The sequence below is a fragment of the Prionailurus bengalensis genome, chromosome A2 (genome assembly GCF_016509475.1).
Source record: "Prionailurus bengalensis isolate Pbe53 chromosome A2, Fcat_Pben_1.1_paternal_pri, whole genome shotgun sequence".
Lineage (NCBI taxonomy): Eukaryota > Metazoa > Chordata > Mammalia > Carnivora > Felidae > Prionailurus > Prionailurus bengalensis.
In genome coordinates this window covers 47,953,889-48,098,067 of record NC_057348.1, presented here as the reverse complement: position 1 = coordinate 48,098,067, position 144,179 = coordinate 47,953,889, and positions in this window count along the sequence as shown.

Genomic DNA, 144,179 nt, shown 5'->3' with positions numbered 1-144,179 from the left:
CTGCTCTTCCCCCTGAGAGAGAGGGAGAGAGAGAGAGAGAGAGAGAGAGAGAGAGAGAGAGAGAGAGAGAAAGGGAGAGAGAAAAGGACGAGAAGAAACAAAGAAAGAGAAAGAAAGAAAGAAAGAAAGAAAGAAAGAAAGAAAGAAAGAAAGAAAGAAAGAAAGAAAAAGAAAGAAGAAAAAGGAGGAGGGAAGGGGAGGAGGGGAAGAACGAGGAGGAGTAGGGGAAATAATTTCTCATTTCTTTCTTCTTGGGTCACCAACTTTCATGTCAAAACTATGTCTGTGACCTAGCTACAAGGCAGGCTGAAAAAGGAGGTAAGAAGCATTCCTATTGTCTTACTGAACTTTTCTTCCCACCAAACTTCAAAAATTATAGAATTTCTCATACATAGAAAAGGATTCAAATTCTAGGAGTTCAAAAGGGACACTACCTGCACCCTACAGCTCTGTACTATTATTTCATAAACCATGGTATGTTATTACCTGAGTTTATAACAACATAATAATATAATGAAATAAATAGAAACAAACACATAAACAGAATAGGTAGGGAACTGCTACACATTATATTCCACCTTAAAGGTTCATAATGCACATGAGCATAAAATAACATAAAATTTTCACAATGAAGAAAATTTGAAATAAAATTAAACTCAGAATTTTCTCAACTTACTTGACTTTGGCATGAGGATTTTCTATGGTATTCACTGTTAGGTGTATATCTAACATATATTTCCACTCTCATTAACCCTCTTCCTAACCATACTTTTGTCCAGGTATCCACAATCTTCCTCATGACTTTGTTCAGGTGAGGCCAACTTCATTCCAGGCCTAGGCATATGTCTTGCTTCACAGATAATCATGAACATGCAATACATTTCCATCCAATGAGATGTGAGTGGAAGTTGGCTAGGGTTTCTGGGAATTTTCTTCTATATTACAAATAATTACAAATAAAATTGGACTCTTTATTCTCTTGGACTATGTCACATTTAGATGCAATGCATTTAATTGTTATAGCCATCTTAAAACCAGTAAGGGGTCCAGCCTGAAGACAAAATTTATACAAAAGGAAGGCATACATAAGATCAGCAAAGTAGTGCCAATATCTGTACCATATTGTTATTTCTCACTCTGTGAAATTATAAATTTTATTTTTTCCTAAGCATTTGAAAAACATCTCAAATGAAATATGTCCATCTTGAATATACTTCTTTGGGATATTCATTGGAAACTATTAATATATGAACTTTTGAATTCTAATACTTGTTCAGGACACTGTCTTCCTGGTATTTTTTCCCCTATTATTACTGAACAAAATATTCTCCTTCCTGCCTCATACTTGACAGCCTCCTTCTTATTTGAATGTATAATTATAGCTGATTAATCAGGCAAATAAAAACATTCTCGAAATTTACCATGTTTAAGTTCCTTGCACAAACGGATAAAACGCCATTCCTTCACCCAAGAAACATAGAGCCCTTGCATTAAACTTAGCATTGGAGAGGTAATATTGTTGAAATCATAAAGCAATGTCAGATTATCCTATCTGAACATTCTTTGGAGACTGAACTTACAAGCTCAAGTAAAAATGCATATTATTGAGCAGTTTACTTTCATGTTGTAGATGCTATCTCAGAATGTGCTACCTTTCCTTAATTCTAATGTTATAGAGTCAACCCTTACACCAGCCAAATAATGGTTTGAGAACTAATTGTAATTTACAAAAAGAAAAAGAAAAAAAAAGAAAAGAAAAGAAACATTGATGTATTTGTAAAAACAAAGACATATTTAAAGGATTAAGAATCAAAAGTATTAGTTGTTTGCCACAACATAGTAATTGACAGATATGGTGTGTATTGTAAGATGAGAGCATCAGTCTGGCTCCCCATTCCTATACACAGCCTGCCAGAAAAATGTCCTTGCCTCTGCCAGCAACTTCTCCTGTGGATGCCATAGCCTGCAGCTTAGTATGAGTGAGGGAGCTCTGCATAGCTTGAAATCCAACACAGTACTTAGGGTTATGTGGGTGGAGAAATGAGCCAAGAAGGAGAGTGTGGGGGTGGGTGGGGGTAGAACAAGCAGGCAGCAGGGACTCCTCCCATCTCCAACAAATCATCTGCAACACAAACTTTCTTCTAACATTCATGAAAATATATGAAGGGAAGGAAGGAGAGGAGAGAGGGAGGGAGGGAGGAGGAGAAAGAGAGAGAACTCTATAGGTTTCTGTTGTATTGACTGTGCTTAAAATTCTGGATTTCTCTTTTTTCCTTTTCTCAAGAGGTTCTAATTTCTGGATGTGAATAATTCAATCATATATCCATTCAGTGTTATTTTTAAAGAGAGTCTATGAATCTGTCTGTACATTCCTTCAGCCTCCTTACTTGAGGTGGGGGTCAATTGTGTTCCGAATGGAACTTCTACTAATTCATACTTCCTAATTGATCCCCAAAGTTTCACCACAGAACTTAATCCTAGTTCAGTCATCACTGTAGAGACATAAAATATTATATAAGCATACATATTTTTTTTCCTTTTTTTTTTTTTTTGAGAGAAAGGGAGACAGAGAGCATGACCGGGGGAGGGCTAGAGAGAGAGGGACAGAGGGAGAATTCCAAGCAGGCTCCATGCTCAGAGCAGAGCCTGAGACAAGGGTCAATCCCATGATCCTAGGATCATGACCTGAGCTGAAATCAAGAGTCAGACACAACCAAGCGAGCCATCCAGGTACCTGGAGCATACATAGGTATTACTCATGACTTGTCATTCAACCAATTTATATTGAGATTTTAATCTGAGATATTGAAGCTTGAGTGACATTTTCCATATGTCGTTCTTTGTCATTTCATTCTTTCATTCCTTCACCCATCCACCCCTTCATTGAAGGAATATTTATTTAAAGAGAATTAAGAATGCTTTCTTCTTTTTCAAGTTTAGAAGTTTCTATGGGAAACTCGAGTGAATATATTTAATGACATAGTACAGATCTGCTTATGCTAAGCTAATGTTCAGAACCCCTGTCACGTCCCTCAGAATTCCAGATACTATGCATACGAGTCATTTGAGAAGTTAATGGGCTGGGATGCTGCCAACCTGAACAGGCACTCAGGATTTAATTTATCTTGGGGATAGATCCTTTATTGAATCCTTACAAGGTGCACTAGGCTGAGAGGGGTGCCAGCAGTGCTCAGCATTCACCTCCTGTGAAGCTCTCTCCCAAGTCCAACAAATGATGAGAGACTCTGACATGAGCTGCTTTCCAAGATGGTCCCTAGTGATCCCCAACTCCAGGTATTAATGCCTTCGCTTGGGTATGAGCTGGACCTAGTGATGATGCACTGTTGAAGAGAATACAGCAAAAGTGACAAGATGGTTATCATCACTGTACTGCATACAAGAGCTCCATGATTTATTTACTTACTAAATATATTGCAATATAAGTGTATCAAATGAATATGTTGTACCCTTAAACTTACACAATGTTCAACTATATCTCAATTTATAAAAAAGGGGATACAATGTTAGTTCTTAGACTGTGACTTCTGATTTGCTTATCCATTGGCTCATTTAATGGAACCCAGCTTCCGTGCTGTGAGCTGCCCCATGGAGAGGCCCATGTGGTAAGGAACTTAGAGCCATGAACATGCTAGGAACTGAATCTGCCAACAACCATGCAAGGAAACCTAGAAATGGAGTCACCTCAGCTGAGCTTCAAAAGCACTGTACCCCCACTTGACATCTTGATTGCAGACTTGTGAGAGACCTTGAGCAGTTAAACTGACCCAGTTAAGATTTACCTGGATTCCTGACCCATAGAGATTGTGAAATATTAAGTGTGTCTTGTTCTATGCCACCAAATTTGGGGATAATTGCTATGCAAAGACATATAACTGATGCATATAAACTAACAACTAAAACTCATTCTCAAAACAGAATATATAGTATATATTACATATAGTATATATTAATGGCATAATTATATATAAATATATAATATAAATGTGTGTAAGTACACTTAGCTGACCTCTTTCTTTCCTTCTTTTTTCTTTCTTTTTCTCTTTCTTCCATCCTTCCTTCTTCCTTTCCTTTCCTTTCCTTTCCTTTCCCTTTTTCCTTCCTTCCTCTCTCCCTTCCACTCTCTCTCTTTCCCTTTTTTTCTTTGTTGTTGGTGTATTTTTCCTATTTAGACTGAGGGAATGAGGGATCTTTGGAGCCATGATACAGAGTGCCTGACACAGAACAGGTACTTAAAATATTTAGAAAGATAGGTTCTCTTTTCTTTTGAATCTTGGAACCTCATTAATTATATAAGATATATCTTGAAAGATATGACTGTATTTACAACTAACTTGTCTGGCATGCTGTCAGCTTTGAGAGTGTTGGAGGAGGTAATTGAGAGGATGTGATGCATGGTTGACCCACAAGCCGGACCTGGACAGTCAGAGGCGCTGCATCCCCTCCTCTGTCCTTGGGATATATGCTCTGTCTACTGTCCCTACAGTGGGAGCTGTTCCAAGGACATAGCTCTGAGAGAGTAAGGCCCTTGTTGAGGCCACTTGTCTAATGTGCTTATTTGAGTAACTGCACACTGCACATTGAAGACAAAGAAAGGAAACTAAATGGCATTTTGGTCACTGAAGCCCAATATGAGGCTGGAGCTCTAGTTAGAAAGTTGGAAGAAGGGAAGAGGTTAGAGAAGGATGTGCAGGTTTCCGCTACTCTGCTGGCTTCAGGATGGTACATAAGGTGGAAGAGAGGAATGGTAAACTGGAAACTTCAGCATGCCATTTTGCAAAGCTAGGAGGACCCAAGCTATAGTGAATTAAAGCCACAGCACTGTGACAAAGCCTGGTTCGGACATTAAAATGTGGAATCCCTGGGACAGTGAGGAGAATGAAGGGGAGGATGTTGTGGTGATTGACAGTGAAATGGACAAAAGGTTCCCCATGCAGTGCCATATGACCCCTAACACAAAGAAAAGAGAAACCACAACAACAACAACCTTAGCTGGCAGGGAAGCCCCCATGATCAAAGCATCATGATGAGAGAATATACTCTGAGTTTATTGATATAACTGCCAATTCCAGCAAAAGTCCAGGGAAAGGATCCAGGCATGGTTAGTGCAGCTATGAGATACCAGGGTGATGGCATTTCTCTGACCTGGCATGAGGCAGAGAAAATGAGCAACATCCACACACCCTGCCCCTCTGGCAGCACCTGTATGGTGCTCAGGGGATTCAAGGTGCTCGTTCTCTTATGGATTGGATTATTCCATCCTGCAGGAAGGCTTGGCTCAATAAGGAGGACCTCCCTGGGCAGTGGGGTCCTGGAAATCAAGAGAGGAGTTTCAACAAATTCTTAGAGATTTGAGAATGATACAGGCAATCTACGCCCCTGTCATGCAAGGCCCTGATTGGGCCTCATTCATTGCAGGAATTCCCCAGGCAGTCCCAGCACCTGATATAGGATGATGATATCCTTGCTGAGTCTAGCTGTGGAACGAGATTTTTGTGATACTGGACAATGTAATGCTGATTTGTAGGAAACTGAAAACTCCTGGGGATGGGGATGGGCCATGGGAAAGACCTAAGGTAGAGAGGGAAATTGGAAAATTAAAAGGCTACCCCAATCACCTATAAAAGGCCCAGCAAAAATAACATGAAAGCAAATGTGGTTTGACATCATTGCTGTAGGAACTCCATGTGAACAGATACACAGACAACCCAATACTGTCTTGGTGGGCCTATGGAAAGCCTTAAAACCTGAACAACAGTTCAGAACAATCCCCTCTGCCCCTACCATCCTTAATGCCCCACCTGTTCCAGCAGAGGCCTCAGAGATACAGCTTTTTTGGGGTGGGTGGCTCCTGTGCCTTAGTTCTAGTATTTAGGCCAACATTGCCTCCAGGTGAGAGTTTTCGGATGCAATCACAGGCCTTATGTTGAGCTCACTATTCACTGGTTCTCTAGAAATAAAAAGTGACAGTTCCAGTGGTTACAGAAGTCAAATGGACTGTAATAGATGGGAAACCTCAGAAGTTTTCTGGCCTTCTCAGCACTGTCAATGGTTACAGAAGTCAAATGGTTGTGTTTAGAAAGTCCTTCTGACACTGCAAATTGGGCATTTGCCCCTCCAAAAAATGGCTTTTTTTTTAAGAGAGAGAGAGAGAGAGAGAGAGAGCAAGCAGGGAAGGGGGGCAGAGTGGGAGAGAGAGGTGATCTTAAGCAGGCTCCATGCTCAGTGCAGAGCCCAACTCAGGGGCTTGATTCTGTAACCTTGGGATCATAACCTGAGCTGAAATCAGGAGTTGGATGCTCACCTACTGAGACACCCAGGCACTCCCCAAAATGAGTTTATTTTTTAAACTGAAGTATAGTTGACAAACAATCTTGTATCAGTTTCAGGTGTATAACACAGTAAGGATTTTATTTCTCCAATACCAGAAAATGTATTGGGCACTGATACCCGACAGGGTCAAACTCTGCAAACTGCTATTGGGAAATTCTGCCTTCAGATTTGACTAATCAAACCAGTGCTGAGGGGAAATGCTAACTGGGAACTGGTAAGACTGTTGTGAAGAGTGATAACTGTCAATAAAATCGCAAGGGGGCATAAAGATATAGGAGAAACTAAGAACTGTGCCAAGTGGGTATTTTACACATTGCCTATAGTGTTTTCACCAGCTTGGTATGGCCTGTAATAAAGTCAGATGGCTCATGGTGGATGACTGTGGACTACTAAGAATTGAACAAGGTAGTGCCCCCATCCATGTGGCTCTGCCCAACACTGCCACCATCTTAGATATTTTGTTTGTGTTCCTACAAATATACCATACTGTGGCTGGACTTTGCAAATGTCTTTTTTGGTATACCCTTTACCACTGAGTCACAGGATATATTTGCCTTCATGTGGGAGGGATAATAATGGACTTTTCAAATGCTTCCGCAAAGTTACCAGCACAGCTCCACCATACATCATTGGATAGTAGCCCAGGACCTATTCCTGTTCTCCTTCTCCACATCAGTAAAATGGGCCTATTACATAATGTTAACATGTGAAGATCTGCCTCTGCTGGAGGGCACTCTGAGGCTTTGCTAGAGCATCTGTGAGAGAGAGGATGGACAGTGAACTCACAGAAAATTCCAGGTCCAGGCACTGCTATACAATTTTTGTGAGTCATTTGGTTGGGCAAGAGGTGCAGTATCCCGGAATCTGTGATTGATAAGGGGCAAGCCTATACAACTCCTAAGAACATAAAAGAAGTGCAAAGTATATTAAATTACCAACAAGTAAAACCACCTTGGTTGGGTGGACTAAGGTACTGTCCCAGGGTTTAATACATTTGAATGATTAAGCCAGTTGCCCCGGGGTGGGGGTGGGGGAGCCTGGGTGGCTTAGTCAGTTAAGTGTCTGACTTTGATTTGCATCATGATCTCACAGTTTGTGAGTTCGAGCCCCACACGGGGCTGTCTGCTGTCAGCATAGAGCCTGCTTCGGATCCTCTGTCTGCCTGTCTCTCTGCCCCTCCCCTGCTCATGCTCTCTGTCTCTCTCTATTTTTTTCTCAAAAATAAATAAACATTTTTTAAAAAGCCAGTTGCTCCATATGTCGACCCCTGCCAAGACCCTCAATACTGTAAAGTAATGGGAGTTGCAGAAACAGCTGTTGCCCCGACTCTCACCATGGATAAACACTATACTGCTGAGAACACCAAGACCCTAGAAAGGAGTTATCTACTGGAATTTGCAATGAGATGTTTTACCGGGATGGGTGAGTTACTTCACACCCCTGGGTTGTGGGGGGGACTACTCAGTCACCACTGGGATCCTATTGTCTTGCTATAAGCTAAACCTGATGAAATGTACTATACCTGGAATGGAACACTCACTATTGAAAGAGGGGAGAAAATGGGGGTCCTGGTCTGGTATATCCCATACCCAGCCCAACTCCTCACACCTGACAGTGCTGCCTCCCTGGTCATCGTGTATGGAATCCACAACCTAGTCAAATTTCTAATGCTGCAGCCACATTAACATCTAAGGTCAGGCCACAAGTGCAATTCTTGCAGAAGAGGAAGACCTCCCTATATAATTTCTACTACATGTCTGTCTTTTCCACATTTGACTTCTGTTCCTCCTATGGTGGTTGGTCATGGGATGGGCACTTGATGGATATACCTTTATACAGTGCACCCATTACTGTCCCTGGCAAAGAAATCAATCCATCAGCTGAATATTGGACAGATGCCCCTCTCTAATTTGTCAGAATTGCCACGGTGGGTATCACCACACCAGGGAGGGGATTGGAAGGCCCAAATGCAGTACATAAAGAAAGAAAAAGCTAGGACAGGTACTCTTAATTCATGTGCCTTTACCAATATTGAGCCAGAAAATTGGCCTATAGCACACACTATCAAAAACACTGGGCCTGGGTATTCTTTTTTTTCTGTAAATCAAACTACACAGGCAGCTAACTTAACTACTGACCAGAAAAGTCCTAAAAATACCACCATCAGAGCCATGGGTGATTATGTTCACATTTGGGATGGGTTTATGTGGCTTACTCTAGGTTATGCACATTTGCAAGCCTGAGAATCCCTATGTTGGGAACTGAAAAATGACTCTAATCAACTAACTCATTTGTATCATGAGTATGGGATGGATACCACTGGAAATGTGTAGCTACTCTGTCACTAAAGGACAGTGATTGGTTTGGCTCTGACTAGTCTTGCCATCCAGGTATTTATTGGTGGTCCCAAATAGGACTCAATGGTTATGTTGCCCAAATCTTTAGCCATGGCTTCCACCTGGTGCTTGGGTCACTGCATGTGGGATTTCCCTGGACACAGGGAAGAATCCACCTCATGGTTACAACAACTTCAAGATTCCTTCTCCTCAAGACCAGGTGGGCACATTCTGTTTTACACTATCTGATTATTTGGCTGCCATATTTGTTCTTTCCATTGACCTGAAGGATGTTACAGCACACAGTGAAGCTTTTACAAAATTCACCCAACAAACCTTAAATGATAACCAGAAAGGCCTGCTCTTATTGAACACTGAAATGTCTTTAATGGAAAAACCTGTTCTCCAAAATACGATAGCCTTGGACATTATCAGCCTTGCAAGGGGGCCCTTGTGCAATTATCCAAATGGAACATTGTGTGTTCATACCTGAGGAGTCTGCCATATTCTTGGCTTTAGTCATCTTGCCCAGGGGACAATGTTAGAGTCAAACTGCTTCAGTTAAAAGAGATAATGAATAAATAGGGCTCTCCTGGTCCCTGTTGTGTATTCATTTAATTTTAGCTGGTATTATTGGGGTGTTAAGACAAAAACCTGGACTTGACTCTCAGTTTAGTGGCCTTTCCACAACATAAGGCCCACTTCCATTAATTCCCTGTTTGTTTTCATTTTTCCAGCTGTCAACCCTACCAATGGCAGTAACCAAACTAAAACATGGAAATAAGATCAAGGACAGCTGAAGCACTGAAGAGCTTCTTCTTTTTCTAGATGTCTCTGCCAATATTCTTCATTAAAATATGGTTCTGATAACATGCAATCCTTCAATTCTTTATTAGATCAGAAGTATATATATTAGTCATATTTGACATTCTTATCATTTAATTATACACATTTGCATTACCATAAAAAATGTTGTATTTCTTATAGATAAATAAGATTTGGGAGATTACAAAGGAAGATAACTCACTAAATAAAAAGATTTGAATCAAAGAAAAATATAGAGTCTATTTACTACATTCACTGGTGGATATATTATACTCACAGTTATTGAGAAGAATATAATAATTTTTAAACCCTATATTTAAAATTATAAAAATAAAAAATGGGGACGTTACCCATGTATGGAAACAATGGTTTACTTTAGCCCATCGTAAAACCTTTCTGCATGAAAATACAAATCAATTCATAAAATTAATACTGGTCATGCATCAAATATTATTTTCAAGTAATTGTGGTAAAAATTCCATTGGAATACTACTCACATTTAAAACTTATTACATCATTTGCTTACTTAAAATATCCAATTCCTCTACTCCATCCTCTCTTTGCTACCCAAGAGAAAAACTGCCTACATCCTGTATCAAAGACGGGATATGTCATCATTAGGATTAAAGGTAGGATTGGGATTCAGTTATGAACACCAAAGTAACTTTTTATTATGTGTGTAATTTTCTGCATAAGTTTTATTTGATATCAATATAAAGGAAAATACCTGACAATTATTGCTAAAGACTAAAGACTATGTCAATCATGATTGTAAACTCTCTAGAGGTATTATCTAATTTATTTCTTATGGAAATTTTGTGTGGCAGATGTTTTATTTCCCATTTTGCAGATGAAAACACTGATGCACACAGAGGTTAGGTCATTTGCTCAGGGGCACATGACTATTGCATGGTGGAGTCAGGATTTGAACCCAGGGTATCTGAACCCCAGAGCCCACGTTCTTTACCTGTCACATTCTACTACATGTGATTCTAATTATTTTCAAAACCATGAAATCTTTAGTCCAAACCATACAGGCAAGAATTGAAGAAGGCAGTGTGGTGAAAGTCTTGGCAGATTTGTTCAGTGGGTGGAAAATTCCTCTATTATCCACAACCCACAGATATGGACATGGCCATACAACACTGCTCCTTCCTAACTCCAAGCCTCCCAGAGCTAGAAAGTGTAGAATCAGGTCCTGGATGTCCTAGTCTTCAATATCTTAAGGCATGAATGTGGCAGAAAAAGGTTATCAACAAAATACAAATCCATGGGTATAAAGTCATATACTATAACAAATGAGCAGCTACTTCTATTATAAGATTTTCCCCCCTCCAGGTTTTAAAAAATATGGATGTCAAAGAAATTGAGTTTTGTTGACAGAATGATAGAAGACATTGTCTAAGATGTCGTCGCAAGACTAACAAAGTGACACTATCTTGGCCATGGAGAGCCAGCACTCACAAGCAGTGGTAGAGGATGTGTGCAAAGGAGACAACTGGGGTTGACAGCACAGTTTTCCAAGTTATCAAAGTCCTCCAGCGGCATGCTTCTGTTCTCAGCCCCCACGAAGCTTTGGCAAAGCACAGAATAAAAATAATTTCTTAAAAGAATATAATGAATTATATCAGCTTTTGTGAATTAAAGTACTCTGTAGTGAAGTCAAAGTCTGTGCTGCATAGGCTTTGGTTAAGACTAGGAAAGAATAAAGACTTGATTATGGTTTCTGTTTTCTTTCAACTACCACTCACACATTTCTTAATGTGAATTTGCCTCTCATATTATTCCTGGTAGTTGATTTGAATTTAGCATTAATAAACCTGACAGCCAGATATAATAGCTTATTGCTTCAACATGTTCTTTATAATCAGACATTTCTTTCTTTTCTTTGGGAGGGGGTGAGTATAAATCTGAGAAAGACCCTTATAGACACCACCCCTTATATCCTAGGAAAGATGAGAGATATTTTTGCAGTTGTTAGAATAAACAATTCCAATGTCTATTATTCTCAAGTATATTAAACGCATGGAGAACAATCTCCATTTTTAAGAAAGTTTACTAATTTAGTATTTTTTTATTCACCAAATACCTATTGGGTACTTACTGTGTCCTATGTCCACTTTTTTGGTTATAAGGGCAGTTAGAAATAATCTAGATGCTCCTTAAGCTTACACTGTAATGAGTAGGAATAGATGATAAAATGAGTATAACTAATCAATGTTAATGTAAACTTATCAATTATAATGCAGTTTCAGATAGTGAGGGTGCTATTAAAAATCATACCAACAAAACAAATCATCCCAACTTGACTTTTCATTTTTTCCCAAGGAACATGCCTTCTTAAATGTAAATTGCAAGTTTTAAAAGGCCATTTAATTTCCATATTGTGTCTAAATAAATGGTGATATATTTCCACTAGGATATTTTAAACGGGGCAACTTGGGATAATTAACCATTGGCTAGTAGGTATCTGACGGTAGTTTCCTTACTCTTGGTGTCATGGTCTGAAACGTTCTGGAATGACTTCGTTGGCAAAGAGCATGCAACAGAGATCATTAAATTCCCAGACTGGCAAATGTTAAATGTTTGGCATTGGAGAATATGAACTATAGCTGACACAGGCAAGGAGGTCTAAATGTAGAAATTAGCCCATTGCATGTTTTAAAAACAATAATACCAGATAAACTACATCCTCAATGAAACTTTCCCTGATGACATTAACCCATTTTAATATGGCTAATTTCTGATTTTTTGAGTGCCTTTACTATCTCAATAACAAAATGAAGAAAAAGTTAAAGTGTATTGGCATTGCACATGTAGTACTTTATTATTTTTGTTTCCACTGTATGTGTTCCCCACAAGCATATGGGGGAAGTTCCTCACAGCATATATGGCTTTCCATAATATGTATGAGGTTATTAGCAGCTGCTACATTTAATATGGTTGATGGATACATGCAATATCAAGGTACATGATTAAGCGAAAAGGTTCAGAGAAAAGAGTTTTAACCATTTATATACTGTTGTATAAAATGAAACTTGGTCAGTTTGATGTTGATTGGTGGGGAAAAGACTGTAGCTCTCTAACCCAAGTCATACATACATGGGGGAGAGATGTGTGAGATCATAAGTGACCAGAGCAAACACAAACAAACAAACAAACAAAACAAAGCATATATGAAGTCAGGTAGGAAATGGGAAAAGCACCAGAATAGAGGGCACAAGGAAGCAGAACAGGCATGCAGTGGGTCCTGATGACCGAGAACTAGCTGCTACTGGGGGGTCATCTCCATCACAGACACTACAGGAAGTTTCAGCAGCATCCCCTGTGGCCAAATGAGTGAGGCAGTATAGTGGCTGGAGATTCTGCCCTATGAAACTAGATTGTGTAGACTAGAGCACTGGCTTGCCACTTAACAGCATTGCAAGCTAAGTTGCTTGAGGAAGTCACTGAACTTCTGCGTGCCTCAATACCTCCCGTTAAAAATTAAGAAAGCGACGTTGATTGTGATAGTATATAGTTCATTGGGCTATTGTATGGATTAAGCAATACAGTTTGTGCCAAGTTCTTAGAAGTGTACCTGGCACATAGGATATAATACTATATCTAGGGAGACTGGGTAAGGTCTAAGAAGCCTTCAAATTTGTGTTAATAATTAGATGGGGTTAGATCTAATAAAGTTAGATTTAATCTTGAGGTTAAATCTGAAGTCCTACATTTCAGGGTCAGGATGGAGCTTGAATCTTCTTGGAATGGACATCATTTCTAGTCCAAGGAAACAAAGGAAAAATCCCATACTGTAACGATAATATTACAATATTCTAGATGACAAAGATTTTTTGAAAGTCCAGTTATTAAAATATAGGTTCAAGGATGAGGAAGTCTTGGGAAAGGAGTAATTAGGTGGACATGACTTTACTCTAAGCCATAAAGGTAATGGTAGAGACTTTGTAGAGACCCAGGTGGGCCTGGATGCAGAGTTTAAGTGGCTTCATTTGTGGAAATTTGCAAGGGGAAGAATCCAGAAACTGTACAAGAGTGCTGTGATTTCCAGAGGGAGACAGCTGTTTCTATATGACTATCAGCTACATGTAGAATCATGACATATTTGCAGAGAAGACTCCTTCAGATACTTTATAAACAATAAAGCCAGTGGGTGGGTCTCATCTTGACCTTGGTGGTAATCACCTACTCATTACTCTTTGTGCCAACTCAGTTACTCTACAAAACCTTCATATGAGCTCTCTCACAAAGCAAATGACCACTTAGATCTTGTAGCAAACATTTGGCAGTTTCATTTTTTTTGTAAAGCATCTTATTAATAAATTTTTTAGGTAAATTTTAGAATTTGACCATTCATTTACACACGTGTAAAACACTTTTTCCCCAAATTTATTCAGATATAATTAACATATAACATTGTATAAGTTTAAGGTGTACAGTATGATTTGATTCATGCATATATTATAAAATGATTACTGCAATAAGGTTAGTTAACACATCTTTGACCTCACATAATAATCGCCATTTTGTTGTTGTTACAGTAAGAACATTAAAGATCTAGTGTCATAGCAACTTTCAAGTATGTAATACAGTATTGTTAACTATAATCATCTGGCTCTACCTTAGATTCACAGAACATATTCATTTTATAACTGAAAGTTTGTACCTTTTAATGAACATCCATCCCTCATTCTTCCACCCCTGGAAACCAATATTCTGTTTCTTTGAGTTTGTTGTTTTTGGATTCCACATGGAAGTGATAGCATGGAGTATGTATCTTCCTCTGTCTGACTTATCTCACTTAGCACAATGCCCTCAAGTTCCAACCACGTTGTTGCAAATAGCAGGATTTCCTTCTTTCTTGTGGCTGAATGATGTTTCATTGTAAATATATGAAATTTTAGGTTATTTACATATCTTGGCTATTGTGAATAATGCTAGATCATGATTTCATTTCCTTTGGATTCCCAGAAGTGGGATTGCTGGGTAGTTCTATTTTTAATTTTTGGAGGAATTTCCATTCTGTTTTCCATGGTGGCTTTACCAATTTATCTTCCCTCCAATGGTGCTTGAGGGGTTCCTTTATCTCCACATCCTCACCAACACTTGTCACCTCTTGTCTTCTTTTTTTTTTTTATATTTATTTATTTTTTTTTTCTGAAATTTATTGACAAATTGGTTTCCATACAACACCCAGTGCTCATCCCAAAAGGTGCCCTCCTCAATACCCATCACCCACCCTCTCCTCCCTCCCACCCCCCATCAACCCTCAGTTTCTTCTCAGTTTTTAACAGTCTCTTATGCTTTGGCTCTCTCCCATTCTAACCTCTTTTTTTTTTTTTCCTTCCCCTCCCCCATGGGTTCCTGTTAAGTTTCTCAGGATCCACATAAGAGTGAGACCATATGGTATCTGTCTTTCTCTGTATGGCTTATTTCACTTAGCATCACACTCTCCAGTTCCATCCACGTTGCTACAAAAGGCCATATTTCATTTTTTCTCATTGCCATGTAATATTCCATTGTGTATATAAACCACAATTTCTTTATCCATTCATCAGTTGATGGACATTTAGGCTCTTTCCATAATTTGGCTATTGTTGAGAGTGCTGCTATGAACATTGGGGTACAAGTGGCCCTATGCATCAGTGCTCCTGTATCCCTTGGATAAATTCCTAGCAGTGCTATTGCTGGGTCATAGGGTAGGTCTATTTTTAATTTTCTGAGGAACCTCCACACTGCTTTCCAGAGCGGCTGCACCAATTTGCATTCCCACCAACAGTGCAAGAGGGTTCCCGTTTCTCCACATCCTCTCCAGCATCTATAGTCTCCTGATTTGTTCATTTTGGCCACTCTGACTGGCGTGAGGTGATACCTGAGTGTGGTTTTGATTTGTATTTCCCTGATAAGGAGCGACGCTGAACATCTTTTCATGTGCCTGTTGGCCATCCGGATGTCTTCTTTAGAGAAGTGTCTATTCATGTTTTCTGCCCATTTCTTCACTGGGTTATTTGTTTTTCGGGTGTGGAGTTTGGTGAGCTCTTTATAGATTTTGGATACTAGCCCTTTGTCCGATATGTCATTTGCGAATATCTTTTCCCATTCCGTTGGTTGCCTTTTAGTTTTGTTGGTTGTTTCCTTTGCTGTGCAGAAGCTTTTTATCTTCATAAGGTCCCAGTAATTCACTTTTGCTTTTAATTCCCTTGCCTTTGGGGATGTGTCGAGTAAGAGATTGCTACGGCTGAGGTCAGAGAGGTCTTTTCCTGCTTTCTCCTCTAAGGTTTTGATGGTTTCCTGTCTCACATTTAGGTCCTTTATCCATTTTGAGTTTATTTTTGTGAATGGTGTGAGAAAGTGGTCTAGTTTCAACCTTCTGCATGTTGCTGTCCAGTTCTCCCAGCACCATTTGTTAAAGAGGCTGTCTTTTTTCCATTGGATGTTCTTTCCTGCTTTGTCAAAGATGAGTTGGCCATACGTTTGTGGGTCTAGTTCTGGGGTTTCTATTCTATTCCATTGGTCTATGTGTCTGTTTTGGTGCCAATACCATGCTGTCTTGATGATGACAGCTTTGTAGTAGAGGCTAAAGTCTGGGATTGTGATGCCTCCTGCTTTGGTCTTCTTCTTCAAAATTCCTTTGGCTATTCGGGGCCTTTTGTGGTTCCATATGAATTTTAGGATTGCTTGTTCTAGTTTCGAGAAGAATGCTGGTGCAATTTTGATTGGGATTGCATTGAATGTGTAGATAGCTTTGGGTAGTATTGACATTTTGACAATATTTATTTTTCCAATCCATGAGCAGGGAATGTCTTTCCATTTCTTTAAATCTTCTTCAATTTCCTTCAGAAGCTTTCTATAGTTTTCAGCATACAGATCCTTTACATCTTTGGTTAGATTTATTCCTAGGTATTTTATGCTTCTTGGTGCAATTGTGAATGGGATCAGTTTCTTTATTTGTCTTTCTGTTGCTTCATTGTTAGTGTATAAGAATGCAACTGATTTCTGTACATTGATTTTGTATCCTGCAACTTTGCTGAATTCCTGTATCAGTTCTAGCAGACTTTTGGTGGAGTCTATCGGATTTTCCATGTATAATATCATGTCATCTGCAAAAAGCGAAAGCTTGACTTCATCTTTGCCAATTTTGATGCCTTTGATTTCCTTTTGTTGTCTGATTGCTGATGCTAGAACTTCCAGCACTATGTTAAACAGCAGCGGTGAGAGTGGGCATCCTTGTCGTGTTCCTGATCTCAGGGAAAAAGCTTTCAGTTTTTCCCCGTTGAGGATGATGTTAGCTGTGGGCTTTTCATAAATGGCTTTTATGATCTTTAAGTATGTTCCTTCTATCCCGACTTTCTCAAGGGTTTTTATTAAGAAAGGGTGCTGGATTTTGTCGAAGGCCTTTTCTGCATCGATTGACAGGATCATATGGTTCTTCTCTCTTTTTTTGTTAATGTGATGTATCACGTTGATTGATTTGCGAATGTTGAACCAGCCCTGCATCCCAGGAATGAATCCCACTTGATCATGGTGAATAATTCTTTTTATATGCCGTTGAATTCGATTTGCTAGTATCTTATTGAGAATTTTTGCATCCATATTCATCAGGGATATTGGCCTGTAGTTCTCTTTTTTTACTGGGTCTCTGTCTGGTTTAGGAATCAAAGTAATACTGGCTTCATAGAATGAGTCTGGAAGTTTTCCTTCCCTTTCTATTTCTTGGAATAGCTTGAGAAGGATAGGTATTATCTCTGCTTTAAACGTCTGGTAGAACTCCCCTGGGAAGCCATCTGGTCCTGGACTCTTATTTGTTGGGAGATTTTTGATAACCGATTCAATTTCTTCGCTGGTTATGGGTCTGTTCAAGCTTTCTATTTCCTCCTGATTGAGTTTTGGAAGCGTGTGGGTGTTCAGGAATTCGTCCATTTCTTCCAGGTTGTCCAATTTGTTGGCATATAAGTTTTCATAGTATTCCCTGATAATTGTTTGTATCTCTGAGGGATTGGTTGTAATAATTCCATTTTCATTCATGATTTTATCTATTTGGGTCATCTCCCTTTTCTTTTTGAGAAGCCTGGCTAGAGGTTTGTCAATTTTGTTTATTTTTTCAAAAAACCAACTCTTGGTTTCGTTGATCTGCTCTACAGTTTTTTTAGTTTCTATATTGTTTATTTCTGCTCTGATCTTTATTATTTCTCTTCTTCTGCTGGGCTTAGGCTGCCTTTGCTGTTCTGCTTCTAGTTCCTTTAGGTGTGCTGTTAGATTTTGTATTTGGGATTTTTCTTGTTTCTTGAGATAGGCCTGGATTGCAATGTATTTTCCTCTCAGGACTGCCTTTGCTGCGTCCCAAAGCGTTTGGATTGTTGTATTTTCATTTTCGTTTGTTTCCATATATTTTTTAATTTCTTCTCTAATTGCCTGGTTGACCCACTCATTCGTTAGTAGGGTGTTCTTTAACCTCCATGCTTTTGGAGGTTTTCCAGACTTTTTCCTGTGGTTGATTTCAAGCTTCATGGCATTGTGGTCTGAAAGTAAGCATGGTATAATTTCAATTCTTGTAAACTTATGAAGGGCTGTTTTGTGACCCAGTATATGATCTATCTTGGAGAATGTTCCATGTGCACTCGAGAAGAAAGTATATTCTGTTGCTTTGGGATGCAGAGTTCTAAATATATCTGTCAAGTCCATCTGATCCAATGTCTCATTCAGGGCCCTTGTTTCTTTATTGACCGTGTGTCTAGATGATCTATCCATTTCTGTAAGTGGTGTATTAAAGTCCCCTGCAATTACCACATTCTTATCAATAAGGTTGCTTATGTTTATGAGTAATTGTTTTATATATTTGGGGGCTCCGGTATTCGGTGCATAGACATTGATAATTGTTAGCTCTTCCTGATGGATAGACCCTGTAACTATTATATAATGTCCTTCTTCATCTCTTGTTACAGCCTTTAATTTAAAGTCTAGTTTGTCTGATATAAGTATGGCTACTCCAGCTTTCTTTTGGCTTCCAGTCGCATGATAAATAGTTCTCCATCCCCTCACTCTCAATCTAAAGGTGTCCTCAGGTCTAAAATGAGTCTCTTGTAGACAGCAAATAGATGGGTCTTGTTTTTTTATCCATTCTGATACCCTATGTCTTTTGGTTGGCGCATTTAATCCATTTACATTCAGTGTTATTATAGAAAGATACGGGTTTAGAGTCATTGTGATGTCTGTATGTTTTATGCTTATAGTGATGTCTCTGGGACTTTGTCTCACAGGGTCCCCCTTAGGATCTCTTGTAGGGCTGGTTTAGTGGTGACAAATTCCTTCAGTTTTTGTTTGTTTGGGAAGACCTTTATCTCTCCTTCTATTCTAAATGACAGACTTGCTGGATAAAGGATTCTTGGCTGCATATTTTTTCTGTCTAGCACCCTGAAAATCTCTTGCCAATTCTTTCTGGCCTGCCAAGTTTCAAAAGAGAGATCAGTCACGAGTCTTATAGGTCTCCCTTTATATGTGAGGGCACGTTTACCCCTTGCTGCTTTCAGAATTTTCTCTTTATCCTTGTATTTTGCCAGTTTCACTATGATATGTCGTGCAGAAGATCGATTCAAGTTACGTCTGAAGGGAGTTCTCTGTGCCTCTTGGATTTCAATGCCTTTTTCCTTCCCCAGTTCAGGGAAGTTCTCAGCTATGATTTCTTCAAGTACCCCTTCAGCACCTTTCCCTCTCTCTTCCTCCTCTGGGATACCAATTATGCGTATATTATTTCTTTTTAGTGTATCACTTAGTTCTCTAATTTTCCCCTCATACTCCTGGATTTTTTTCTCTCTCTTTTTCTCAGCTTCCTCTTTTTCCATAACTTTATCTTCTAGTTCACCTATTCTCTCCTCTGCCTCTTCAAGCCGAGCTGTGGTGGTTTCCATTTTGTTATGCATTTCGTTTAAAGCGTTTTTCAGCTCCTCGTGACTGTTCCTTAGTCCCTTGATCTCTGTAGCAAGAGATTCTCTGCTGTCCTGTATACTGTTTTCAAGCCCAGCGATTAATTTTATGACTATTATTCTAAATTCACTTTCTGTTATATTATTTAAATCCTTTTTGATCAGCTCATTAGCTGTTGTTATTTCCTGGAGATTCTTCTGAGGGGAGTTCTTCCGCTTGGTCATTTTGGATAGTCCCTGGCGTGGTGAGGACCTGCAGGGCACTTCCCCTGTGCTGTGGTGTATACCTGGAGTTGGTGGGCGGGGCCGCAGTCAGACCTGATGTCTGCCCCCAGCCCACCGCTGGGGCCACAGTCAGACTGGTGTGTGCCTTCTCTTCCCCTCTCCTAGGGGCGGGATTCACTGTGGGGTGGTGTGGCTCGTCTGGGCTACTTGCACCCTGCCAGGCTTGTGATGCTGGGGATCTGGCGTATTAGCTGGGGTGGGTAGGCAAGGTGCTCGGGGGCAGGAGGGGCAGGCTTAGATCGCTTCTCCTTAGGTGATCCACTTCAGGAGGGGCCCTGTGGCAGCGGGAGGGAGTCAGATCCGCTGCCGGAGGTTTGGCTCCGCAGAAGCGCAGAGTTGGGTGTTTGCGTGGAGCGAGCAAGTTCCCTGGCAGGAACCGGTTCCCTTTGGGATTTCGGCTGGGGGATGGGCGGGGGAAATGGCTCTGGCCAGCGCCTTTGTTCCCCACCAAACTGAGCTCTGTTGTCAGGGGGCTCAGCAGCTCTCCCTCCCTTTGTCCTCCAGCCTTCCCACTTTCCGAGCAGAGCTGTTAATTTCTGACCTCCCAGACGCTAAGTCGCGCTTGCTGTCGGAACACAGTCCGCCCGGCCCCTCCGCTTTTGCAAGCCCGACTCGGGGGCTCTGCTTGGCCAGCGAGCCGCCCCTCCGCCCCGGCTCCCTCCCGCCAGTCCGTGGAGCGCGCACCGCCTCGCCGCCCTTCCTACCCTCTTCCGTGGGCCTCTCGTCTGCGTTTGGCTCCGGCGACTTTGTTCTGCTAATCCTCTGGCGGTTTTCTGGGTTATTTAGGCAGGTGTAGATGGAATCTAAGTGATCAGCAGGACGTGCGGTGAGCCCAGCGTCCTCCTAAACCGCCATCTTGCCGCAACCTATTTCATTTCTCACCTCTTGTCTTCTTGATAATACCCTTTCCAACAGGTGTGAGGTGGTATCTCACTGGGATTTTTGTTTTTATTCTGATGATTAGTGATATTGAGCATCTTTTCATGTACCTGTTGGCCATTTGAATTCCTTTTTTAAAAAAATGTCTCTTTTCAATATTGGAATGCTTATTTTTTGCTATTGAGTTGTATGAAGTCTTTATATATTTTGCATATTAACCCTTATCAGTATATGTCTTAGAAATACTTTCTCCTCCTTTGCAGGTTGCCTTTTTCTTTTATTATTTCTTTTGCCATATAGAAGCTTTTTAGTTTGATGTAGTCTCACATGCTTTTTTCTTTTGTTGCTGTACTTTTGAATTCATATCTAAAAAATCATTGCCAAGACTAGTATCATGGGGGAATTTCCTGTATGTTACCTTCTAGGAATTTTACAGTAAATCTTACATTAAAATCTGTAACCTGGGTTGTCTGGGTGGCATAGTCAGGTAAGCGTCCAACTCTTGATCTTGGCTCAGGTCATGACTTCACAATTTATGAGTTCGAGCCTCATTTTGGGCTCTGCACTGAGGGTGAGGAGCATGCTTGGGATTCTGTCTCTCCTTCTCTCTGCCCTTCCCTAGCTCTCTCTCTCCCTCAAAATAAATTAATAAGCTTAAATTTAAAAAAATTAAAAAAATCTTTAATCTCTTTTGAATTAATTTTTGTGAGTGGTGTATTATAGATGTCCAATTTCATTCTTCTGCATATCATTACCCAGATTTTCCAACACCATTTGTTGGAGAGACTAAACTTTCACCCATTGAGTGTTCTTGGCTCCCTTTTCAAATATTAGCTGACTGTGTATGTGAGGGTTTCTCCTGGGTTCTTCATTCTTCCATTGGTCTATGTGTCTATTTTTATGCCAGTACTGTACTGTTTTAATTACTCTAGCTTTGTAATATACTTTGAAATCAGGAAGAATGATAATTCCAGCTTTGTTAACTTCTCAGGATTGTTCTGGTTATTTGGGGTATTTTATGGTTTCATATGAATTTTAGAATTTTTTTCCTACTTCTGTGAAAAATGCCATTGGAATTATGAAAGGGATTACACTGACTGTATAGATGTCTTTGGGTAGTATGGACATTTTAACAATATTAACTTCCAACCCTTGAACATGAGATATCTTTCCATTTACGTGTGTCTTCTTCAATTTATTTCATCAATGCCTTATAGTTTTCAGTGCATGTATTTTTCACCCACCTGATTAAATTTATTATTTTTTTTGTTTTTAATGCTATTATAAATGGGAATGTTTTATTTCTTTTTCATACAGTTAGTTGTTGGTTTATAGAAGTGCAACTGATATGTGGACGTTAATTTTGTATCCTACAACTTTACTGAATTTATTGATTAGTACCAACAGGTCTTTTTGTTGTAGAGGAGACTTTAGGATTTTCCATGTACAAGATCAGGTTATCAACAAACAGATAGTTTTACATCTTCCTTTCTGATATGGATGTCTTTAATTCTTTTTCTTACTTAATGATCTAAGTAGGATTTCCAGTCCTGTGTTGACTAGTAATGTTGAGAGAAGGCACCATGAAAAACTTTCAGCTTTCACCATTCATTATGACATTAGCTTTCAATATGACATATTGTTAAATGGCCTTTATTATATTGAGATATGTTCCTTCTATACTCAATTTGTTGAGAGTTTTTATGAGGAAAAGATGCTATATTTTGTCAAATGTTTTTTTTTCTGCATCTATTGAGATGATCTCATGATTTTTGTCTTTCATTCTATTGATGTGGTGCATCATATTTATTGATATGCATATGTTCGACCATCTCTGCATCCCAGGGATGAATCCCACTTGATCATGGTATATGATCCTTTTGATGTGCTTTTGATTTTGGCTGCTAGTATTTTGTTGAGAATTTTTGTATCTACATTCATCAGGGATATTGGCCTGCAGTTTTCTTTTCTTGTGGTATTCTTATCTGGCTTTGGTATCAAGCTAATTCTGGCTTGGGAGTGTCCTCTCCTTTTCATCTTTTAAAATAGTTGGAGAAGGCTTGGGGTCACTCATCATGAAACCATATGGTCCTGAATTTTTCTTTGTTGGGAGGTTTTTGACTACTGATTCAATCCCTGTTATGTATCTGCTCATATTTTGTACTTCTTCCAATTCAGAGTTGGCAGGTTGTATGTTTCTAGAAATGTTTCAATTTCTTCTAGATTTTTCAATTTGTTGGCATATAACTGTTCATAGTATATTCTTACAACTCATTGTATTTCTGTGGTAGGTTTTATAAAGTCTTTTCTTTCATTTCTTGTATTTATTTGAGTACTTTCTCTTTTTTTCTTGGTAAGTATAGGTAAAGGTTAATTTTGTTTATATTTTCGAAAAATGAATTCTTAGTTTTGTTGACCTTTTTTATTGTTTTTCTATTATCTATTTAAATTATTTCTGCCCTAATCTTTATGCCTCCCACCTGCTAAATTTCGGCTTAGTTTGTTCTTTTAATGTTCCTTGAGGTATAAAGTTACATTGTTTACCTGAGATCTTTTTATTTACATGTATGCACTTATCACTATAAACTTCCCTCAGCACTACTTCTGCTCCATCTCATGTTCTGGTATGTTCAGTTTCTATTTTCATTTGTTTCAAGATATTTTTTTAATTTCCACTTTGATTTAATATCTGCATATCAGCTTCTAGGAGTGTGTTGTTTCATTTCCACATATTTGTGAACTTTCTAGTTTTCCTCCTGTTGTTGATACCTAGTTTCATTCCATTATGGCTGGAAAAGACACTTGGTATGATTTCATTGTTTTTAAAAATTTGCTGAAACTTGTTTTGTGGCCCAACATAGTTCTATCCTGAAGAAAGTTCCATGTGTGCTTGAGAACAATGTGTATTCTGCTGCTGTTGGATAAAATGTTCTGTAACTATCTGTTAAATCCATGTGATGTAAATAGTACTTTAAGTCCCATGTTCCTTTACTAGTTTTCTGTCTGGGTGATCTAACCATTGATAAAAGTAAGGTTTTAAAGTCCCCCACTACTATTGTATTGTTGTCTCTTAACTCCTTTCACTATTTGCTTTATTTATTTAGGTATTGTGATATTGGGTGCATATATATTTATATTGTCATGTAATCTTAATGAATTGACTATGATATTATATTCTTTGTCTTTTGATATAGTTTTTGACTTAAAGTTTATTGTGTCTGATACAATTATATCTACCCCTATGCTTTCCTAGTTTCCATTTGCATGGGATACCTTCTTTCACCCCTTCACTTATGTGTGCCTATGTGTGTCCTCAAAGTTGAAGTGAATCTCTTGTAGGCAACATATAGCTGTTTGTTTTTTTTTTTCTTTTTGTCCATTCAACCACTTTTATTTTTTGACTTGAGGATTTAATTCACTGACATTCAAAGTAATTATTGCTGGGTAAGGACTTACTATTGCCATCTTTTTAATTGTTTCTGGCTATTTTGTATTTCCTTTGATGCTTTCCTCTTCTCTTGCTGTATTTCTCTGTGAATTGATGATTTTTTCCCAGTAGTATATTTGTATTCTTTTATCTTGTGTGTATCTACTATAGGTTTTTGTTTCATGGTTATCCTGAGGTCTACTCTAAAGAGCTTATTGATATAAGTCTATTTTAAGATGGTAACAACTTACTTCGACTGCATACAAAACTGTACTCTTTTACTACCACCCACCATTTTATGTTTTTGATGCCATAATTTTATCTTTTTATATTTTATATCCATTAACAAATCATTTTAGCTATAGCTATTGCTAACAATTTTGTCCTTCAACATTTACACTACAGGTAAGTGGTTAACACACCACCATATTATAGTATTAGGGAATTCTAAATCTGACTATATACCTACCTTTACCAGTGTGTTATGTATTTTCATATATTTTCACGTTTCTTGTTTTTTAAGTTTATTTATTTATTTTGAGAGAGAGAGGGAGAGAGGCAGAAAGAGAAGGAGAGAAATAATCTCAAGTAAGCTTCAACTGTCAATGCAGAGCCCGACATGGGTCTTGAACTCACAAACTGTGAGATTGTGACCTGAGCTGAAATCAAGATTTGGATGCTTAACCAACTGAGCCACCCAGGTGCCCCATCATATATTTTCATGTTTCTAATTAGTGCCCTTTTGCTTTAGCTCGAAGAACTCCTTTCAGCATGTACTTCCTCAGCTTTTGTTTACTTGGGAAAGTATCTCATCTTCATTTCTGAAGACCAACTTTGCTGAGTGAAGTATGTTTGCTTGGTAATTTTCTTTCTTTCAGCACTTTGAATATATCATCCCATTTTCTCCTGGGACTTGCAAGGTTTCTGTTTAGAAGCCTGCCAATTAGCTTTATATTCATTCCCTTGTATGAGATTTTTTTTCTCTTGCTGCTTTTAAAATTCTTTGTTTTGATTTTAGACAGTTTTACTATAACGTATGTTGGAGATCACTTTGGGTTGACATTATGACATGACCTATTGCTTCATAAACCTGGATGTTCAAATCTCTGAACATGTTTGGGAAGTTCTCAGTCATCATTTCTTTAAATAAGCTTTCTTCCCCTTCTTCCATTATTCTCCTTCTGGGACTCAAATGATGCATAGCTCATTTCTTTTCATGATTTTCCATAAGTCACACTGGCTTTCTTCTTTCTTTTTCATTCACTTTCCTTTTTGTTCCTCTGATTAGATAATTTCAAATGATCTGTCTTTAAGGTAATTGATTCTTTCTTCTGCGTGGTAGAGACTGCTGTTGTAACTCATTTTTTATTTCTTCAGTTCAATAATTGTATTCTTCAACTCCAAAATTTCTTCTTGGTTCTTTTTAGGTCTTCTATCTCTTTTCCTAACTGCTTATTTTCTTCTTATATGGTTTTCTTGATTTCATTATGTTGCTTATCTGAGTTTTTGTTTTGTTTTGTTTTGTTTTTAGCTCTCTGAGCATCTTTAGCATTATTTTGTTTTTTTTGTTGGGCAATTCATGTATCTTTGTTTCTTCAGGATTAGACACTGGGGGGTTACTGTGTTCCTCTTGTGATTTCATGTTTTCTTGTCTTTATGACCCCAATAGCCTTGTCTGTGGTATCTGCACATATTAAGAAACATTTAGCTCTTGCAGACTTTGTATAGGCTGACTTCAGTAAGGAAAGACCTTTACCTGTGGGTAAAAACATGCTGGATCATCTTAGGACTCTGGTTCTAGTGATGCAGGGTGCCATGTGCAGGGATGTGTGGTGGCTCTGGGTCTGGGGTCTATAATGTCTCATTGACTCAGACTGTTGGCTTCCACAGCACCAACAATTGTGTAGTCCCTGGAAAGCTCTACAGGAGCTCCACAGTAGCTTCAAAGGCTGTTGCAGTTCTCAGTGTCACCTCTAGGACCAGTGGCTAGGGACCAGAGTAGGCAGCATGTTGGCCAGAGCTGATGGTGTGCACACAATCAGCTGTGGAGAAGTTCCTGTGTAGTGGACAGGGGCCAGTCTTAGATATGGTAGGTACCAGGACTGATAGCAAGGACCTGGACCAACTGTGGGTACCAGATGTCAGCTTCAGAGATTCTGGTTGTCAGCATGTACTACTATGCCTGCAGGGTGCCTCCATGGATGCATGACAGTAGATGCTGGTAATAGCGGTCAGTATGGGGGGTATTCTGGATCATGGCTGGAGAGGGTATCAGCAGATAAACTCTGTGGTGCAGATCAATGTCAGGAGATCGGTTCAGATCAGTTGCAATCCTATTTGCAACTGTTGGGGCCCTGGCTATTGGTGTGCACTCCTGTGGCTGTAGGATGACCCCAGCAGGGTATGCAAAGCACTGGAGGCTGATGATGGATTTGGCCTAAGAGTGTGCAAATGCACAGATAGGAAGATCTAGCTGAAAGTGAGCCTAGTGGTGAAGGTCAGTGAATGCAGATAAGGCTGGATCTGGGCCCACAGCAGGTATGGGGTTCTTAGTTGTCTGCATGCATTTCTGTGGTTGCAAGATCTTGCAACAGTATGCACAGGACAGTGGAGGATGGTGATGAGAGTCAGGCCAGTAGTGTGCAAGTGTGTAGCTGGAAGAGCTAGGCCCAACACTAGACACAGCAATGGGGGGCAGCTGGGAGAGTCTAGGCTGATGTCTTGCACTTGCTTAGCTACATAAGACTGGGCTGGCTGCCTGTGCAGATTCTAGGTTCTGATGGGTACAAGGGTGGGGAGGGTACAAGGAAAGACTCAGATTATCTGGCATCTTCAAAGGTAAATAACTGTGAAGTGAAAACTCTGGTAAAATCCATAGAAGGTCCATGGTGGGTGTGCTGGCCATTGGTTTCTTCAGTGATAAAAATGCTGGTCACTAGGAAACATAGTTGCTCCTAATTCATAGCTGATACTGGTAACCCCTGCTCTTCATCTTGCTCCTAGCTATCTCTATACACCTCAGCTTTGCCAGTCTCTGGATGGCATGGAATGAAGCAGGCCCATCAGTTTCCTTTTAGCTGAAGTTTAGAACTGCACTCTACATTTTAAGCACCAGTGAAGCTAACTATTTAACTATGGTCATGTCCTCTCTCAGATGTGGGTTATGTGTCTCTGTATGTGTCCATTTGGGCACTACCCCTGACCACCACAGGATCTAGCAGGGGCCAAGGACAGACAAGTCCCAACTAATGACTACTAAATAAATGCATGAATTTATAGAGAAGATCCAGGGATGATTTTTTTTCTGTTGCTTGTTCTGTGACTCATGGACTAGTGGGATTTGCTAGACAGAGTGGGATTTTCTGGTGACAATTTCTAATCTCTGATTCCCCGCCCCCCCCCCCCCACAATCTAGCACCTCTATTTTAAGTCTTTGTGCTGTTTTGAAGCTTTTGAATGAATTATTAATATGAAACTTGAATGTCATATTAGAGAAAAAGAAATCCAAAAGGGCTCTTTTGGTTTTCATTTTTAAAATTCTGTGCCTTATTTGAAGGTCTAGGAAATGACCCATAGGTGCTAGCCCAGGCCTTATCAACTGATCCAGAAGCTTCAGTCTCTCTGTTTTACTGGCCTACAACTCTTTCAGTCCCATGAAAGCAGCATATCCATCCCTTTCTAATTTTACATGTCATTATACAGCAGACTTCAGAGAATCACCAGGTATTCAGGACATCAGGAGATCGACATATCACCTATTCCTGATGGAAGATCGTTAGTCTCCTGTGAACTGACATTCTACAGCCACAATAAAGTAAAGGGCTAAACACAACATATCTGACTATCTCAGTCCACTACTTGGTTTTTATTAGCTGGATATTTTATTGAAGTCTATAGTTTGGGATTGTTTAGTGTTTATGTACAGCTATTCTTTATTTATGTTTATTTATTTATTTTGAGAGAGAGAGAGAGAAAGAGAGTGCAAAAGGTAGAAGAACAGAAAGAGAGGGAGACAGAGGATCCAAAGCAGGCTCTGAGCTGACAGCAGACAGCCTGAAGTGGAGCTTGAACCCACAAACCATGAGATCATGACCTGAGCCAAAGTCAGATGCTTAAGCAACCGAGCCACCAATGTGCCCCTATGTAAAGTATTCTTTAACACTGTAAGTGAAAATGTGATAACTACCCAGGCTTTAACTTTATTCCAGGCAGTTCAATTCTAAAACCATTTCTTAAATAGCTACTTAGTGCCTGGAACTTTTTTTTTACTCTTTTTATCTTGAGGTTAAAACTCAATAAATGTTAATTCTACAACATGACATGCAGGTAATGAATGAAATACAGGTCCCTGAGGTATGATCAACACAAAAGCCTAGGAAACTGTGGATGAAGACATTGTGATTTTTAAAGTAAAACATGCAATTCTTCCTTTGTTAGGAAAAAACGCAAGACAAAAAGATGGGGTTTAAGTAAGTTTAAGAAAGATGGATGATTTTATCTAAACAAAGCAGCGCTTTCAGCATCAACACTACTGGCCTGTTATTATCTGTCATGAGGCCTTGAAAGATGGAATTGTGCTGGAGATCTCATGAAACAACCTCAATTCTAATCCCTTGCCACTGAGCCTGGTGGAAAGGTGACCACAAGGGTTTGGAAGAATACAGGAGTAGAACCCAGGTTCTCCATTATTCAGCGTGTGATTGTGGGAAAATTATTTAGACCTCAGCTTTGGTTTCTCATCTGTAAACAAGTATCTGTATTTCTCTTTTGGGGTTCCTGAGATATTTAGCAATGACATTTGCAAGGACTTAGCATGTCATCTAATACTTGGTTGTTCTTAAATAATGTTACTTATTTAAAATATGTATTAATACATGTTATTTTTTAATGAGAATGTTAAACATTCCTGACCATTTATAAACCTGTGTTTCCTCATCTTTCCTGTGTATTCTCATCTTTTTACATTTTTTTCTTGATATCATTTATTTTCTGTCAAAGTACAAGAGATGTCACACATTCTGGAGAGACACAATTCACTTTAAAATTCCTAGCACGTGTCTACATTATTGTTGCCTTGAATGTATGATTTGCGATGACATGAGAAGATAAAGGGACTATGGTGCAATTGTAAGGCATACTTGTCTTAGGAATCAGACAGATTGGGTTAAAAAAATTTTTTTTAATGTTTATTTTTGAGAGAGAGAGACAGAGACAGAGTGTGAGCAGGGGAGGGGCACAGAAAGAGAGGGAGACACAGAATCTAAAGCAGGCTCCAGGCTCTGAGCTGTCAGCACAGAGCCCAAGGCAGGGCTCAAATCCATGAACCATGAGATCACAACCTGAGCTGAAGTTGGATGCTTAACCATGCAGTGCACCAAGAAAAATTGTATTTACATACTACCTTCACTTTTAGCTAGCTGATTAGTCTCGAATAAACCACCTTACAGGGCCTTAGCTCCTTAACTACAAAATAGGAATAAATGAAGGAACTTGACTATCCATGAAAAGAGGAATGGAATAGTAAATTTATAAATTAAATTAATTTATAAAAAGGAATATTATGCATCAGTTAAAAGGAACTAACTCACTGAATGACTGAACATATATACATACATACAAATGTATATATACATACACATTCTTATATATTTATTTATAATATGGAGTATGTAGCATATATATATATATATATATGTACATTATATACACATCTCATTATGACTATATCTCAAAACAATATTGAATGAAATATTTAGGATACAAACTAGTGCATATGGTTTGATGTGATTTGTATAAAACATCCATGAAAAGCAACACAATTTATGGTGGAAAAAAACTACTATATAAATGTTTTACAATTATTACAAAGTGGATGTTTTTAAAGTATCAGAGCATATTTTAATTTTAACAGTTTATGAAAATTGTTGCCTCTAAGGAGAGTGCTGGAAAGGGAGCAAGGAGTTTGTTAAAAATAATTTAGCTTCATGCCAAAAATTTTATATAAAAAAATGCAAGCAAATAATGCAAAATGCTTCAGGATACAATTCTGCGTATGCAATTATACACTTTCTTTAGTATTCTTCTTGTGATCTCAATTGTTAAACTTGTAAAAAAAGTTTTTTTTTAATGAGCATAAATTGGAAGAATTAATATATAATGGTCAATAACTTCTACTTTTCAAAGAGTGCCATTGTTCAAAATTGAAGAAAGCCATTAAAGTTAGAAGCCTGTAACCAGTTATTAGGAATAAGAGATTTGGATTATCTTCCACTCAGCATAAATGTTTCTTATCTTATTCACCTGTCAATCGTATGCCAAATCTACATCTAAAAAATAAAGATTTCTTCCTCTCTTCCTCATCCTCTATACTCTTAAAATATAAAATATGTTGAGATTCAACCAAACTAAGAATAAAAGACCACATCATTTTGATGTTCTACCATCTCAACTGAGCCAAAGCATCTCAGATAACATGACTTAGTATGAAAACAAAAGCAAAGTTAAAAAATGTTTATAGGTATTTACTACGTAATTATAAAAAGTAAATCTAAGCCTAATATCTCAGTTACTTTAAAAATTTTTTTAATGTTTATTATTTTTGAGAGAGACATAGTGTGAGTGGGGGAGGGGCAGAGAGAGGGAGACAGAGAATCTGAAACAGGCTCCAGGCTCCGAGTTGTCAATACAGAGCCAACACAGGGCTCGAACCCATGAACCGTGAGTTCATGACTTGAGCCGAAGTCAGATGCTCAACCGACTGAGTCACCCAGGCACCTCTCAGTCATTTCTAAACCACCTCCATGATTTGGCCATGTTCAGGTATCACCAATAGTGTTACTTATTAGTTTTTTTCCCTTCAACTTGATACCATTTTTACTAGCATAAGTGGGTTTTTGATGATACTAAATTTCTATTACATAAATAGAAAATCTTATCTTGAACAGAAGGTAAAACTTAAATAAACTAAATAAAAAAACATTATTAAATTACGGTTGGATGCTATTTCCTGCATATGGCTCTGAGCATGAGGCCTCTTGATTCTTTCAAAAAAATGAGATTATTAAATACTGCCAAATTGACTCTTTTTGGTATTAGTAGAAGGAATGCATACTGAGAGATTCAAAGTAATTTAGCACTATATCCACATATTATCTAAACTATTATTCATGCTTCCAAGGCAAATCCACATTTGGGAATCGCTGCTGTAGTCTAACACACCAGAGGATTTACATTTCTCAACATTTCCCTACAACTTTTAAAAATTGCTCCTATGCAGTTCTTGCAACCTAGAATAGTCTCTGTAGTCTTTTCCACTTAAAGAGAAATAGAGACTAATGTCTCTACTACCTGTAAAACTCTTAAAAATTGGAAAAAGGGAAAAATGCATAAAAATACAATTCACACAGAAAGAGATAAAACTTGGCTTTAAATACATAAAAAGATGCTCAAATTCACTTAATGCAAATGCAAATTAAAACTACACAGAGATACTACTTCATATCTATCAAATAGACACAATTTACAACAAACTCCTCTAATTACATATATTTTTGCCAATGTCTACATACACTTATATTGTATTTTTCAGTAGTCTCTTATGTACTTTGAGAGCATCACAAACTATAGTTACGGGAATAATTTCTGCAGCTTCTCTGCCTGTAGTTCAGATGTGCTCAAACACCAGTGTGCAGGAGACACTGGAGGAATTGCAAAATTACTGAAGCTGGATCACATTATACTTCCATAAACTTGAGCCTCTGAATTCTTTCTTAACTCTTCAGGTGGTTCTTATACATCATGTTTGAGAACCACAGCCATAGCCCTTAGAATTTCCTGTGAAAGAAACAACTTGACACCAAAACATCTGAAATTAGAAATACCTTTTTGGAGATTATTGATATGAGATTCTTATTTGAAAATGCTCCATGTTTTTTCCCCTCTACGTCCAAAGCATTAATGTATGCCAATCTTAGAAGCTAGTCTTTATTGCAGTTTCTGAAACTCTACTATAAGGTGACTGCTGAGACTCTCCCAAATGAATTTTATATATGATATATTTTAAGAAATAATTTGGATTATCTCTAGCTACGCTTGCAGTAAGCAGAGCATAACATATAAGCATAGAGAATCTCTATGCTGCACACCTGAAACTAGTATAACATTGTGTGCCAAATATATATAGCCAAGTGTGTGTGTGTGTGTGTGTGTGTGTGTGTGTAAAATTCAGACCACCTCAAGCATGTACTCTATTTTTGGTGAAAATCTTTCCCAAGTAATAATCCTGGACAGAAAGAAAATTCATCTATGTAGTAGTATGTGCAGATACGCATTCACATACAAACTATGTATGCACATATACATACACACATGTCTCTATGAATTAAAAGATTATATTTTGGGTAACAGAATACTATCTAATGCACCTTTATATCAACTAAAATGCCCAGCAAACTGTCTTCTATGTAGACAGATACATAGATCTATGTATATACATATGCACACAAATATATATACATGAATGTATAAGTACATGTATATATACACATAAATGTATATTAATATGTGGGCATATATACTTAATAAATGATTCCTGAATATCTTTTTCTGACACCCAAAGAGATTTATGTTTAGATTCAAACTCAGTATTTCTCAAAGTAAAATCATGAAAATATATTAAGCCTTAGATACTTTATAAAAATTCAAACTACAGTACTCCATCCAGATCCTACTAAATGAGAAGTTCTGTCTGGAGCCTGAAAATTGATAATTCTATCATGCTTTCCCTACTAGGGATAAATTCCAGAAACATAGGTATTTTTTCTTTTCATTCTCCTCTTCCCTCAATGTCTAAACATGCTTGGCACAGGGGGAGCACTTGATAATTATTTGTGGAATGAATGAAGGAATGAAAGACACTGTCAGGATCATAAGGAGATTTGAATGTGCATTGTAGTTTGAAAACTACAGCTCAATCCTATTGATACTTCAACCAATATGGAAGACATTGCCATGTATATATATATATATATATATATATATATATATATATGTTTCCATATCTGGGATGTGTGAAACTTACCCCATTACAGAAGTCACAGAGGCAGAAGACTTTCTCTACTCGGCTTGCCAGATACCATTGGAGCCCTCTGTTGTTCTGAAACTGTTTCCCCTGCTTCCCTGGTGTGAAATGTAACATTTATTTTTGTTCCCATTCCCAGTTTATTTCTCTTCCACAAATCTAAGAGTAACCAATCACTATAAGGAAGTGGTTTTCAACTGGAGATTTTGCCCACCAAAGGACATTTGGCCTTGCCTAAACTTATTTTTTTTATTGTCAAGACAGGTGTGTGTGTGTGTGTGTGCATGTGTATGACTGGCATCTAGTGCATAGAGGCCAAGAGAGCTGCAACGCACAGGTTGACCCCCCCCCCCCATATCAATCATGTGTCACATACAAAATGTCCATAGTGTGACTGGTGAGAAACTCTGCTGTAGAATAATAGCTCTACACTGGATATCCTGTCTTTAAATAGGACCAAAATTCCCTGATATTATTTATTTGACATCACAGCTCAAATGTATTCAGTCTTCTTTTTAGAAGAACTATAACTATCGAACCACTGTCTTACTTCATCTAAACTATTACTGGTGCATACTATAGAATAGTATAACTGAGGGCATGCCCCTGCACAGTTAAAAACAAAACTTCATGAATAAAATTCAAACTTTTAACCATGATTTGTAACATCTTTTGTGATTTGGCTAATATCTACATCACCAACTTAAAACAGACCATTCTTTTTATGTTCTCTGTATTCTATCCACAATGTCCTTTGTAAACTAATAGAAATGCAAAACCTTTTCCTAATTCAAAGCCTTTATATGTATCATAGTAAAACCATCCATCCCCACTTTTGCATAACTAATTTATAGCCAACCATCCAGTATCATGTTAATGCTTCCCAAAGGGTTTTTCTGCAGCTCCTCAATTTAAAGTGACCACCTCCAATAGTTAGTTATCACAGATTGGTTTTGTATCTAATTATACTTTTACTTAAGTCACTACTGGCACCCTTACTTCAGTACAAGCTTTGTGAGGAAGGATACCACATATATTTTCCCTTCCATTGTGTCTATTACATCTAGCAGTGCTTGGCATATCTTAATAAATAATTATTTAATAAAGAAATAACCTAGAGAATCATTACATATATCCAGACTAAAGTGGAAGTGTTAAACAAAATCATCTGCTCAGACAAAAAATAAATAAATAAATAAATAAATAAATAAATAAATAAAATGAAAATACAGACCTTTCATTGGGAACCAGATTAAAGGTGACTCACTCTCAGAGAAGCACAATTAACCCCTCCTATAATGATTCCATTTTGAAAATCTAGATCAGTGTTCGACAGTGCAAAGGCTCAAAATTACAACTCAAAACAAATCAAATCATTGGAAGTAGTCCCATTTTTAATTAAACATCATCTCTACACCTGGATCCACTGCATACCTTGTTTAGTTTGTTAATTATGTTGTGTGAAGAGGAGAGCAAGGCACTCATACTGAATGATTTATTGACTCAAACAATGTGAATTCTGTGTTTTTGAGGACACTTTGGGCATGCTTGAGACAAAAGAGATAATTGGTTTGCTCAAGCATTTTAGCTTCATTTGTTCTTTACTTTCATATATATGTGAACACAAAAGAAATCATTTTGTTTTGCTTCTAGAGTAAGCTAAATTATGTTCTTTGTTCCTTGGAAAGAAACAATGTTCTGATCATTGAAAGAAGTTTGTCTTGTGCAGTTGATGCAAAATAAAACGTCCAGCTAGGACAGGAAAAAAATCATATGCCAGGGTGCCTAATGGTGATAAGTAGTAATACTCAAAATGGTCAATTGAGGCTCAAGAATAGAGATCAAACAATGCCTTGACTTAAAATTATTGATACTTAGTATACAATGAATTGAAAATGAATATACTTTTGCCCTTTTACTAAGAAAGGAAAATTTTGGTGCATAAAAGCATGCACATTTTTAGGGAGAGAAAACGACTTCAATTCCATTTAGCTTATGTCGTCTTTAATCCTAATGATTCTATTAGAATTTTTGGAAATAGGAGTCCCGGCAAGATGGCGGCTTAGTAGGACGCTGGGCTCACCGCACGTCCTGCTGATCACTTAGATTCCATCTACACCTGCCTAAATAACCCAGAAAACCGCCAGAGGATTAGCAGAACGGAGTCGCCGGAGCCAAACGCAGACGAGAGGCCCACGGAAGAGGGTAGGAAGGGCGGAGAGGCCGGGCGCGCTCCATGGACTGGCGGGAGGGAGCCAGGGCAGAGGGGCGGCCCGCCGGCAAAGCAGAGCCCCCGAGTCTGGCTTGCAAAAGCAGAGGGGCCAGACGGAGTGTGTTCCGACAGCAAGTGGGACTTGACATTGGGAAAGTTATAATCTAACAGCTCGGCTCGGAGAACGGGAGGGCTGGAGGACAACGGGAGGGAAGTTGTTGAGCTCCGGATGACAGAGCTCAGCTTGGTGGGGAACAAAGGCGCTGGACAGCACCATCTCCCTTGCCCATCCCCCAGCCAAAATCCCAAAGGGAACCAGTTCCTGCCAGGGAACTTGCTTGCACCGCACAAACACCCAACACTGCTTCTGCAGATCCATCCCTCCAGCGGGTCCGACTCCCACCCGGTGTCCCAGGGCCCCTCCCGAAGCGGATCTCCTAAGGAAAAGCGAGCTGAGTCTGCCCCTCCTGCCCCTGTGCACCTTTTGGATCCACCCCAGCTAATATGCCAGATCCCCAGCACCACAAGCCTGGCAGTGTACAAGTAGCCCAGACAGGCCGCGCCACCCCACAGTCAATCCCCCCCTAGGAGAGGGGAAGAGAAAGCACACACCAATCTGACTGTGGCCCCAGCAGAGGGCTGGGGGCAGACATCAGGTCTCACTGCGGCCCCGCCCACCAACTCCAGCTATACACCACAGCACAGGGGAAGTGCCCTGCACGTCCTCACCACTCCAGGGACTATCCAAAATGACCAAGCGGAAGAATTCCCCTCAGAAGAATCTCCACGAAATAACAACAGCTAATGAGCTGATCAAAAAGGATTTAAATAATATAACAGAAAGTGAATTTAGAATAATAGTCATAAAATTAATCGCTGGGCTTGAAAACAGTATACAGGACAGCAGAGAATCTCTTGCTACAGAGATCAAGGGACTAAGGAACAGTCACGAGGAGCTGAAAAACGCTTTAAACGAAATGCATAACAAAATGGAAACCACCACAGCTCGGCTTGAAGAGGCAGAGGAGAGAATAGGTGAACTAGAAGATAAAGTTATGGAAAAAGAGGAAGCTGAGAAAAAGAGAGAGAAAAAAATCCAGGAGTATGAGGGGAAAATTAGAGAACTAAGTGATACACTAAAAAGAAATAATATACGCATAATTGGTATCCCAGAGGAGGAAGAGAGAGGGAAAGGTGCTGAAGGGGTACTTGAAGAAATCATAGCTGAGAACTTCCCTGAACTGGGGAAGGAAAAAGGCATTGAAATCCAAGAGGCACAGAGAACTCCCTTCAGACGTAACTTGAATCGATCTTCTGCACGACATATCATAGTGAAACTGGCAAAATACAAGGATAAAGAGAAAATTCTGAAAGCAGCAAGGGGTAAACGTGCCCTCACATATAAAGGGAGACCTATAAGACTCGTGACTGATCTCTCTTTTGAAACTTGGCAGGCCAGAAAGAATTGGCAAGAGATTTTCAGGGTGCTAGACAGAAAAAATATGCAGCCAAGAATCCTTTATCCAGCAAGTCTGTCATTTAGAATAGAAGGAGAGATAAAGGTCTTCCCAAACAAACAAAAACTGAAGGAATTTGTCACCACTAAACCAGCCCTACAAGAGATCCTAAGGGGGACCCTGTGAGACAAAGTCCCAGAGACATCACTACAAGCATAAAACATACAGACATCACAATGACTCTAAACCCATATCTTTCTATAATAACACTGAATGTAAATGGATTAAATGCACCAACCAAAAGACATAGGGTATCAGAATGGATAAAAAAACAAGACCCATCTATTTGCTGTCTACAAGAGACTCATTTTAGACCTGAGGACACCTTTAGATTGAGAGTGAGGGGATGGAGAACTATCATGCGACTGGAAGCCAAAAGAAAGCTGGAGTAGCCATACTTATATCAGACAAACTAGACTTTAAATTAAAGGCTGTAACAAGAGATGAAGAAGGACATTATATAATAGTTACAGGGTCTATCCATCAGGAAGAGCTAACAATTATCAATGTCTATGCACCGAATACCGGAGCCCCCAAATATATAAAACAATTACTCATAAACATAAGCAACCTTATTGATAAGAATGTGGTAATTGCAGGGGACTTTAACACCCCACTTACAGAAATGGATAGATCATCTAGACACACGGTCAATAAAGAAACAAGGGCCCTGAATGAGACATTGGATCAGATGGACTTGACAGATATATTTAGAACTCTGCATCCCAAAGCAACAGAATATACTTTCTTCTCGAGTGCACATGGAACATTCTCCAAGATAGATCATATACTGGGTCACAAAACAGCCCTTCATAAGTTTACAAGAATTGAAATTATACCATGCTTACTTTCAGACCACAATGCTATGAAGCTTGAAATCAACCACAGAAAAAAGTCTGGAAAACCTCCAAAAGCATGGAGGTTAAAGAACACCCTACTAACGAATGAGTGGGTCAACCAGGCAATTAGAGAAGAAATTAAAAAATATATGGAAACAAACGAAAATGAAAATACAACAATCCAAACGCTTTGGGACACAGCAAAGGCAGTCCTGAGAGGAAAATACATTGCAATCCAGGCCTATCTCAAGAAACAAGAAAAATCCCAAATACAAAATCTAACAGCACACCTAAAGGAACTAGAAGCAGAACAGCAAAGGCAGCCTAAACCCAGCAGAAGAAGAGAAATAATAAAGATCAGAGCAGAAATAAACAATATAGAAACTAAAAAAAATGTAGAGCAGATCAACGAAACCAAGAGTTGGTTTTTTGAAAAAATAAACAAAATTGACAAACCTCTAGCCAGGCTTCTCAAAAAGAAAAGGGAGATGACCCAAATAGATAAAATCATGAATGAAAGTGGAATTATTACAACCAATCCCTCAGAGATACAAACAATTATCAGGGAATACTATGAAAAATTATATGCCAACAAATTGGACAACCTGGAAGAAATGGACAAATTCCTGAACACCCACACGCTTCCAAAACTCAATCAGGAGGAAATAGAAAGCTTGAACAGACCCATAACCAGTGAAGAAATTGAATCGGTTATCAAAAATCTCCCAACAAATAAGAGTCCAGGACCAGATGGCTTCCCAGGGGAGTTCTACCAGACGTTTAAAGCAGAGATAATACCTATCCTTCTCAAGCTATTCCAAGAAATAGAAAGGGAAGGAAAACTTCCAGACTCATTCTATGAAGCCAGTATTACTTTGATTCCTAAACCAGACAGAGACCCAGTAAAAAAAGAGAACTACAGGCCAATATCCCTGATGAATATGGATGCAAAAATTCTCAATAAGATACTAGCAAATCGAATTCAACGGCATATAAAAAGAATTATTCACCATGATCAAGTGGGATTCATTCCTGGGATGCAGGGCTGGTTCAACATTCGCAAATCAATCAACGTGATACATCACATTAACAAAAAAAGAGAGAAGAACCATATGATCCTGTCAATCGATGCAGAAAAGGCCTTCGACAAAATCCAGCACCCTTTCTTAATAAAAACCCTTGAGAAAGTCGGGATAGAAGGAACATACTTAAAGATCATAAAAGCCATTTATGAAAAGCCCACAGCTAACATCATCCTCAATGGGGAAAAACTGAGAGCTTTTTCCCTGAGATCAGGAACACGACAAGGATGCCCACTCTCACCGCTGCTGTTTAACATAGTGCTGGAAGTTCTAGCATCAGCAATCAGACAACAAAAGGAAATCAAAGGCATCCAAAATTGGCAAAGATGAAGTCAAGCTTTCGCTTTTTGCAGATGACATGATATTATACATGGAAAATCCGATAGACTCCACCAAAAGTCTGCTAGAACTGATACAGGAATTCAGCAAAGTTGCAGGATACAAAATCAATGTACAGAAATCAGTTGCATTCTTATACACTAACAATGAAGCAACAGAAAGACAAATAAAGAAACTGATCCCATTCACAATTGCACCAAGAAGCATCAAATACCTAGGAATAAATCTAACCAAAGATGTAAAGGATCTGTATGCTGAAAACTATAGAAAGCTTCTGAAGGAAATTGAAGAAGATTTAAAGAAATGGAAAGACATTCCCTGCTCATGGATTGGAAAAATAAATATTGTCAAAATGTCAATACTACCCAAAGCTATCTACACATTCAATGCAATCCCAATCAAAATTGCACCAGCATTCTTCTCGAAACTAGAACAAGCAATCCTAAAATTCATATGGAACCACAAAAGGCCCCGAATAGCCAAAGGAATTTTGAAGAAGAAGACCAAAGCAGGAGGCATCACAATCCCAGACTTTAGCCTCTACTACAAAGCTGTCATCATCAAGACAGCATGGTATTGGCACCAAAACAGACACATAGACCAATGGAATAGAATAGAAACCCCAGAACTAGACCCACAAACGTATGGCCAACTCATCTTTGACAAAGCAGGAAAGAACATCCAATGGAAAAAAGACAGCCTCTTTAACAAATGGTGCTGGGAGAACTGGACAGCAACATGCAGAAGGTTGAAACTAGACCACTTTCTCACACCATTCACAAAAATAAACTCAAAATGGATAAAGGACCTAAATGTGAGACAGGAAACCATCAAAACCTTAGAGGAGAAAGCAGGAAAAGACCTCTCTGACCTCAGCCGTAGCAATCTCTTACTCGACACGTCCCCAAAGGCAAGGGAATTAAAAGCAAAAGTGAATTACTGGGACCTCATGAAGATAAAAAGCTTCTGCACAGCAAAGGAAACAACCAACAAAACTAAAAGGCAACCAACGGAATGGGAAAAGATATTTGCAAATGACATATCGGACAAAGGGCTAGTATCCAAAATCTATAAAGAGCTCACCAAACTCCACACCCGAAAAACAAATAACCCAGTGAAGAAATGGGCAGAAAACATGAATAGACACTTCTCTAAAGAAGACATCCGGATGGCCAACAGGCACATGAAAAGATGTTCAGCGTTGCTCCTTATCAGGGAAATACAAATCAAAACCACACTCAGGTATCACCTCACGCCAGTCAGAGTGGCCAAAATGAACAAATCAGGAGACTATAGATGCTGGAGAGGATGTGGAGAAACGGGAACCCTCTTGCACTGTTGGTGGGAATGCAAATTGGTGCAGCCGCTCTGGAAAGCAGTGTGGAGGTTCCTCAGAAAATTAAAAATAGACCTACCCTATGATCCAGCAATAGCACTGCTAGGAATTTATCCAAGGGATACAGGAGTACTGATGCATAGGGCCACTTGTACCCCAATGTTCATAGCAGCACTCTCAACAATAGCCAAATTATGGAAAGAGCCTAAATGTCCATCCACTGATGAATGGATAAAGAAATTGTGGTTTATATACACAATGGAATATTATGTGGCAATGAGAAAAAATGAAATATGGCCTTTTGTAGCAACGTGGATGGAACTGGAGAGTGTGATGTTAAGTGAAATAAGCCATACAGAGAAAGACAGATACCATATGGTTTCACTCTTATGTGGATCCTGAGAAACTTAACAGGAACCCAAGGGGGAGGGGAAGGAAAAAAAAAAAAAAGAGGTTAGAATGGGAGAAAGCCAAAGCATAAGAGACTGTTAAAAACTGAGAACAAACTGAGGGTTGAGGGGGGGTGGGAGGGAGGAGAGGGTGGGTGATGGGTATTGAGGAGGGCACCTTTGGGATGCGCACTGGGTGTTGTATGGAAACCAATTTGTGAATAAATTTCATAAAAAAAAAAATTAAAAAAAATAAAAAAAATAAAAAATAAAAAATAAAAAACAAAACAAGTTAATAAAAAAAAAAAAAGAATTTTTGGAAATAAAGTTGTACTCATTCCCAAGAGCATGAATTCAGCAACTACTAGGAAGCAGTTTAACTGGTGCACAAACATTCACTACTTCCCTCTTACTAAACAGTGATTAAAGCTAATTCTCTACATTCTCTTCCTTTTCTCTGTCTCTGAGTGGGAGAATTTTTCTTGGAACAAACTGATTTAAATAATCTTTAGGGATTCCTAGAATGTGGATTGAAATATGATTCTATTACATGTTTTAGCAATTTCTTTAATGGTTGTCAAAATCATAAGTGATTATTTCCATTTTAAAGGATATGGCTGGGGTGCCTGGGTGGCTCAGCTGGTTAAGTGTCTAACTCTTGATTTCACCTTAGGCCATGATCTTGCACTTCGTAAAATCAAGCTCCACATCCACTGCACTGACAGTGCGGATCCTGCTTGGGATTCTCTCTGTCCCTGTCTCTCTGCCCCTTCCCTACTCATTCCCTCTCTCAATAAATAAATAAACTTAAAAAAAAATTAAAACAAGGTATGGCTGGCTCTCTTCTTACTGGTTTGCAAAATATTTCTTCATATGCATATGTACAACTGAAAAAAAATTATAAGTGTTCTTACCATTAAATGGAAACTTTTCACAATCCAACAGAACTGGGATAGGGAGTTTTGTACACCATGGACATTTTAGCAAATAAATGCTTTTCCTCCCCTAATGGCATCTGACAACTTTATTTCCACTGAATATTCCATCGTGAAGCAATCACTGAAGTGATATTATAGTAGCTATGTTACATTCAGAGGCATGTATTTTTCTGCTAGTTAATGGTTAAATATTTCTTTTTCTTCAAAGTTACTTTATGGGGACTTAGTTTTTTTCCCCTTTACTTGATTGCTTGAATTTTTTAATAACTTAAGCTGATTTGAGAATAAAATACACAATTCTCTACATTATTTTCACAACCAATATGGAACAAAGTTATTTTTCTTTTTTTTTTTTTATAAATTTTTTTTTCAACGTTTATTTATTTTTGGGACAGAGAGAGACAGAGCATGAACGGGGGAGGGGCAGAGAGAGAGGGAGACACAGAATTGGAAACAGGCTCCAGGCTCTGAGCCATCAGCCCAGAGCCTGACGCGGGGCTCGAACTCACGGACCGCGAGATCGTGACCTGGCTGAAGTCGGACGCTTAACCGACTGCGCCACCCAGGCGCCCCCAAAGTTATTTTTCTACATGTGAAAAAGAAAAGGGGCGCCTGGGTGGCTCAGTCGGTTAAGCGGCCGACTTCGGCCCAGGTCATGATCTCGCAGTCAGTGAGTTCGAGCCCGTCAGGCTCTGTGCTGACAGCTCAGAGCCTGGAGCCTGCTTTAGATTCTGTGTCTCCTTCTCTCTCTGCCCCTCCCCTACTCATGCTCTTTCTCTCTCTGTCTCAAAAATAAATAAAAACATTAAAAAAAGAAAAAGAAAAAAATTAGAACACTTCTTCAACCAATACTCATCATTATACAGATGACTCCACCAAGCATCAGAGAAGTTGAGTGAAATCATTATGTTCTTTTCTCTAACATATATCTATTCTGTCACTGCTCTTCATAAAGTTCAGTAATGTTCAGAAATACCATTTCCACAGTTATTAAAAAAATTAAATGAAACAAAACAAAACAAAAAAAAAGCTTACAGGGAGAGAAATACTTGGAAGCAAAAACAGTATTTATCATTCGCAGCAAGTGAATAGAGTACCCAGAGATTTTTCAGGCAATGGGGTGATGTAATATAAGCTTGCTTAATATACCATAAAAGTGCCAGTTAATGCTTAGAATATGTTCCCATTGGCATTATTCCCACTTGGTTCCACTTCACAACTTAAACATGATTTTCTATGTAATCCTCTTTAGCATATGTATGGTTTTTCTTTTTTTTTTTTTTTTGACTCATATAAGACAGTAGTTATATTCCTTTCTAGCTTCTATTTACTAGAACTTACATTTTTAGTCTTTCAAATATAAAATGGCAATTATTTTTTCCACAGTTTTGAAGATCTGTGAGCCTAATTTGCTACTGTGCTATCAAGGGTAGGGTACATTTCTTTTTTGTTTGTTTGCAATTTTTTTGTTTTACAGTCTTGGTATCTGTATCCATGTTTAAAAAATAACACTGCATATGTTTTATAGTTTTTAGTCAATGTATGGTGAATATTTTTTCATATTATAAAATGTTCTTCTACAACATTGTAAAATCATTTAAAATACTATCATAGAACAGCCAACACACAGAATCTCATACTTCTCTTAACTGTTGAGAACTTATGAGCATTAATTTTTTTAAAGTGTTGTGATAAAAAGTCTTTTAAATTTGCCAGTTTTATCAACAAAATATGTTGCCTTGTTTTATATATATATACAAATATATATATGAATATAATATATATGTAAATATATAAAATATAAATATAAAATATATATAAATATACATATATATTTTTTAAGATACATATATATATTTTGAAAATGTGAAGTACAGCCATCATTAATTGAGGAAACCAAGCACTGTGTTTTGGAGATGGATCATCTCTTTTGTTCCTCACATTAACTTCATAAAATAGACATTACAATTCACATTTGATACAGTGGATCAAGGCTGGTAGACATTGAGTCCTCTGCCCTGTGACACAAAATTAGTAACTAATGGAGTAACTTACATTATGTAGACATGTCTGGCTTTTTTTTAAAAGCTTATTTATTTATTTTAAGGGAGAGAGACAGACAGAGAGAGAGAGAGAGAGAGAGAGAGAGAGAGAGAGAATCCCAACCAGGCTCCACACTCAGTGAGGAGCTCAAAGTGGGGCTTGATCTCAACACTGGGAGACCACGACCTGAAACGATATTAACAGTTGGATGCTTAAGCAAGTGATGCACCCAGGAGCCTCTCTGCTCCATTTTTATAACAGGTGCTGATATAACAGGGTGTTATCCCATTAATTTATTGGAACACTTTATATATTAAGTAGCTTAACTCATTGTCTATACTAATATGATACTATTATATGAACACAATAGTTTTTTTAATTAAACTTTTTACTTTTGAGATAACCGTGTGTACACATAAAGCTATAAGACATTATTTGGAGAGATCTCATGTAATCTTTAACCAGTTTCCCCCCAGTGATAACATCTTATAAAACAATAGCAAAATGTGACAAGTAGCATATTAGCATTGATACACTCAAGTTACAGAACATTTCTATCATCACAAGAAACCTTCATGTTTTCTTTAAATAACCACACACTTAGTGGGAGAAATAGGGAAAAGTATATCTACTCCATTTTTCTGAAAAGAGACGTCTTTCAATATTTCTTTTTAGAAAGCCTTTACCACTGCTTATAATGGACATGGAACTAAAAAAAATATCTGTATAAATTATAAGTTTTGCTACATTTCAAACTAATCTTGAGGGCCCTTACCAGGGGTCCTGGTCAGAAGACCTTCTCTGCATCCATACATCGGAAAGCACTTAAGTATTCTGTTAGCTAATGGGAGCTAGTGTAAATGGCAGTCAAATATTTTGTAGGTGTTGCCCCTGGAAAATGAACCACATAAATGGAAATGAATATCCTACATTCATAGTATTAAACTGGAAAACTGAACAGGGACATTTATATGTATCATCTACCATCCAGGAGACCTGACTTAAGTTCCTTCATATGTCTGAGTCTCAGTTTCCTCCTGTGTAGAATTGGAAAAAGAACCAACTGTCAAATTTATGAATATTAAGTTATAACAATAATAGTAAAATATTACTGACTGTGGCAGATATTCTACTTATTTAGTAGATTACTAGATGAAGAAATTGAGGCACTAAATGGCTTTGTTTAATATCAAATAGATTTTATGTGATGGGAATAGAGAATGAATACAAGACTCTCTTCCTTCAGAGCCTTAGTCTTCTCACTTGATAAATGAGAAAACATTTTGCTAAATGGATCCACTAAAAAAAGATATCATTCACTGAGTTAAAACCAATGTAGGAGGGGTTATAAGAACCTGTTTCCAGAGAAAGGGCAACAGGTATATTTATACATTATAGACCTCATCACCAAGAATAGAATTAAGGAATAGAATCCATTTACTCAACTATACCATTGACTGTCTAGTACATGCCAGTGACTCTCATAAGTATTGTGTCTACAGATAATATTTCCAGGCTTAAGAAGCAGCAAATGCAAAAGCCTGTTGTTAGGAAAGACCTTCTCATGATGCAGTCTTTTGAGCTCCGTAAGAATGGGCCTTGGGCCTGGAGTACTTCACAAAAGAGAGAGAACTCACAGCCTGTGATGGGCTTGTCGCCCTGTGTGGGAATGTCTTTCCTTGTTTCACACTCAATGTGTATCCTTTGTTATTCTTATGTATATCTGTGATACAGCCTTTAGACAAACCCACTACTATATATGCCCCTGAGATGAGGGAACAGGGGCCTTTGTTCTGTGACACAAGAGGGATGCATACAGGCCAATGGTTGGCCACAGGGGATCAACACCCACCACTGAAGCTGATCTTGCTCTGCTCTTCTCTGTGTGAATAAGGTGTTGTTCCTTTCAGTGCTTGACTGTGTTGTGCTTTCCGTGGTGACTGTGATACCAAATGGCAGTAGGTAGAAGTGCTTCGACTTCTGATAATGGGTAACAGATGCTACTTGCTCTACCTCTATTCAGAGAGGAGAAAAGGAAATGCCAATGTGAGTGGATTGCCATTAGCAGTGGGGTGGGTGGTGAACTTGGAGAGTAGGCAGAGGTCATTATCACGCAGACGGTAGTAGGGCATGGTGAGGCAATTGGATTTCATCAAAGTGTGTTGGAAAATTATATTTGAGTGTTTTAAGCAGGAAAATTACCTTCACCTGATTGAATTTTTGAACGACTACCATTGGCTGTGTGTAAAAAAGGGGCTAAAAGAAGAAGCACATAAATGATTTAGGAGGCTGTATCCCAGTCATACTAGTAGGTGTTAGCCTTTTCTGTTGAGGACACAGTATCAGAAGGAATTACATTTGTCTACTTACATGGGAAAATTTATATTGCATGACAGTAAATTACAACTAACATGAGTGAGCACTCATTCACTTTGTGATATGGCACTATTGTAAGAGCTCTGTGTATATTATCTTATTTAATCCATGCTCAACCTGAGGTAGATGCTATTATTACCCCATTTGATAGCTAAGAAATCAGACACACAAAAAAGTCATGTAATTTTCTCAAAGTCATTGATGTTAGTAAGTGGCAAAGCCAGGATTTAAACAAAAAATAATAATAATAAAAATTTTTAAATTGGGCTCCAGAGCCTGCTCTTTCAATTGATGCTGATTGTTGGCAAATGATGGGCATTTATCAGGAGAGAATAAATGTGATTTCAACTTAATAAACAAAGTTGTGGGGCGCCTGGGTGGCTTAGTCAGTTAAGTGTCCATCTGGCTTCAGCTCAGGTCATGAGCTCCTGGTTCACGAGTTCAAGCTCCACATTGGGCTCTGTACTGAGAGCTCGGAGCTTGGATCCTGCTTCAGATGTTGTGTCTCCTTCTCTCTCCACCCCACCCCCGCTCATGCTCTGTCTCTGTCTCTCTCTCTCTCTCTCAAAAACAAACGTAAAAAAAACTTAAAACTACATAAATACAAACCAAAAAAAAGAGTGCAAAAAGGTGATTTTTAACTTTCTTTCTAACTCTTAGAAACAAGTGAAATTTAAAAATGTTATTTCTCTTTTTAAATTTTTTTAATGTTTATTTATTTTTGAGAGAGAGAGAGAGAGACAGACAGAGTGTGAGCAGGGGAGGGGCAGAGAGAAAGGGAGACACAGAATCTGAAACAGGCTCCAGGCTCTGAGCTGTCAACACAGAGCCCGACGCAGGGCTCGAACTCACAGACTGTGAGATCATGACCTGAGCCGAAGTCGGACGCTTAACCGACTGAGCCACCCAGGTGCCCCTAAAAATGTTATTTCTCAAAGTAGATTTATAAAAATAGATTTTTAAAAAAAATATGTGTCGGCAACTTGAAAAATGACTGCTGATTTACTTAACTTGGGTAAAAATTACTACTTTTCTAAGTAAACAAACTTTAAACTACATTTCTTGTCAAGCTAATATAAACAAATGTAATAAATAAAAAAATATATTATAAATAATCTTAAAAGATATAATTTATTTCTCACATTGCCACTCATGGGACCACAACATTCCACACTTAATTTTTTTTTTTTTTTTAATTAAGATAAGAGTTGTTGAGAATGACAAGAGAGTTAATGCTTGAGTAATGGTTTTGGCTTCACTTGCCTTCTTTTTGCCTAGATAGGTACATGTTTTTCCATGCCATTCTCTTTGGTTCTTGGTGTAGATTATATCACCCACGTCCTTAGCAGCTTAAAGAGGTGGAGAATTAAGGGCTATCAAATTGTCACCGAGCACCAATTCCATTAGATTTCCCTTCTACAGCATACACTTTTCTAGAGAAACAAGCATCATTATATAATCAATGATCACTCTTTGTTCTTATATAATTCTGTATTTTTAGAGAATACATTATACTTTGGGTATATGTTCATATGTTATGATTTTATTAGTATATGCATTATAAACCTCATGGAGCCAGAGATAATATCTGCTTTTTTTTTTTTTCTGGATATCCACAGCAGCACGGTGTTATATTGAGTAATAGATTTCAAAACCAAAAATTAATGAATAACTAAGAAAGTAAGTGGTCAGACAGAATACAGGTAACTAAATGCTGGCATGGGTGAGGCAGTGTCAGAGAAATGGTTTTGAGTTTTAAGTCTGTGACAAGGAATTATCTGTAACCAATTTAGACAGGAAGATTAGGGAAGCAATGTAGGATAAGGGCTAGATGGATAACAACACCCAACTATATACTTCAGGGGCATGTATCCGGATATCATAAAGCCAGGGAGAGACGTAACTCAACAAAGAACTTTGACAGATAAGAAACGACTAATTAATAGCTTGAATTAAGAAGCTATTAATTATGGTTAAAGCTAAAATGTAGAATTCCTACCACATTAAATGAAATCCAACCAATAAATATTCACAGATTAACATGTGCCCAGAACTTTGCTAAATTGTGTGAAAACTACATACATAAGATTTGCTTCTGGACTTCAAGAATGCCATAATCATGTACAAAAGATAGAAACAGCATCTGTAAACATATAGGAACATGTAAAGTCAGACTGAAGGGATCTAAACCCATAGGAATTTACCACAATAAATGAGATTTAGTCTGATGGTGCATCAATAAAACCAACAGCCAATTTATTAAGGTAGAAAAAGCCCATAATTACTTTGTTTGAGACCATATTCATATTACAAGAATTAATATATGAGGTCAGAAACTGAATGTTACAGTGAAATGTTAGGTTCAACAAATTTTTTCTAAATATAAGGTGTGATTGAACAAATATTTATACACTAATTATTTCCCATAATTTGGAGTAATATAATTTAATTTTCAAAATATCATAATTTTAACAGGATAATATAAAGATTAATGCATTTAGGTTTACTTGTTAAATTAAAACTTTGCTTTAGGGGCACCTGGGTGGCTCAGACGGTTAAGTTTCTGACTTTGGCTCAGGTCACAATCTCATGATTCATGAATTTGAACCCCAAGTCGGGCTCTGTGTTGACAGTGTGGAGCCTGGAGCCTGCTTCAGATTCTGTCTCCCTCTCTCTCTGACGGTCCCCCACTTGAGTTCTCTCTCTCTCTCTCAAAAATAAACAAAAAAAACTTTACCTTAAATTTTGACTATTTTAAAAACCATATTACAGCTACCATATATAGATTTGTAGCTTTGTTATACACCATATAGTGCACATATTCCAAATATTTCAACTGAAATTCTACTTGTTACAAGCTATTTTTCCTGTGCATTTTTCCTATTATTCCTGTGCTGTTTCTCCTGTGCTATTTTTTCTATGGCTCCTTTGCATCAATTTAAATCATAAAAATGAAAAAAGTATAACATGTAAAGCACTTATCATTTAGATTATGGGATTAATTTTTCTAGGAATGCAATATAAATCATATTTTTCTCAATGAAAAAATATAATTTGGTTCAGCTTAAGATAAATGTGTGGGAAAAATAAATTAATCTTATACAGAGTATATCTATGTGGAAAGGAAAGGAATCACTGGCAGTGAATTCTGCTTTGGTGCATCTATATCCTTAGAGCCAACATCTGCCTGACTTTGTACTGATGTATACTTAGGACTAGGTAATACAGTAGACACAAAACATACTGTTTTATTTTTTAATTTAAAAAATTTTTTAATGTTTGTTTATTTTTGACAGAGAGAGAGCGCGCGCGCGCGCGCGCGCACGAGTGGGGGAGGGGCAGAGACAGAGGGAGACACAGAATCTGAAACAGGCTCCAGGCTCTGAGCTGTCAGCACAGAGCCCGACGCAGGGCTCGAACCCACGAACCGTGAGATCATGACCTGAGCTGAAGTCGGATGCTCAACTGACTGAGCCACCCAGGAGGCCCCTCAAAATACTTAAAAATTAATTATTATTATTTTATTTTAGAGAGAGAGTGAGAGAGAGCAAGCAGGGCAGAGGGGCAGAGGGAGAGAGAGAATCTTAAGCAGGATCCATGCTTAGTACAGGACTTGCTCCCAGGACCCTGGGAATATAATTAACATTCAGCACAGATTATAACAATATAGGTTAAGGACTTACAAAAATATAAACATATATGTAAACATAATTCAAATTAAGACACAGAGCATTGCCAGTACCCAAAAGTCCCTCTTCTGCCCACCTCCAGGTAATATGCTCAGCCTCTTCCACAAAGCTAATGACAACAATGAATAAAAGTGGTTTAAGAAATAAGATAAAGTCTAGGTTTTCATAAATGACAACATAACTGTCCCCAAACTATTTGCCTTACCAATTTGAAATGCTACGTGTGTTAGTGAGTATCCTTTTAGTACCTATTATTTTAAATGTGTTTGTTTCTAGTATCAAATACTGCATTTATTAATTAATCAATTTAAAAATATTTTAATGTATGTTTTGGAAAATCTTCATTCATAAGTCCTTTTACAGAAGATGTCTGAGTGTTCCTGTACAATGAAGAATCTCACTGAAATTTGTTAAACAAATAAAAAAAGTATGAAGTTTTTATCATTGTCTAATAAATGTATAAATATGGATTAGATTCATTAAAAAGAACATCAATTTCTTTTCCAAATCCCCCTAATACTAACGTTACATATTCAATTTTTTTCATGTGCCTCAACATTGTGTAGCTTGTTTCACTTACACTGTTTAGACTTTTATTATATTTATTTTTAGAAATTTTAAACTTGGATTTTACTTCAGATGAGATTTCTTACTGCCATTTTATTTTCAAGCTAGTTATTGTTGCTATCTCAAAATTATAAGCAGTTAATAATTGGAGTTTTAATTAATTCTAATAGTTTTAAAACTACTTAATGAATAAATGGGATTAAGTTAATAAATTTTATTAACTGAATAAATGACATTGATTTTTAAAGGAAACTTGATGCCCATCATGAAATATACACAAAAAATACCATAGTCTAGGAACAATACTCCTTCTGTCATATGCCTCATTATCTTCATTCATGCTGTTGGTTAACATCTCACTAAAACTCTGAAGGTTGAGATCAGAAAACGCAACATTTTCATATTTTTCAGTAACATTCCTCTTTAGCTGTCTAGTAAACATCCTTTTTAGTGATCTAAAACCACTTTTTGTGTGTTCAGATATGAGTAGAAAGTTTGAACAAAAACATTTAAGAGAGAAGTAAATTTCAAGTAAGACTAGAGAGAGTTAAAGGGTGGAATGGATTAGAAGTTGTCTGGTCAAATGAATTAAGTCAGTGTCCTGAGAATTTAGAGATGAGAGATCTGACTTGGATTGGATAACTGCTCCCAGTTGAATGCCCTGGGAAGCAGACTGTGAGATGGAGAGTAATGTGAAAAAAGTTTATTAAGGGACGCCTTGGTGGCTCAATCGGTTAAGCATCCGACTTCAGCTCAGGTCATGATTTTGCCGTCTGTGAGTTTAAGGCCCCCGTCAGGCTCTGTGCTTACAGCTCAGAGCCTGGAGCCTGCTTGGGATTCTGTGTCTCCCTCTCTCTCTGCCCCTCCCCCACTCATGCTCTGTCTCTCTTGCTCTCAAAAATAAATAAAACATAAAAAAATTAAAAAAATGTTTATTAAGGGGTCTTCTTGGGATCAACACAGGAAGAAGAAGAAGAAGAAGAAGAAGAAGAAGAAGAAGAAGAAGAAGAAGAAAGGGGGGGGGGGAAGGAGGAGGAGGAGAATGAAGGAGGGGGAGAGGGAGAAGGAGAAGAAAGCAGGAATGGCAGAAAGAAGTTGGCTGTACCATAGTTACAACAAAGATCTCAGCTGATCCCAGCAACACATCTGTGGCTGGGATGGTTACTTTGTTGTCACAAGAGGGTGTATCTTTTTTTTAAAAGTTAAATCTAAGTTAGTTAACATATAGTGTAATAATGATTTCAGGAATAGAAATCATTTATATACAACACCCAGTGCTCATCCCAACAAGTGCTTTCCCTAATGCCCATCACCCATTTAAACCATCCCCCAACCCAATACCCTGCCAGCAACCCTCAGTTTGTTCTCTGTATTTAGGAGTCTCTTATGGTTTGTCTCCCTCTCTGTTTTTATCTTATTTTTGCTTCCCTTCCCCTTCATCTGTTTTGTTTCTTAAATTCCACATATGAGTGAAATCATACAATATTTATCTTTCTCTGATTTCGCTTAGCATAATACACTCTAGTTCCATATTGTTACAAATGGCAAGACTTCATTCTTTTTAATCACTAATATTCCACTGTGTGGGTATATAAATATAAATATAGACATATATAAATAAATAGATATAAATATATATATTTATACATATATATACACATATGTATACACACACACACACATACACACATCACATCTTCTTTATCCACTCTCCACTCATCAGTTGATGAAAGTTTGGGCTCTTTCTATACTTTGGCTATTGTTAATAGTGCTGCTATAAACACTGGGGTGCATGTACCCCTTTGAATGTGCATTTTTGTATTCCTTGGATAAATGCCTGCTGGGTCATAGGGTAGTTCTATTTTTAATTTTTTGAGGAACCTCCATACTGTTCTCCAGAGTGGCTGCACCAGTTTGCATTCCCACCATCAGTGTAAAAGTGTTCCCCTTTCTCCGCATCCTTGCCAACATCTGTTGTTTCCTCAGTTGTTAATGTTAGCCACTCTGACTGGTGTGAGGTGGTATCTCAATATAGTTTTGATTTGTATTTCCCTGATGGGAGTGATGTTGAGCATCTTTTCATGTGTCTGTTAGCCATCTGGACATCTTATTTGGAAAAGTGTCTATTCATATCTTTTGCCCATTTCTTCACTGAATTATTTGTTTTTGGGTGTTGAGTTTGAAAAGTTCTTTACAGATTTTGGATATTAACCAACAGGATGTATCTTTGTATGACTTTATGAAAGAGTCTTTGGATGAAACCTCCCCCAGGAAAAGGGGCTTGCCCATGGCTTTTGGCAAGGCTGCTCTCTACAGATAAGGGAAATTTCTAATCAGAGCTGACAACTAAAGGCTGTTTGCTAGCAGCAAGTGCAACAGCTGTGGGAATTAAGTTCATCAGTACCAAAAGCGGATCTGGGCAGGACATTGCAGCCTCCACTAGAATAACTTCTTTGTCATCACGGAAAGCCAAATAGATCCTAGAAGAAGAAGTCAAATAGATGTCTAGAAGGTAGATTCTTTAAACCATAGACTAGAGATCCAACATCATTTCCCAGCAAGTAAACTGCTAAGTAGACATTTTGTAAGCACCTAGAATGGAGAGTGGTAACTGAGAACTAGAATGTCATATTAACTTATTTCTATTTCCTCTGAATCAAAGAGCCTAAATTGTGCCAAACAGGAAACTTAGGGTTATAAGCAATAGTAAACCCAATATAAAATAAACCATATTTTCCATCTGAAAAGTAATATATATATATATATATATATATATATATATATTTGTACATAACTATATATGTACATATATAGAAAAGGAAATGTTTGTAAATTGCATGCATGTGTGTGGTTTTGTGTGTGTATCAGCCAAAAATTTTGATAAGTCTTTTGCTTCATCCCAAACTGGCAAAACAAAACCTGGATAAGACTATATGTTGATGGTCCAATGATTAGTTGAATGGCATATTGCCATTTTACAAGAGAAAGTCTTATGGCAGAGTCTTGTCTTGTATTCTGTACCATTCAACCATCTTTTTTTTTTTTAATTTTTTTTCAACGTTTATTTATTTTTGGGACAGAGAGAGACAGGGCATGAACGGGGGAGGGGCAGAGAGAGAGGGAGACACAGAATCGGAAACAGGCTCCAGGCTCCGAGCCATCAGCCCAGAGCCCGACGCGGGGCTCGAACTCCCGGACCGCGAGATCGTGACCTGGCTGAAGTCGGACGCTTAACCGACTGCGCCACCCAGGCGCCCCATCAACCATCTTAATAATGGTTTCAAAAAAGGTGTGGCTTGCTTCAAATATTATTGGAGCATATATGCAGTAGGTGTAATGTCAGATGATCTATATGCATTATATCATTTAAGAATATAAACGCATAGTCATAAAATCTATAGATGATCTAATCCAGAGAGAAATAGCTAATATATTGGATGGCAGCATGAGAATCCCAGGAGGTATTTATCAGCTATTTTCATGTTCTATATTAGACCAGATAAAGTGTAATAATTATAAATCCCAGAATTTGGTTCCCAAAATATCACAAACAAAAGTTAAGATTGATATAAGTAAGAGGGATACATGAACAAAAATACCAATGTAAGGGGTTTCATTGACTGTTTATTCAGTCAGTACAGTAGTGTTGTATAAAACAGCTAAAACTATATCGGACATAAACATTTTTTCCATAAATAACACTGCTATTCCTCACTGAGACAGCTCTCCAGATATAAAGTCAAAGCCCTAGGTATGCCATTCATGTTAGGACCAAACTTCACTTCACCAGTCCTGCCATGAGTCAGTAAATTATCTTTTTGCTCAGTAGTTTGTACTGGTTTACTGTAGCTTGCAGTGATTCATTTCAATCTAGGAGGTAGGATAATGAGGAAACTTATTCCAAATCACCCTAAAAGGTAGGACAAAAATTAATCACTAACATAAAAAAGAGATATAGTAGGATTTAGTTCTCTAGAGGGGATTTTCTAGAATGTAAGCTACATGATTCAAAGAATACTGCCAAATAAGATACTATGTTCTAGGTCACAAGAGTGTTCAGGGAGATGTTAGAACAACTTGAAGATGACTGAAGCATCAGACGGGGAAATATACCAGATAACCTCTGAGGTCCCATCCAATTCTAAAGATCTGTTATTGCAATTAACAGTTTTATGATCAAACAATTATTCTGCCTTTAAAAAAGATTATTTAATATATAGACAGTCAAATAGCTATTCTATAACATGCCTTTAAAGTGTCCCTCGAAAATAAAGTGAATGTAAAAATTCAGTGTTATAAAAATGCATAATCATAGTTTAAGCAATTTCTCTTACATTAAGAAGATACATTGCAGATATATGACTCTATTCTCAAAAATTTCCAAAGGTTGAAATGAAAGGAAACCTATAAAAAGGTATAAAATCTCACAAGAGATGATACATTGTGAATGACCAGAATCTTTTGCCCCTAGTGTCTTTAAACAATTGGCAATTTGGAATGAGAAAGCTTCTCATAATCTAATTTGGATTACACAAACCAGATTGTCTATAAAAGCCATACAATAAAAATTCCCCTTCAGCAGAAAACTTTGAGGACACAAAGACCACTTTTCCCCACCTATAAAGTATTGGAGAATTGAATCTAAATCATACATTAAGGATGAATATTTGAATCCCCTACAGCACCAGCAGGATACCTGCTCAAGATAGATGAATCAAAAGACTTTTTTTTTTTTAATTAGAATAAAATTCCCTGGATGGATGGAATGTCCATTACCCTCAAGAGAATCTGGTGGTGGTGAAGATTATGTTGGAGATATTGTATTTTATATCATGTATTTAAATATATTTAAATTTAAACATTTATTTTTCTAATATAGGGTAAAAATATGGTCATTTTAGAAAACATAAAAAATTAAGAAGTAAATAATAATAAAAATCACATATGAACAGATGAATACTATTAACATTATGGCACATCTTAAGTCTTCTATAAATTCTATTTTGTGGAGGTGAAACTTCTTAACATACACTTTTTCTTCTTTTTTTTAAATCAACTTTATTTCAAAAACACTCTCCAAAGTCATTACATATTCCCACAATTTCAGTGGCAGTACATAATTTCATTCCTTCATCTTTAGTTCTTAGTTGAAAGAGAATCACAGCTTTCTTTGACTATCTGATGAAAGGATGGACCCCATTCTCAAAAAAATCCAAAGATATATAAAAGTTTAATAATAAATCTAGGATGGATGGATCTCCTGGCTTTAGAAGCTCTGGTTTAAAAGAGTTTCTTGTTAGTACTCTGATTTATAATTAGCACAACATAGATCTAGGTGCTACTAAACTTTACTGAGGTAGATTTAGGAATAAATTAAGAAAATTTATTCTGTATAATTTACACATAGTGCATATTCAATGTATTACACTCTTCATTTTTATTTTCACCATTATTTTAAGCATTTATATTTGCCTAATATTCTGAAACATACTCAAATTTGTGTGTATGTGAATATTTCTGGGGAGTAGGTTCATAGCTTTTCATTAAAAATTTGAAGGATTGAGGGGCACCTGGGTGGCTCAGTCAGTTAAGCATCCGACTTCAGCTCAGGTCATGATCTTGCAGAGCAGTTTGTGAGTTCGAGCCCCACATAGGGCCCTGTGCTGACAGCTTGGAGCCTGGAGCCTGCTTCTGATTCTGTGTCTCCTTCCCTCTCTGCCCCTCCCCCACTCACACTCTATCTCTCTCTGTCTCTCAGAAATAAATAAATGTAAAAAAAATTTGAAGGATCGAGTTTCTTGGGTGACTCAGTTGGTTGTGTCTGACTTGACCTCAGGTCATGATCTCACCATTGGTGGGTTCAAGCCCCATGTCAGACTCTGTGCTGACAGTTTGGAGCCTGGAGCCTGCTTCTGATTCTGTGTCTCCTTCTCTCTCTTCCCCTCCTCCAACTCGTGCTTGCCTGCTCTCTCTCCTTCAAAAATAAATAAACATTAAATTTTTTTTTAAGTTAAAAAAAATTTAAAGGATCTTGTTCTCCAAAATAAGAACCCTTTCACTGCAAGAAAAAAAACTAAGACTTTTGCAAAGTTTAAGCTTTGCTGCCACAATGATCTTTATTCAATAAAAAGTGTTTCTACCAAAAATGACATCTTTGCTACAAACACAGAAGTACAGCTGGTGTACTTGATAATTCTAGGAGCTTTAGTGTTGTTTACTAATTCAGATTAACTTTATATTCTAAAAACTTTATATTCTAAAAGTAAACAAGAATGTTATAGGGACAGACTTAATTAGACAATAGTTGAAAAATAAATTGTGGATTTATCTTCTTACTCCTAAATCCAGAGTAGAAAAGGGTTCTGTACACTCAAGGGTACAATGTAGCAGGTTGGTAGGGAAAAGTCTGGCAATCTAGTTGGGTACCAGTCATGCTACCTGTTAGCTGTTTCAGAATTTTGGATTTTATTCCTAAGGACAGTGGAGAGTTACTGCAGAGCTCTAAGAGGAGTGTGAGGGTTTGTAATTGCTTCACTTAAAGTACTTGCACTAAAATACATTTTGGGGGCTGTATAGGAGTACATGCATTAGTTTCAAGAAAGACCTGGGTTCAAAATTCAGCTTTCCTACTGGCAGACCTCATCTCGGTCTTCGTGGCTTCATCTGTAAAATGGGCATGGTGATGTCCAGTGCAGCATGGTTCTACAGTTAAATACTGATAATGCATGCACTGCACTTAGTACTGTGTCTGGTCTGACCCATTGAAAATGTCCAATAAGTGTACCTGATTATTGTTGAGAAAGACAATGACTCAAAAAACTCAAAAAACTAGAAAAAAAAACTTTTAGTGCCCCCAGGAGTATGAGGTAACAAGTATGTGAATAGCTGAAGTGTATTTTAATCTTAAACCTGTGAATTCAAAAGATCATGTTGTATCTGCCTATAATCCTCCAGTCATAGTATGTGACACATAACTCTAATCACCTCTGTTTTCTTTTTTTCATTTTACCCTAAAAGAATGGATTGAGGAATCTGTGTCTATTTTACCTAATTGCCCTCTAGTTTTTCTCTAGATATTTCAATAGGTTGTATTAAGTGCTGGAAGGCATGAGCTGAGTATACAGGCTGTTAAAAATAGAAATATCATACTAGGGAGGTGGGTACACTTATCTAGAAATTTCTGTGAAAGATAGAAAATAAGGGGCACCTGGGTGGCTCAGTCGGTTCAGCATCCGACTTCAGCTCAGGTCATGATCTCATGGCTCGTGAGTTCAAGCTCTGCACTGGGCTCTGTGCCAACAGCTCAGAGCCTGGAGCCTGCTTCGGATTCTGTGTCCCCCTCTCTCTCTGCCCCTAACCCACTCACATTCCGTCTCTGTCTCTCTCAAAAATAATTAAACATTAAAAAAAATTTTAAAAAGAAAGAAAGAAAAGAGGGAGGGAGGGAGGGAGGGAGGGAGGGATGAAAGAAAGAAAGAAAGAAAGAAAGAAAGAAAGAAAGAAAGAAAGAAAGAAAGAAAGAAAGAAAGAAAAAAAGAAAAGAAAGAAAGAAAAAAGAAAGACCTATACATTCCTCAATAAAGATGCTCTAAATGGAGACTAAAAATTTGTAATTAATGCCAGATTGCATAAGTGCCAGTTACTTGCAAATCCTTTATCCTGATATGACTGAAACACAAGAATGAAAACAGATCTGTAGTGGTTTCTGGGTGGCTCAGTCAGTTAAGGGTCCAACTGGCTCAGGCCACAATCTCATGGTTCAGTTCGTGAGTTAAAGTCCTGTGTTGGGCTCTGTGCTGACAGCTCAGAGCCCGGAGCTGCTTCAGATTCTGTATCTCCCTCTCTCTCTGTTCTTCCCCAACTCAAAAATAAATAAACATTAAAAATAAATTAACATTAAAAAATGTTTTTTAAAGAAAAAATTTTTAAAAGAAATAAAAACAGATATGTAAGAGGAGCAGACAGCAAAGAAGCGTGCCTTCCAACACTTGTTAATGAAATTGATCATTCCTTCTGTGGTGCTGCATATTTTTAAGCCACTGATTTATCTAAATTTTCCTCTTTACACCTAGGGCTTCCATCAAGGGTTCTATGTTGGGTTGTTAATTTTTTCAAGCCTTCTTCTGCAAGGTACTGAGACACAGGATCAATGTCTGACATACACTGGACACTCAAACACTGTTGTCAAGAATGTTAGCATAGATTATGCAAAATGTTTGGTAAAAGGATAGAGTGGTAGGCAAGACAAAGTCTTGGCCCTCATAAAACTTATAATCTAGTATGGGGACGTATATATTAAAACAATTCCCCCTCAAAATGACTTTTTTGCAATTATGCTAAATATAGTGAAGGATGTTATAGGCTTTGTGGATGGAATATTTGGGAGGTACCCATTCCAAGGGTTCCAGAAGACATTTCTGAGTAAGGAAAATTTTAGCTACAGGTTGTTACCTCTTAACCCCACATGAAGAAATAAGTGATATGTCACAGTGAAGCTGGGTTCCAAGTCATGTGAATATATGTATTCATGTGAATATATGTATTCTGAGATTTCAGAACCTATCTAGGAGGGTTATTCATCAGCTAATCAGCTGCCAGGTACAAACATGGACAGAAATATTGCCAGATCCTCATTTTAAAAGAAATTACTGAGGGGAGCCTTGGTGGTTCAGTTAAGCGTCTGACTCTTGGTTTTGGCTCAGGTCATGATCTTACGGTTTGTGAATTCAAGTCCCGCATTGGGCTCTGTGCTGACAGTGCGGAGCCTGCTTGGGATTTTCTCTCTCTCCCCTTCTCTCTCCCTCAAAGTAAATAAATAAACTTCAAAAAATAAAATAAAATAAATTACTGAACGTGGTTCTTCCCGTAAAATCTTGTTTCTAATGCATAAAACACTGCACACTCAACACAGAAGTTGGTAACGTATATATTTAAGTTGATCCTTAAGGGATAAGGTAGGGGCAGGATTGGGTCACATGAAGAGAGAGAAATTCCAAGAAAAGCGAACAGCATTACCAGAAGTCCAGAATGGAAAAGGGCTGTATGCACTCAAGGGTAAGATGTGGCGAGCTGATAGAGGACTGGCAACCAAGCAGGGGCCAAGTGATGCTGCCTAGCTGTAGTTTTAAGAACTTTAGATTTTATTCCTAAGGACAGTGGAGATTTACTGCATAGTCTTGAACAGTGATAACTGCTAGATGCTACTGTGTCAGACCACACGGACAGTTATCTTCCCCAGGAAGTAAACTAGACTCTGCCATTTGGTGTTAGAATTTTAAGACAACACTTCTACTATACACACCACACTTACAAATAATCATAATTATGAAGTTATAAGTTATTAAGACAGAATATAAAATGTCATAGCTGGTATTTGGAGATCACCTACCCCAGACCTACCATGTTAACAGATAATGAACAGATCTAAATATATTAAACATATCACACATTTAGAAGCAGGTAGAATTAGAATGCCAGCATCTACTAGCCTCTTTCTCTTTTTCCAAGCCCATCCCAGGCTCTGTATTTTCTCTATACTTAAGAAAAATCTTCTGTACAATGTCATAATATTATCATAGTACTTTCCTATCAAAATTAGCTTTTTCAGACATTCTAAAGAGTGCAACAATCATGAAAACAAACGTGTTGATGAAGAAATAATATACACAGGCTATATATAGGCTATGCATTGACGACATCATTATAACTGATTCATTATGTTTAAACATCTGCATATACACTTACCATTTACAGCTGCAGGGACACTAGAAAAATATAGTAAAATTTTTGACATTCACTCTTAGCAGAACTATCATTAGTCACTGGAAGACAGCTAATACAAAACTGTTCAGTGAAAAGCACATTGGTTTGGGCAGGAAATAATCTTTATCTCCATATTTAATGCTACCCAGGAAAGCTATCTGATTATCTTGTGTCCTATTTATCATAATACTAATCTTGGTTAATATTTTCCTAGCAAACATTATGGGCTAAATACTTAAATATTTTAATATTAATTTTTAAAATTAGTTTTAATATTAATCTTTATTAAATATTTTAATAAAATCTTGAGTCTTTAATCATTTCTATAGTCAGAGGATGTATTATTATCACTTTTATTTTATAGACAGGGAAACTGAGAATCAGACAAAAGTTACACAGCTAAGAAGTCTCAGAATTGGGATTTGAACTCAAGCAATGGAGCTCCAGAGATGGTAATGTTAACTGCTACTCTATTTTGCTGTCTTTTCCTCTATTACATGTGAAAAACAGGGGCAATTTAAATGGAGTATATTTAAAGAAAATACAGCTACTTTGGGATTTAAGAAGATAGAGTAATGCGCTTGTTTTCAGATTCTATCATGGCTATGATGGAAATTAATTTGGAGAAGACAGAAGTATTGGAAAGACCTTGAAAACTGAATGAACATGATATTCAATATAAAGTAATATGGGTGGCAAAAAGATGGTGTGTCAATCTCATTACAGGCTGGAAGAGATAGCAGAAAAACACAAAACCCACAGTTTAGGATGGCTATGCACTTCTCTCAGGAAAGTGCCTGGGATTTGAGGTCCAGAGGCTCACAATACAGTTTGGGAACCATCGTTTCCCCACTATTTAATCCTTGTAACTTGCAATACCTTTGTCTGTTAAATTAGAATATTTTTACCCATTTCACAGCATGACAGTGGGCACTACATGAGATAATCGACATGAAAGACATTTTGGAAACTCTAAAGTGAAATGTTCATGCCTTATTTTACTATTAGCAATTAATTATTTAAGGTATAAAGGAAAGTAGTATCAATATGAAGCAAAAAAGAAAAGGAAATTGCCTAAGGAAAGAACATTAATTATTCATATAATGCATGAATATTATAAATATATGTTTAAAATGAAAGTACAGGTGCAAATAATTTATGCCTATAAGCATAGCAAAATGACCAGCCAGATTCACATAGTTTTCTCTTGGTTACAACATTGGAGGGATAGCAGAGCTATCCTCCTGTAGAGTGATAGCTTTTTACATAAATGTAAACATTAAGTATAATTGGCATATGCATACATACACATATGTAAATCTTTTATAGATGCACATACATGATAAAACTGTGGGTGATTTTAACTGTTTTGTTTTCCTGTATTTTTCAAAAGCTTTATAAAAAAAGAAGGAAAGGTTATATATTATATAAATATCTACTCATGAAGAGTAGAAATACACACATACTTAGATAAGAAGGCACTAACAGCCCTTTAAAAATCTAAATAGATAGGTTAAAAAGGGCAAACGAAAACATTGTTATGAGAGCACGTTTCATTTGCTCAGAGAAATAGAAAGTGATATATTGGAGTAAGCTCAGGATTCACTTGTAAAAATTAATAGGCAACATTCATTAAATACTCTCCATGTGTCAGAAATAGTTATAAACACAGTCACATAAAATCCTTCTACTAATTCTATGACTGTAATACTATGATTATTTCCATTTTACAGGTGAAGAAGCTAAGGATAGGAGCAGTTAATTAACTTCTGAAGGTAACCCAGCCTATCAGTGCCAAAACTAGTATCTGCATTCAGGTCTGCCAGAGTCCAAAGACCCCAGTTGATCCAACTTCCTTATTGCTATAATGCTACGGACTGGAGATAACACCAAATACATGAAAGCACACCTTTTGGGGAAAAAGCAAAAAATAAAATAAAATAAAATAATAAAATAAAATAAAATAAAATAAAATAAAATAAAATAAAATAAAATAAGGCTTTTAAAGCAAGGTAAGACTGCTGAAAGAAAAATTTCCTCATCACCATACATCATACAGAGTTTGTAGTGTTTAAGCAAGCTCATGGCAGGTCTTTTCAAAAACAAGGGAAATAGCAAAGTCTTTGAGACAAAGCCAATGAACTATATAAGAACTCCAGAAACACCAGGTATTGGAAAGCATTTCTGCCGCTAAACTCAAACTATAAAGCCTTTGCAGAGATTTGCTTTATGACAGTCACTAAAAGAATGGCTACATGTGGCAAATAGAGCAATAGTTTACAAAAAAAAAGAACAACAAAGCATACTCTTTTTTGTTACACTCTGAGGAAATATGCCAAGTGTAAAGGAGGTAGACAGAAAAACTAGGAGGATTATAGAGCAAAGCAAAGAAAGCAGTAGAGGACTATAAGCAATAAGTAAGCTGGGGAATAAGACACTGGTAATAGCTGCAAAAGTATTTCAGTAACAAGATCACTCCTTAGAAGAAGGCAAGATAAAACAGGGAATTGAGGCTTTTAAAGAAAAAGAAGTAGTAACTCTTTCCTGAAGCAAGTGGGCAAAAAGTAAAGAAGGTGGAGGCCCAACAAATAAATTATACTCATTATTTATGCTTCTGGTTCAAAGGTTAAAACTAGAAAGAAATATACTGAAGATGCTTCCAAGATTTTTATCTTACACATTCTAATCTTAAAAATCTCTCGCTCATGAAAGAGCTTACAGAAAAAAGAAATGTGTGAAGGAGCAAGGATATTGAAAAAATTCAAGTATCATTACAATATAGGAGGTAGAATCTGTCACAGTCTGAATGCAATTGGTCTGAATAAGATATGTCCTTTAGCACTTGAAAGGTAAAATTGCATCCTATTTTTTTCTACTGAAAGAATTCTATGTTCTCCCGTGGAAACAATTTCTCCCTTTCATAAAACCAAATGTCTGCCACTTGTTGGTTCTTTCATATTGTCTCTTTGGGCCAGTAGGCTCAGTTATTAAGAGTATCATTAATAATGAGGTCATCTGAAAGATAAGGAGGACAAAGAAGTAATTTCCCCTGGGCCTATTCTGTAAAGATAATCTATAAGTGAATGTGACATTACTGAAACGTTCAAGTCCAACATATCAGTTGAAACAAAGCATAAAACATGGAATGACTGAACATCAGTGGAAGAAAAAAGAAGTAAATGAGATAAATTGACAATGGTAGTAGGCTAGATAGCTCCCATATAATTCAAAAGGATGAATGAGAGAGATTAGATCAAAAGTGGGGGGCATAAATGGGGGAAACTACTGTTTGATAAAGGGAGAAGTATAATAACCATGAAAGAGGGAAGTCCAATGTAGTATTGGGAACCTACTCATGAGAAAGAGGATGAAATAGTCAAGTTGAAGAATATACCACAAGGACTGTAGAAACTGAAAAAGAAAACTTATCTACTTAATAATGAAGGCACACGTTTCTCCACACTATCTACCTAGCCTGCATTCATGACAGTACAGTAAGAATTGGGTTACCAAGGTGCATGGGAAGTTACTGAATGGAAAGTAAAGCTGTGTTCAGACTACTATTTCATAGGCTGAAATGAATGGTAGGAACTTCAAGATGCCAGACTGAAAAGACACCTGTGATTGTGGCTGATGTAGTCAACCCTATTCCCTCTGCAAGTATCCAGAACAAATGACTGGTTCCCCTTTGAGAATGAATTTCAAGGGTCTCAAATCAGGTCAGTGTTGAGTGCAATGCCAAACTCCTGATGCTTTTAGGGGCAACCAAAATGGAGTAGGAGAAAATAAAAGTCATTCAATTGCTATCACTTAGGTCTAGAGCACGGAGAACTTCAGAGGATGAAGGAGCAAATTGTGACACATGAATCATACTACATAACCCTTCCATGCACTGCTCTAACCCAACCCTTACTCCAAATGGGAGCCTCATGTCCCACTTGGTGTATGGACTTTTGGTGCTCTGCATACAGAGAACTCTCAGAAAACTTACTGCCCTGTATGATACTAGGTAAAAGTAAGACAATGAGGGGGAAGAGCAGGGAGGGAGGGAAGCACTGGGATAGAGAAGGTGTAGTAGTTGAATTATATCCCCCCAAAAGACATGTTCAAATCTCAATCCCCAGTGCCTGTGAATGTTACCTTATTTGGAAATAGGGTTTTTTTGCAGATGTAATTAAGAATAGGCCATACTGGATTAGAGTGGGCCCTAAATCTAATGACTTGGATACAGAGGCACATAGGGAAGAAGGTCATGTGATCATGTAGGCAGAGTGAAACGATGCAGAATATCAAGCCAAGAAATGTTAGGAGTCACTGAAAGCTAAGAAGAGGCAAGGAAGGATACTTCCCTAGAGGCTTCCCTTCAGAGGGCATGTAGCCTTCCTGACACCTTAATTTCAGACTTCTGGCCTCCAGCATTGTCAGAGAGTAAATTTCTTTCTTTTTTTATTAAACCACCCTGTCTGCAGTACTTTGTTATGGCAGTCCTAGGAAACTGATATACAGGGAGAGAGAGGGAGGGAGGACAGACTCATAACAACACAAATGCATTCTACTTCACTTGATCATTAATCTGTCTTTGCTGAAAAGGAATTCATAAACTGTCTTGGTGTAACCTTGACAACAACATCAGTAATGATCATATCAACAGGTTGTTTTGGAACATTTTTGGGTTTTCAAACTAATCACCCATAAAAATGTTTGAGTAGATATCTGCCATCTATGTATACTCATCTATCTATGCAATAGACAAATGTTCTAATACACTAACACTTTATTAAACATTATAACTAAATTAAAATAGTAATTAATAATGGATAAAATAAAGGAGAACAAGGAAATGTCTTAAATAGAATTATATTTATTAATGATACATAAAATCATTTTTCTCACTAAACTATTCTACAAAATATTATTAATAATAACATTTTCAGGGGTGCCTGGGTGGCTCAGTCAGTTAAGCATCTGACTTTGGGTCAGGTCTCATAGCGTGGGTTCAAGCCCCGCTTCAGGCTCTGTGCTGATAGCTCAGAGCCTAGAGCCTGCTTTGGATTCTGTTTTCTCTCTCTCTCTCTCTCTCTCTCTCTCTCTCTCTTCCTCTCTCCCCCCCCACTCAAGCTGTGCCTTTCTCTCTCTCAAACATAAATATTAAATAATAATAATAATAATAATAATAGCATTTTCAGAGAAAGCAATCAGATTGGATATGCTTTATAATTTTTTTTAATCTTGCTTGCACATTTTGTCATAAAGCTTTGAAAAGCCCTGATAAAAATTCACTGTTTTCCAGTATTAAAAATGGGCTAGTGAATGCCCTCTCCCTTGCTATCTATCAACTGCATTTACAAACCAGGTAGAAGGTGTGTTTTTTCCAGTTTAATCAAAGTGATAAAAATCCATTAAAATTTTCTTTCCATATTGAAAGAGCTTACAAAATTTCAAAACCCCTTTCCTGAGCATAAGTATCTAGGTACGAGAATTTTTACAAGTGATATACTTAATGTTAAAAAAAAAACTCACACAATGGTAGAAATATTCCCACACATCTGTTTTTAAAAGCTTTCTCCATTCTATGATTTTCCTCCTAAAGGTAGTAATTTTTCTCACTCACTGTTAAAACATCATTTTTACTGTGAAGATACAAATTAAGCATGACAACAACACAATAGAGATAGCTTCCTTTATGGGAGAAAGCTTTATAAGGTGTGCTTTTGGGGATACTGCAAACAGGACTGATCTCTCCCAATAACAATGAAAAAAAACCCTTTCACTTAATGGCCAGTCAACATTTGTTAGGGGAAATGCCAAACCCTTTTATTCTAACATAAGCAAGATATGCATATATTCATAAATATGTATGTGTATATCTATCTATATAGGTATATATATATATCTATATAAGTAGATAGATATACACACTCATAAATATGTGTATATATATACTATATATAGTTTACATATATATTCATACATATACATATCTATATGAATACATATATACAAGTGTATATTTATGTATATAAACATATATACTATATTCACACTATAGACACATATATATTCTTTTTTAAAATATAAATTCAAGTTAGTTAATATATAGTGAGTATTGATTTCAGAAGTAGTTAATGATTCATCACTTACATATGACACGCAGTGCTTGTCCCAACAAGTGCCCTCCTTAATGCCCATTGCCCATTTAACTCCTCCCCCACCCACCTGCTGCTATAAACAATGGGGTGCATGTACCCCTATGAATCAGCACTCCTGTATCCTTTGGGTAAATAGCGAGTAGGGCAATTGCTGGGTCGTAGGGTAGTTCTATTTTTAAATGTTTGAGGAACCTCCATACTGCTTTTCAGAGTGGCTGCTACAGTTTGCATTCCCACCAACAATGCAAAAGAGATCCCCTTTCTCCACATATTTGCCAACATCTGTTGTTGTCTGAGTTGTTAAAGTTAGCCCTTCTGACAGGTGTGAAGTGGTATCTCATTGTGGTTTTGATTTGTATTTCCCTGGTGATGAGTGATGTTGAGCAGCTTTTCATGTGTCTGTTAGCTGTCTGGATGTTTTCTTCGGAAAAGTGTCTATTCATGTCTTCTGCCCATTTATTCACTGGACTATTTGTTTTTTTTGGTGTTGAATTTGGGCATATATATATACACATATATATATGTATATGTATATATACATATACATATATATATGTGTATATATATATATGTGTGTGTGTATATATATATATATATATATATATATATATATATTCTACAAGAAGGAAAACTGGTTAGAATGAAATCTATCCCCCACACCCCTATCTCCAGTATCTGCTACATTGCATATAATATTTCATGCAATCCTCACAAAGTTTATTAAGAAATAGATACTATCATTATCCCCATTTATAGAGGAGGAACATAAAATAAGAAAGGACGTTAAATAAGTTAAATAGTGAGGTTTAAATAAGTTACTGCGGGTCATATCAATAGCAATCATCAGGACTTGGTGTTGAAATTGGAAATATCTGATCCCAAAACTAATGTTCTGTTATCATCCCCGTTCTTCTTTCAGGTTTTAATAGGTTTGGAGGTAAGGAGATAAATCATTCAAATATACTCAAGTCCCTATGAATACTCAGTATGTGTCTCAAATGGGGTAAAACTGGGGTATGTAGAAAAATTAGTAGAGATTAGAGGCTCTTAATAAAAGCCTATTGCAAACTTTTGCTTAGGGTTTGTTCATATTTGTGATCGCTTAATATAAACAGTTAAAATGGACAACATTACATAAGAATATGAGTATAAAAAAAACACAACATCATCATGCCTTGAGACTTTTTCAATACTTAGAGTGGATATATACAAGGCATGCCAAAGCTTTATAAACAAGAGCAAAATAATAATGTAGGAAAGAAGGTTAAGTGCAGCCAAATCACTTTTTTCTCCCCTTTTAGTTATTCCTTGTCCTGATTCAGTAACTCCTGGCATACTCTTTGGACATCAATTATGCATGTACAAGCAAAATGTCTCTGGCATCTACTCACAAAACAGCCTTCTTCTGTTTGGTTCTTTATAACATTTGGTGTATTATGAACATGAATAGTATACTTAGGAGAGAAAAGAAAAATTTTGTTTAAGAAAAGAGAAGGGACAGTGTTTCTCATGTAGGGCTCTCAGAACTGGTTGCCAGGAAAGCAGATGAGAAAATGAAAAATGGCTGGAGAGCTTTTGTTGCAGAGCTGGGCCCAATTTATAATGAGGAAAAAAATAAATAAGTAAAACATACACACACACCATAGATTGCAAGAGCATTATAGTCCAGGGCACAATGTAGGTACAGAAAAAATTGAAACCAATAGGAAAGAAAAGTCCTCAAGAGTAATAGGAAGATCTAGGAACCATACCAGGAATGACAAGAGAGGAAGGCAATAGGCAAATATGGAACACCAAGAGTGACAACAGAGAAATCAAGGACAAAGATTGGAGACACGTGTTAAGGAGAAACACGGGGCACTCATATGAAAAATTCTATAGTTCTAATAGACAGTCTTTGTTTAGTTTTAGCTAGTTTGATGTGGGATGCCTGAGCTTGCTTTTGACCCTGTCCCTTGACTTAAAATGGGAAAAGAAAATAGAAGATATTTAAACAAACATTTACTTTTTATTCCCTCTCTCTTCAATTTTCAAAGTAATTTTTTTTTACTAAAAACAGAAAATAAGTTTGGGGGTGCCTGGGTGGCTTAGATGGTTAAGCGTCCAGCTTCGGCTCAGGTCATGATCTCACAGTTCATGAGTCTGAGCCCCGAATCGGGCTCTGTGCTAACAGTTCAGAGCCTGGAACCTGCTTCAGATTCTGTGTCTCCTCTCTCTGCCCCTCCCACGCTTGTGATCTGCCTCTCTCTCTCAAAAATAAATTTAAAAACGTTAAAAAAAACCCACAATAGCAGCACTCTCAACAAAAGCCAAATTATGGAAAGAGCCTAAATGTCCATCAACTGATGAATGGATAAAGAAATTGTGGTTTATATACACAATGGAGTACTACGTGGCAATGAGAAAGAATGAAATATGGCCCTTTGTAGCAACATGGATGGAACTGGAGAGTGTGATACTAAGTGAAATAAGCCATACAGAGAAAAACAGATACCATATGTTTTCACTCTTATGTGGATCCTGAGAAACTTAACAGAAACCCATGGGGGAGGGGAAGGAAAAAAAAAAGAGGTTAGAGTGGGAGAGAGCCAAAGCATAAGAGTCTCTTAAAAACTGAGAACAAACTGAGGGTTGATGGGGGGTGGGAGGGAGGGGAGGGTGGGTTGATGGGTATCAAGGAGGGCACCGTTTGGGATGAGCACTGGGTGTTGTATGGAAACCAATTTGACAATAAATTTCATATATTGAAAAAAAAAGAAAGAAATTAAAAATCTAAAAAAAAAACCACAAAGAAAATAAGTTTGAAAAATGGGCCATCAAATATTGCTCAATGTTCATTCCTGAAAATGAAATTAATTTGATTTGAATTATGTACCTAACATGTGCCAGGCACTTTTGTAAATAACTTTAAGAGAATTATTTAATTCTGAAACAACACTAATTCTGAGGATGTGAAGAACAAAATTGACAAGGAGTTGATCACTGTTTAAACTAGGCAAGGGGCAGATGGACATATGTTAGATCTTTCTCTTTAATTTTATATATGTTTAAAATTTTCCGAACGTAAAAAAGTAAATTCTAAAAAAGCAACCTTAGTTATAAGTTCTTAGCCCCATTATACTGATGAGACAATTGAATTAGAAAGACTTTAAATGTCTTAGCCATGATCAAAAATAAGGAATGAGTGATATATAGGTGGAATTTAGACGCAAGTCTCACTGGTTTCAGAATAAAAAGTTCTAAAAACCACAGCAGCAATAACAGCACCAAATTCAAATGCTCAGCTATAAACCATTAGACAGTTTCCACCTCAAAATTCTCATATCAAGTCACAGCATAGGAGAGAGTAGGTACAGAAAACAAAGACATTCAGTTCCTCTCTAGATAATGTGAAAACAGTATATTGATATCAGATTAAACAATATTTGTCCCATGACATAAGTTTTATTGGATATGCAGTGAATAAATAAGTTTTGGTCAATAGTGACATCAACATGAGTCTCTCATTCTCCAAAATTTGAATTACTGTTTCACAGATCCCAAAGTAGGGAATTTGGAGTGAATTTGAATCCTTTGTCTATCATTATAGTGCTCTGAACTTGGTAAACATATACTAAACTTAAACTTAAGCCCATTTGCAAAATGGAGACAATAAAGACTAAGCACAGAAGGTCATGATGGACAGCTTAATAAAATGTGAGTAAAGTACTTAGCAAGGAATGCAGACCATAGTCCATAACAACAACGTGAACAGTTATTGACTATTACTATGAATATAGACACAGTACTGTAGGCTCAGTGAAGTCTCCCAGAGGGTTCAATATTTTAATGGGGTCTAAAAGATTGCAAAGAATTTGATTAGTGAGGAAAGAAAAAGAGGTAGCCATTTTATAAGAGGAAATATCAAGTGATATAGGTGATAAAAAGATGGTGCGTAACTCACATGACAGGCAGCAAGAGATGGGGAAACACACACAAAAAAAACAACAGTTCAAGAAGAAAAAGAGAAACCTCACCAATAAAGGATTATATCTGATCATTTGAGTGATTTGCCAAAAAATTTCTGAAAATCCTTACTGAATGTTGAGCATTATTAATTACCACTCATTAACTCATCTAAGGGATACACAGGATATAAGGCCTGCCAATGAAAAGGGAGTCTTCTCTGATTTTTTGTCAAAAAATTCCTTTAAACGAAATGGCACTTATCTTCTCAATCGAATTGTGAATTTCTTTAAGGAAATAAACTACATTCCTTTTATGACCCACAGAAGCTAGTATGCACTAATGAATAAACACTGATTAGCACATTAGCAAGAGAAGAAGGGAAGAATGCTGCTAGAATGGTCACACAGGATCAACCAAACATCTCCAGGGCTGGAAAGTGTTTTCCCAAAGAACATGCTATTTATGCAGCCTTACAAATCAAATGGGAAAAAGTCAGGTTTAACTTGTAGAAAGCCAAGGCAACAAGATGGGTATAAATATAATGAAATTGAAATGAAGAAAAGCCACAACTCCCAAAGCTACAGAAGCAGTCAGATGATAAGCACTGAAAGTCATCAACATTAGTTCCCCTTGAAATAACTGCGTAAAAACATCAAAGACGTGTGCAAAGATGTTTTTGTGCTCAGCTTAAAAAAATGTTATTTCTTGAAGACAGTAATTTTGTGCAATTTCATTATAGAAGGAACCAGCTTTAAAACAGAATTTCTTGGACAAATTTTAGTACTAAAACATAGCCAAGAAAAGACTAAAGGTATGTGTTGCCTAGAGGTGTCTTGTATGGGGATGGTCAGCAGTGCCAGAGAAGAACACCTATAGAGGAGCAAGGTTAAGAAAAATTCCTTGAAATTGATCAGGAAAAATGAACTTCAGCATCACTCACAGAAAAACACAACAATCAGAAAGTACTGGTGGGGAGAGAAAAGAGGAAACTTGCTTCACAGTCTCTCCTTTTACAAAAAAAATTACTTAAAAAAATGAATTATTCTCTTTTAACTGACAGTCTCTTACATGTCTAACATTATCAAGTGTGGTAAATTAGCTTTCCATATCCCCTATTATTACTCTTTCTAGTGACTGAGCTGTGGTTTTAAAAGGGAATGGAATAAAAAAAATTGTGATGTCAGTCTATATGCAAAAATTTCAATATGTCTTCAAATAGAGGGCAATGTCAGAAACATAGCTTTCCCAGTTCAAAAATCTTAACATAGGAGAAGGAATTTATGTATCAACTCTTTCATTAAAAAGGGAGGAAATTTCATTCCACATTATAAAAGACAGCTTTCTCCCACCTTTGGGAAAAAAGGTCATCATTTCGAAACCTGGGAAAACATAAATGATCAATGGAAAAGTATACAAAAAGGAATTAACAACTATATTTAGGCATTGTACAAATCACTTAAGAAAAGGTGAAAAAGGCTTTCAAAATGAATAAAATTTAGTTCTAGAATTCTCTACATAAGTTCAAATTAAAAGTGGAAAAAAAAAATTTTTAAAGATATGAAGTTGGAAAAAAATGACAAAAAAACATGCTTTTTAATGTTACACAAAAAGCCAGAAAGAAGTTAGTTCTGCTTTTTATGTGTAATCATGAGCATGACAAAAATAAGTAAATCAATAGAAGGTCTTGTCAATTAAGTTCAATACAATTTAGCACTGGGCCAATGAAAAAAAGAATATAAAGTGCACCTGTGAGGTTTCTTGAAATGTAACTATGAACTGGGGCTGTGAATTGCTGAACATGATTAAATTGCTAAGATATCAATTGTCTGACACATTTAAAATAAAAAGAGTCAAAATCCTACAAACTGGAAAATTAGTAATGGGTCTTTAGAACCACCTGGATATTTTCCTCATAATACATAAATACGTAATGTTCAGATAATGTATATCATGAGAAATGTCAAAGCAGGGACCAACTTTGACAACAGGAAAAATACCGAAGAACTATGCTATTAAAAATGATAAAGCCAAAACCAGTTTTTTAGTAATAGGCATATTTTGATCTTATGCCAACAAATATATTCATTAGATACTTAGGCCAACCAAATTCATATCATTATAACAAATTTATGCCAAGTACATCCAGGCTTTTACATGAGGTAAGTAATAGTGAAACACCCTATTTCTCATGCTGTATGTCTTTGAATGCATGCCTTGATTTCCCCACTTCTTCCCTGGTGTGCTCCGACTCTAGGTGATTCGTGGCCAGGCCAGTAGGACATGATAGGCCGATGCTCTGTAAAGGTATGTAAAGCAATTATGTAATAACTCAATTAATTAATGATCTCAAACAGCATAGTCCATTGATGCACACTACATTATACCCACATTTCTGGCAGAAACGTGAATTACTGCCTTGCAATCACTGTTTTAATTTTTTCTAAGCCATCTATATTCAATGTCTGTTAGTATATAAAAATAATTCAATGATACAAAAATGCTAACCATTTAAACAGAACATTTTCAGCTGAAAGCTATTCTCAACTGATTGTAAAGGTACTTTTTTCTAAAAATTTTTCAAACAAAATATAATTTTTTCCCAGAACTGGTTATCATTGAAAGCAAATGCATACATTGCATATAATGTAGCTGACCAGACACTAATCATATGCCATAATATGTTATATACTAGTTGAATACTATACTGCATCCTAATCATAAACCATAATGTAATTTATATTAACATCCAAAGACATAAATGAAGATTTTTACACCTGTAATGTGATAGAAGTCTATTTTTTTTCTGACATCATATTTGACATTGTAGAAGAAAAATCAGATAACGAGAAAACATGGGGTGCCTGGGTGGCTCGGTCGATTAAGTGTGTGACTTCAGCTCAGGTCATGATCTCATGGCTAGTGAGTTCAAGCCCTGCATCAGGCTCTGTGCTGACAGCTCAGAGCCTAGAACTTGCTTCAGATTCTGTGTCCCTCTCTCTTTGCTCTTCCCCTGCTCATGTTCTCTCTCTCTCAAGAATAAATAAACTTTGAAAAATTTAAAAAAAGAGAGAGAAAACATAATAAAGAATTTCCTTGAATATATAGTCTAGTTTTACTCTGCTAACCAATGATTAGCTAATTGATGTTTGAAGCAATTTATATATTTTTTAAATTTTTTAATATTTATTTTTGTGTGAGAGAGAGATAGAGCATGGGGGAGGGGTAGAGAGAGAGGGAGACACCAAATCCAAAGCAGGCTCCAGGCTCTGAGCTGTCAGCACAGAGCCTGATGCAGGGCTCTAACTCATGGACTGCAAGATCATGACCTTAGCCAAAGTTGGACGCTGAACCAACTGAACCACCCAGGCACCCCTCTATTTTTTTTTAAATAAAAATGTTCTTCTTTATTTTGAATATAGGAATTTTAGAAGTGATTAAAAAACAACTTTTAATTACTCATGTGTATTTTTGTGAACCATGGCAATGATTTTGATAGTTGAGGATGACAGGACAATAAAAAAGAAATACTCAGGTTTTAATGATAATACTTTTTCTACTGTTCAAGAACAGGGATGTATTTGTGCCTCTCTTTCTATTTATCTCTCTATCTCTCTACCTATCTATTTATGGAGATAGAGGAGGGCAATTACCAATGCCCTTCTTGACAATTTTACTTACATCTTGTCATGTAAGAGACAATATTTCCATTTAAATCAAATTATCTTAAATAAGTGCAATTTCTAAACATGTTCACCTTGTAGGAAGAAATTACCCTGAGTATATGAGCTTAAAAGTTAGTTACAACTCAATGTTTCTAGTTATTTTGCAGTCAAATTTCAAGATCAAACATTTCAAATTAACTAAAAATTCTCTATGCCAAGATCTCTCTAGTTCATTTTAGATGAAGAAATGCAATATGATCAACAAATTAAATACCCTCTCAGAGTTACATAATATAATGTGGTTTCCTTATTCTAGTCCTTTATTGTGATGTTAATCTCATCATGGCCAAAATATGTGTTTATTATATTACCACTGTCATAATAAATATTAACTTACAATTCTTTATTGTAGCTCTTAAAAGTATATAATATTTCATTAATATTTAACATTGTGATTTCAAGAAATAATTTATGAAGAATTATATCTCAAAAGGTACAAGTAATAAAATATTTTTCAGCATCATAAGCAGAAAACACTTCCTGTAGATTATGATAGTCACAATGGCACCTTTTATCTACCTGTGTCATATGCCATATTGAGTGAGGAAGACAGGTGGAGTGGCCTAGGAGATTGAGAACATAGTCAAACATCATCTGAATGGGTTTTCAACTGCTTAAGTATTTACACAATGACAAAGTTTGAATAACATAACAGCATTAGTATTCAATAAAAGCAGATACATGTAGATCCTGTATTTGAATGAGTGAATAGAATATAAAAAACTCTCCAAAGGTTCTGAAAAATCAAGATACTTTGTGATTCCTTAATAATATAATAACCTTTTGCAAGGCAGAGTGGAGACTGAATCATCAGAGAATGAAGGACACAGTAACAAATTTAAAATCATGAGTAAACTCAACAAAAATATTTTTTATTCCAAAGAAATAATGGATAGTAGTTGCTTCTGTATGTATAAAGTTGAATTTCATGAATGGAAATGTTGAAATTAAAAAGTCTTACATCTGCCCTACTTAACTTGGGTAGTCATTTTGCATGTATAAATTCCCACAGACCTTGCTATACATTTTTGTCATGTAATAGCGATGACACATTGTTCCAAACTATGAAATTTCTCTTAAAGAGTACATTATCACTTTTTGAAAAAAAGTCAATGTTGGAGGAGTGCTGTCACCAAGATGGCAGTATAGGCCATTCCTGACTGTGGTCCTCTTCCTCACAAGAAGAACAACTAACAATTCAGGGACAAGATGAGAATAAGAGAATCCTAGAACACAAACGTGAGAATGAAGCACTCTCCCCTGCACCACAGAGACCAAGACAGACTTCACTAGAAGGGTAAGAAAAACAACTACACGCTGACCACATTTCTCCCCACCCAGACCAGTGAAGCACATCACAGTGATGTCTTCCCTGAGCCTATGCCTACAGTTCTTCCAGTGGAAAAAGAGAGCCCAGGAGTGACAACCAGCTGCCCAATTTTGTGGGAGTCACTACTCTGATTTTGCCCCATGGGAATCACAGAGGAATATGCAGGGCTAAACAACTAGGAATCTGACTGTTGAAAAAGTCAGATTGAAAGGGGGAGGGGTTTCCAGCAACCAGACTCAGATCAAATTCCTACCTGCAGAGCCCAGGTGGTAGTACCAACCAGTGGTTTTGCTCATCTGCAGAACCATGTTGCGGTTACTGTCAGACCAAGGAAATAGGTAGGTTGAAGGCCCATCTAATTTGCATCCCCAGATGAGGAGTTTTGCCTACCCTGGAGCCTGGTCTGTCCATGCCCAAGAGAATATCCTCTACCCACTGTGGTTTCGGACCTCCTGTTGGCCAGAAGGCCTGTTCAGAAAAATTTGAGAGTTGCCTGAAATGGTCCCTCCCCATCTCACTAAGGCAGGAACCTGAGTCATAGTCCCACCTATTGTGGAGGATGGTCCCTAGCCCCATCTGACAGGAAGGGTTGGCAAGAACACCTTGAAGCTGCATAACCCAGCAACTGTTGAGCTGAGAAGCAGCTGGGCAGAACTCATTACCCCAAAGCAACACAGTTTAGCTCTTGGAACACAGTTTAGCTTGAGTCAAGACCACAAACCAAGAGAATTAGCAGCCTTAGAGCTGCTGTTCCTGCTATGCCAGAGTTAGAAAAATGAATTCATAGCTCCACTTATTACCTCATAGAGCCTTTAGATTACCTGACCAGGGAACCTCTCCAGAGCACATGTGAAGTTGTATAGACAATCCAACAACTCTGCTCATATTGGCACTGGAATAGGGCATGGTTTTCACTGTCTACAGATAAAAAAATGTTCTCATATAACCAGGATATTTAGTATACATTCTAGCCTGATTTTTGTCGTTTTGCAACCAGCCATGAAGGCCTTAGGTCCTGTCCTGCTGCCCTGCCAGGGAAGATAATCCATACCTGTGACTGAATATAATATCTAGCCCCAAATAACTAGTAAGTCATACCAAAGAATCCAGGTAACATGAAGTCCATCCTACAGCCTCACTTGGGCAGGGAACAAAGCCAGCAGTCCTACCAGCTCTTCTCAGCCAGTGGAACATCCACCATCCGATTGCCAGAGTTCAAACAGTTGCTTCACTCAAAAACAGACCCTAATGGCAAACCGTATCTTCCCAAGAACATTACCAGAAGACACATTCATAAACCCAAACTGAGCTGAATGGTGAAGAACTATTTCTGCCAAAGTGAATCTTCAAAGTCTGGAAGAAGAGCTCAGTTACTCAAACGCAGAGACATCAATGAAAGAAATAAAGGATCATAGAAAAGCTGATAAATATGATACCACCAAAGGAAATTAATAAAGCTTAAATAACTGATACTAAAGAAATAGAGATCTATGAACAGCCAGACAAAGACTCCAGAATAATCATCTTATTTAGTAAACTGCAAGAACACAAAGAAAGACAACTAAACAAAATTAAAAAAATAATGTGTGAATTAAATGAGAATTTCAACAAAGAGAAAGACACAATTAAAAAAAAACACTGAAGGTGGCTCAGTTGGTTAAGTGTCTGACTCTTGATCTTGGCTCAGGTCATCATCTCATGGTTTGTGAGTTCAAGCCCCACATCAGGCAGTGTGCTGACAGCATGGAGTATGTTGGGATCCTTTCTCTCTCTCTCTCTCTCTCTCTCTCTCTCTCTCTCTCTGTCGGCCCATCCCCTACTCTGTCTCTCTCTCAAAATAAATAAATAAACTTAAAAAAATAGTGAAATCCTTGAACTGAAAAATTCAATAATTGAACTGAAGAATTCAATGGAAACCTTCAAAATCAGACTTGACCATGCAGAAGAAAAAAATCAGTAGATAGGACATTTGAAATTATCCAGTCAGAATAGTAAAAAGAAAAATGAATAAAAAAGAGTGAAGAAAGCCTATGGGAATTAAGGGACACCATAAAAAGAAAGAATATTCTTGGGGCACCTGGGTGGGTCAGTCAGATAACTGTCAGACTCTTGATTTTGGCTCAGGTCATACTCATGGTTTGTAAGACCAAGCCCACATTGTGCTCTGCATTGACAGTTCAGAGCCTGCTTGAGATTCTCTCTCTCCCTCTCTCTCTGCTCCTCCCTTGCTCACGTACTCTCTCTCAAAACAAAACAAAACAAAATATTAAAAAAAGAAAGAATATTCTTATGATGGGGATTCAAGAAGATGAGAGAGAGAAAGGGACAGAAAGTAGATTTAAAGCAGTAATGGCTGAAAACTTCCCAAACCTTGAGGGAGAAATGGACATCCAATTCTAAGAGGCCCAGATGACTTCAACAGGTTGAAACTGAACAGGGCTACACCAAGATACATTATAACTAAATTGTCTAAAGTCAAAGACAAAGCAAGAATTTTGAAAGCAGCAAGAGAAGAGAGAATTTACATAGATAGGAATTCCCATAAAACCATTTATAAACAGAAATTTTACTGGCCAGAAGACAATGGGATGATACATTCAAAATATTAAAATTGAAAAAAAGTCAATGAAGAACATTGTACCTGGTGAAGAGATTCTTCAAACATGAAGGAGGGATAAAGACTTTTCCAAATAAACAAAAGCTGAGATGAAACATTACTACTAGACTTACTTTACAAGAAATGCCAAAGGGAGTTTTTGAGTGGAAATAAAAGAATGCTAAGAGCATAAGAAGGCAGTATAAAACTCACTGGTAATATTGAACATATAGTCAAAGTTGGATTCTGTAATATGGTAATGGTAATGGTGGTGCATAATTCACTTACAACTCTAGTTTAAAAGTAAAAAGAAACATGGGGTGCCTGGGTGGCTTCAGTCGGTTGAATGTTGACTTCAGCTCAGGTCATGATTTCACAGCTCACGAGTTTGAGCCCTGCATCAGGCTCTGTGCTGGGAGCTCAGAGCCTGGAGCCTGGAGCCTGGAGCCTGCTTCAGATTCTGTGTCTCCCCTCTCTCTTCCCCTAAACCACTTGCATTGTGTCTCTGTCCCTCTCAAAAATAAAATACACATTAAAAAAAATTAAAAGTAAAAAGAAGCAAACATAGTAAAAATAACAATAACTATTAAAATCTATTATTAGTTACACAATATAAAAAATAAGGAATTTATAAGATCAAAACCCTAAAATGTGAGGGGAATGAGAAGTAAAATGTGAAGCTTAGGAATTCTGTTGAAGTTGTTATTAGGTTAGAATAGGGTGTTATAATTTTAATATGTTTCATGCCAGCGTCACAGTAAACCATAAGAGAAAAACCTATAGGAATCACACAAATAACATGATAATGAAGTCAAAGCATGCTGATACCACAAGACATCAAAGCACACAAAAAAAGATAGCAGGATAAGAAACAAGGAATAGTAGATATACTGAACAATCAGAAAATAATGAACAAATGGCAATAATAAGTCTTTACTTATCAATAATTACTTTAAATGTAAACAGACTAAATTACCCAATCAAAAAACAGAATGGCTGAATAGATTTTTTAAGAAATCAGAGAGAGAGAGAGAACCAATGATATGCTGCCTACAAGAGTCTCACTTCAACCTTAAAGACACACAGAGACTTAGAGTGAAGTAAAGGAAAAGGACATTTGAAACAAAGGTAACCAAACAACAACAACAAACAAATAAACAAAAAACAAAGAACAAAACAAGAAACAAACAAAAAAAATGAGACTCCAAAAAACAAAGAAAAGATAAACACAACTCCCCCCCCAAAAAAAAAACAGGGGTAGCCATACTTACATTAAACAAAATAGACTTTAAACTAAAAATAACAAAATGAAACCAAACAAAAGGCCATGATATAATGATCAAGGGGTCAACCTATCAAGATAAAACAATTGTAAATATTTCTGCACCTCAGACTGGATAACGTAAATACATAAAATAAAAATTAACAGAGATAAAAGGAGAAGTAAACAGTAATACAATAATATTGGGGATTTAATACTCTCAAGAATGAACAGATAATTCACACAGAGAATCCATAAGGAAACAGAAGAACTGAACAATGCTATAGACTAAATTAACCTAACAGATATATGTAGAAAATTCTACCTAACAAGAGCAACATGCACATTCTTCCAAGTGCACATGGGGAATTTTCTTAACTAGATTATATGTTAAGCCACAAAGTAAATTCTAGCAAATTCAAGATTTATATCATACCAAGTATGACCATGATGGCACAAAACCAGAAATCAATGACAAGAGGAAAACTGGAAAATTCACAAACATATGGAAATTAACAGCGAATGGATCAAACAAGAAATTAAAGGGTAAATAAAAAATAATCTTGAGACAAAAGAAAATGGACCAGAATACCAAAACTTTTGGGATGCAAGAAAAGCAGTTCTGAGAGTAGAGCTCATAGCAATAAATGCATTCATCAAGAAGCAGAAGAACCCAAATAAGCAAACTAGCTCCACATCTTTAGGAACTAGAAAAAGAAAACCAAGTCTAGCCTAAAGTTGACAGAAGGAAGAAAATAACAGACTTTAGAGCAAAAATTAATGAATACAGAACAGGAAGACAATAGAAAAGATTAACCAAAGTAAGAGTTTGTCCATTGGAAAGATAAACAGAGTTGACAATCCCATCTAAAGGATTTAACTAAGGATAAAAGAGAGAGGACTCAAATCAATAAACTGATTAATAAAAAAGGAGACATTACAGCTGATACCTCAGAAATACAAAGAATCATAGGAGGCTATTGTGAACAACTACCTGCTATCAAGCAGGACATCCTAGCAGAAATTTAAAAATTCTTAAAAACATATAAAGTACAAAGACTGAATCAGGAAGAAATAAAAAGTCTTAATAGACCAATTACTAGTAAGGAGATTGAATCAGTAATCAATGAACAAAAGCCCATGACCAAAAGGCTTCAATGGTGAATTTTACCAAACATTTAAAGAATTAATGACAATCCTCTCAAACTCTTTCAAAAAATAAAGAGGAGGGAACACTCCCAAACTCATTTTCTGAGGCAAGCATCACCTTGATACCAAAGACAGAAAACTACAATACCAGAAAAGATAAGTATACATCAATATTGCTGGTGAATATTGATGCACCAATTCTCAATAAAATAGTGGTAAAATTCAGCAACACATTAAAAAGATTATTCATCATGATAAGGGGGATTTACACCTGGAATGCATAAATGGTTTGACATACACAAATCAGTGTGATACATCACATTAATAGAATTTAAAAAATCATATGACCATCTCAACAGACACAAAAAAGTCATTTGACAAAATTCAACCTCAATTCATGATAAAAGCTCTTAAAAATTAGGATCTATAAGTAACATACCTCAATAGATAAAGGTCATATATGATAATCCCATAGCTAATATCATACTCAATGTTAAAAGGTTGAAAGCTTTCCCTCTTAGGTCAATAACAAGACAAGAGTGCCTACCCTCACCATCTCTATTCAATATAGTACTGGAAGCCCCTGCCAGAGCAAGCAGGTAAGAAAAAGAAATAAAAGAAAGGAAGAAGTAAAACTGATTCTATTTGCAGATGACATAATTTTATATATAGAAAATCCTAAAACCTCCCACCCCTAAATTGTAGACTTAAACAGTAAGTTCAGTGAAGTTGCAGAATACAAAATTAACATGCAAAAATCAGTAGTATTTCTATACACTAGAAATAAACTATATGAAAAAGAAATAAAGAGGGGCATCTGAGCGGCTCAGTCGGTTGAGCATCCGACTTCGGCTCAGGTCATGATCTCACAGCTCGTGAGTTCAAGCCCCACCTCGAGCTCTGTGCTGACAGCTCGGAGCCTGGAGCCTGCTTTGGATTTTCTGTCTCCCTCTGTCTCTGCCCCTCCCTCACTTGCACTCTGTCTCTGTCTCTCAAAAATAAACATTAAAATTTTTTTGAAAAAAAGAAATAAAGAAAATGAACCTATTAAATAGTATTAAGAAAAATACTTAGGAATAAACTTAACCAAGGAGGTAAAAGTTCTCTACTCTGAAAACAACACAATGTCTATGAAACACATAAATGGAAAGGTATCCTGTGTTAATGGATCGGGAAAACTATTACTGCTAAAATGTCTATGCTATCAAAAACCAGCTATAACTCAATGTAATCTCTATCAAGATTCCAATGGAATTTTTTACAGAAGTAACATAAAAAAATCCAAAATTTATATGAAACCACAAAAGACCCTGAATAGCCAAAGCAATCCTGAAACAGAAGAACAAAGTGAGAGGCATCAAGCTTGTTGATTTCAAGCTATACTGCAAAGCTCTAGTAATAAAAACAGTAGGATACAGTCATAAAAAACAGACATATAGATCATTGGAACAGAATTGAGAGCCTAGAAATAAATTTAATCATATATGATAAACCAGTATTGACAAGGGAGTCAAGAATACTCAATGGAGAAAAGACAGTTCCTTCAATAAATGATGCTGGGAAAATTGAATATTCATATGTAAAAGAATGACACTAGTCCCCTATTTATACTACTTAAAACTGAGTAAAGCCTTAAATTAAGACCTGAAACTATGAAACTCCTAGGAAAAAACAAAAGAGAAAATATCCTTGACATGGATCTTAGCAATGATTCTATTTTGGATACAATAGCTAAAGCACAAGCAACAAAATAAACAAGTGGGAAGACACCAAACAAAAAAGCTTCTGCAAAACAAAAGAAATAATTAACAAAGTGAAAAGAGGCCCTACAGAATGGGAAAAAAAATATTTGCAAACCATTAGCTTGTAAGTGGTTAATATCTAAAATATATAAAGAACTCATACAACTTAATAGCAAAAAGCAAAAACCCAAAAAATCCAATTAAAAATGGTCAAAAGATCTGAATAGACATTTCTGAAAAAAGGCCAACAGTAAATTAAAAAATTTTCAACATTTTAGTCATTAGAAAAATGCAAATCAAAACCACAAGGAGATAGCACCTTATGTCTGTCAGAATGCATATCATCAAAAAGACAAAAGGTAACAAATGCTGATAAGGATGTGGAGAAAAAGGGAACCCTTGTGTACCACTGGTGGGAATATAAATTGATGCAGCTCCTATGGAAAACAGCATGGAGGACACTCATAAAATTAAAAATAGAACTATCATATGATCCAGTATTCTACTTCTGTGAATATACAAAGGAGACAAAAACACTAACTTGAAAAGATATCTGGACCCTCTTGTTCATTTAATATTATTTACAATAGCTATGTGCATTTTAAGTGTCCATTGATGGATGAATGGATAAAGAAAATGTGATATGTATGTTTAGTTAACATCCATATATATAACTCAGCCATAATAAAGAAAGAAACCATGTTGTGACTACATGAATGAACCCTGAAGGCATTATGCTAAGTGAAATAAGTCAAAGACAAACACTGTATGATTTCAGTTATGTGTGGGATCTAAAACAAACAAACAAACAAAAATAAACCAAACAAACAAAAACAACCCAACAATTCATGGAAATAAAAATAGTATTGCATTTTTAAGAACTATTAATATGTCTACTAGCAACACTTTCAAATGTATATTGTATTATTTTTTTCAGCAGGGTCCTAAATTTCCACTAGACTTATGAATATTATCATCCTAATACAATATTTCTTAATGTCTGTCATATATCTTCAGCATTATTAAGACCAAAACCTTAATGTTTATCGAAATCAGTGCGCTAAATGAAGGCAGAGCTACATAATAGCCACCATTTGTACCAATTTTTTCAGGAAAGATACAATTCCATGAATATAGAACTAAATTAAAGTTTTATAACACCTGAATCTCTTTCAAATAACCAACTGACAAATTAGGGGAAAATTGTGTATGTGTATTTTTAAAAATTTCTTTTAATGTTTATTTTTGAGAGAGAGACTGGGAGCTAGCAGAGGAGGGGCAGAGAGATAGGGAGACACAGAATCTGAAGCAGACTCCAGGCTCTGAGAGCTGTCAGCACAGAGCCCGACATGGGGCTTGAACTCATGAACTGTGAGATCATGACCTGAGACAAAGTTGGATGCTCAACCAACTGACCCATCCAGGTGCCCCGTGTACGTGTATTTTAAACTACACACCCTAATTTTTGGATTAAAATGGGTAATCACTGCAAGAACCTCTCATGTTTGTGAGACTTCCAATTTCAATTAAAATTTCTACATTGCAGAGTATATTTTGTTCCTTTTATATATTAATTATATTGTATTTTTAGATTATGGAAACATTCATTTGCCTTGTAGAAAACTTAGAAAATACAGATAAGTTCCTGACAAATAGAAAATTACAGTCACATGTGATTTCACCATTGACAGCATATTTTAGGGTTGTTTCAGTTTCTGTAACATCTTAAGTACTTAATTTAGACATGCTTCTCTTTTCTGTCCCTAGTTTCACATTGCCTTCATTCCACTACTCTAGTAACAATGTGATTTTCATCACTGAGCTCTATTTCTTGTATTCCTCCTGCTCTTACCTCCTTGAGCTGATCTTTAAAAGGCAATCTAAGCTTTCCTCTCCCCCAGAAAGGCTGGGGGGGGGTGTCTTTCACTTTTCTGAGCCTCTTTCCTGCAATAACTGTCTCAAAGTCAATTCCAGTAAATTTTCTATGAAGCCATTCTGCTTATACTCCACCTCGATAGAAATGATCTACATGGAACTTGAGGTAGAGACCCTCATTTCATTCTCAATGTTCAACTTAATTTGAGAGACCTGGCCTCCACTTGAGGTCAGAGGCTTCTCACTGCTGCATACATTAAGTGGTTTTTACTCCTCCCTGAGATTAAGATTACTTCCTTCTCCCCAGTATTGTCTTGGAAAGTTGTAGTGCTATTCTTGGATCTCTGAATAGCACTCTTCCTTAAATGGTCTGTGATGGTGTCCTGAAAGAACTTGCTGGCTCAAATCATGATGTTATTGATTAGTTTGTGGTAGCTAAAGGTTTACATGGTATTTTATAACTCATGTTGAAAGAACACAAAATCAGAAAACTTATATCCTGTTCAAAACTATAAAGAAACATAACCTCACTTAATTATTCTAGAATCCTATGAAGTCTATTAATATGTGTGTTTCTATGTATGTATGTATACTTTAAAGCTTATAAAGTACCCATTCAGCCATGTTCCTTTCATTGGAAAGTTCAAAGTAGCAATCTCAAGGTAAAAATAGTCAATATACTTTAACACGATTTTCAAGTATGTTATTCAGGTTTGCAAAGAATTGTGTAAATCTTTTTTAAAAATTATCAATATTACTTTGTAATGCTTCAAATATCTGTTGATCTCTTTGATAAAGCCAATTTGAGAAGCATTGGTAAAAACTGAACAGTTACAGCCAACCCCTTGGACATCACTATAGTACTGTCATCAGTGCTTTTACTTCAGAAAGAATCAAATAAGAGAAAGGATTAGAGAATCTTGTCTGATAGATTTCTGCCCTGCTTCTGGTACTAATTAACTAAAAAACTTTGGTCAGGTTTCAACACGTCTGTGTCTGCTTCTCCAATTATAAAATGAGGGAGATTGACCAAGTGAACTCTAAATCCCCTTCCATCCATAGAAAGCTATGAGTCTGTGACTCTGTTTTCTACTATCCAGGAAACAAGCAATCAATTATGTCAATCTTTAATTTCAAGTTCAAAATAAAAAATGTTTTATGGGATATGACACTCTTGTGCCCCATAGTGATTGTGTAGTACTGGATAAGTTATTAAGATAATCTTTTCAAAAGTCAGTGTCTTCACAGGTGAAATGAATATGATTTCATGGATCCTACCAACCTCATAGTGTTTTTATAACATTCTTAGAAGCAAAAATAGATATAAAGACACTATTAATTTTAGATTTCAACACAAATGACATCATATATATTAATATGCAGATGTATATCTTTCAAGTACGCACACAGTAGTACTTAGTATTTTTGCCTTACCTGGCAACATGCTTGCTGGTCAAGTGGCTGGTTACTATATTCTACCAGTTACCTATGGTTAAAGTTAACAGACAACACTAAATTGAGGCTTACTATGCCATGTAAAGATTTGAACAGAACAGAAGTTAAAATGGAAAGTTAGTGCCTGTGTGTATTAAATAAAGCTACCTGTTTACTCGCTCATGTTACTCCAGATGAATGAAGCGATGTGTGCAATTTTTGAGTCGAGTTCTTAAAAAGTTACTGCTTGCCTTCCATCCACTCACTTTTTCCTCCTCCTGTTCTCTACAAAATCATTACAAATGGGTCAGCCCTGAGACTTACAGAGATGAAAGAATATGTGGTCACTCTGCATCCTTCAAATTTAGCTCTGGATCATCATGTGAGTGCAATAAACTTCTACGTTATTTAAGCCTCTGTTTTCTGGGATGTCTTTGTTAAAGCAACTTAGCAGCACATTAATGCAGTTTGTCTACTGTCTTACATTAATTATTCATAGCACCCTCTTTCATGGCTCAAAAGTGTACTGGATTGGATGACAAATGGCATGGTCATCCCAGCTCTAAACACATAAGAGGTTATTATTATATTGTGAGTTCATTCTCCCAGCTTAAGAAATATTTTGCCCCAATAAGCACTGTCATTCAACTATACTGTTATAAAAAGTATTCTCACCTTTGAATAACCTGAAGGGCGAAGACTAATGCTTTTTTATGTTTTAAAAGAAACAGGAAAAACTCTACAAAGCCTTTGAAGATAAAGACTGAGGACAAAAAAGCAGCTCAGCACAATCCTTATTCTTGAAAAACATGGCTTTCAAATCTGTATTGTCATCACAGAGTTGCAGTGGCTTTCAACTTGAAGATTACCTATCAAAAAAAAAAAAAAAGAAAGAAAAAAGAAAAGAAAAAGAAAGAAAAAAAAAGAAAAGGAAAAAGAAAAAAACAACAAAACAAAACAACAAAACAAAAAAACACAAGGAAAGCTACCAATTCCACAGGGACAGCAAAGTTATAGCCAAGAGTTAACTAAGAAGAGCAAGGAAGGAGACCAGTCCTGGTCTGGGAGGAGGGGAGAAATTTTAAGTACTATATCCCTTTTGAGAACTGAAGTAAATAATTCTTCACATTTAAAAATTTCTCAGATTTCTTGAGCAGAAGGCAAAAATCCGACGATGCAAAGCTGCAAATCAGAACCGCGAACGAAATGTTGGAAGAGATTGAGGAGTTCAGTCCTGCTTTTGCTTCAGGATGTCTGAGAAATACCACTGTTCCCCTTCCTGGCCTGCAAAGCCCAGCTCCATCTGCCTAACACATCAGGACTAATCTCATCATACCTTTTGTTTTTGTTTTCCTCAGTCACTAGGAATCACAATAATTCTGGGGGTTTATTTCCATTTTCTCTCTATGCATCTCCTTTTCTGTGTTCTTCTCCTGCCAGTCTCTAATTCCCAAAATCTTTCTCCAGTTGTCCTGGAACTGAGGGTCAGATGTGAGCAGAAGCCTCTATATTCTCAACCTCTTTTCCGAACTTGACCCTCTTGCTCTACATCCTGACTCTCCTATGAGGATGCTACTTCCCTACAGTTGTCTTGGTTGGTGGCTTTTTTTCTTCTATCCACATTCCTGCTTCTACCTGGAAATGTGCAAAGGTCCTTCTTGCTCCTCATTGCTGTTTTCAGACAGCTTCCTCCCTATTTCCTAAAAACATCCACAGATTTGAAGTTTCATCCATCAGACTACACTACCCACTACCCATCATTTTCTTTTCTTTTAAAAAGTTTATTTATTTTGAGAGAGAGAGAGAGAAGGAGGGAGGGAGAGAATGAGCTGGGGTGGGGCAGAGAGAGGATCTGAAGTGGGCTCTGTGCTAACAGCAGACTGGTGAGGGGCTCAAACTCATGAACCGTGAGATCGTGACCTGAGCCAAAGTCAGACACTTAACCAACTGAACCACCCAGGTACCCTACCCATATTTTTCTTAGTCATTCCACAATGTTATCCCTTGGAGGTTTTATCACTTGGTTTACTGTCACTCTCTGAAAGTACCTTTCCCAATTCCCTGTGAATTAAGTAGCCTGTGAAAGATTCTTGTAGTTCCTTGCGTTCTCAATTCCTCGACCTCCTTTACTCTGGATTTTCTGTCCTTCCTAAACACAGTCTCTCACTCTCATTGATGTTTCTTGGGCTTAGTTACTGGTAGTAACTGCATTCCCCTGATGATATCAACTTAACCACATCATTTGGGAACTAACACCTATCTTGTTACTTTTTTATTTTTCCAGTTTTATTGAGATATAATTGACATAAAACATTGTGTCAGTTTAAGGTATATGATGTGTTGATTTGATATATTTATACATTGCAAAATCATAACCACCATAGCAGTAGCTAGTACCTCCATCATGTCACATAATCACAATTTCTTTTCTGTGGTTAGAACATTTCTGATGTTTTGAAATTTATGCCTACCATACACCTACTCCATCATTTCTGCCACTATAACCACAATCCTTTGAGTTTACCAACTTCTCATTCTCTGTGTATCCTCCTGTCCTTTCTTCTTTAATGAGCCTAGTTAGATTCCAGTATTAATTATTATACTAGTTCCTTTGCATTCATGCTCTCTGCTGCATTCCAGTTGTTACTCTCATCTTGCAAAACCTTAGCCTTGGTTAAGCCAGATTTTCCATTTAACTCCTCACAGAAAAACTGGTTGAAGAAAAACAGAGTACTAAATGGCTTTACTTTTTCATGACCACTAATATCAGATGGTCCCCTAGTACTTCCCAAAGTAAGCACACTGTGGCCTCAAGAACCAAATTCAGCCCAATGTCTGCTTTTACAAATAAAGATTTATTGGAACAGAGTAACATTTACTTGTCTATATTATTGTTATTTATATTATGTTGTTTTATTTATATTATTGTTATACAGTGTTAGTGTCTATGGCTGCTTTCACTGTATGGCAGAGTTGAGAAATTGTGACAGAGTCCAGATGACCCAGAATCTAAAATATTTACTATCTGATCCTTCATAGAAAAAGTTTGCCAACCTCTTTTCTCATCCATTCACTGTCCTGTTCTTCTAGAAGACTTCTCAACTTTTCAATACCTCTCTGATCCTCACTTTTACTTGAAGCCCTTGTGTCCTATTTTATCTAGAAAAAAGAAGCAGTAAGTATAAAAAATCACCATGTTACCACCACTGCTCATTCTACTGCTAGTGTCTATGTCAATATAAATGATAACTGCAATACTGATTGATAATGTCCCTCTTGCTACGATAGACAAACATGCATGCTCACATTTGCCTTTCAGCTACTGGTCATTTTTTAGTTCTCCTAGACAGAAAAGCTTCTCAAAATTGTTGTCACCATTTCTACATTCTCTCCTGAACTCACTCCAATCGGACTTTTTACTCCCATCATTCAACTTAATTTCTCTTCTCAGATCACCAAGAATCTCCATCCTGCTAAATTCAATGGTCAATTTGCATCCTTTGTTTGCTTGTTTTTTTCAAATCTGGTCTACTAGCAGCCCCGAATCCCTGCATTCTCCAAGCCCTTTCTTCAGCAGGCTTCTAGGATTTCATACTCTGATTTTCTGATTTTCTTCCTACTACTCCTCTTCCTCTTCCTGGCCTCTAAACTGCAGTGTGCCTTGAGCTTACTTCAAGGAGCTCTGCACTCTCTCTCTTGGTCATCCCATCCAGTTTCATGGCTCTCACAGCCATCTTCAGTTTACGATTCTCAGACCTCTTTTCTGAGTTTCAGTCTCATACAACTGTTTACAGGCTTCTCAAACAATTATGTGTCCAAAATAAGACCCCTGATACTCATCCTCCACCGAAACATGATCCTTCCAACCATATTCCCCATTCCAAAAAATGGCCACTTCTCCTATTTGGTTACTTTGGCCAAAAATGTTTGATTTGATGTGATGCTCTTTCTTTCATAGGTTCTTATTTATCCCAGAGGTTGAATCTTTACAGTGGCCTGTCATGCTCTCTGTGATCTGCTGCCTTGATCTCACCTCTAACTACTTCTCTTCTTGCTCAATGTTTTCTAGTTGTACTGCTCTTGGTTTGAACTTCTAGGAATGTTTCAACCTCAGGGTCACTGTACTTATTCCTCCTCTCTATCCCCTGTTCACGACTTATAACTCCCATCTCTGCTTTATTTTTCTTCCTTGTATTTAGCATTATCTGATGTACTTTTATTTTTTATCATATATTTGTCTCTCTCCACACACTAGAATGTCCACTCCATAAGCATGAATACATACATAGATATTTCTTCAGGGTAACATCCCAAGCACTTGGAAGAGTTCTGGCTTATAACAGGTTTTCAATACACATTTCTTGAATTAAAAAATGCATGAACATTCTTTAAAAAATACAACAATAAGCACACATATAAAAATTGCTGGCAGAGAGAGAAGAATTAGAAGGTGTTCTCATAGTGACATTCTCTCTTATCTAGCCCTGAAATTATAGTAAATAAAATTAGCCACAAAATTGTGTGCGTATTTATTAATTTATATTCTGTTTAATAAAGTATAAGCTGTCAGTTCTGAAAGCTTTTGTTATGGAACCTGAAGTGGAAAATTGACTGCCTTGCATATTTTCCCCCTTGTGTACTGAGTTTGCAAAAATCCCTTGTGATCACACTACACACGTTCCATTGGATTGACTTAGTTTATAGACTAGTCTGCAGCCTTTCCTTTTATTTCCAATTAACTAGTATTAATCTGTCAACTTTGTAAACTGTGAAATGTTCCATTTTTTCCCAGGTAAAATGGTTTAGCAATCATGTCTTCTTGGAATAGTCAGTGTCTCCTTCAAAAAATCATTCCAGTTAAGCCTTCGCTACCACAGGAAGGAAAGTCAAATGATACAAGACAACATCCTCTGTTACTTGGCAGTCTGAAAGTGTCCATTGAAATAACCTAATTGTCTCTGACTACAGATTTGGTGGTCCATTGAAATAACCTAATCATACCAGACTTCAGATACAGCCCAGAAGGTAACTGGATTACAATTTTAGCTCAATTAATTCATTCACTCATTGAATTTATTTTGACTCAATTCTTCAACAAATATTTATTATTCATCTACTATGTACCAATGCAGTGTTATGTGCACTGGGGATGTGGCAATAAATAAAATGGTACATGGTCAATATTATTGTGACGCCTAAATTCAATTAGACAAAAATCTAATACAGAAACAGAGAGATAAACATGAGGTAATGATATAATTATGATTTACATAATATGCGGTAATGTGATAGAAGTTGAAGAGATACTATGCAGTGGTAGTGAGGACTTCTGAGGAATCTTAATGACACCACCTAAATTATGAGTAGTCCCCCATGAGAGGATATTGGGAAGGATCATTCCTAGCAAAATAAGCAGTTAGTTCTGGTACAAAGACTTCTGGGCAAGAATAAATAACTATTGTATGTGGCCAGTTCAGAGATGCTTATTCCATAAAAATAAAGTTCACTGAATATTTAATAATAAAACAAATAGGCAGCTATTATAGAAATGTGGACACTATAGGAGAAGAGAGTTAAATAAAACTCATTTATTCCCACCATCAAGAGATATATTAGTATTTTTTCTGCACATATGTGTTATTATTATTTCTTTAACATAGTGAGAATACTTCATTTTATGTATTCTCAAGAGTAAAACTCCCATAAACCAGACTTCAAGTTTGGCATTCATGATCATGACACATTTATCTACTAAAGTCTGGAATTCTGGAAGGCACATTTATTAATATGCATCCTACAATCATAGCAATTTTTTAATTTGGATTTAATTTTATTTTTGTATATATTAAACACTTAGAATTAGTTTTTGTTTTTGTTTTCAATAAATAAGCAGGAATATATATCCCAAACAGAGTTGTTATCTTAGGTATATATCTAACTAGGAAATTTGAATTTCTATTGATGGGCCTAAGGTTGCAAACTTACAAAGACTGGGTAAAGAACTACTAAAGGATTACTGCATGATTCAAATGTTATACCAAGATTGGTAATAGCTATTGAGCTACATACGGAACATTATATAAATGAACTTTGTGAAGTTAAAGAATATTTTGGATAAAGGAGTCCTATCTCTAATTATGGTCCTAAAGGGATCAACAGGTTATCCTGATTCTACTGTTAGTGGAATTATTGGCTAAGTTCTGAGACATCTGGGCTTAGTACCAGCCTTACTAGGCTGGCTGACATCGAGCAAGTCTTTCAATTTCTGTGCCAGAAATCTATTGTTTGCAACAAGGGTTAATAATTCTTATCTTTCAGCAGCCATGGGTGTCAAGAGGATTAAATGCAGACTTTATCTGAATGCATCAAATATAGTACGTTATTATAGTATAGTGATTGAACTGGGATATTATATACCATCATATATAAAATAAAGCATTCTGTACAAATTTAAGATGTAGTATCCCTATTTTTCATAACTGTAGTGCACAAGGCAATAATGTGCACACAAAATCATTACTCAAGTTTTCTGAATACTATTGTCCATCCATTTGAAACTTTCATTTGTAATCAGAATTTTAAAGTTATTCTGAGATAATTTTTTAGATCATCTAGAGAATAAACCAGGATGAGGGGTGGACATTCATCTCTGGTTTACCTTCATAACTTCATGCTTTCAGGAAGAAGAAACCAAAGTAAACTTGCTTGAACTATTTTGTTGTTGTTTGTTTGTTTAATGGAAATTCTTTAGCAAAAGATTTAATCAGTTGTTTGCACTGATTGGCTAATTAGAATGCATTTAACCAAGTGCAAAGCATCTGGTCAATTTGATTGAGTCTATTACTCAAACTGCCAATTTTATTTTAAGGAACACCAATACCACACTTGGATCATTATAGCTAGACCAAACTTTCTAATGGCTTGAATTGCTCCCTTCCCTCTCTCATTGAGAATGTTTGGTATTTCTAGCACCAACATAAATATTCAAGTCTAAACTATCTAGATATTACCCCAAATGTGTGTATTTCAAGCTGAAACAAAGCCATTGAGACAAGCAAATATGTTGCTAAAAATCACTAACTCTCTTCTGGTAACTCTTTCAGATGGGCTGAACTATGGCCAGGGCAAGGAGAACAACCCAAGCAACAGGATTTTGTGATTGCTTTCATTCCAGGCCAACTCACACATGACTCCAGAAAAAATGGCCTTCTTGCTTGGCAAGTATATGAATTACCTCACAGACTCTGCCTACTGAACGGTGAACAACATAGATATGCAACTCCATGAAGCATCAACCCCATGAATATGATCAGTATCAGTGACAGAAGTGACCGCAGATATTCTCAAATGCATGCTCGAATTTGTATATCAAAAATCTCTTTACTTTATTATTGTCTTTTAAAATAAAGTTTACTTGAATGTACAAATATATTGTTGCCAACCTCACACCCCATCATTTTACTCTCAACAACAACAGTAATGGCTGAAAGTAACACGCATTGAATGTCTGCATGGTTTATCTCATATATTATCCCCATTTTATGGATGATGGTACCAAAGCTCGGAAGGAGCTGAGTAACTTGCCCAAGGCCAGAGAGCTATTAATTGGTAGGAATGGATTCAAACCCATGCCATCTAATTCCAGAGCTGGTGTGATTAACTACTACATTATTAGGTTCATGAGAAAAGAGACTTGAAAACACTAGTAACAAAATCAAGAACAAGTATGACTATGCTTAAGAATGAACTTCTTACAATTAGACCCATAATTGTACATTATTACCAATTATCAAATAAAATTGTGAAGTCCATTCTGTTATACCTTGACACAGAGATACAGAGAGAGTGGGGGAGGGACAGAGAGAGAGAAGAAGACAGAGGATCCCAAGTAGGCTGTCAGCACAGAGTCTGAAGTGGGGCTCAAACTCACAAACTGCCAGATCATGACCTGAGCCGAAACCAAGATTTGGACACTTAACTTACTGAGCCACCCAGGAGCCCCTGAACTATGTTTGATATACTTGTTTTCCTCTATGTTGATGGGCTTTTCACACATGCTTCAACTAGCAAGGCAAGGTCATGATTATCTGTCTACCTATCTGTTCCTCCTTCTAGATTTTGAGCTTTCCAAGGACAGGAAAATTTCTTCATTCTTCTGGTGTTTTCTAGCTAGCCTAGTTATGGAAGCATGGTCTTAGAGGCATTGTCTTAGAGGCACCGGGTAAATGACTGGTGAATAAATTTTGCTGTTAATACTCAGGAGAATAAACAAAATGACCTTTTGTGTATCTTCCAAATTCATTATTCCTGGACACAGTCTTCACAGGAAACCTACTGCTCTTGATAGCTATTTAAAACACTGAAGTGCCTCAGTGGAATAATGCAGTTCAAACTTTTAGGACAGTTTATCCTTCAGCTTTAATATAGCTGAAAAATGATCACTTTTTAGCATGATGCATAGTAGTTTCTGCATTTTGATATAGCAACAGACTGGTAAAATTAAATATACATACTAATTTGCTTTTGCTGGGATTACTATTCCTAAGCAAATATCATGGCCTGTCAGTGTTCATGTGCCATGAGGTTCTTGAAAACAATAAGTTAGTAAAACATGGCAAATGAGGGCTCCACATGATATATGTATCTAGAAAATAAATAAATAAATAAAAGAGCACAGCTGCTGGAAAAATATTGCTTGAGTTTGAAAACCAGTACTGTAAATTTCTAGATATGGAAACTTGGGGGTATTATATAAGCCATTTGCCTTTGTTTCCTCATCTTTATAACTATGGTTAATAAAAGGATCTGATAAAACCTTTTGTGATTTGTGAGAATCAAATGCTTTAAGCCACATAAAGCACTTATAATAATATCTGGCACACCATACTCAATATAATTTATTTAATTTCACCCTGTTTATTTATTTAAATCATCAATAATTATGACAATTATTTTGTCCCACATTGGCCTCAGAACTACAAAAAGTAAAGACAACTAGAACAACAGCAATATGCTTTGCCTCAAAATATTTCTAACTACAGTTTTGTTTTATGTCTGCTTCTGCAAAAGAGAAGGCTAAGAGATCTACCATCTCTCAGGCAGTGTGTCTGTTTATGTTAATATATTCGATCCTTAAATCATGGTAATAAATGAGACTGAGAGAAATTACTCACAGTTGCATTGCTTTTCAGTGGCTGAGTTCAGATTCAAGCTCAGCTCTCTCTGATTCAGAAAATTCTACTCTAGAGCAATGTTTTCCATTCTGTGTGTTGGAGAAATTGAAAATGCTGGAGCTATTTTTAAAATATTCTTTAGGGGTGCCTGGGTGGCTCAGTTGGTTAAGCGTCTGACTCTTGATTTTAACTCAGGTCACGATCTCACGGTTTGTGAGTCCAAGCTCTGAATCGGGCTCTCTGCTGTCAGCACAGAGCCTGCTTTGGATCTTTTGTCCCCCCTGTCTCTGCCCTTCCCCACTGGTTCTCTCTCTCCCTCTCTCAAAATAAATAAATAAACTTAAAAAAAATAAAAATAAAGATTCTTTAGTCCAGGGGTGCCTGAGTGGCTCAGTCAGTTAAGAGTCCAACTCTTAATTTCAGCTCAAATAATGACTTCATGGTTTGGGATATCAAGCCCTGCATTGGGTTCTGCATGGACAGCACAGAGCCTGCTTGGGAATCTCTATCTCCCTCTCTCTCTTACCCTCCCCAGCTTGTACTTTTTCTCTCTCTCTCTCAAAATAATAAATACACTTAAACAATAAATAAAAGACCCTTTAGTCTATATGTGTTAAGATAACTGTCTGTAAACCAAAGTATTACCATATCACATAATGATATGAAATAGAATTTTAGCATGCTGTGAAAAATAAACACAAACTTAATATTTTAAAAAATTGAAAATACCCTGTTATTATATAGCTTTTCCAACAAACATCATAAAAATACAATGAAATACTGTCATTTAAGATCATATAACTCTAATATAGATCTTCCTCTATGACATGGAGGAGAACACCACCAGAGGGAGAAAAGTCTTGACATTAACTGTACAGAGGACCTACAACAAGCCTAGTAGGAAAGTCAAGCTCCATATAGTGAGTGCCTGCCAGCTGGAATTTTACTGAATCAATGAATAAATAAATAACTGAGCATGTACATAGATATATAATACACACACACACACACACACACACACACACACACACACAGAAAGGGACTGTGTTTACAGCCCATGAAGACAATCTAAGAACACGTAAGAGCACTTCATTAGCAATGGAATTATAATTCCCTTTCTTCTTCCCTGAACATGAGAACATCTAGAATGGCTTTTCCCTTAAATTTAACTCTAGGAAGGCATTTCTTTATGAAAAGGTTTCTGTGGTCAAGTAAATTTGGCAAATATTGTACTCTATAACCACCTCTTTGTGATTCCTCAAGTACAGAGGCAAATTATAGGCTCTGAAAATCTTACGGTATGAAAACCCAGAATTTCCCTAACCTATTTGATCATAGAAGTCTTTGTCCCAGAACAATCATTAGTTTCTGGCAGAACAAGTTATCCAAGGTACATACTTTGAGAAACAATCTTCTACATTATTCTTATCCATCAAGGTGTCAGGCAGTTCCCCCTTTGATACTTCATGTGATTAAGTTATTAAATTATCTTTATATTATTCAAAATATAAAGTCTTTCACAAATGAAAAACAAAAAACCCCACAATTCCTGAAATGGGTCTTTAAAACCCAAAAGCCACAAAAGCAAGACCCCTGTCCTCTGTCATGGCAGCTCACAGGTACCCAGGCAGCAACACTCCTCTCCCTAACTTCCCTTTCCCTGCGTGTTCAGTTGTGTGCTGAAAAGTGAGCCCTGAGGGTGAAAATGGCTCTGGGGATTGTTAGTAGGTTGCACAGCTGAGTCAACTGTAAGGCTGCAGGGAGGCAAGTAATGCTTTCACAGGTTGGGGGAAAAAAAAACAAAAAACTAAGACAAACACTCCTGGGAAACTACATCTCAGCACAGTCACTAGCAGGCAGGCTACAAACTTCACACCATGGGACCTCTCTCCACAGCTGCTGATCTCTGAAAGGCCTCCAGCTCATGCCACTGAACAGGGACAGGGAGCCTTTGAGGCCTTGCCAGGATATACTGGGATGGCGAGAACAAGGATTTCTATCTCAGGAGGGTGATCAGTGGGATACCTTCCAAATCCCTTTTAAGATGTTATGACATTCCAGCATATCTCAGGATTCCTATGGAACACAAAAGCTGAAGGAAAGCTACATGCTGACATTCTCTGATCTTATCCACAAACCATCACATTTTTGCTCATTGGACACTACATTGTGGGGACTATATTAGGCTCTGCAGGAGGTGGAAAAAGGAACATCACGGTTTCTTCTTTACCCTTCAAAGAGCTTACAAACTAATTTGGTAATATAACACAAGTGCATTTGAAATAGATAAATTACCACGCAGAGCAATTTATAATTAGCGTCCGGTGAATGGAATGGGTTATATTTGCTGGAAGATGACTATCCAGGCAAAGAGAATGGGTTTGAGCAAAAACTGGAAGGAAGCAATACACCAGCTTGGTGAAAGAGAGAAAGGAAGAATTTGGGTAAAGGAAATTTGAGGGGCAGGTTTAATATGAAATTAGACCTTGGATGCCAGACTAAAAAATACAATTTAGGTATTCATATTTTTTGAAAAAAGGAAGTGAACTAGCCTTACATACTTCTAATGCTACATCTTGCTTTCCTTCAAGGATGAGGGTCTCAATGTCAGAAAGTATGTCTTTTTTCCACTAAATCACTATTTTTTCACACAACAATATTTAATTTGGTGTATTTCATCACTGAGCCCTCTCTGTCTAAAATGATGTCTACTTGAGAATAAGTCCCCATAAATACTTGTTGAAATAATAAATCAATAAATAATGAAAGAGTCAGTCACTTTAATCCATTGGCAGGGTATAGCACAGGTGGTTCAAAGGTGAGAGAGGTGACAAGAAAGGCCAATTTTAAGTCAATTATGTTTCTAGAACCCAGAAGCTATTACAAAAAATTTCATGAACTTCAGTGTGTATAGCCCAATTGCAAGGTAATCCACAAAGCAAGTTGATTGACATGTTCTCTGGTCTCTGGAGGAATTTTAAATCTATTCTAGACAAAACTGGCAGAAAACACAGGTAAACAAAAAAACACAGAAACCAATGACATAAATTTGGATTGTTCACAAACCCTGAGTAAATATATAATATAGGCTGACAGGTAGCAAAGGGGTGGAAATGGAGGGAGAAAAGAAAGAAATAGGAATTTTATTTCTAAGCAAGACAGATTTCAAGAAAACTCAAAAGCTAATTCACCCCCAAAGTGCTGATTTATTTGGGGAAAGTGAAACGATACAAAGCCTTCCCATTGAACAAAACCAGGGGCAAAGTGATGGACAAATTATTTTTAAAATATTTACCACTGATATTGAAAGAAAGCAATCAAAAGAAAGCAAAGGCTTTCTAAATCCACTCTTCTCTCCCTTGAGAAGCTCAGTGTGCTTCAAGTAAAAGAGCAGTTTCTATGTCTGTCTCAGGTTCATTTGAAAATTGGAACATTTCTTCAATTCACAAATGGCAAAATGGAAGAGAGGGATGGTCTGCAAGTGTATAAAACTAACTAAAAAGCCTGAACCTGACACTCTCCTTTTAAAAAATTTTTTTAACATTTATGCATTTTTGAAACAGAGAGAGAGAGAGAGAAAACGAGCTGGAGAGAGGCAGAGAGAAAGGGAGACACAGAACTCAAAGCAGGCTCCAGGATCTAAGCTGTCAGTACAGAACCTGATGCGGGGCATAAAATCACTAGCTGTGAGATCATGACCTGAGTTGAAGCCAGACACTTAACCAACTGAGCCACCCAGGCACCCCTCTGTCTCCTTAATAAAATGAGACTACCAACTCTCTTTTGGTCCCTCTCCCTGTGTTATAGCCTGGAAACTGCCTCCAGGTAGTAAGCCTGGTGAGTCAAAGGGCTTATCTCCTGTTTTCCTTCTCTCACAGATCATATTGTTGTCCTTCCTGCTTTCCAACTTCTGAACACCATTGCTTCATGTAATTGGTGCTGTGTTCTAGTTGTTCACAGTAAACAGATAATTCTTCTATCACTTCTTCATAGGCAGGAAAGAAGTGTAATGCATATAATTCTCAAGGGAACATAGCAAATTCATCAGACAAACTATCAGGACATAAAGTGAGTATAGATTAATTCAAAAGACTGAAATCTATATAGTACTTCCCCCCATCCCCCTTGGGATATGATGTACTAAATTAGCAATCAATAGAATAAGAATTTAGAAAAGCTCCAAATATTTGGAATTTAAACAAGACATTCCTAAATAACAAAAGGTTAATAAAAACTAAACAAAGGAAGTTCCAAAATATTTTAGCTAAGTGATAATGAAAATTCAACATGCCAAAATGTTGAGGATGAGGATAAAGCAGTGCTTAGTGGGAAAATTATAGCTTTATAAGTATATAATTGAAAGGAAGAAAGATTCAACATCAATTATCTATTTTCAATCTAATAATCTAGAAAAGAAGAGCAAATTAAAACCAAAGTAAATAGATAAATGGACATACCATAATAATAAGGTAAAGATAAGAGTAGAACTCAATGAAATATAAGACAGACACTAGAGAAAAGTACCAAGCTAAAAGTGAGGTTTTTGAAAATAAATAAATTTCTAGAAATACTGATAAAAAATAAAGAAATAAATTTCCCCAAATCAGAAATGTAAAAGGTTATGTAACTACAGGTATTACCTATGGTAAAAAGATAATAAAGAATATTTTGAACTTTATGGCAATGAATTTACAACTTAGGTGAAACCTACTAAAACCGTTAAAAAAGATAACTTATTAAACTGACACAAAATGAAATAAAAACCCTGAATAGCCCTATATTCATTAAAGAAATTGAATTAATTATCAACCTTGCCACAATGAATGGCCCATGTTTGTATGGGAATTGCTTTCTCAGTTTATTTCCTCCCCATATGAAGCTGTAGGCTAATGACTTCTTTTAATTTGAACTGCTTCTGTTTGTTTGTTGTTGCTGTTGTTTTTAAGTTCAAACTGATATAATCCATTTAAAATTGTTTTTTATGTATTATATTACAATACATTCCATTACAGAAAAGTCACACACAAAATTTCATGATGACAGCCCCGGTTCTACTTTGGAATCTGAGTCAGGATGCTGTGGGAAAATGTTCTTAAGACTATCAGAAATGCTATTTTCAGAATGTGTCTACAAAGTACACCTCTGAGATCCTTAAAAGCCCTTTTATCTAGCTAGGAGAAGCTTTAAAACTTTCTGAGCTTTCAACAGAGACTTCTAACTGTAACATTGATGTGATCTTTACTCTGAGGACACATTTTTTATAGGCAACACTCTATTTGATATTTGCATTGAGTCCATTTTAATTTTAGAATCCCTTGCTGGACAAGATTGAGGATGGAAAGAGTTTTATTATAAAGCCCATCAACTCCTGGTTCATTCCTATTTCCTCTAAATTATGCTCAAAATTTACCTCATCTCTCTCCTGTCATGTTATTCATTCATTACCAACAACAGCTAATAAAAGGGTGCTGTCCCTTTCAACTGATTTTGATCTACTAATTGTTCTCCTACTACATCACCTAGATCCTATTTCTTAAAATTCCTATAGCATAAACCATACTGTCTTTCCATCTTCCACTAGTAGTCACCTTGGGACCCTTCAGGCCTCTCTCTGCTGCACAGTCATAAATTAACACCATGTTTTAGGTTGTTGTTACTGCAATACCCTACTAGAATGTTTCAGTTTCTTTCTCAGTTATTTGTTTTTGTATAACTAATAATCCCCAAAGCATGTTGGCTTAATTTTATTTGCCTGTGATTTTGTGGGGTCAGGAATTCAGACAGGGCATGGTGGGTCTGACTTGTCTCAGATCCATGTGATGTGGAAATTTATGCAGGAAAAATAATTCCACCAATATCACGCCACCAATTAGCATCTAGATTAAAGGAGCTATTACTCCTTTTTTTTTTCTAATATGGCCACAGCTAGACTCAGATCTCTGTATTTACAAAGAAAAATGTCCTCTTTTTTGTGCATATGGCAAGTACTGGTAATAAATTTTGATATTTCTTCCCATTGATCCCAGAATCCATCAAAAAACAGTACTACATCTAGTTCCTACTAATCTGGAGTTAATTAGGAGATGAAGTAGTTATTAAATAAACATTCTTGGGTCGCCTGGGTGGCTCATTCGGTTAAGCATCTGACTCTTGATTTTGGTTCAGGTAGTGATCCCAGGGTCATGGGATTGAACCCCATGTCAGTCTTCCTGCTGAGCATGAAGCCTATTGAGATTGATTCTCTCTCTCTCAAATAAAAAAACAAACATTCTTGTTTGAAAGAATGTTAAAAAAAGATTGAGATAGAAAGTGATATCTATTTTTGTTACTACTATGTTTGTTTCAAAAGTAAGTTCACATGATCCCTGTCCTATGTGGTTAAATTTTTAATAGATATACAATAATCCAGGAGTATAAAATATTCCACAAAAAAATTGTTCAAGATCTTGTACCACTTCTCATACTACTTCTCTAGTTACAAAAGAGTGATTTATATGCCTCTATCTGTTTGTTTTGCTCAAACAATTCTATGTGATTTATCCCAGTTATCTGATACAATTATAGCAAGTCTCAAGATCCAATGTACATGCTACTTCTTTCAACAAAAATTTCTTGATCATCTCTTAGAACTAATCCTTCCTCTACTGTCTCAGAGCACTAAGGCTACTAACTTCCTTTTATCACCTCTTTGGGTACATTAATCTCAGTACTTTTAATTTTCTTACATGTCAAGGATCATGTAAATATAAGAAAAGAAAGTGTGAATACAATTGTTTTCTGTCATATGAGCTAAGCCTTTAGTTACTGGCTGATGTTGGTTGTCATCAGAAAATAAACTCAGAATTTTAGTGCCAAAACAATATAATATTATCATATAATGATTGAGCACCTATTCCTTGTCAGGCTTTGGGTACCATATTCACATGCTCCTTCTGAATGAATCCTTCAAGAAGACCATGAGATAATGTTAATATTTACATTTTAAAAATAACAATACTGTGAATTTCAGGTTAAATTATACACCCAAGTTCCATGTAATGCCAACCCACTCAGGGGTAGAAGCAAGCAGACCAGAGAATTTTCTTGTTACAAAATTCTTGCTATAGTACTTGCCCCTATAATGTACCAATGAAATATTACTATTTTCTTTATCAAAAGCAAAGTACAAAAGTAACTAAACAGATACCAATCATGCTTGCCTGGCATCTGTAGCAAAGGCCAGAATAAAATGCCATACACTGGTCTGTAAAGCACTGATGAGTAGCTGTAAAAATATGGGTAAAATCCACACAATAAATAAAAGCATGTGTTCCCTTTATATATATATATATATATATATATATATATATATGAGGAGATACAAAAGGGAGAGTTGATAAGTGAAGAGAGGGTGAGGGGAATGGATATTTAGGCAAAGGGATAAATGGCAATTTCCTCTTCCTGGGATGATCACTAATCACGATATATGTCATATGATTACATGTCACATGCACAGCTCAATTATGAATAATTATACAATTCTTATCCTAAATAATTATTCTGTAAATAATGATGCTGAAAATAATTAGACAGTGTTATTACATAAATTGAACAATTGTTAAATTCCAATGAAACCTAACAATTAGATTCTATTTAGGCCGTGGAACTTGTACCATGTATTCATTAGCCACAAGCCATCTGATAGGTATTACTTATTGTTAATAATACAATTGTGTCACTTTGTTTTGGGATTAATTTGTTCTTTAGTACATCCTCTATATCACTGAACACAGAAAGTGACACAGACATCCAGAAACGGACAGGGACTTTCTACTATTGCTGAGCCCTTTATTTCAGTAATTAAACAGGGAACAAAACAAATATCCTGTTCCATGGAACATATATGCTCAAGAAATACTGAATGAATGAACACTGGATACTCCCAATTTCTCCTTTTCTTTAAAATGGGTCTCCTTACAGGCCTCATTCTCCTTATCTCCCTCTTCCTTTTAGTAATGTCTCCCAGCTACTTTGCTGGCTTTTACTTCTACCTCCAACCACAGAAATAAGGATTTCCCAAGTTTTGGTCATTATTTCTCTGCTCCTTCCTTATTCTGCTCTCATCCACTGAGATCTCATCAGTTTTTTTTCCTCTTTTGTCCCTTTATTCAATTTTATTTTCTATTTAAAGTTTGTTTTTATTTGAGTATAGTTGACACACAATGTTACATTAGTTTCAGGAGTACAGCATAGTGATTCAACTTCTATATATGTTATGCTTTGTTCACTACAAGTGTACCCACCATCTGTCACCATACGGTACTATTATAATACCATTGACTGTATCCTGTCTGCTGTGTCTTTTAGTCCTGTGACTTATTCATTTCATAGCTGGAGGCCTGTGTCCCCATGCCCCTTCACCCATTTTGCCCATCCCCTACTTTCTCCCCTCAGGAAACCATCAATTTGTACTCTGTATTTATAAGTCCGATTTGAGATTGCATCAATTATTACAGGTTGGACTGTAGCCCAAACTGTCCCAATTCAAATCCTTCATCAATAGCCTGCTAGAAATTTCCATTTAGATATCTCTCCATAACTTCAAACTCAACTTATGTAATAAAAGCTCGGAGTTGCGGCAAGATGGCGGCTTAGGAGGACGCTGGGCTCACCGCACGTCCTGCTGATCACTTAGATTCCATCTACACCTGCCGAAATAACCCAGAAAACCGCCAGAGGATTAGCAGAACAGAGTCGCCGGAGCCAAACGCAGACGAGAGGCCCACGGAAGAGGGTAGGAAGGGCGGCGTGGCGGTGCGCGCTCCACGGACTGGCGGGAGGGAGCCGGGGCGGAGGGGCGGCTCGCCGGCCAAGCAGAGCCCCCGAGTCTGGCTGGCAAAAGCGGAGGGGCCGGGCGGACTGTGTTCCGACAGCAAGCGCGACTCAGCGTCTGGGAGGTCAGAAATTAACAGCTCTGCTCGGAAAGCGGGAAGGCTGGAGGACAAAGGGAGGGAGAGCTGCTGAGCCCCCTGACAACAGAGCTCAGTTTGGTGGGGAACAAAGGCGCTCGCCAGCGCCATTTCCCCCGCCCATCCCCCAGCCGAAATCCCAAAGGGAACCGGTTCCTGCCAGGGAACTTGCTCGCTCCACGCAAACACCCAACTCTGCGCTTCTGCGGAGCCAAACCTCCGGCAGCGGATCTGACTCCCTCCCGCTGCCACAGGGCCCCTCCTGAAGTGGATCACCTAAGGAGAAGCGATCTAAGCCTGCCCCTCCTGCCCCCGAGGACCTTGCCTACCCACTCCAGCTAATACGCCAGATCCCCAGCATCACAAGCCTGGTAGGGTGCAAGTAGCCCAGACGAGCCACACCACCCCACAGTGAATCCCACCCCTAGGAAAGGGGAAGAGAAGGCACACACCAGTCTGACTGTGGCCCCAGCGGTGGGCTGGGGGCAGACATCAGGTCTGACTGCGGCCCCGCCCACCAACTCCAGGTATACACCACAGCACAGGGGAAGTGCCCTGCAGGTCCTCACCACGCCAGGGACTATCCAAAATGACCAAGCGGAAGAACTCCCCTCAGAAGAATCTCCAGGAAATAACAACAGCTAATGAGCTGATCAAAAAGGATTTAAATAATATAACAGAAAGTGAATTTAGAATAATAGTCATAAAATTAATCGCTGGGCTTGAAAACAGTATACAGGACAGCAGAGAATCTCTTGCTACAGAGATCAAGGGACTAAGGAACAGTCACGAGGAGCTGAAAAACGCTTTAAACGAAATGCATAACAAAATGGAAACCACCACAGCTCGGCTTGAAGAGGCAGAGGAGAGAATAGGTGAACTAGAAGATAAAGTTATGGAAAAAGAGGAAGCTGAGAAAAAGAGAGAGAAAAAAATCCAGGAGTATGAGGGGAAAATTAGAGAATTAAGTGATACACTAAAAAGAAATAATATACGCATAATTGGTATCCCAGAGGAGGAAGAGAGAGGGAAAGGTGCTGAAGGGGTACTTGAAGAAATCATAGCTGAGAACTTCCCTGAACTGGGGAAGGAAAAAGGCATTGAAATCCAAGAGGCACAGAGAACTCCCTTCAGACGTAACTTGAATCGATCTTCTGCACGACATATCATAGTGAAACTGGCAAAATACAAGGATAAAGAGAAAATTCTGAAAGCAGCAAGGGGTAAACGTGCCCTCACATATAAAGGGAGACCTATAAGACTCGTGACTGATCTCTCTTTTGAAACTTGGCAGGCCAGAAAGAATTGGCAAGAGATTTTCAGGGTGCTAGACAGAAAAAATATGCAGCCAAGAATCCTTTATCCAGCAAGTCTGTCATTTAGAATAGAAGGAGAGATAAAGGTCTTCCCAAACAAACAAAAACTGAAGGAATTTGTCACCACTAAACCAGCCCTACAAGAGATCCTAAGGGGGACCCTGTGAGACAAAGTCCCAGAGACATCACTATAAGCATAAAACATACAGACATCACAATGACTCTAAACCCGTATCTTTCTATAATAACACTGAATGTAAATGGATTAAATGCGCCAACCAAAAGACATAGGGTATCAGAATGGATAAAAAAACAAGACCCATCTATTTGCTGTCTACAAGAGACTCATTTTAGACCTGAGGACACCTTTAGATTGAGAGTGAGGGGATGGAGAACTATTTATCATGCGACTGGAAGCCAAAAGAAAGCTGGAGTAGCCATACTTATATCAGACAAACTAGACTTTAAATTAAAGGCTGTAACAAGAGATGAAGAAGGACATTATATAATAGTTACAGGGTCTATCCATCAGGAAGAGCTAACAATTATAAATGTCTATGCACCGAATACCGGAGCCCCCAAATATATAAAACAATTACTCATAAACATAAGCAACCTTATTGATAAGAATGTGGTAATTGCAGGGGACTTTAATACACCACTTACAGAAATGGATAGATCATCTAGACACACGGTCAATAAAGAAACAAGGGCCCTGAATGAGACATTGGATGAGATGGACTTGACAGATATATTTAGAACTCTGCATCCCAAAGCAACAGAATATACTTTCTTCTCGAGTGCACATGGAACATTCTCCAAGATAGATTATATACTGGGTCACAAAACAGCCCTTCATAAGTTTACAAGAATTGAAATTATACCATGCTTACTTTCAGACCACAATGCCATGAAGCTTGAAATCAACCACAGGAAAAAGTCTGGAAAACCTCCAAAAGCATGGAGGTTAAAGAACACCCTACTAACGAATGAGTGGGTCAACCAGGCAATTAGAGAAGAAATTAAAAAATATATGGAAACAAACGAAAATGAAAATACAACAATCCAAACGCTTTGGGACACAGCAAAGGCAGTCCTGAGAGGAAAATACATTGCAATCCAGGCCTATCTCAAGAAACAAGAAAAATCCCAAATACAAAATCTAACAGCACACCTAAAGGAACTAGAAGCAGAACAGCAAAGGCAGCCTAAGCCCAGCAGAAGAAGAGAAATAATAAAGATCAGAGCAGAAATAAACAATATAGAAACTAAAAAAACTGTAGAGCAGATCAACGAAACCAAGAGTTGGTTTTTTGAAAAAATAAACAAAATTGACAAACCTCTAGCCAGGCTTCTCAAAAAGAAAAGGGAGATGACCCAAATAGATAAAATCATGAATGAAAATGGAATTATTACAACCAATCCCTCAGAGATACAAACAATTATCAGGGAATACTATGAAAACTTATATGCCAACAAATTGGACAAGCTGGAAGAAATGGACGAATTCCTGAACACCCACACGCTTCCAAAACTCAATCAGGAGGAAATAGAAAGCTTGAACAGACCCATAACCAGCGAAGAAATTGAATCGGTTATCAAAAATCTCCCAACAAATAAGAGTCCAGGACCAGATGGCTTCCCAGGGGAGTTCTACCAGACGTTTAAAGCAGAGATAATACCTATCCTTCTCAAGCTATTCCAAGAAATAGAAAGGGAAGGAAAACTTCCAGACTCATTCTATGAAGCCAGTATTACTTTGATTCCTAAACCAGACAGAGACCCAGTAAAAAAAGAGAACTACAGGCCAATATCCCTGATGAATATGGATGCAAAAATTCTCAATAAGATACTAGCAAATCGAATTCAACGGCATATAAAAAGAATTATTCACCATGATCAAGTGGGATTCATTCCTGGGATGCAGGGCTGGTTCAACATTCGCAAATCAATCAACGTGATACATCACATTAACAAAAAAAGAGAGAAGAACCATATGATCCTGTCAATCGATGCAGAAAAGGCCTTCGACAAAATCCAGCACCCTTTCTTAATAAAAACCCTTGAGAAAGTCGGGATAGAAGGAACATACTTAAAGATCATAAAAGCCTTTTATGAAAAGCCCACAGCTAACATCATCCTCAACGGGGAAAAACTGAAAGCTTTTTCCCTGAGATCAGGAACACGACAAGGATGCCCACTCTCACCGCTGCTGTTTAACATAGTGCTGGAAGTTCTAGCATCAGCAATCAGACAACAAAAGGAAATCAAAGGCATCCAAATTGGCAAAGATGAAGTCAAGCTTTCGCTTTTTGCAGATGACATGATATTATACATGGAAAATCCGATAGACTCCACCAAAAGTCTGCTAGAACTGATACAGGAATTCAGCAAAGTTGCAGGATACAAAATCAATGTACAGAAATCAGTTGCATTCTTATACACTAACAATGAAGCCACAGAAAGACAAATAAAGAAACTGATCCCATTCACAATTGCACCAAGAAGCATCAAATACCTAGGAATAAATCTAACCAAAGATGTAAAGGATCTGTATGCTGAAAACTATAGAAAGCTTCTGAAGGAAATTGAAGAAGATTTAAAGAAATGGAAAGACATTCCCTGCTCATGGATTGGAAAAATAAATATTGTCAAAATGTCAATACTACCCAAAGCTATCTACACATTCAATGCAATCCCAATCAAAATTGCACCAGCATTCTTCTCGAAACTAGAACAAGCAATCCTAAAATTCATATGGAACCACAAAAGGCCCCGAATAGCCAAAGGAATTTTGAAGAAGAAGACCAAAGCAGGAGGCATCACAATCCCAGACTTTAGCCTCTACTACAAAGCTGTCATCATCAAGACAGCATGGTATTGGCACCAAAACAGACACATAGACCAATGGAATAGAATAGAAACCCCAGAACTAGACCCACAAACGTATGGCCAACTCATCTTTGACAAAGCAGGAAAGAACATCCAATGGAAAAAAGACAGCCTCTTTAACAAATGGTGCTGGGAGAACTGGACAGCAACATGCAGAAGGTTGAAACTAGACCACTTTCTCACACCATTCACAAAAATAAACTCAAAATGGATAAAGGACCTAAATGTGAGACAGGAAACCATCAAAACCTTAGAGGAGAAAGCAGGAAAAGACCTCTCTGACCTCAGCCGTAGCAATCTCTTACTCGACACATCCCCAAAGGCAAGGGAATTAAAAGCAAAAGTGAATTACTGGGACCTTATGAAGATAAAAAGCTTCTGCACAGCAAAGGAAACAACCAACAAAACTAAAAGGCAACCAACGGAATGGGAAAAGATATTCGCAAATGACATATCGGACAAAGGGCTAGTATCCAAAATCTATAAAGAGCTCACCAAACTCCACACCCGAAAAACAATAACCCAGTGAAGAAATGGGCAGAAAACATGAATAGACACTTCTCTAAAGAAGACATCCGGATGGCCAACAGGCACATGAAAAGATGTTCAGCGTCGCTCCTTCTCAGGGAAATACAAATCAAAACCACACTCAGGTATCACCTCACGCCAGTCAGAGTGGCCAAAATGAACAAATCAGGAGACTATAGATGCTGGAGAGGATGTGGAGAAACGGGAACCCTCTTGCACTGTTGGTGGGAATGCAAATTGGTGCAGCCGCTCTGGAAAGCAGTGTGGAGGTTCCTCAGAAAATTAAAAATAGACCTACCCTATGACCCAGCAATAGCACTGCTAGGAATTTATCCAAGGGATACAGGAGCACTGATGCATAGGGCCACTTGTACCCCAATGTTCATAGCAGCACTCTCAACAATAGCCAAATTATGGAAAGAGCCTAAATGTCCATCAACTGATGAATGGATAAAGAAATTGTGGTTTATATACACAATGGAATATTACATGGCAATGAGAAAAAATGAAATATGGCCTTTTGTAGCAACGTGGATGGAACTGGAGAGTGTGATGCTAAGTGAAATAAGCCATACAGAGAAAGACAGATACCATATGGTCTCACTCTTATGTGGATCCTGAGAAACTTAACAGGAACCCATGGGGGAGGGGAAGGAAAAAAAAAAAAAAAAGAGGTTAGAATGGGAGAGAGCCAAAGCATAAGAGACTGTTAAAAACTGAGAAGAAACTGAGGGTTGATGGGGGGTGGGAGGGAGGAGAGGGTGGGTGATGGGTATTGAGGAGGGCACCTTTTGGGATGAGCACTGGGTGTTGTATGGAAACCAATTTGTCAATAAATTTCAGAAAAAAAAAAAAAAAAAAACCTCAACCCTCTTCCCTTGAGTCTTCTCATATATAGCAAGGGTAAATTTTTTGGTAAAACCATTTCAGTTTATATACATGTATATATTTATATAAGCATATGTATATGTTTATGTGTATGGGCATATGGTCATATCCATATGTGTAATGGGCTGTGGTACCAAATATATTTTCTACTTATGAGTTGTGGTCAAAACATTTGAAAGCCAACGGAATATATAGCCACAAAACCAGTGGCCTATAGGAAAAATAATCAAACCAAATCACTCAACACCTATACACTGTTGTAACCAGAGCAATAACCAAAACAATAATATATATTCTGGTTGATAACTTAGCCTGGACAAGAAACTTCAGAGAATTTTAGATGCACAAAAGACAATAGTCTTAGAACGCTGTCTTGCAGGTAGTAAACAAAAACAAATAGAAGTGGAGCTTTGTGTTGTCAGGGTTGCTGTTAGGATGCAGATGGGAAGAAGAGGAACCTGCTTTTAGCAGAGAGTCATGTGGGGCTGGGATTGCACCCTGTGAGGAGGGGGAATGGATGCAGGCATCTATTTTTAAACATTCCTATCCTCTCTAAATCCCTTCAGCCCAAAAGCCTTCGGCCCCTAAAATAGAGTTCAAACATTTTTGTGCAGCAGGCAAGCTTAGAGGTTTTTTTTCTTTTCTTTTTTTTCCCCTTCCTGGTGAAGTATTAAACTCCACTGCAGTTATTCTGGCTCTCCTTGCCTAGGAAAAATCATAAATGAACGAACACTGCTTCCACATTAGAACATTATGACTATCCTGGCCACATGTCCCAATTTGTTCTGGTTTAAGCCTGCTGCCTTGGCATGATTATTAATAGCATGCTTCCACTCTCAAAACTGTCTAGGTTTGAACAATAAATTATATGGTCACTCTAATGATTTTGCTATTTATTAGTCTATCATAGCAGAACAGATGGAAAAGTATGAATAGTAAGATATAAAAAATGCAATGATACATGGTAAGCACGCATTGACACAAATAACAGGGAAGGCACCCTTTATGATTTAGTGCTAGCCTCCATGAAGAAGTAATATTTAAGTTGGAGTGTAAGTAGGAACGAGTGGACAAAGTATGGCCAGAAGACAAGGAGGCAGAGTACACAGCTTATGCAAAGGCCCCCGTAGTGATAGAGTTTGACCCGTTAGAGGAAATGAAAAGCAGCTCAGAGTGGAGGGGAAACATAATGGGGTTTGAACTTGGGCGGTCTCAGCATAGAAAGTGGGAGCCACGGGTAAGTTTGGAAATCTGAGTGGTATGACTTGTAGATGAACTAAATAGTGGTGAGGGAGAGAAGGCAGACAAGGATGACTCTTAAGTTTCTAGAAGAAATCCAGGAGATGAGGATTCAATTTCTACTGTTTTCTCTGAGTTCTTAGGTACTTTATTGGGATCACTTCTCTCTGGGTCCCAGTTACCTTATCTGTTGAAAAATAAAGGACCCAACACTATCGAAATACCTTACCTCCTTGACAGTCTATAATTCCAAGTTGCATTTCTATGGCTTCATGTGCATATGAGGCTACAGCCTTTCACACACATTTATCCTTTACAAAGGTTAAGTACAACATTTCTCTCAACAGGTAAACTTACTCTTTTGCACATTTTCTCTGTGTATTTCCTCTAAGTTTCTCTCCATGGTAATGCATTTCTTCTCCTTCTCCTTTAATTCTGATTCTGCTCTTTTTTTCCTTTCAGACTTGGCAGGGCTTTCCATAGTTGGGAATAAAGATTGGCATAGATATTCCAAAATCAATTGTTTTTCAGCACTCCTTTTAACACACACACAGAAAAGCAAGCATTAGCAAGCAAATGGGAACCCTGACATAAGGTCACTTCCCACTGCATTCTAGCTGGTGAATCTCCCTGGAGTAATTTGATTAAACACAATCGATTTACTTTGCAGAGACAAGTGCTGCTTCTACCGGCATATTCAGAGACTCTGGGGCAGGGGGCTTCCAACATTTAACAAAATGTGTTCATTTATTTAGCAGAGCTTTATTCTCTCCAAAAAATCATGTTTCTGTTACTGTAGTGGATTCTTTCCAGGTGTCTAGAGAATTTACAAAATGAAACCAAAGTGAATGTATGTGCATGTGTATACACGTACACATAAACAAGTATATATACCACTGTTACTTTCAAGGCTAGATATTAAAGTACATTTATCAACTGTGCACATAGTGATGCCATTGGGCTGACCAGTAAATATAGACACCTTAAGTTTCCAGTCTTCCAAATTTTCCCAGAGGAAAAGAAATGCCCACACTGTAAAGGTAGAGTGAGTGCATTATGAAAAGACTCAAAGTGTGACCTGAAGACAACTTGCCTTGTAAAAAATGCAGACTCCTGAGTCCTATGTCTGAATTATCATATCAAAATTGTGTGTGTGTGTTTGTGTGTGTGCGTGTGTGTGCATGTGTGTGTGTGATCTAGTTGAGCTTCTTAGTGTTTTACATGCATAGGACTCATCTGGGGATCTTGCAAAAATACCACTTCTGATCCAAGAGGTCTGGTGTGGGCCATTAGATTATATCTTTCTCAAAGCTGCCAGGTGATGGCCATTGGATGGTCCACAGACCATAGTTAGGGGAACAAGGCACAGAAGTCTGTGTGCCACTCTATGTGTAGTATTGATGTGCTGCCATTGGAAGATTTCTCCTGCCAGTTCCATTTCAAAGGTAATTGGCTCACTGCTGAAGGCCTGAGAAACAATACACAGTGGAGAATCTTTTCACTAATAGGGCTCATTAGAAAGGGTTCAGAAAACAATATGATCATTTTTACAATTTGAAAATGCCTATTCAATTTACCTTCCTAATGCATCAAGCATACAGAGGCTCAGCAAGGCATCATCTACCTGTGGGCTGTTTGATGCCCAATTTATTTCCTGAGCAATCTTCATTGAGCATTGCCTGTATCACCTTTCTTTCTATGACAACAAAGTGGAACAAGCTGTCAATATGTCTTTCTAGACACTGATCAAGGAAAATAGAGCTTCTCAACACCGATGCTCAGCTTTCCAGCATTGATTACCCCTCAACAAAGTAAATTTACTCTTGATACAGACAGCCTCCTATGTCAACATGGCTGGGGATGCGAAGAGGTGCCTGTAATTTTCACATTTATTCTCAATCTAAGTCACGTGCAGCTCTGTTGCTGTCCCATTTAACATCTGAAATTGCTAGCTCCTACCCTTGCACTATATTTTTAAATAAAATTTACCGTCAGGGCATCTGGGTGGCTCAGTCAGTTGAGCATCCAACTTTGGCTCAGGTCATGATCTCACGGTTCATGAGTTTGAGCCCTGCATCGGGCTCTGTGCTGACAACTCAGAGCCTGGAGACTGCTTCAGATTCTGTGTCTCCCTTTCTCTCTGCCCCTCCCCCACTTGAGCTCTGTCTCTCTCTGCCTCTCAAAAATAAAGAAACGTAATTAAAAAAAAAGAAATATACTAACATACAGTGTGTAAAGTGTGTTCTCAGTTTTTTGGGATAGATTCCATGTTTCATCACTCACATACCCTTGCACTATTTTTAAGGGAGATTGTTTCATCTGAAGGGGCTCACCAACTCATACATATAGATGTTCATCTTTTGCATCACACTAACTGCAGTTGTCAAGAAATTTAAGTAGGAATAATATTTATTGATTGCTAATTACATGTATAGTATTTGCATCCTTATCTGGCATAATGTTTGCAATAATACTCCAGGTGTTTAATTATGTCCATTCTCACATCTAAAGAAACTAGGCCAAAAGACAAAATGGAATCTGTAATGAAACTAGTAATGGAAATAGAATTCAACGTAGCTACTTCATTTCCAAACCCACATTTTCCTTCAAAAACATGGCCTTCTTAGATGCTAGAATTAAGTGAGGTGAGATGATATTGACCGCTTGGAAGGGCTTTACAAGAAATATAATGTATGACAAATTTGAACAAAATGGTTTCAAAGATTCTTTCAAATACGAATGTTCTAAACCTAACGTCATGGATACATGAAAAAATACATTATATATTATGGATTGCCAATATTGTGTTTCATTGAATCATGCACATATTTAAATAAATTGGCAAAATCTTAACCAGATAAGTGATTTAAGTTAGAAGGAGGTACAACAAAACAGATTTCATCCTATAACATCAAAAAAATTAATAAGTTCAGGAAAAAGGAGACCTTATCATATGGTAACAATTTATATGTTTAGCTGGTCACAAATTCAAAATTACCCAGTAAAAAATAAGTTGAGAGCACCTTAGATCATCTCATAAAAAAAGCAGCGTATCTTCCATTTCAAAGAGGCTAGTGTTACTAAGTTTGAGACTGTTTATTACTATAAAATGGGTTTAACTACAGTAAACTAACTCCTTTTCAACCATCGGCATCTCTGACATTAAAATGATGTGTTCAGTTCTTGAACAGTAGCAAAGTACATTTTTAAAATCCAAATCAGTTGATTATGTTTAAAATAGCGTGAGACAAAGATTACAAGCTCAGTGCTGATGGGAAAAGGCAGGTAAGATAAATGAATACAACTAGCTTCAGGAAGACTAGAATAAATGAGAGTATGTTCTACTTGTGCAGAGGAAACTTGACCAGTACAGCAAGTACTCTGTATTAAAAGCAATCAGTCAAAGTCAATTTGCGAAAATACCAATGAACAGAATGTCTACTTTTCTGAAGATTTGTCTTTCGCAATCAATTTACTGAAGAACCATTTACCAATTACTTCTTCATCAGAAATTTGTTTCTAATAAACAACTTCTAAGGATTAGAGCTGTATATTATGTTTTAAAATCAGTCTTTGAAATATTTTTGTATAATTTGGGGGGGAATGATTTTCTTTTGGATTTTTATTTTAAATGCCATGCATTGTCAAAAATGTGAAAGCTTTTATAAGTGGTAAATAGGGGTTATTTTTTCTAACTCATTTTTAATCTAATCCACTGGATGTATACTTCTCTTATTCATGGCTTTTGTTTTCTTAAGTGTGATGGAAAGGGAAGAGTTAGCAACAAGTTCCCAGGGAATTGAGGCTGGAAGTTTGTGTATCAAACATCGAGAATAACAGGACTCTCATAAGGTTGTTCCAAGAATCAAATTAGGCAAGTTATATTAAAATTCTGAGTAATTACTGAGAGGGCAATACATTTGTATTAAGACGATTTATTCATCTGTCAGTGGAAGAATACAAGGTAAGGCATTCTTACCTAACATTTAAAAAGCAAGGAGAAATTTCTTCAGTACTAACTTTGCATTCAATTCTCCATCTTTCATATTTCTAGTCTGCACAGGGATGCTAAGGACAAACCTGCACTATGAACATAATGAAGAAAGCTAAAATATTTAGAACAGGAACCATAAACAACAGCATTCTAGGGGGGAAAAAAACCCAGGACATTTTTCTAGGAATTAAAAAAATATGGAAAAAAAATTTAAACAAATATCCTTATAGGTGGATAGGTTTTAAAGGATATAAAGAAGTAAGGAGAGGAGAAATGAATGAGAGCACTGAGGAAATGTTAATACAATAAAATAGAAGATTGAAAAGTAAAGAGACCCAAAATTAATTTCAGGTGGATTATACATTGAAATGTTTAAACATCCTCTAAAACTCTTAGAACAACATATGCCTAAGATACCACTACAGAGTAAGATTTTCTAAAGCATCCATAAAAAGTGCCAATATGAAGGAAGAGATTGATAAGTTTATGCCCCTATAAGCTAAATACTTTCCTTGAGAACAAAGGACAGCACTTACCAAGCCCCCAAACAAGCAAAAGTCTAGGAGAAGACACTTGTAACCATATCACAGAGAAACAATTGATGACTCTCACATTTGAAGAACTCATACAAATTAATTAAAAACAAACTAATGATCCAGTAAAAAAAAAAAATGAACAAACAAAGAATAAGTAACACTCAGATAAAGAATCCCGTTTGGACAATGAATGTACGAAGAATATTAATCTCAGTAGTAATTAGGGAAATGCCAATCTTAAAAAGGTAATATTTCTCTCCCATTAGATTACGAAGAATTGAAGGAAACTGACAACATCAAGGCTTGATAAAATGAGGGAATAGTGATCATGCACATTTTCGTAAGTTCTTTATAGAGAATTTCTTGCCAGTATCTGGTTTTAACCTTTGCTGTCTGCCAGAAAAACTCTTCCAGAAGTCCGTATAGAGACATGCACAAATATAGAGTTTGCAACAATATTTATCTTAGCAATTTTTTTTAATTAACCTCCATCTAAGAGGAATAACTAATGGAATACCCAAATTGTGTCATATCCATGGAATGGAATACTAAGTACCAACAACCATAAAGTAACTCAATCTACATGTACCAGCTTCAGTGATTCACAAACACAGTACTGAACTTAACAAAGGATATTTTCATATGCATCATGCCATCAATTTTGAACAATATTCAAAAATAATACAACAGTCATATGTGTTGGTCTTTGAGAGGGTCTTATGGAGTAAAACGTAACATGTAGGAGAAAAGAAATTTTTTTTCAACTTCAGCATAACAGTTACCCAGAGAGAGATGAAAAGGGATTTAAACTATTTTTCTCTATGTACACAGTATTTTATTTCCTCAGAAAATCATGACAAATTTATAACAAATTATTAATACTTTTAAAACTAGGGCAGTTTCATGGGCATTTTCCCATATTTCTCCTGATATTTTTTGATATTTGAAATATTTCCTGTATCAGCAAAAAAGGGAAGGGGGAAAATGAGAGAAAAAAAAGAGAAAGGGTATTGGTATCAAAGAAAACAAGTAGTCAAGAGAAGAATTACAACTAGGAAATAAGGAATATAAATGAGAAAAAAAGGAGAAAGGTGAAAAAAATAAAGAATATTAAAAAAAAAGTTAGTTGCAAAGGAAACAAAGACTCACACCTTTTCCCCTGACTGGTCCCATTGCTTCTCTTTTCTCACATCTGTTTTCCATTTGCCACAGCTCTTCCTTTTCAGGTCTTAGAAATAAGAAACATACTTAAAATCAAGTTATTTTGAATGTTTTTTTTTTCAATGTTTATTTATTTTTGGGACAGAGAGAGACAGAGCATGAACGGGGGAGGGGCAGAGAGAGAGGGAGACACAGAGTCGGAAACAGGCTCCAGGCTCTGAGCCATCAGCCCAGAGCCCGACGCGGGGCTCGAACTCGGACCGCGAGATCGTGACCTGGCTGAAGTCGGACGCTTAACCGACTGCGCCACCCAGGCGCCCCAAAATCAAGTTATTTTGTAATGTATCTTTTATATACAACATGTTCATGTGCCATCTCTGAAACAAAACCTTCTGCAAAAGAACTACATAAAGTAATTGCTATAACAACAGAAATTGATCATGTTTAGACACTTGTATAGCAATTTGACAGAATAAATTTATGTTCCTTGAATGCAACAATAGAAAGTGTGGGCTTGTATTTTATGTATCATATTTTAATTTCATTGTTCTGTCATTTTTTAATATATATTTTACCAAAGTATCAGCCTGCAAAGGACTGGAAATAAAAATAAATAAATAATAATAAAGAGTTTTTCAACAGAGATTCAGAAGCACTGTTCTAGGGATTACAAAAAGAGAATTTTTCCCTTTGTGGGATGCATGTGCGTGTGAGTGCACGCATGCATCTTTGAGTTTACACAGGGGCTGTTACTTCTGAGCACTCTCCAGAGTACTTCTCTTTATTCTCAGATGTAGGTTAGCCAAGGACAAAACTGAAGCAACCCAATGAACAACAACAAAAAAGACCTTTTACTTTATCCATTATTCAACAGAAACTACATTAGCATATAATTTAAAAACTACCTTTCTTAAGGATTAAGAGAGAACAAAACCATCCTCAAAGAGAAATAACCAAGGAACATGGAAGGCCACCTGGATGTCTGTTAGAGACAAAATGTAGCCCATTTGGAAGGCTCGTGCTGGCCTGGTGTGGGAGTTGTCTCCCACGCTACATCCTGTTCCTGTGACCAGCACAGGAAACTTAATTCAGACCTTAAGGAAATGCCCTCCTGGTTCTGGAGTTAGCACCCACTTCCTGAAAGAGGCTGGCCAGACAGGAGAAAACACCAAGTGGTTAACAGGGCAAGCTTCGGTCCCAGATAAAATTTGGTTTTATTACTGGCTTTGGCTACTTCAGACATTATTATGGAAGAGTTTTATAACCATTCTATGCTTCTGTTTCCTAACCAACAAAACAGAAAATGTGGATAATGAACACATACATCATAAGACTGCTGTGAAGAAAGAAGTTCACATGAAAAGTACTCTTCTTAGTGACAGAAATAGTCAATTATTATTATTTTATTAATATTAATATTATTATTAATAGTAATTAAAGCAACATCCATATCCATCTCTCAGGGTCATTTTCAGAGAATAATCTAACCATACATTCACATGAAACTAAATAAAATACAAATTTTTGGCAGCTGAAGGTTTTGTGACACATGCAATAATAGCAACAATTAAGGCAACACAGAAGACCAGTGTCCTAGAATTTTACCAACTATCTTATTTTTTTATTGTTTTAATATCTATTTTATTTTTGACAGAGAGAGAGAGAGAGAGAGAGAGAGAGAGCGAGCATGAGCGGGGGAGGGGCAGAGAGACAGGGAGAAACAGAATCTGAAGCAGGCTCCAGGCTCTGAGCTGCCAGCACAGAACCCCATATGGGGCTCTAAACCATGAGATCATGATCCAAGCTGAAGTCTGACACTTAACCAACTGAGCCACCCAGGCGTCCCTACCAACTATCTTATTGAACAGTGAATAGACATTGTAAGCTGCTCTAGAAGTCAGAACAGGAATCAATGCGTAAACTTTATAAAGGGAAAAAATTTTTTGAGTCAAAAAAACAAAAAAACAAAACAAAACAAAAAACCTTTCTTAAATACTACAACTCCAAAACAAACCAGTGGACTGATATGCAAGGGAGTATTTTTATGTACTCCACTGTACATATGTGTGCACGCATGCCCACACACAACACATACAAAACACATACAGACATACATCTAATGAAAAAAATTAACAACACTAATATGTCAGTCTATATAGAATGCTTTTCATGTAGTATATTGTCTCATTTGGTTTATCAAAAGCCTGTATACTAGTGATGTGTCATAACCCTTGTACATATTAGGATGCTACATCTCAGAACTTTTTTTTGAACTTTTTTTGAACTTTTTTGTTTAATGTTTATTCATTTTTGAGAGAGAGAGCGTGAGCAGGAGGGGCAAGAGAGAGGAGACACAGAATCCAAAGCAGCCTCCAGGCACTGAACTGTCAGCACAGATCCTGACGCGGGGCTTGAACCCACAAACCATGAGATCCTGACCTGAGCCGAAGTCAGACGTTCAACTGACTGAGCCACCCAGGTGCCCCAAAACTTTTAAGTAACTTAACTACAGATTCTGAGCTTGAATAGAGGCCAAGCCTTGAACCTAACTAAATCCCGTTATTTATTGCTCTGTTGTTTGCTTTGCCAGTGGACCTTCTGTTATCACGTTATAGATGTTTTTACCATAATGAGGATTCTTTTGTTCTCCACACCAGTGGAATGTGGCGATGTCTGGAGTCATATTTTGAGGGTGAGGATTGCTAATGCACCTAGTAGGTAAAGACTAGGAATGCCACTGACCGTCCTGCATTACACAGGGAAGCCTTCAACAACAAGCAGTTAGTTATCGGTTGCAAAATGTCAGGACTGCTGAGGTTGAAAAATCCTGCTAATTGGTGAAACATCTTTGAATGCTTAGCACTGGATTCTTCTACCAGGCTTAGTTGTACGCCATTGTTAAACTTAACAATATGGACATTGTGTTTAAATATATAATGTCTCCAGCTTCCTTTTTTTCTCTTAATTTTCCATTTAGCTTCTCTTTTTCAATGTCTCTTGCGAATATTGCCTTCCTGCAACAACTTGTCAAAACTAATGTTTAACCTGTTAAAATATGGGCCAACTTTCTTGTCATTAAAATGCAATAGTTACCAATTCTGATGGATTTATTTTACATGTAGATATTTTTTCCTTAGAAGATAAACTTGGATTCTAGTTCCTGTGGAGGATTATTTGCTCCCATTTGCATAGATGCTCTGAGAAAAGCAATTCCTCATCTTAATACATGTGAAACAAGTCAGTGGAAAACTCCAGGCATCCTACTTTTATGCAGCGCCACATCTTGAAAAGTGCTCACCACTGTTGTTATGTCATTTTGATAGGAGAAGCAGAAGGCACCCCTGCATTTCTATTCCTTTAGGCTTTATCAGGGCAAGACATTTCCCCATGGGTTTCCACCTTGTCCATTGAGACTCAAGCTCCAAGTTGCATGGGACCATTGCAAAGGAGAGTGACTTGAAAGCATCACCAGCTGCCTTCTTAGCTGATAGAAGCACACCTTTAAGACAAGGCTGTGACTCGGCTGAATGTCGAAGACATTGGTAGGCACAATCTGGCTTTGGCACCTGAATCATTGGTTCATTATCATAATCGAAGCATGACACTCTGGGGAAATGACATTACTACCTTCAATTGATACTTCTGTCAACTACTAAAAATAAGACCTTCCTCAGTTTTGAGGAAAACTGAACTATTTAAAAATGTTGACCTTTTCATAAACCAACAGAAATGCAAAGGTGAGGATCTGTATGAAAATAAACATCATAGAATGAAGCAAAGATACTTGCAAAAATAAAAATAAGAACTACTTTTAAAGAACTTAGTCCCTTACATGTGTAGAATCTCTGAATATAATAAATGTTAAATAAGTATTTGCTAAATAAGTCTACTCATCAATTAATGAACTATAAAATTCTAACAAAATATAACTAGTCACTGTTATACCTATCCATGTCTTAGCAAAGATCCACCTTATTAAAATGTTAAGAGCTGGGGTGCCTGGGTGGCTCAGTCGGTTAAGCGTCCGACTTCAGCTCAGGTCATGATCTCACAATCGGTGAGTTCGAGCCCCGCGTCGGGCTCTGTGCTGACAGCTCAGAGCCTGGAGCCTCCTTCAGATTCTGTGTCTCCCTCTCTCTCTGCCCTCCCCTGCTTATGCTCTGTCTCTCTCTGTCTCAAAAATAAATAAAAACATTAAAAAAATGTTAAGAGCTAAACTGAGATGTCAATAATAATCATAAATAATGTAGACCTTATAAGCTTATTTTGTGCCAGGTATGGTATGAAATGTTCTATATGAAGAATCACATTCAATTTACACAAAACTCCTATAACATAGGCTGTAATAATAAACTCAGTTTACAGATGATGAAATATATTTGCTCAAAAATGTCCAATACATCGTGAGTTATTTCACAACCAGAAAACGAGCCCAGGTCTACCTGAATTTAAAGCTCATCCTCCAAACCACTATGTGATAGTCTAAGTATGTAATTTGTAATATCTCCATTTGAATTTGCACTTATAGAGGTACCTGTCAGAATTCATCCTCTCCAGGAGTCACTTCCGTTAAGTACTAACTCAGAAAGTCTACATTGGCCCTAGAGGGCCTTAGAGGCATCATGCACAGCAGCAAGGAGGATTCCATCTGAAGCATCCCATCTCCCTACCTGCTTCGGTGTCTTCTTTCTATTCTGCTTCACTCATGTATTCAAGAAGCCCGTGGTTATATTCCTGTCAATTTTGAAATTATTTTTGTATGTTACCTATGCCCCTAGTGGATTATCCATGGGACTCTTGGGGTATACTTCTTTGTGGACCTTATACTCTATATTAGACCCTCAGCTTCATAAAGGCTAACCTGAAGTTCACCTAATAGGTCAAAGGAGAGCCATCAGCGTGGACCTCAAACTCCTGAAGTTTTGAAAGAGTTTTGACATTGTCTCTAAAACTGGAGATACTGATAAACTGGAGGACTGATAACACTTGTAGGAATAAAGGATAACATACTCATCACACATCCTTTATCATATATCCCATTACCTGATCCCACACTTATACCGGCTATAATTTGTATGAATTATGTAATTATCATGTCAGCTGTATAGCCATCATCATGTGTTACATTTTATGTTAAAATTGTTTATATGTTAAATGTAAGCTTTAAATTCTATCAGCCTTGATAACAATATTTTGGCATTTATTTTTTTAATATTACCTGTTGATAAAAGGAAGTGGAATGAGCTTCTTTTGAATTGTGTAGGCACTTGTGCATGTATCCTCATGCACAAGTATACATATATACACAAGTATATATACATGCACTTGTGCATGTATCCGAGTTACACTAGCACATAATGCCAGAGGCAGACTTCAAGAGGAGAAGGAAACACAATGATGTAGAGAAACAATGGAAAGTGGAAAAGTAGTGGCAGTTCATAGTTCTATTACTAAATTAGAAGTTCATTAAGAGTAGGCAGGCTAATTTTTAAATTTGTTAAAAATATTTACTTATTCTTGAGAGAGAGAGAGACAGAGCATGAGACGGGGCGGGGCAGAGAGAGAGGGAGACACAGAATCCAAAGCAGACTCCAGGCTCTGAGCTGTCAGCATAGACCCCGACGCGGGGCTCAAACTCACCAACCGCAAAATCATGACCTGAGCCAAAGTAAGAAACTCAACCGACTGAGCCACCTAGGTTCTCCCAGGATAATTTTTATATAGTCATAATATTTAACAGAATGTATGTTTCTTAGTTCCTTCCTTTTTTTTTTTATTTGTTGGCTGCAAAAGATGATAGCAAGATTTTTTTAATCCAGTGAACTTTTTACAGGACAAATTTTATTTTATTTCAGTAAGAATTATTATAACATAATAAATTATTCTAAAAAATAAAGTTGTAATTATTCTAATCCTAACCCCACCTCCCCTAGCAAAGTAGAAACAGCATGTGGGGAGTGCCAGAGCTAAAAGCAGCAAGGTGTGAGTGGAAGCAGAAATGGTAAAACTATTGAAATCAGTTCTAAGATTGCAACATTCCATCATTCAGGGAATCATTAGTGGAGAGGTGAACATCCTGCTTACACTTCTGTGGCTATTGAGGAAATCACTGTGTTAGCATCTGAGACAATATGTGATGTTATAATAACACAAGAATGATTCCTGGATCTCAAAGGAAGGTAGATTTCATGCAGCATCTTGTGTTGACGAAGACAGGGAGAAGTCAGGTTCCTTTAGGAAAGATTTTCATGTCAATGTTTAAAATGATAGGGGGTGCCTGGGTGGCTCAACCAGTTAAGCTTGGGATTCTTAATTTCAGATCAGGTCATGATCTTACAGTCATGAGATTGAGTCCTACATATGGCTCTACATTGAGCTTGGAGCCTGCTTGGGATCCTCTCTCTCTTCCTCTCTCTTTGCCCCTCCCCTGCTTGCATGCACACACATAATCTCTGTCTCAAAATTAAATAAATAAACTTAAAAAACATAAAGTGAAAGAAAGTTGTGGTGCTTACAACCTTGGGTATCCAGAAAACTCACTCTTAAAAGTCCACTTTCTTGGCATAAATAAATTATTTCATAATAAGACTATGACCTTCATAACACTGATCATTAAAATTCTTGACTTGGAATATCTTTTGGAGGGATATAGCTGAAATGGAAAGGGTTAATAATAAAGTTCACTCAAAAAGTGTTATGATATCCACTTTTTTTATCTGAGGCTATCCATTTTATCAAGTAGTCATAATGCTTTTCCTCCAGTGTAAGGCAGTAAGGGGATCTGAACGCAAGATGTCAGAACACTCAGAGTAGAAGAGGTAAAGGCATCTTGCAAACATAACTGAAGCAGGCCAAGTGCACGTTTCAGAGCTTCATGCACGCAGTGGAATATATGGTGATAAAAGACCCAGAGGTCAAAGTGAACTTTAAACACAAACAAGTATAGACATTTTTATTTTATTTTTATTTTTTAAATTTTTTTAAACATGTATTAATCTTTGAGAGGCAGAGAGAGACAGAGCATGAGCGGGGATGGAGCAGACAGCGAGGGACACACAGAATCTGAAGCAGGCTCCAGGCTCTGAGCTGTTAGCACAGAGCCCGATGCGGGACCCAAACTCACTGACTGCGAGATCATGACCTGAGCTGAAGTCAGACGCTTAACCGACTGAGCCACCCAGGCGCCGACAAGTATAGACATTTTTAAAAAAGTGTTTGTGAGGCTTAAAAAGTCCTGGTACAATAAAGACAAATTCCTGTACAGTATAGAGGAAAATGCCTATGGATCCCTCAGAAGAAGTTCCACTGAACAAGAACAACAGTAGTACAGAAAATAAGGAACAGATACGATCAGGGACTATTCTATTGGTTTTAATGTCTCTTTTGCTCATTTAGTAGTGAGAAAAGACCAATGGTTTAATGGAAACTACATAATTTATCTTTGTAAACTTCGTTGAATATAATTATGGTTAAATTGATATATAGTAAATTAGACTGGGTTGTCTTTCTATAGTGTACTTTCTAAAAAACATTTATAAAATCTTTTTAATATTTATTTTTGAGAAAGAGAGAGACAGAGGATGAGCGGTGAAGGGGCAGAGAGAGGGAGACACAGAATCTGAAGCAGCAGGACTTGAACTCACAAACCATGAGATCATGACCTGACCTGAAGTTGGATGCCTAACCAACTTAGCCACCCAGGTATCTCTAAAAAATATTTCTTAAAATCCTACATTGAGGGTTGGCAAACCTTTTTTGTTAAACATAAGGTCATCCTTATCAACAAATGGTTCTGGAGAAATTAGACATCCACAGACATTAAAACAAATAATGTCAACAAGACTCCCACCTTCTAAAAATATTAACTCCAAATGTATCAAAGATGTAAAGGTAAAATGTAAGAAGATAAGACTTTAGAAAAAATTGTAAGAAAAAATGTTTGGGATTTAGACAAAGAATCCTTAAACTTGATGTCAAAACCATGATTTATATAGGAAATATTGATAAAATGGACTTCATCAAAATGACAAACTTTAGCTCTATGAAATAACCCTGTTAACAAGATGAAAAGACAAGTTATAGAAGGGGGGAAACTATCTTCAAACAACATATCTGGCAATGCATTAGTATCTGGAATATGTAAAGAAGAGTCAAAAGTTAGACAAAAAGGCAATCAAATTAGAAAGTATGCAAAGGCAATGAATGACCATTCCACCAAAGAGCATATAATGATTACAAAAAAGCATATGAAAAGACATTTAAAATATTTAACCCTTACAGAACTACAAATTAAAACCACAATGAGGTATCACTACCACCTATCAGAATGACTAAAATAAAAAATAGTGACAACGTCAAATGCCATCAAGGCTGCAGAGAAATGGGATCATTCACACATTGCTTATGGGACTACAAGTGGTTCAGAAACTCTGGAAGACTATTTGGCAGTTTCTTAAAAACGCTAAACATTCAACTACCATATGACCCAGAAACTGCACTCGTGGGCATTTATCACAAGTAAATGAAAACTTATGTTATAAAAAACCTATACACAAATGTCCAAAGCAGCTTTATTAGTAATAACTGAAAGCTGTAAACTATCCGGAGGTACTTCAATGAGTAAATGGTTAAATAAAGTATAGTGTGTGCATAAATGGGATATAACTCAACAACAAAAGTGAAGGTGATTTTGATACAGCAAGTTGGATAAATCTCCAGGGAATTATACCAGGTGAAAAAAGTCAATCCCAAAAGGTAACATACCCTACGATTCCATACATATAGTATTCTTAAAATGACAAAAGTATAGAAATAAAGAAGAGATTAGTGGTTTCCAAGATTGAAGGAGAGGGTCTGGACTGGGAAAAAAGTAGATGTGGCTATAAAGTGGCAACATGAGGTATCCTTTTCGTGATGGAACTGTTCTTTATATTGACTTTATAATGCCAATATCCTGGCTGTGATATTGAAAAATGCTCCTTCTGGGGAAAAGGGAGTACATACTACCTGGGTATCTCCATATTATTCTTCACAATTGTGTGTGCATTTAAAATGATCTCAAATTACAGAGTTTAAAAAAAATAAAGAAAAAGGCCATGAATATTTTTGGTTTTTCAGGCCAAGAGGTCTCTGTTGCAACCACTCACCTCTGTTGATGTAGTAGTGTCAAAGCATCCACAGTCAACAAGTAAATCAATGAACAGAGATGTATTTCAGTAAAAGTTTACTCACCGAAAATAGATAGCAAGACTATCTGAACTTTGCAGACTGCTGTACTCAATTAAACACCTCTTACAAAAATGGCTATAGGTAACTCTCAAGAAACATCACACAACTGGTCCAATCCTAGTGCCCTGTTACAGTTAATGAGACAGTGTAGAAACCAAAATATAAATTCAAAATAATAAATACTTAACTTGAATCTTTACTACTGTAACAGGAAGATTTATATCACAACAAATTCTTGATGTCTCTCTCCTTTATATTCACATTGTAGATCCTTTATCCCTGCTATACTTTCAAATTTCACTATTATCTGCTCTCATGTTTTTAACTCCTCCTTATCTCTCTTTCCCACATTTCATGTTTTTTTTTCCTTTTCCCTCCTAATAAATAGATTGAAAACTTATTTTGTTAAGTCTTGTCCTTTCTCTATTACCTATACTCAATTTTCCATTAATCTCAAAGAAAAATCTGTCCAAGAAAGACCACTTGTAAAGAATGGGTGAGAATAAGAAAATGCACTAGCAAAGTAAGAAATCTTGTTAATGATTGAGAAAGAGGTTACTCTGGCAAAAATCCATACACCAATCAATTTTGTTACGTCCCCTATGATCACACCTGGATGAGCCAGGACATGGCCATCTATTTAAAGGTGCCGTGAGTAGAGGTAAGCAGTTCAGAGACTGTTGTTTTAAAAGTTCTTTGCTACACAATGTCACACACTAGATACATCAGGACAAATTCTTCTAAAGAACTTGGGTTAAAAAAATAACTAATTACATGTTTAGTTTTTTCAGAAGAGGATTACAACTTTTTGCTTTGTTTTGTACAAAGCTTTCTTTCTGTGAATCAAACAAATCTAGCCACAAAGGGCATTTTGTGTTTGTTATGAATGATGACCTCCTAAATTTCTTCCTACGTATTACAAATCCAACTCTCACCCTGGAACCTTTGGCAGAGCACATTTTCATTCATCTTGGAACAGAATGCCCTAAACCGATGAAAGAGAAATACGGCAATCAAATAATGCCTGTCAGAAAACTAAATATGCAGAGCGTATTTCTTCTCATTACTGCATATTATGAGGGCTAGTGGCAGAGATGAATATCTCTAGTCAGAGCCACTTATATAGAAATTTACATTTAAAAGTAATTGCTATAGATCATAATTGGTTGATTAGGTGTTCTCAAATCCTTAGGCCCTTTTCAGACTTTAACTACATGATGCATGCCAGGCTTTCAGAGGGCCAATTTGTGTAAAAAGAAATGCATTTTGTCCTTTATAAAATATCAAGGTAGAAAATGTTATCCCCTACTTCATATTTTCCCAGACCAGTTATTGTCTTCCATGTAGAAGTCACCAGCTGCCATGATGAGAGTTTTTGATATGGAGATATAAATTATGGAGATGACCCCAAATCTGTATAACTTATTTGGACTATTCCACAAATTGTTTTCTTTTAAAGCTGGTCATATTATTTTATTAATCTTAGGAATCACAATTCTGCATGTCATATTAGTAGTGAGTTCATTATATCCCTCTTGGGTGTTCTCTTTTATAATTTCCAATATGTTTTATGCGGCAGTGGGAGGGTTGTCAACCGTCCCTCTAACCTCATCAGGCAAAAAAGAAAACTATCTCTTCAGTCCTCTATTGCTTTGCTTTTTGCTGCTACAAAGTATCTTCATCAGCCATGGGCTCTGCCCAGCCTCAGATAGGAGGAGGGTCCATTAGTGAGGTAATACATCAGTGACTAAATCCAAGTAGATAGTCATTGATTCTCCCTTTCTTCCCCAGACATTCACAGAAGTGGGTCACATTTTTTTTCTCAGCAGTTAAAACTCAATAGGGAAATTATACCCATTTCCTCAGACAATGGTTACACCTTTCTAAGGAAGGATGTCTTGAGTAATTCCTAGATGACATATCATTGTCAGAAAAATTTCTTACAAGGGATCCCATGGTAATTTTTCTGGTACTGTTCTCGCTTAGAAAGGAAAGAGAGAGGGGCGTCTGAGAAGCTCAGTCAGTTAAGCATCTGACTTTTTATTTTAGCTCAGATAGTGATCTCACAGATCCTGAGATGGAGTGCTCCACTGGGCTCTGTGCTGACAGCACAGAGTCCGCTTGGGATTCTCTCTCTCTCTCTCTCTCTCTCTCTCTCTCTCTCTGCCCCTCCCCAGCTTGTTTGCTCACTCTCTTTCTCTCTCAAAACAAATAAATTAGCATTAAAAAGAAAAGAAAAGAAAGAGAAAAAAAATCTACAAATTTAGAGGGCAATTTGCTTCAGTGCCCATGGCATTACATCAAGGAAATAAAATTCCCCTACACCAAAAATATATTCCATAAGCCTTAGTTGGTGGTTTATTAATTCACACACACACACACACACACACACACACACACACACACACAGTGTATCCATAGATAAATAGATAGATGCATTGCGCTTAATCTCACAATTCTCAAGATATGATTTAATTATCATTTTTTATTTTTGCATCACCATCTCCAACAAAAGTTAATAAAGGGCTCCCCCAACAAAACCCTTATTTGTATTATGGTTGTCAACATTTGTATTAAGGTTCCGGCCTTCACCAAGGAATTCCTAGGCAGGGACTGTCATTTCACTCTTTTGTCTATAGTGTTTGGCATATAGCCTGGCACATTTAGGATGTTCAGTCATTGTTAGCAAAGTTTATTCATGTATGAATGGATAGGAAGAAAAATAGAGAGGGGAAATGAACAAGAGAGGGAGGAATGGAGGGAAGATGGCAAGAAGGGAAGAAGGAAGGAGGGAGGTAAAAAATGAAAGGAAGAAGAAATGGAGGGAGAGAGGAGGGAAAGAAACCATAATGATTTATGCCTTTGGATCAAATCATTATAGTCTGTAGGCATCTTCTGATCAAAACTAAAATTCTGAGAGGCAATAGTGATTGTATCATTAGTTACATAAATTATTTATCTGATTTCTTAGTGACAACCATGTGAGTAAGATAGATACCAGTAAGTGTGGCACTCGGTAAGAGACTTGAGCATGGTGGAGCGAAGGGATGGCCAGCAGGCTTCAATCCAAGGACTTCTGTACAACTAAGGCTAGTATGAGATTCCAGGAGTAGAGATGAATGTGAAACAGGGAGGAGAGAGAAAAGATCACAAAAAACAGATCAAAAAGACAAGTCAGCATTCTCTAGAGAAAGAGAACCAATAGGACAAATAGAGAAATATATGTAAGAGATTTATGATAGGAATTGGCTCACATGGACATAGAAGCCAAAAAGTCTCACAATCTGCCATCTACCAGCTACAGAACCAGGGTAATTGGTGGTATAATTTACTCTGAGACAGAAGGACTAAGAACAAAGGGTTGCTGGTATAAGTCCTGGAATCTGAAGGCCCAAGAACCAGGACCTTCAATATCCAAGACCAGTAAAAGATGGACTTTCTATTTTTTTAATGTTTATTTATTTTCGATAGAATACAAGCCGGGTAGGGTAGAGAGGGAAGGGGACAGAGGATCTGAAGTGGGTTCCGTGCCCCAGCAGCAAGCCTGATGCAGGGCTGAAGTCGGTCGCTCAACTGACTGAGCCACCCAGGGATCCCAAAAGATGAACTTTCTAGAGGGAGACAGGGAATTCTAAAGAGGATAGAGGAAATTCACCCTTCCTTTACTTTTTGTTGTGTTCAGGCCAAGAGATTGGGTGAGGCCTGTCCACAAGATGAGGGTGTATCTCCTTACTCAATCTACTGAATCAAATATCTTCCAGAAACACCTTCAAAGAAGATGCACCCAGAGGTAATGTTTTTCCAGCTGAGTGTCCCTTAGCCCAGTCAAGATGATACATAAAGTCAATCATCAGACTCCTCATAGCTGTCAGTTTATGAACATTAGTCTTAGAAGTAGCCTGTTCATCACTCACAGCATTAATCACACAAGGCACCCTGTCTACTTCTGTTAGGTAGAAAGAAGCAATGGAAAGAAGACAGGAGTGATTTAGGAGGAAGATCAGACCTGGAATCAGAGGAGCTGTGTGCAGGACTGCCTCCTCCACTTCTGAGCTGCCTGCTGACTTATCTGAATGCATAAAATGTGCATAATCATAACAGACCTCCTGGAGCTGTTGTGAGTACTGCATGATATAATTTACCTGAAACCTCCTCATGAATGATGAAGCACCACGCAGACCCAAAGAGGTGTTTTTGTTGCCCAGAGATAATTGAAAATAAAACCATTTTTGAGAGACAAGTGCAAGTTTTCTTTCACACCTTGATCTCATATGTATAATTTGGAAAATTATAGCGTGTGGTTAGTTCAGAAACAGAGGAGCCAACACTCGTCTTTGACTTTCAAGGATTTTGGATGAAATTTGATACCAGAGGGGCACAAAGAATTAGCTTGGGAAAATGCATAAATAATACCTCTCTGCTGATAAAAGCAAATACATTTTAACTGTGAAATCCCCCACTGTGAGAAATACCATAAAATTCTGTTTGCACAGGTAATGCATTGATTATGAACCAGAAACTATTGTATATCCCAGTTTCAGGGGGAAAAAAAAAAGTACCCTTTGGAGCCACCACTATTTGTCCTTCCCTTAAAAGAATAGACAGTTGATTTGTAAGTGGAGTAGGAAATAAACCATTTCACTTTAATTCTCACAATAAACCTATTTAACCTAAACAAAGAAATGTATCTGTTGAGGCTTTAAAAATGAAAAGATCAGTTTTGGGGCACATGAGTGGCTCAGTCGCTTAAGCGGGTTCAGGTCATGATCTCATAGTTTGTGAGTTTGAGCCCTGCATTGGGCTCTCTGCTGTCAGTGCAGAGTCCACTTCAGATATTCTGTCCCCCTCTCTCTTTGTCCCTCCCCCACTTGCATACCCTCTCTCAAAAATAAATCTTTAAATAATAAATAAATAAATAAATAAATAAGAATTAAAAGATCAGTTTCACACAGTCTTTACAGAAATGAAATCTCTTGCGTGTGTTGCAGCCCTTATGCAGGGATAATATTATTGGGATGATGGGATAAGGTAACTATTCTAGAATGCCCAGCACAATGCCAAGAAGTTAATGATGTTCCCAGCAACAAAGATCTTTCATTTTCTTTCTTTCCCCAACCCAGCACCCCTAGAGATTTAGTCAGGGTAGATTACAACGAGGTAGACCTTCACAAAGTGAGTATCAATGTTTTTGTTTTAAACAAATCTCTATGTCCAGAAATCATAGTGTATATTTAATGGCATCGTGTTTATGTGTTTAAATCATGTAATCATCTCTGGAGACTGTGAGGCAGATATCAGTATCATTCTTTTGATAGAGCTATCAAAGTTGAGGCTCACTTGGGTGCCTGGGTGGTTCAGTCAAACATCCGACTCTTGACTTTGACTCTGGTTATGATCTCATGGTTCATGAGTCTGAGCCCCCCATCAGATTCTGTGCCAACAGAGCCAGCTTGGGATTCTCTCTCTTCCTCTCTCTCTGCCCCTCCCCTGCTTAAAATTATATCTCTCCCAAAATAAAAACACTTTAAAAAAGCTGAGAATCAGAAGGGCTAAAAATTTACCCACACAACTGGTGCAGCCACTATGGAAAAGTGGAGGTTCCTCAAAAAATTAAAAATATGATTACCGTAAGGTTCAGGAATTCTACTCCTGGATATTTACCCAAAGAAATGAAAACAGTAATTCAAAAAGATATACACACCTCTATGTTTACTGAAGCATTATTTACAAGAGCCAAATTATTGAAGGAACCCAATGCCCATCAAAAGATGAATGGATAAAGAATATGTGGCAAACAACAAAAAAAGATGTGGTGTATATACACCATGGAATATTACTCAGCCATAAAAAGAAAGAAATCTTGCCATTTGCAACAACATGGCTAAATATAGAGAATATAATGCTTAGGGAAATAAGTCAGGGAAAGACAAATACCAAATAATTTCATTCATACATGGAATTTAAGAAACCAAATAAATGAATGAAGAAAAAAAGAGACAAACCAAAAACCCCAACTCTTGGGGCGCCTGAGTGGCTCAGTTGAGTAGGCCTCCGACTTTGACTCAGTTCATGATCTCACAGTTTGTGGGTTTGAGCCCCACGTTGGGTTCCCTGACAGATTGGAACCTGGAACCTGCTTCAGATTCTGTGTGCATGTCTCTCTCTCTCTCTCGCCCCCTCCCTGGCTTGTGCTCTGTTTCTCTGTCAAAAATAAATAAACATTACCAAAAAACCCCTATTAACTACAGAGAACAAACTGATATTTACCAGAGGGGAGGTGGGTCGGGGGATGGGTGAAACAGGTGAAGGGGATTAAGAGTACATTTAGGGCAATGAGTACTGAGTAACATATAGAACTGCTGAATCACTATACTGTACACCTGAAACTAATATAACACTGTATGTTAACTACACTGACATTAAAATTAAAAAAAAAATAATTCACCCGCCATCTCTCAGCAAATAGGTAAAAAGAGTTATAATGCAGGCTTAGCTCTCTACCTCTAAGTCCTGTCCCAGGTTTGTGTGAATTCTTTTTTTTTTTAATTTAAAAAAATTTTGTTTATTTATTTTTGAGAGATAGAGATGGAGAATGAGCGGGAGAGGGGCAGAGAGAGAGGGAGACACAGAATCCCAAGCAGGTTCCAGGCTCTGAGTTGTCAGCACAGAGCACGACATGGGGTTCGAAACCAGGAATGGTGAGATCATGACCTTGAGCCGAAGTCGGATGCTTAACCGACTGAGCCACACAGGCGCCCCTGTGTGAATTCTTATGGTACTACTATGTTTGAACAGGACTGCAAAGTAGAGCCCTTCAAATCACCTACATCAGAAACAACTGCTCCTTGTTAAGAATTCAGATTCAGGGTCTGTCTCCAGACTTACTAAAGCAAAATCTATGGGTTTTGAGGACTGAAATTTTAATAAATTGTCCAAATGTTTCTTCTGTTAAGTGTCAAGGCCTTTGTTATACGTTATTGCACGTGCCTACCCCTAACTTCCGTCCCATGGCATCTAGTACAGGATTGGCCATTGGGTTTCTAGTTAAGTGACAAATGTCATAGGGTTTTCTTAGATAGATAGATGATAGATGCAGCCCTAAAACTCTTTTGATGCCATAAGCAGAACAGCAGATCAGACTTTCCATTTGTCCTTGCATCCACATTCCTGCCCAATGGAGGACCTGACTGAGTGTAGGATCCCAGAATACAGGCAAAAATACATAGTCCATTGAAAACACTGGGGTGTAATTATGTTCTCCTTTATATTACATTAGGAGACCATTTTTGAAATACAAGAGAAAACTCTCCTGTTAAAAAAAAAGGAAGGCAGATTTTCCTTCTTTCTTCCCTTGCTTCCGTCCTTTCTTTCTTTGTTCCTTCCTCCTTCCTTACCTTCTATTTTCTCAAAGCTTTCCTCTAAGTAAAAGTACATTGTCAATAAGTAGTTTATATTTAGTAAAGTTAAAGCTTTCAAATGTGGAACAAATATGTAATGCAGACTCTAAAATATTGCTGTGAACTGGCAAAAGGTAGTTTCGGGTTTCAGGTGCTGGAAATGTACCGAGGCATATATTTTAGAGTCTGTGCTACCAAAAGGACATCTCTAGGAAACAAATAGATCTATTTATCTTGAAGCCTGCCTGGTCCAGCCAGCAAGATGTGATTTGCTGAATGACAGGGCTTATTTCTATGAACTAACAAAAGCCAGGAAGAAGTCATTAGGGAGTCGGAGATTGCTGAGTTTCCATTCCAGACCTCAAACTACATACAACAAACGCTGAAAGGGGAAGATGCAAAGATCAAGAATCATTGACTGGTACCTTTGTGAAGGCACTCTCAGAACTCAGCGAAAAAATAGAAAAAGCTTCCTTCTCTACCCTCCAGAGGCTGCCTGATTCGGTGAGTTGAAAGGCAAGGAGGAGAACGAGTAGCTTCAGAGGACTGATTCTGTTCATTGCATGATCCTCCCTAAAGGACCTATGGGGTCCTGAAGCTTGCTAATGGAAATTATCAAGTTCACCATCCTTCTGTCTCCTCCGCTTGAGAGTGAGGGTGAGTTACTGCTAAGGGCAGGCAAAATACACTACAAAGGATAAAAAATATTTTCAGAAATTAAATGGACTGCAGTGGGTATTGGCAGAACATCACCCTCAGTTTGTCAAGTGGATGTCAGTTGACCTAGTCCAATCAATGCTAGTCATTCACTCTGGCAATAGTAGCTTGTTCCAACCCTTAAACAATTAGCATGTGACATTCACCTGGCCAGAATGCTAGGTACTATTTCTTTATCTATCTATCTATCTATCTATCTATCTATCTATCTATCTACCTATCTATCATCATCCAAACAGTGGATTATGAAAATTATCAAACATCAAACATAACTACCACCAGATTCTACCATTAATATCTTATTATATTTACTTTACCATTTATCCATTCTTCTCTCTATCCATTAATTCATCTTACTTTTGATGTATTTGAACGTAAATTTCAGAGGTCAACAGAGTTTGACAAAAAGAATGCATTTACATAATTTAATTAAGTGTATGATTATAGTTTTCTTCTTTTTGTATAAAATTTACATACAATAAAGTGCACAAATCTTAGGTATAAATTTGCAGCATTTTGACAAATGCATATATCTCTGTAACCCAAAACTCTACCAAGATATTGAATTTGACAAGCATCCAAAAAAAGACTTTTTATATCTCTTTCCAGTCAAATTCCACCTATACTACTCCAGAGGCAAGCATTGTTCTAATCATTCTCCACCAGAGTAGATTTCCTAATTTTCATCTTTATATATATATATATATGAATATATATATTTATATATGTGTGTGTAATCTTTATATATATAAATATATATATTTATATGTGTGTGTAATCTTTTCATCTTTCTCTATATATAATATATATAATATATATACATATAATCATGATTTTATACATATATATAATCATACAGCAGGTATTCCTGTGTAAGGTTTCCTCTGGTTAATATTATTTTGGGGGTTTATCCATATTGTTGTATGTGACAGAAATTTATTGCTGAGTAGTATTTCATTGTATATCTGTTCACCTGCTGCTTGATACCTGGGATATTCCAGTTCTTTGAATAAAGCTATCAACATTCCTTTACAACAAAAGGAACAAGGATGTATTAAAAAAGTCTGCCTCAACTGCTCCATAATTCTATCATTAGTATTTCTAGAATATGATGATAAAAATGGTGATCAACTTTATTAAATTTTATTATTGTTTCTAAATTCCTTACCTGTGATGCACCCACTTACTATCTGTACCTGGCTGAGCTGTCTTCATTGCCTATGACATCACCGTCTCTTAAAACACTGCTGACTGAAACCAGGTATGCTTCATTCATCTTTATTAGTCCATTTTGTGGTATAGTGTCTGGCACACATATGGCTCAATAAATACTTATTGATCGGCTAAATGAATGATCTGCCATTAATAATGATAGAGAAAAGTAGCAGAATTCAAGTGATGTTTCTTGTTTTTAAAGCCTCTTTTATAACCTGGTATACTTCAGTGTGAGATAAATATGTCAATATACCAATGAACACTTTACATTTAAGAAAATATTTCTCAAAAATTGTCCTGGAGATTTTGATTTTAGTCTGTTAGACAAACCATGTCTGATGTCATGATATTTGATGTTAGTTTGAGGTAAATGACATATGGCCACAGTTCATTGAAATTTAAAATGTATTCACATCAGATGAGACCTTTCTAACCATTCAACTCCAGCTTTATAAAATAGCCAACATTTATTTTCATAAGGTCTTCAAAAAAGTTTGCACCTGTATAAATAAATGGCTTAAGTTTTAGAAATTTATTTTGGAATATGTGTTTGCCTATTTTCAGAGCTGTTTTTACAAGTGATAAAGTCAACTTAAAATGTCACCGCATCTATGAACAAACCAAAAATTGTGTTCCTGAAATTATACTGAATCTTAAATGTCTATAGATAAACAACTGGCAATTTATTTGTAATTAGTATCCTGCTATATTTGGAATATCCATTTATCACATTATTCTGACCTCCCCCTGTGGTTTTTCAACAAATAAATTAATCTGTGGTCATGTTTTATTGAAGGAAATGACTAGAAAATGCCCACGAAACACAAAACAATTTCCTTGGAATGAACACAAAATTACTTCTGACGATTTAAAGGAAAAATTTAGTATTTAATTTTTGTAACATGAAGGACCCAATTATAGGCTCTGCAATTAAACAATCTGTCCTTCCTTCCCAATGTCACCATTTCCTGTCTGTGCGAATCTGGGGAATTTACTAAACTTCTCTGCCCTTCAGTTTCCTTTTAAAATGGAAGCAATACACACTAAACCAAACTCATCAGATGGTTGTGAGGATCAAATGTGTTTTCTGCACATGCCGTGTTTAGTCCATGAGGACAGCTAAGTACTGGGTACGTGGAAAGTGATCATGCTCTCTCTCTCTCTTACTAATGCTTCCTCTTTTGCCTCATTTTCTACCTTGAAGGCAGAGACTTCTCTACATCTTCCATACCTTCAAAGGACTCACAATTAGTAGGTATTTAATAAACACCTATTGATTCATACTTAATAATTCACACTCAACAACACATTACCTACACCTTGCATATATCAGAGCCTCTGTCTATTTCAATGCTCAATATCCAACAATCTTTCTTCAGTGTTCACAAAAGAGGTCTGAATTATTATGAAAGTTTTATGGACAAGGCCACTGAAACTCTGAATGACATGATGCAGTATAATGACTCTCTGGGTCCCAAACATTGTCTTCAACTTCACACCATACTCTTTTGCCATTAACTTACAGCTTAAAAAAATGTATTTGGCAATAAACAGGGTCAAGATCCTTTGACTATTCAACTACTGCAATCACAACAAAGAATTTTATTGCATCTAATAAATATCTCATATAAAATTTTTGATGTAAGTTTCCCTCCCTCAGGTTTCACTCAAAATTGAAAAAGTAAAGCTATTTAGAATACAGTAGTTTGCCATTTTCAGCAAGCTAAGAAAACTGACTTCCCCTGAAGTGAAATATGTGAAAAGCACCTGAGTGTTTTGAAATTTAAGACGTAACCCATTATCCATACAGGCACCTGCATTTCACTAGCTTTGATCTCACAGGCAAGATAAATTCTTCAAAATATACTGATATATCTCCAACCAACAGAAAATTCCCAAATTTATTGAACTAGTTGTGTTATGCCATTTGATTTTTGTATCGCCACTTTGCCCTCTTAGAAGTTTGTACGTAGCTGGAGGACTAGACAAGTGTAGTACTAAGATTCATTGTCATACACGCTTCACTGAGTCAAATTCAATGGTCAAAGGTGGAAGGTGAAAATAAATATGCAATCCCCAGGTGGGAAAGAGAAGCAGTGAGGCAAAGAATTTCTGAGCCATAAATCTTTGCCCTGTCAGGCAGGCAGGCAGAATGTAACCTAATGAGGTGTAAAAGGTACAAATCCATTTCTGGATTACTATTTGTCTTCAGAATCATGGATCAGAGGTGTCCAAAATAAGCAGGCACAATCTGGCTAGACAATCACAGCTCTAAACATCTTCCCTACCATCTTCCCTCATTCAGTGGGTGAACCTCCCTTAAATATAATTTGTATGTAGGTAGGAGGAGCTTTGTGTCTGGATTTATGGTACATAATTTTTATTTTTTCAGGAACTCAAGATTTCATATAGGGGGGAGAAAAAATAAAAATTTAAAAACATTACCTGAGTTTGAGTTTAGGACTTAGAAACCATCTGATGTTCTTCTGTGATAATTTTTTAAGCCTCTCACGTAGGCAACATCTGTTTAGGCACCATGTATTTTCCAAGTAGCTCTTTTAATTTATTCTTCTCTGGGATAAGACAGATTTTCAACAAAATTAGGTTTGGCTGAAAATGAAATTATCTCCAGTAGTGGACACATAGGTACACATTATTTAAAAATCCTGACAGAAGACCTAAGAAAACACGAGTCAGGTTGTTTCCTTTCTTTCCCCCACCATGCACTCTTGAATTAGAGTTGCTCCAGAAAACAAGAGTGAGATGTAGGCTGAGGTGACGTCCTGTGTGTATAAACTGGGCACTGTTGGTTTAATCCTCTGCTGTTGCATTTGGAAATTATTAATGATTTTATATGCACACTTTTGTCTGATGGGACGATGGAGCATGCAGGGGATCAGAGGAGACACCCACAGTGTGCATTTCTGCTGCTGGCCCTTGCTGTCCTATTTGGACGTAGTCGTGTCAATGCCCCAGAAGCACAAAATTCTGGTAGACCCACAATGTGTGGGAGGTCAGCAAGATTCAAAGGTCATACAAGGGAAGCACGTTTCTTGTATGAGTGAGTAAACTGGGTGCTGAAAGCTCTGAGAGACAACACTCTCTTTTCAAACCAGAACATGCTTTGAAGCTAGAAAAAATCATTTTAAGAAACACGGATAGCTAAAGAATCCTATCATATATTTTCTTTCTTTCTTTCTTTTATTTATTTTGAGAGAGAGAGAGAGAGAGAGAGAGAGAGAGAGAGAGAGAGCGCGCATGTGTGAGTTGGGGGAGAGGCAGGGAGAGAGGAAGGGAGAGAGAGAGAGAATCCCTAGTAGGCTCTGCACTGTCAGTGCAAAGCCAGTGGGGCTAGAACTCATGAACCATGAGATCATGACCTCAGCCAAAATAAAGAGGTGGACGCTTAACCAACTGAGCCACCCAGGTGCCCCTCATGTATTTTCTTTCTTTACTTGCCTGTATCAACCAACCACTTATGCAAAAATGGTGACACAGAAGGAAAGGGAAACATAGGGCCACCCATTTTTTCTCTTCCTTTCACTACCTTTTCATTGTTTGAGGCCAAAAATAGTGTTTTTAGAATGGGCACTGATCAAGAAGAGTAGTAAAAATAGTTGAGTTATGGGAATGCAAGCTGGTGCAGCCACTCTGGAAAACAGTATGGAGGTTCCTCAAAAAGCTAAAAATAGAACTACCCTACGACCCAGCAATTGCACTACTAGGCATTTATCCATGGGATACAGGTGTGCTGTTTCGAAGGGACACATGCACCCCAATGTTGATAGCAGCACCATCAACAATAACCAAAGTATGGAAAGAGCCCAAATGTTCATTGATAGATGAATGGATAAAGAAGATGTGGTGTATATACATATATATACGTATATACATATATATACATATATATATACACACACACACACACACACACACATACACAATAGAGTATTACTCGGCAATCAAAAAGAATGAAATCTTGCCATTTGCAACTACATGGATAAAACTGGAGAGTATTATGCTAAGTGAAATTAGTCAGAGAAAGACAAAAATCATATGACTTTACTTATATGAGGACCTTAAAAGACAAAACAGATGAACATAAGGGAAGGGAAACAAAATATAAAAACAGGGAGGGGGACAAAACAGAAGAGACTCATAAATATGGAGAACGAACTGAGGGTGACTGGAGGGGTTGTGGGAGCGGGGATGGGCTAAATGAGTAAGGGGCACTAAGGAATCTACTCCTGAAATCACTGTTGCACTATATGCTAACTAATTTGAATGTAAATTTTAAAAAATAAAAAATACAATTAAAAATAAATAAATAAACATTTACAAAACGGAAAAAAATTAATTTTAATCAAAAGATTTTAAAAACTACACATCAAAATGAGAGTTATCATTGGATGGTGAGAATATAAGATTTTTAGTTATTTTTAGTTTTAAGTAATGTACCTTTAACCTTTATTATTTTTATTTTTATTATTTTTATAATAAAATTATATAAAAAATAGTTGAGTTAGCTTTGTGCAATGTTTCTATTATTTTGTTAAGATTATGTATACATGAGGGCGCCTGGGTGGCTCAGTCAGTTAAGTGTCTGACTCTTGCTTTTGGCTCAGGTCAAGACCTCACAGTTTCTTGAGTTCAAGCCCTGCATTAGGCTCTGTGTTGCCAGTGTGGAGCCTGCTTGGGGTTCTCTCTCTCTCTCTCTCTCTCTCTCTCTCTCTCTCTCTGTCTCTCTGCCACTCACTGCCACTCCCCTACTCATGCTGTCTCTGTCTCTGTCAAACAAATAAACTTAAAAATTTTTAGAAAAAGAATATGTATATATGAGCTAGAAAACAGAAATCATATTATTTTGATGACCCTATGAGTTAAATGCTTGTCATATATTTTCATTTAAAACTAGCATGGTCCAACATAAGGATGAATGGTAAAAGTAATACTAATAACTTAAAATTTTAATTTTTCTATGCATAGAAAGACACAAAAATATCAAATAACAGTGAAAAGGTAAGCGAGATCACAGAGGGAAAAAGCTTTATATTTTTGTGCCTTTAATGGCATGTTTTACCTGCTTACTTTTAAGAAACAAGTACTTATGTTTAAGAACTTTCAAGAAGTTAACTAACTTGAATTTGAATAGAATCTTGGAAGAAAAAACACAAAACAAAAAAATAAGATCTGCATTCTCATTTTGCACTGGGCCTCATAGGTTATATAGTTGGCAAATGTAGGGAAATGATCTTAATTATTAGGACAAAATATTCCCAGAAATAACTGAAAATGTCTTGTGGATCCAAGAGAAATATATTGACTATAAAGTAGATGATTTAGGTAGAAAATTTCATATAATCTTCCCTCTCCTTCAAAAATGGATTCTGCACACGCAAGTGAGTAGGCCTCATTCTGCCCCCATCGTATTCCAAACTCAGCATCATTACAAATTAAACTCTGCTTTTGATTAACTCATCAAAATCAAGAACAATGAAGCACTGGTACTTTTGTCTTCAGGGGACTGGAGTAAAAGAGATGTATATGGTGTCTGATCTCAGATCCTGACAGATATTTTAGTGTTTTTTTCCTTCTACCAGGGAACTCAGTGTTCCAGAAAAAGTTGAGTCAGTTAGTGTGTTAGGTTAACTTGTGGCCACTGATAGATCTAAGAGTTGGGAATGTGGATTTTAGAAGATTTCTTTCTATAGATGTATCATATTCCACCACAAGAATGCATCTATCAGCCTGTCCCTTATGAACTTTTGGGGATGCCCATATGAACCCTGTGACATACTTGCTTCTTAAGCTTAAAAACATTTAGAAGGCAGGAACAATAGTAAAATGTGATTGAACAATAGGGAAGGATCAGAAGTTGTCTAGCAAGCAAACCCTATGGGCCAGTGTCCTTTCAATTAGAGAGCTAATGCTATGAAGCATCTGTTCAAATATTTGCTGAGCAACTTCTCTGAGAAAGGTATGGTAGAAACTCCAAAAAGGGCAATGATGGAAGTGGTCCAGTGAGTAGGAAGAGATTTGTGAATCATCACATGCCTCTGTATAAGCCAACTTTATTCTTATCCTAGTTGATAACTAATTTCCCCTCCTCACCCTCAATAAGATGGAAATTACAGTAAAGCTAGAATAATAATAAGTAAAACAAGAAAAGGACACTTTTTCTGAGCAATAGAGGACTGATGAAATATGGAGACAGTAAATATATGAGAAAAAAGAAACCATTAGGAGTTAGAGTTTAAATGTTTTGTCTACCAATGTATCTCAATTTCAGCTATTTCATAAACTGAAACACATAGACAACATCGCAAGAAAGACATACATGGCTGAAACAAACACCTAAGCAAACTTCCCCCAAAACTTACACCAACCTTCGAAGAAAGTTTTTGTTTGAAAGAAGGGGTGAGCTACTTCACATAAGAATTAACATGGAGCCACCCAGAGAAGGAATAGGTCCAGAATGCAAAAATGATACATTAAGGTTCAAGAGGACTTGGGGGCTTGACAAAAAGATGAAGTCAGATAACTGTAAACAAAAGAAGGTAAAGAAAGGAAAAAAAAAAAGCAATTGCTGTGGAAATACAACTGGAGGAAGATATGGTGTTGACAAAGAAAATTTTAGAAAGACTTCTCTGTATTGTATGATGCAGTTTTTCATTTGTTATCTCTTCTAGAGTCCTTTGTGAAGACACATTTTTCAAGGCTTTAGGGATTTCCATGCGAATTTATTCCTAGATATGACATGTTACCTCGAGGTGGTGGCTGGTCATATTTATGTTAAACAGCAAACAATAATGAAGATTGAATTAAGCAATGTCTTTAGTAGGGGATATTAGAAATTAAGAAATTTTCACCAAAGGGGGGAAAACTAGCAAAACAAAAAACAGGCCATCTCAGAAGGGTAACAGCAGGGCAGGGAATACCTAAATACTATGACAAATTTCTTGGAATTAATAGGGATTTAGAATAACTCAAGAGTGGGGAGGAGTGAAATGCTAAAGACATCTTTTGCCCTGCTGAAGGTATTTTAGTCCAGTCTGGAAGACATCTGACAATGGAATTCAGGCAAATTAATATACAAGGTAAGCACAGAGGCATGGGGATCAAGTTGAATCACAGTTCTCCCACTTGCTGGTTGTTATTTAATGTCACCTGAGAGATGGGTAATCATCCTCACTTGTTTATTTAGGGGATAAAGTGAACAAAAATGTACATTAATGGCTTAGAACAGTATTTAACACTGTCTTGATAAATGTTAATTGCTACTATTACTTTCTGAGAAAACACTGAAGACAGACTTTGTTTTTGGAATTCATATTCCAGATTTTAGAAAATTAACATAAATCATCAGTTGGAATCTCAGGCTACAATCTGTAATTGAACATTAATATTTCTGCAGCAGAAAGTATGAATGAATACACATAATATTAATATAAAGATCATAAATAGTCTCTTACCAGATTAGATCAGTTTTTACTGACCAATAAGTTATAAAAGGAATTAAGTGAAAAAATATTGGTTTTCAGATTTTTTTTTTCAATACTAGAATTCTGGATCAAGGAGGTTGGACCTGGACCATTATCAGCACCATTTCTTGACAAGTTGATTTATTTGTGTGTTTCCTACCAGCCTTATCTGCATTGCTATATTATCAAAGTCAATGTCATATCAACAGTGGATGTGAACCATAAGAAAAGTCAGGCTAAATTTTACTTCATACCCTGTTTAAGAAATTCGTGGGACGGGGCGCCTGGGTGGCTCAGTCGGTTAAGCGTCCGACTTCAGCCAGGTCACGATCTCGCGGTCCGTGAGTTCGAGCCCCGCGTCAGGCTCTGGGCTGATGGCTCAGAGCCTGGAGCCTGTTTCTGATTCTGTGTCTCCCTCTCTCTCTGCCCCTCCCCCGTTCATACTCTGTCTCTCTCTGTCTCAAAAATAAATAAATGTTAAAAAAAAATTAAAAAAAAAAAGAAATTAGTGGGACAATGCAAGATTATTACAAAATAATGTAAACATTCAGGATATGTAAATAATGTAAAACAATTTTTATGTTATGAAATATTTAATGCTATTAGATTAAAAAAGCAATTTGACAAAATTATATAACGTGAATGTGCACTTACTATAAGTGCAAAATTATATAAAGTGCACTTACTATAAGTGCAAAATATGGCATCACTAGGTGATTGGATTAGAGGCAAGGTATATTCTCTGTTGACATTTTTCTATGTTTTGGAATTTTCTACAATAAGTATTATTGATTATATTTTAGAAAAAATGTATTTACCTTAAGGTATATAAAATGAGCTGCACAACTATAAAGGAGGGGAGTATAGAAAAGATTTTTGACATTGCAATAACAAGATGTGGATGATACATTGATAATTCTTTAGCTAAATTGATAAATACTGTATGTCTAAGTTGTCATTGAAGGATGACCATATGTAGTGCATTATGGATGGCTTTGAATTCTTTCACATTCCTCCTGAGAGATGAAGAAAATCTCTCCTTCTTCTGTATGTGAAACTTGCAGCAAAACTTGTGAGTTTAGATTAGAAGAAGCTGGCAACTTCTTCTTTGCTTTCCTTGAACACTTGCTTTCCAGACATTCCCCCTTGTGATTATCTCTCTTGGAACCAAACTGTCATGCTGTGCTATGCCCATTACCCATGAACAGGTCACATACATGCTCCAACCAACAGCCAGCCATTTACTGTCACCTATGCAAATGGGTCATCTTGAATGTTCTAGCCCAGTCAAGCCTTCAGGTGATGGTAAATTTAAGCAACATCTAACTTCCACCACATGAGAAACACTGAGTAAGTACTGTTGCTTTCCAGAACTTTCCAAATTCCTGACCCACTAAAGTATGAGAAAAATAAAATAGTTGTTTTACCTCACTAAGTTTTAGGGCTATTGGTCATGTGGCCATAAATAACCAGAACACCACACTTTGTAAACTTTAAAAAATCATGTATAAAGTCCTAGCTAAAGTACAAATCCCTGCAGTCCCTACTTTCAATACAAACAGGCAAAAGAGCCTGGTGGGGTAGTCAGGAGGATTTTTTCTGAAAAGGTTTCATGTGATTCCAAAAGACAAAATCTTATGAATTAAATTTGAAAAAGAGAAGTCATGAACATACATAATTAAATGTATGTTGGAATCCTTAAGGGAGTTTTTTTCCTCAATCACTGTATTAGATGTTTCATAATTCACCAGAGATGCATGTCACTCTTTTATTGTGAGTTATTGTATGGTTAATTCAAGAAAAATAATACAAATCCAACACAGGAAGTTCCCCCAAGGGCTGTTTATTAATTACTATCCAACTTCATAATGGTAGTCATTGTGGAGAATTGAATTATTTTTTCTTTCAATGGGCTTTTGTGCTCTCCTTGTTCAAATCAAAAAAGGGCATGCCTGATTACTATCTATTCTGTAAGAACCACTAAAATACTGATCTGAACAACCATTATGTTTTTTTTTATAAAGTCTATCACAATTTAATTTTTGAGAAGAGAATAGAGAGGGTGG